At 37.7% G+C, this 144,179-nt stretch overlaps 4 protein-coding genes, 1 non-coding gene and 1 pseudogene across 16 annotated transcripts; 5 read left to right on the top strand and 1 right to left on the bottom strand.

The window, feature by feature from the left end:
• Positions 1–20,226: 20,226 nt before the first annotated feature.
• Positions 20,227–24,451, top strand: LOC137720881 (GPN-loop GTPase QQT1-like). 12 transcript variants are annotated; one of them, XM_068459997.1, is made up of 8 exons: positions 20,227–21,317; positions 21,429–21,496; positions 21,599–21,657; positions 22,059–22,120; positions 22,564–22,661; positions 23,130–23,229; positions 23,392–23,491; positions 24,144–24,451. In XM_068459997.1, exons 1-5 carry the CDS (start codon positions 21,226–21,228, stop codon positions 22,646–22,648), a joined length of 366 nt encoding a protein of 121 aa, XP_068316098.1. In that variant the 5' UTR covers positions 20,227–21,225; the 3' UTR covers positions 22,649–22,661; positions 23,130–23,229; positions 23,392–23,491; positions 24,144–24,451. The 12 variants fall into 12 exon arrangements, 10 of the variants coding, with proteins under 10 accessions (XP_068316098.1, XP_068316097.1, XP_068316096.1 ...); XM_068459996.1 differs by having other exon boundaries at positions 23,126–23,229; positions 24,214–24,451; XM_068459995.1 differs by having other exon boundaries at positions 23,126–23,229.
• A 28,900-nt stretch (positions 24,452–53,351) lies between these two features.
• Positions 53,352–56,367, bottom strand: LOC137720241 (autophagy-related protein 13b). The gene is given in 7 exon segments (XM_068459279.1): positions 53,352–53,652; positions 53,655–53,808; positions 53,810–53,861; positions 54,695–54,843; positions 54,922–55,379; positions 55,382–56,114; positions 56,116–56,367. Coding segments are annotated over 7 exon segments (1,857 nt in total). The 5' UTR covers positions 56,296–56,367; the 3' UTR covers positions 53,352–53,521.
• A 3,514-nt stretch (positions 56,368–59,881) lies between these two features.
• LOC137719932 (large ribosomal subunit protein uL15m-like) lies at positions 59,882–74,372 on the top strand (annotated as a pseudogene).
• An 11,884-nt stretch (positions 74,373–86,256) lies between these two features.
• On the top strand, positions 86,257–88,976 carry LOC137720240 (actin-7). The gene is made up of 5 exons (XM_068459278.1): positions 86,257–86,410; positions 87,035–87,105; positions 87,220–87,613; positions 87,696–88,309; positions 88,425–88,976. Exons 2-5 carry the CDS (start codon positions 87,046–87,048, stop codon positions 88,488–88,490), a joined length of 1,134 nt encoding a protein of 377 aa, XP_068315379.1. The 5' UTR covers positions 86,257–86,410; positions 87,035–87,045; the 3' UTR covers positions 88,491–88,976.
• A 17,945-nt stretch (positions 88,977–106,921) lies between these two features.
• On the top strand, positions 106,922–107,032 carry LOC137721614 (small nucleolar RNA R71). The gene has a single exon (XR_011066684.1). It is a non-coding gene; the product is annotated as a small nucleolar RNA R71 (small nucleolar RNA).
• Positions 107,033–141,109: 34,077 nt separating this feature from the next.
• Positions 141,110–142,043, top strand: LOC137719381 (RING-H2 finger protein ATL78). Its single transcript, XM_068458424.1, has one exon. The coding sequence runs from the start codon at positions 141,197–141,199 to the stop codon at positions 141,893–141,895; it is 699 nt and encodes a 232-aa protein (XP_068314525.1). The 5' UTR covers positions 141,110–141,196; the 3' UTR covers positions 141,896–142,043.
• The last annotated feature ends 2,136 nt before the right edge of the window (positions 142,044–144,179 follow it).

The raw sequence follows: 144,179 nt of genomic DNA, 5'->3' as shown, positions 1-144,179 counted from the left end.
GTGATGCTCACCCTTGTAACATGGTTTTGTAACCAAATCATTCCTTTAAAGAAATAAAGTATTCATATTTTGAATTTGCTTTTTATTCTTCAAAGTGTTTGTGTTTTTGTTGGTGATGTGACTATACTTGAAGTTTTGAAGTTTCAAGTTGCCTACGTACCCTTGGTTGAGGAAGGATCAAGTCATGACGTAGTTCAAATGAGTGATGGTTTTGATGATGATTTTGCAGTACACAGTTTATGCTCTTGCGGGCCAGGAGCGTTTGGTTGTCGCCTTTTACGCTCTTGCAGACAAGGAGCTTTTGGTGTTGATTTAGTGCCGTTTGCAGTTTCAGCTCATGCAGGCAAGGAGCGTCTTGGTGCCGTTTGCAGTTTCGACTCGTGCAGGCAAGGAGCGTTTAGTTGTCGCCTTTTAGGCTCGTGCGAACAAGGAGCGTTGTGAATTTGTCAAACGATCTTGGAGAGGTATTCCTTGCAATCTTCATAACAAGGAGTCTTGACCGAGTGATTGAAGAAGTCTTTGTGGAAGAAATCGCGCATCGTGATGGCAACGGACGATCTTCGTGTCATAATTTCATCATCCTCAACACTTTCATGTAGCTTTAAAAGTTGATGATAGCTGCTTTGCCCCCTTTTCAATTGGTGAACTTGTGGAGGAGACGTATGTTTTTTGTGCATTTTCTTTGGAGTGACATAAGTCCATCCTTCAACTTCACTTGACTTGACTGACATGGTTTTGGAGCATGCCCTTAGCGATTGAGGTGAAGATTTTGAGTCGAAAGAGCCAGAAGTGATGGTGGTATAGTTTGACTTCACCACATCATTAAGATCTAGTTCGATGATCCATTTCTGAGCCAACTTCATGATGAAATCTTTCAGCACGAAGCACTTTTTCGTCAGATGACTGATGAAGCAGTGGAATTTACAGTACCTTGGATTGTCAGTACGGTTCATCTCTTTCGGCCGTTTGCACTCAGGTAGGTTGATTACCTTTTTGTCAAGCAAGTCTTTCAACATGGCAACCACATCAGAGTCGGGGAATGGATAAGTCTTCTCCTCAAGCTCCTTCAAACTGCGTCTACGCATCTCTTGACCACGAAAAGCTTCGGTTTGAATCGCCTTGCCTCGTGTAGACATTTTGGCTGGAGCTGTGTTGACCGTCATTTCTTCCTTGGTGGGTTTCCATGTAGCCTTATCCACATTTGGCCCCAAAACTTTGTCGTTCTTGTAGTCGGCTATCGGTTCTTTCTTCCCATGATGGGCAATGCTTAACTCTATATCATGGGCGCTGGTGGCTAACTCCTTAAAGGTTCGTGGTTTGATGCTTTGAAAGATGTAGTGTAGTCCCCACTGCATGCCTTGAACGCACATTTCAATGGTGGAGGTTTTAGAAAGTCGATCTTTGCAATCCAGACTTAATGAACGCCATCTATTGATGTAGTAGATGATAGGTTCATCCTTCCACTGTTTCGTACTGGTCAGCTCCAACATGCTCACAGTGCGGCGAGTGTTGTAGAAGCGGTTGAGAAATTCCCTTTCTAGCTGATCCCAACTATTTATCGACTTGGGTTCGAGGTCAGTATACCAGTTAAAGGCGTTACCTTTCAGCGAGCGCACAAACTGTTTGACAAGGTAATCTCCTTCTGTCACAGCATTGTTGCAAGTTTCAATGAAATGGGCGACATGTTGCTTTGGGTTTCCCTTCCCATCGAACTGCATGAATTTTGGCGGCTGATAACCCCTTGGCATCTTCAAGGCGTCAATCTTCTTGAAGTAAGGTTTTGAGTACAACATAGAGATGGGGGAGCTCCCTTCGTACTGTGCCTTGATGGTGTCGGTGATCATCTCCTGCAGCTGATGGATAGAAAGAGATCCCATGAGTGTTGCCACTTGGTCTGGCTCCTGCTCTTCTTTGACTTTCTCCACCGAAGGCTCATCTTCTTCATTGGCTCATCTCTTTAGTGGATTAACCTTTAGGTCGGGTTTCTCGTCATCTTACGTCTCTAATCAGTTGATGAGTGTGGTGATTTGCAAGTCTTTTTCCTTCACAGTCCTTGTGAGCCTTGCAATTGCTTCACTCATTTGAGCCAGTTGTTCTTCAACAGAGGTGACGCCGATGGTCATGACTTCTACAACCAATAGACACGACTTTCCTTCAGACATCCAGGGTGCTGATGAAGAACCCCATTGGCCATTTTGGGATGTCATCTTGTGCGCCTCAGCAGCATGCTTCGGTGCCCTTAGCAAGGTCAGGTCGATGACCGACTCGCGCCTTTAATGCTCTTCTTGCTTGCTTAGTGGTATTAACTTTAAAGAGGCATGTTGATGAGTGGTTGTGGAGCCAATGGATGCTCCATTCGTGGCAGAAATGCTCATGCTTCTTCCCTTGGTGGTTACAAGAACGGCTTGTCCCTTGCTTGATGCCATTGATTTTGGAGGTGTGCTTTGGTTTTCTTGAACGGAGAAAGAAATGAAAGGTAGAGATAGTCCCATCGGGTGTGCCAAATTTGTAAACACAGAAATTTCTGAAACAAGAATACATGTACAAAATATATTTTGTATTAATGATTTTGGGGTTACAATCTCTTTATAATTTGATCCTCTGATTCGATCTCCGTAAGGTGTTGATTTGTGGATGTGCGATTGATCCAAGGGCCGTTGAGGCTTAATCTTGGATGAACAGTTTGAAGTTTCTTCAAGAGCCGTTGAGGCTTGATCTTGAAGGTTAAGGGAAGTTTCTTCAAGGGCCTTCAGGGCTTGATCTTTGAAGGTCGATGAACGGGTCTTCAAGGGGCTTTTGGTCTTGATCTTGAAGGTTGATGGATGAGCGGATCTTCAAGGGTTTTTGGGCTTAATCTTGAAGAACGGTTGGATGTGTGGATTTGTTGAGGTTGTTGATCCAAAAGGCCGTTGGGGCTTGATCTTAGGATAAACGGTTGATGAACGATGAACACTTTCTTCAAGGGCCGTCGGGGCTTGATCTTGAAGGAGGATTTGACGAAGAACGAAGCGAGTTTTCTTGATCCTTCAGGATTTGCTTGAGAGCTTTAGAGTTCCAAAGCTTCAAGGTTTTGGTGTGATATCAATTGGTCTCTTCTTCCCCTTTCCTCATTGATGGAGAAGCCTATTTATAGGCTTTGAGAGTGAATCACCACCATCCATTTTTTTTGGTGAAGTGAGTGGATGTTGTAGGTGAAATGAGTGGAGTTGGTAGGTGAAGTAAGTGTGTGATGTAGGTGAAATGAATGGAGTTTATAGGTGAAATGAGTGTGTGATGTAGGTGAAATGAATAAAGGTTGTAATTTTAATGCATTGGCCAACATTTATTTCACTGAAATTTCGATGTCTACAGTCTCCTAAGTAGCTTCCTCCACCACGCACGGTCTTATTCCTCAGAACCTTATATTTCCAATCCAAAATCGTCACTGGCTCCTCCTCATAAGTCAAATCTGAATTAATTTCCAATGGTTGAGGAGGTATCATATGTGATGGATCTGAGACATAATGACGAAGCATGGAAACATGAAAAACATCATGCACTTTAGATAACTCTGGAGGCAACCCAAGCCTATAAGCAACTTCACCGACTCGCTCGGTGATCTGATACGGTCCGATGTACCTAAGACTCATCTTACCCTTTTTCCCAAATCGTACTACTCCTTTCCACTGTAACAACTTTAAAAATACCCAATCACCAACTTTATACACCCGATCAGTGGCATGCCTATCTGCTAGACTCTTTTGTCAATCCTGGGCCGCTTTCAGGTTAGACTTAATTACCTAAATATTATGAGTAGTTTCTTCTAGAATTTCAGGGCCCACCAATACTCTTTCGCCAACCTCCGACCAACACAATGGCGTTCGACAAGACTTGCCATAAAGTGCCTTAAAATGTGACATACAAATGCTCGAATGGTAACTGTTATTATAGGCAAACTCCATCAAATCTAACCGCTGATGACAGGCGTCGCTAAACTGTAATATTGAAGATCTTAGCATATCCTCCAACGTCTGAATAGTCTACTCATATTGGCCGTCTGTTTGAGGATGATATGATGTACTGTAAAGTAACCTCAAACCCAGAGCCTCCTGAAATGCCACCCAGAACTTAGAAGTGAACCTAGGATCCTGATCCGAAATGATACTAACCGGAACCCTATGGTATTTAACAATCTTTGATATGAATAATTCAGCTTAATTGGCTTAAAGAATATTTCTCCCTTACTGGAATAAAATGCGCTGATTTAGTAAGCCGATCCACAATCACCCAATTACCATCATAACCATTTCATGTACGAGGAAGTTTATACACGAAATCTATGGTGATATCTTCCCATTTCCACTGTGGAATGGGAAGTGGCTGCATCAATCCAAATGACTATTTCCTTTCAGCTTTGACCTGTTGACAAATGGCACACCTATTCACATATTCAACAATTTCTCTTTTCATACCCGACCAATAATAAAATGGTCGAATGGTATGATACATTTTAGTACCTTCGGGATGCATTACATATGCTGAAATATGCGCTTCATCAAGAATTTCTTTCTTTAATTTAACATTATTCGGCATGTACATTCATCTCTCTTGCATAAGCATACCATCAGACTCTCGAATCCTTAGATCTTTCTTTTTCCCTTGGTTTCTTGCTTGAATTAACTCTTGGGTTTCTTCATCATTCATTTGAGCCTCAAGCACACGATCAATTAAAATTGGGTTTACCTGAAAACTAGCAAGCAAAGCTTCCTCCCGATTTTCCACTCCTAACTTCACTCCAGTGGAGCCCAAATCTGCAAGAAGAGGGATACGACTAGCGTATAAAGCATTAATTCGGCCTTGAGACTTCCTACTAAGTGCGTCTGCCACCACATTTGCACGACCAAGGTGATACTCAATCGTGCAATCATAATCACTAGGCAATTCAATCCATCTTCGTTGTCAAAGATTAAGATCCCTCTGAGTGAAAAGATACCGAAGACTTTTATAATCCATAAAAATCTTACATTTTTTTACCATAAAGATAATGTCTCCAAATCTTCAAGCCAAAGATAATGGCTGCTAATTCAAGAGCATGAGTAGGATAATTCATCTCATGAGGTTTCAACTATCTCGAAGCATAAACAATCACCCTACCATGCTGCATCAACACACAACCCAGACCAATCAAGGAAGCATCACTATAGATCTCGAAATTACCATTATCATCTGGGAGCGCCAAAACAGGTGCATGAGTGAGACAATACTTCAACTGCTGGAAGCTCTGCTCACAATTATCGTCACACTCAAATTTAACATCTTTTTTTGTCAACCTCGTTAGTGGTAATGCAATAATTGAAAAATCTTTAACAAACCGTCGATAATAACCTGCTAGACCAAGGAAACTCCGTACCTCCATGACGGTTCGTGGGTTGCTCCCAATTCTCAACGGCTGCTGCCTTTTGAAGGTCCACCAGAATACCTTGGGCAGATATAACATGTCCCAAAAATGCCACTTAATCTAACCAAAATTGGCATTTGCTAAACTTAGCATACAATTCATGTTCCCTTAACTTCTTCAACACCAAAATGAGATGTTGAACATGCTCTGCTTTAGACTTAGAGTACACCAGAATATCATCAATAAAGACAATGACAAACCTGTCTAAATATGGCTGGAATACTCTATTCGTCAAATCCATAAAAGCTGCAGGTGTATTAGTTAATCCGAATGGCATCACAAGAAACTCATAATGACCATATTGAGTCCTAAAAGCCGTCTTAGGAACATCCTCACTTTTAATCTTCAATTGATAGTAACTAGACCTCAAATCAATCTTAGAAAACATGCAGACGCCTCGAAGCTGATCAAATAAATCATTTATACGCGGCAACGGATAACGGTTTTTAATCGTTACCCGATTCAATTGCCGATAGTCAATACATAACCTCAAAGTCCCGCCTTTCTTTCGAACAAATAAAACTGGAGCTCCCCAAGGTGAAGTACTAAGCTGAATAAAACCCTTATCAACTAATTCTTGCAACTGGATTTTCGATTCCCTCAATTCAGCAGGAGCCATTTGATAAGGAGTTAAAGATATAGGGTTTGTACCTGGAGGTAAATCAATAGTGAACTTCACGTCTCAATCTAGCGGCAATCCAAGTAAATCATCAAGGAGTACATTAGGGAAATGGCTGACTACTCGTACATCCTCCACAATGTTAGGAACATTATTGTCCAGCACCACATAAGCCAAATATCACTGATAACCTTTCGTTAACAACCTTTTAGCCCTCATGGCAGAAATAACACCATGTCTCACTCTACTACGCTCACCAACAAATGTAACCTCAGGTAATCCAGGACAATGAAAAGTGACTTTCTTCTCGTAGCAATCTATATTGGCACGATTGTAATGTAACCAATATGTGCCTAAAATAACGTCAAAATTAACAATATCTAATGGGATGAGGTCGGCTGGCATAACAACATCCTCCACCAACACGGTGAAGGAAGATTTGTGAAAAATAAGTTCATTTGAGCAACATCAACAACATGCAATTAACAATTAAAAGGCGGAATCATGTTTATATGCACTCAAAAACAAAACTTAACCCATGAACTTCAAAGCCTAGTAGATAGGTGAACCAAGACTCAACTCAAAACAAAGTGAGTTGAGAAATCAATACCTTTGTAGATTCCTCTTTGCATAAGCAAAGGCTAATCACCCAAAGAGAGGGCCTTCATTCCTTGCATCTTAGATCCATGGATTTGGATGGATGAAAAGGTTTCTCCAAGTTCCCAAAATTGAGAACCTCTAATGATTCATCACCAAGGCATAATGAAGAAGAAATGAGTGACCTTGGAGGAGTTTGATTGCTAGATGATCCCTCCAAGGTGGCCGAAATTTTAGAGAGAAAAGAGAGCTTGTATTCTCATCCTTTCCCCAAAAATAACCCTTAATGAATTTTAGGCTATAAAGTCCTTTATATAGTCCCTTCAAATAAGTGACCTAATGGACCAAATGCCCTATTCTTCTAACATGGCCGGCCATAGGGTTTATTGGGCTTTCAAGCCCTTTGTTTATTCAAGTTGTCATACAACTTGAGTTAATGGGCTTGACATTCAAATCCCATTGGGCCTTGCGGCCAAAAACTAACCCGAGGTCTTTAACGAACTTATTCGTTTGATTAATTAACATATTAATTAATCCTAGCCTTAGATAAATAATTAAACCATTTAATTATTCTTACTCATCTCCGTTGTTTCTTCAAACTCTACCTTACTCGGTGAACGATCCATTAGGTTCCTTTTAGCGAGGCAGTGGGCGATTAAAACTCTTTCTAATCGATTGTGAATTGAAACTTACTTTCAATTCTCCCGTTAGTGATAATACACTTTTAGGGCTTCCACAAACCATGGTTGACGCCTAGCAGCATGTCATGGTTACCCAAGCTAATCAGAAGAGGTGGAGAACCTATTCAGTTTAGGATTACAAATGCAATACGGTCTTTCTCTAATACAATACTCTTGACCACATTGTTTGGTTTGATAGTTTATTCATGTCTACTATCCAATGTGAGTCTTGTGCTTATATGATTACCTTGAATGTGATTTGGAACGCATTCCAACATCTCATTCATACTCTGGCCAGAGATTCTAAATCATATCATAGAGTATTCTCCCTCAAACATTTTGAAGGTTAGAGATGCCTTGTTGCGCATTCACTTGCCTCCATGGCTAAGTGGCTTAACCCCGACGATGCCGTGGACACCCTCCTGATGGAGTGACTTTGACATAATCAAAGATTAAGGACCTAACCACAAGACAGCTGTGATGCCTCAGGTCAAAAGACTACTTTGCATTATCCCAACCATGAGTTCTCATGTGACATGAATATGAGAACCCCTCGTTGATCGTGTTCAGTGAACTCATTCTCTATTGAGCACCTACATGCTTGTCTTGATGTCACACACACCAATGACTCGAGACTAGTCACTCTCCCTGAGAGAAGACATAGCACGTATTGATCTTAACGGACTGTCAACGCCCAATTGACAATCCTATGATCAGGAACGTTTAGGATGTGTCAACGAAAGAATGGTCTCATGAATCTAACTTCTTTAGATCGTATTCTTCCAATCACATATTCCTTGGACTTATCGTTTAAGCATATAACATTTATACGAGACGGCTCAAACAATAATGTTTGCCCTTAATATTAAACTAGATTAGTTTAACATGTGAAATGTCCATAAAGTATCATCATATGATTGGTTTTAGGGCACATTTCCAACAATCTCCCACTTGCACTAGAGCCAATCAGCTTAGTCATCAGTGATGATACCTCTTCTGTAGTCATTTCATAAATGGCTGAGTAGTAGGCCTAGACAATGGATATCTATATGTTAGCCATAGAAGCAACCTTGAGAATAACGACGTCACCATTATACATGATTCTCAATCATGTGGTTCAGTCTCTCATTTGAGTTCGGACCTTGATGAGACCTTGATTCCCTGGCTTGAGCTATCGCCCCATTAGTGTCATACACTTTCTGGTTGGAACCGAATGGAGAGTTCATAAATGAACTTTCCCATCCAAACAACAATGTTGTAAGCTTCTATATGGCAATATATTTTGCATACATGATGGAACACATTAAAGTCATTACTTTTAACGTTTCCACCCATATATCTCTTTAGTCATAATAAAGAGATATCTCATTATCACTTAATTCATAATGAAGAGATATTCTATGATGGATTAGATTCATAATCTAATACATTTACGCTTCCATTACGTTACTCTAATTCTTCCTCATTCTTGAGGAATCCATCATTAGTATTTCTTAAATACCTAAGGATTCACTTGACAGTTGCCATGGTTCTGATCCTGGGCTTGCACTGATATCATCTTGTACCGTTCTAGGTACAACTTATATCAATGTTTTCATACAATATGAAATACATAAATCACCTTTCTGCGTATGCATAAATGATTCTATTTATTTCTTTGGGAGTCAAATGGTACATTCCCTTTGAGAAGAACAACTTCCTAGTCTCACTAGAATTGTCATTCTAATTGAAGTTTATCATCATATGAGAAACTTCCTAGCATCTCTTGTCTATTTTAGGGATTGATATAATCCAATTATATCTTGAAATCTATCATTATAGATTTCCATCCCATGTATATAGACTATGTCTCCCATATACATTCTATCATTATAGAATGTTTAAAGTCATAACTTTAACGATGAAGAATTCCTTTCATTTTCAAAATTAATATATATCATGTATATATTCAAATTTAGGAATATGATTAACTCCCACTAATCTTTTGTAAACCTAGTAAACAAAAGATTCATTTACATCTTTATGAGAAATCAAACGATTTGATCCTTTTTCTCATAAGATGCTTATAGCTCCCACTAAGTGTAGTCATAAGGATTTTCATTCTTATTTCTTTCGAATTAAAAGGTGTAACTCTATGACATAGTCATAAAGTTCAAACCATTCAACTGAGACGATTTATAAATCCTTCTCGACTACCTTGGAGCTTGTGGTGTAGGAACTAGGTTGTTATATTTGTTGATCATATCAAACAAATATTGCTTATTAGCACACAACCCCAAATCTTAACATGTTTAAGATTTGTCTTTCTTTCCAACTACATCTTATGGAGTTATGAAAATTTTGGAAGATCTTCTAATTGACAATCATATTGTTTTAGAAGTATATATATCCTATATATGGGTAATAGATAACATCCAACGAACTAAATCTTATTCAAGTTCGTTCTTCTCCTAATGGAGAAATACATTATCTTATGATGCTATTTTCCTTGATATCTTTCAAGGAAACTCATCTAAAGTGTTACTTTTCCTTGGATCAAATCTAAGGAGGTAAATTCTTTAGACGTCTTACTCATCAACTTACATTTCTTGAATTCTTTGAAACCTTTTGCAAAGTATTCGGACTTGTGTTTATTCAAAGTAAACTATAGTCCAACCGAGAGTGATCTTCGGTGAATGTCATACAACATGAGTAGTATTATGTTGTGGACAAGTGCCACTAACATCTAAGTGAATTTTCCTTAACAACTTTGTGATTCTTTCTTCTTTCCAAAAGAATAAAGATTCGAACATTTCGCCTCTATACAATATAACAAGAAGGTATTGGATCCGGGTCTAACGATCCAATGCATCCATCTATTACCAACTCGTAATTTATGTTTTAGAGGTATCACAACTCAGTTGGGATTAGTCACTACCTTGCAACCTTTTGGGTTTTAAGCATCGTTATATTCTTAAACAGTTAACACTACCACATCATCTCTACTATAGAGACAATGAATTAGATTACCATAATCTAATCATTCATTAATAAAGAACAATGTTTTTTCAAACAAAACATTCATCCATCTCTACAATAGTGACGGAATTAAGTTCCTTAAAATTGGGACGTAAAGACAATCTTTGGTTTTTCCAATTTCTTTGGTAGTTCATATGAGGAAGTACATACAATCCGCTTTCGCAGAGATCTATATTTGATTCACTTTCCGAATGTGAAGTACTTTCTCTTCTCTCATTAATCTTCTACTTTTTATTAGCACACTTTTACAACAATTGTAAAACATAGTTGCTAATATAGAATCATGTATTCAAGTAGAAGAACCAACTGTTTTGAATTATTCAAGAACATTTTACAACACCTTCGAAAGGTGTGTTCTTGACACTTGCAAGACATTTCTTGCAAATACCCCTTCCAATGTCCATCCTTTCATAAAGAAAGTTTGTTCCCTTGGAGTTATTTTGCCTTCTTCATTTGACTTCCCTTTTGACTACAATAGTCATGGTCCCTAAACTCCCACTATCTCTCTTGAAACTTATTTCAAATGTGTTATACACATCAAACGATTTGGAGAGCGTGCGGTTATTGTTCACTATATAGTTTACAATAAACTTAGTGAACCATTAGGATAGGGACACAAAGGTGAAGTCCTTGCCTAGTTTCCGTCTCGTTAAGTGTTTTGACACTTTAACATTTAATGATTCAAAATCATCATAAGTCCATGTTGATGGACTATTTTTGTCAACCAACCATTATGTTCTAAACATAATAACAAACTTTCAAGAGTTGTTCAAGGCAACTCTCATTTCTTCATACAACAATTTGTAAGTGAAGAATCATGGCACATAAAGTGTTCATGCCCTTGTGCTTACTTCTCAAGTTCCTTGTTCATGTAACAAAGAGACAAGCACTAGAGTTTGCATTGTCCTCTTCATGGTAGACTTATCTAACATGTTCTTCCATTGATACATTATCAATAGGAAGATTGTGAGGATGAGACTACTTAGGCACTTTTACAATCCATTCAAGACAATCTATGGGATTGTGGTACCAAGTTTGGAAACTAAAGCGTTCGGTTTTTCTTTGTCAAGTTTTGGATAGCGTTTTGCAAATATATTGGTAAACAAATACATAACGAATATAAATTGATTGATTTTAAGCTATTTGATCCGGGTCTTTAAATCAAAATAGCACCACCCACTATTTTTAGCAAATTCCATATCCCTCATCGGAATTCGAGAGTTTTGTTGAACTCTTAGCGGGGTATGGGAGACTCACCATTACCAAGCCCACCTCACGATGATACGATATCGGTTAGCAAAAATAATGATGAGAGAATAACACTTTACTCATTTACAACTCTTGTAATTACCCATCTAGTTTGGCCTCTAGAGAATGTGGCCTCACGATGATACGATATCGGCACCATTGCACTTAGTTAAGTTATTCCCACCATGCTTAGTTCATGAAGGGGTTCAAGAATAGCCTCACAATGATATGATATCGGCTATCCTCGTTGCCTACACTTACCTCATCATATGTTTATGGACTCCTCCTGAGTGTAAGCATGCACTTTGTACTCCCCCATGATAGGGTGAAGCCGGTGTACAAGTCACAAACGATTGGAGCCCACCACGGTGGAAGGCCACGAAGAGATATTCAAAGCATCTCTCGCTTATCAACTTAATAATGGTTTGTTGAGGGTTTTAGGTCTCATCACATATAAACATACATTTTAATCCAGTTAAAACATTTTGGTCCTATTACAACTATTGGTCCATATGATTGATTTAGTAGTATATAATACTCCCACTATGCTTTTAAAACGGTTTTTAAAGCAAGACTATATGGTACTACTAACATAAGATTTGCATTCATTGATGGACTATATAGTTGCCTTAGGGCCTTAGGATGACTATGAACCTTTGATTCGATTCAACACGAGCCTAGTGTTGAATCTCGGTCTAGGGATGGTGATTGATTTTAGTTACGCGTTTAATCACATTAAGGCGTGTTGTCTTATTGGGCGTTGGACCCAACTACTCCAATTTCATGCATATCGAATAAAACAAGAAAGGAGTACTTCAAAGTAAATAAGAGCTTATGCTCTTTTACAACAATTGATCAAATCAAATTACTTTAAAGTAAAGAAGAGTTTATGCTCTTTTACAACAATTGATCATATCAAATTACAACCAAAATTTAATCTACACATTCCCATGGTTCAAACAAATTTGAAACGGCCTTTCACATAGCTCAATTATAGTAGGCTTAGGTTCATAATCACCCTTTCTTTAATTAATTAACGCTTTAACTAATTAAACTTGAATGCAACATTTTCATTTGGTTTTTGTATCCATAGAATTGATTTAAATGGAGCTAAATGAAATGAAAATCCAATTCTCATTTAAAGAGACAAAACAATTTTTGTTCTCATTTTGTTTTGGGCCAAAAACAATGACCACAACAATTTGGGTCACTATGTTAAAAAAAAAACTTTTGGGGTCACTTTGTAAAAACACAAAAGTCCACTACTTCATGTAATTACAACTAGAACCCAAAAATTTCCACAAAAGCTAAAACTTCATTAAAGGAGCAAAACAATTTGTCCTTTTAGTGATTTTGGACCTTTACGTAAAAACGTAAACTTTTGGGTCAAACTAAAAATACACAAAAGTATCAAAACTTTATGTAATTGCATAAAAGCCCCACAAGGACCCTAATTGAGTAGGGTGGCCGGCCATTGAAGCAAAGTATTAAAAAAAATTTCAAAGTTTTTGTAAGTGGGGTGGGTGAAATGGAATAAATCATTACACACCTACCCACTAAAATTTCTTTAATTTTTCAAAACAAATATCTAAGATATTTAAACATAAGAAATATTTCAAAACAAAAACTTTATGAAATAAATCAAAACTTTGAATCAAAACACCAAACCTTTTGTTCTTGGCAAGAACATATCAAGAACAATGAAGAACATCCATGAAAACCCATAAGAGCTCCATGAACATTCTTCACCCAAAAACATACCAAAACCACTCAAACTTAAGGGAAATAACATACAACCATACTAGGGTACATAGGGGTTCCAAAAGTCACTTTAAAACACTTTTAACAAGTCAAACAAGAACCCAAAAATCCACCCTTTGGATTTGGCCGAATTTCCCCAAAAACATGGCACCAAAATTTAGCTCCAAAATTCATGCTCATATGAACTACATCTACAACATTTGAGATGGCAAATTTTCTAACAAAATTTACATTCAAAGAAGCAAGAATAAAGCTTGTAACAATTACAACATTCAAATCACAAACTATGAACTACAAAACCCAAAAGGATTCACCAACTATTAGACTTAGGCTCTTGATACCACTTGAAGGAAGATTTGTGAAAAACAAGTTCATTTGAGCAACATCAACAACATGCAATTAACAATTAAAAGGCGGAATCATGTTTATATGCACTCAAAAACAAAACTTAACCCATGAACTTCAAAGCCTAGTAGATAGGTGAACCAAGACTCAACTCAAAACAAAGTGAGTTGAGAAATCAATACCCTTGTAGATTCCTCTTTGCATAAGCAAAGGCTAATCACCCAAAGAGAGGGCCTTCATTCCTTGCATCTTAGATCCATGGATTTGGATGGATGGAAAGGTTTCTCCAAGTTCCCAAAATTGAGAACCTCTAATGATTCATCACCAAGGCATAATGAAGAAGAAATGAGTGACCTTGGAGGAGTTTGATTGCTAGATGATCCCTCCAAGGTGGCCGAAATTTTAGAGAGAAAAGAGAGCTTGTATTCTCATCCTTTCCCCAAAAATAACCCTTAATGAATTTTAGGCTATAAAGTCCTTTATATAGTCCCTTCAAATAAGTGACCTAATGGACCAAATGCCCTATTCTTCTAACATGGCCGGCCATAGGGTTTATTGGGCTTTCAAGCCCTTTGTTTATTCAAGTTGTCATACAACTTGAGTTAATGGGCTTGACATTCAAATCCCATTGGGCCTTGCGGCCAAAAAATAACCCGAGGTCTTTAACGAACTTATTCGTTTGATTAATTAACATATTAATTAATCCTAGCCTTAGATAAATAATTAAACCATTTAATTATTCTTACTCATCTCCGTTGTTTCTTCAAACTCTACCTTACTCGGTGAACGATCCATTAGGTTCCTTTTAGCGAGGCAGTGGGCGATTAAAACTCTTTCTAATCGATTGTGAATTGAAACTTACTTTCAATTCTCCCGTTAGTGATAATACACTTTTAGGGCTTCCACAAACCATGGTTGACGCCTAGCAGCATGTCATGGTTACCCAAGCTAATCAGAAGAGGTGGAGAACCTATTCAGTTTAGGATTACAAATGCAATACGGTCTTTCTCTAATACAATACTCTTGACCACATTGTTTGGTTTGATAGTTTATTCATGTCTACTATCCAATGTGAGTCTTGTGCTTATATGATTACCTTGAATGTGATTTGGAACGCATTCCAACATCTCATTCATACTCTGGCCAGAGATTCTAAATCATATCATAGAGTATTCTCCCTCAAACATTTTGAAGGTTAGAGATCCCTTGTTGCGCATTCACTTGCCTCCATGGCTAAGTGGCTTAACCCCGACGATGCCGTGGACACCCTCCTGATGGAGTGACTTTGACATAATCAAAGATTAAGGACCTAACCACAAGACAGCTATGCCTCAGGTCAAAGGACTACTTTGCATTATCCTAACCATGAGTTCTCATGTGACATGAATATGAGAACCCCTCGTTGATCGTGTTCAGTGAACTCATTCTCTATTGAGAACCTACATGCTTGTCTTGATGTCACACACACCAATGACTCGAGACTAGTCACTCTCCCTGAGAGAAGACATAGCACGTACTGATCTTAACGGACTGTCAATGCCCAATTGACAATCCTATGATCAGGAACGTTTAGGATGTGTCAACGAAAGAATGGTCTCATGAATCTAACTTCTTTAAATCGTATTCTTCCAACCACATATTCCTTGGACTTATCGTTTAAGCATATAACATTTATACGAGACGGCTCAAACAATAATGTTTGCCTTTAATATTAAACTAGATTAGTTTAACATGTGAAATGTCCATAAAGTATCATCATATGATTGGTTTTAGGGCACATTTCCAACACACGGGACATCTTGTATACACACAGCTAACATAACATGTCTCCCCTCTAGGCATTGACAACTCTAAATCATACTCAAGAGGTGTAGGATGAGGTTGTGTTGTCTGAGCAAACGTATGAGAAATAACAGAATGCGTAGCACCAGAATCAATTAATACTCTAGCAAAATGGCCAAGAATATTCAACGTACCCATGATCAAATCAGGATTATTCTGAGCATCATACAATGTAATGTGGTGAATATGTCCCTAAGCCTATTGTCGTCCTCCTCGACCTCTGTTAGCCTGATTACCACGCCCCTAACCTGGTTGACTAGGCTGCCTCAATGGTCTTGCACTACTAGAAGCAACCTCCATGTGTTGGGAATGTCTTCTAGGATACCATTGAGACCTACCAGCTGAATAGGGAGGATACTACGTATAACCTCCAGGATACTGAGGGTAACCACTCTGATAATATGGATCATGCAGATATTGATACTGCCCTGCAGAATAAGGAGCAACATCGCCCTAATAATGATAAGCGCCCTCACGACCAGTTTGGGCATAATTACGAGGTCCTGAAACTTGCTGGATCGAAACTAGTGGTGGTAAAAAAGGTGGCTGGGGCCTCTGCTGATTCTGTGGACAATGCATAGCCCTATGCCCCATCTGACCACAAGTATAGCATCCGCTACTACCTCGCCTATACTCACTAAAATGCTTATTATTACATCTGTGACATAAGGGAGTACTTGCACTATCAGAATTCCTCTGCCTATGGAAACGAGGACCTCCAAAAAATCTACCACTTCTCCTCTGCCCAGGGGAACTCAAACCCCTGCTAGAAGAATCGGAACTAGCACTACTTCTCTTAAAGCTTTGAGTCTGACGAGGTCCCTAAGACGATTGACCCTTATCTTTACCATTTTTCTTCTGGTTACCATCTTTTTCTTCCTCCTCACTATCATTGGGCATATTTTCTGAATCTTCAATTCGAAACAAAATCTCATAAAACTCCTGGTAAGTAGCACAGGGAGTCGTGGTCGCCATAGAACGCCACTTCTTTCGAGTACCCAACCTAAAATGACAGAGCATCTGTACTGGATTAGCAGCAACCTCTGGGTGATAGTGAGACAAATCAGTAAACCTTCTGTAGTACTCGTTAGCTGTCATCTTCCCCTGTTTTAGGTGCATAAATTCTTGCTTCTTGCGATCTATATGCTCTGGAGGAATGAATCTTTTCTGAAATAACTGCTTAAAAACTTCCCAATCAATAACTTCCTTTCATGATAACTGATAAGACTTCTGTCTCCACCTGGATGCAGGCTCCAGACCTAAAAACCAGGTAGTCGTCTCAACCCACTTATCCTCAGGGAGATTCCCTTGCCTATGCATCAAACAAAAAGTCTTCTCAAGATGATTGAGCCACTGCTCAGCTCCCTCATGTCCTTCATTACCCATAAACTTATCCAACTTCAGATTATACATAGTTTCCAAATGAGTCCTCTAGGGAGGGCGAAGCGAAGACTGAATAACATTCGCTATAGCTTCCCCTAACTTAGTAATATCAGGGAAACCAGACTCAGCCGAGGAACGTTGCTCTCTAGGAGGCGGCATAGTTTTGATAGAAGACACCAAAATAATTAGAATATTCACAAGATATGCAGGACTGCCAAATCTAGGTTCTGATACCAAACTGACACACCCTGATCGAAATCAAGGCGTGCTGGCCGTCACGTGAGGGTGACGTAGCCATGTGCGCAATACGGAAATGATAATGATATGAAGAAATGTGTATAACTAATAACCAAGCTAGCTAATTTACACTAAGCAAATATAAGTGCAAATCCCGATATTTAAGTGTGATACACCATAATCTGAGCATAGGTAGCCTAAGTACAGTCCAATAGGACAAGTACTAATTATACAATACCAGAGGTGGTCTTACATTAGTGATAATCTATCAGAACCGCCGCGATTCCTTGTAAGCGACCAACAAGCACTCCTACCTAAAACCTAGAGGGGCGCAAAACAGAAAGTGTGAGTGGGCAAAAACAAAGCTTTTCAAAACCATTTCAATTATCAAAGGTAGTAACCCCTTGCCATAAAACCTGTATAATTTCCTAGAAATTAAAATACATATCTATATCACAACCATGCTCAGAATAGCAAAATTCACGTATATACCATGTTAAATATCTCAGCATAAAAATATGTAAGCCAGGTGATATAAATCAATGCAAATGATAGGTCAGTCAGAGTCAATTAATATGACTTGTACGACTAAATCTACAGCTCATCCATCTAGCCGGAGTCACCTAATATGACATGTACGACTCAACCAATAGCTCAACAAGTATGCCTGCACACGAGTCGAAACCACCTAAAGTGGTTTGTACAACAGGACTAGGTGTAAATAAATACGCTCAAGTGCTACGATCACGTGAAGACTGTGCGAATGATCGCGGGTCACCTACAAGTCGGAACCACCTATAGTGGTCTGTACGACAGGACTGTGCACCTAACTTGGATCCAAGATAAGTACGGGAGGTGAACATCACGTGAAGGACTGTGCCCTGACCACAGGCGGGAGCACTAACTCCGGGGTGTAGGTTATGAGCTATAGATACATCTCAGCGTAATCATGCAACTCACATCCACAATCTATAAACTCACCTGGAACTTACCTTGAGTGCCCGCAGCATCAAACATAATTATGTGCAACTACTAAATGCATATTCTAATTATAAAACATTTGGCATCGCATTTTAAAACACAAGTCCATTTAAACATATTTTCTAGGAAAAAATACCAAGCATATATATACTGAAAACCAAAAGCCTACTCATTGTTATGTGGAAGGGTCATAGCCCCCGAGTCTCGCTGGATTGCGCTCGTCCTCTAGAAAAGTCTCACCTATATGCAAAACAACTATTTAAACATTATTTTTAAGCACATATACAAAACTAGGTAATAAATTCTCATACCTTGCTCAATTTAGGTATTTGAATATACCATCGTGGCCTACACAACCCCATGAACAACCCCATAATTTTAGAAAAGTTTTCCGATGTCCCATGCACCTTCATGCTCCGGCCAAGGCACGGCCACACACGCGACCACGCACAGGCACGTGCCTGGCACACTGGACGGACGGCGTTAGGGAATATTCCGTTAAATCATGGAATATACCGTCAAATATACCTAATGCCATTAGTAATATTCCGTCAAAGTTGACGGAATATTCCCCTTCTCCTTCCTTGGTTTGCCGGAGTCCAGCGCCGGTGACTTCTGCGACTGTTGGTTTCTGGAAAAACTTCTAATCGTCACATCTCACTCATTTGAGCACCAAAATCCATGAAATTTAAACCAAAATGAAACTTAGGATGAAAGGAACATATCCTTACCACTTTTATGCCCTAAAACTCACAGAATCTCACCGGAAAATTCCTAATAATCTGGCCACCTCTGCAAAATAATCTGGCCAAAACTGAGCTTCCCGACGTCCAAAACCTTTAAAAATTCCTCCCTGAGCTTTAAGAAGCAGTCTTAAGGCTCACTAGAACCTTAAAATTCAACGAAACCTCCGCGATTACGACGGAGTGACTATGCACCACATCGGGGTTTCCTGGTTCCCGAGCTTTCGAAGTCTTCACGTCCATCCAAAGGTATAAATGAGTTCTTGGGCTCGTAAAGAACACAAATATCACCTTCACAGCCTCGATCTGTGCACGAAATGGTTGGTTCACCTGTTGACCGTACAATTGTACGGAAAATGAAGAAAAACCGAGAGGGAGGAGAGAAAGTCAACGGGAGTGGTGTGTGTGTGTGGTCCAGATGGGTCACCAACCAAAACAAAAGAAAAATAAAACCTAAGTTCTAATTGGTTCCAAAAACTAAGGAAAACATGAATTGGACCACAACCAAAATCCATGTCACACGACACCATCTAATGACAAAGGGTAAATTAGAAATTTCCATGCTCTCGAGGATAAAATAATATACACATTCGGGACGGGTTGTCACAATTTAAGTCTATCGGTCCTCAATTAATTTGGTTATAGGAATGAATGTTTAATCTAAAAATGTTTAAAATAAGGCATATAATTCTAATTTCCTATTGCATATTTAGTTTAATGAGTACGTCAAAAGTCAAGTTGATCAGCAGAACCCCAGAGCAGTAGGGAGGAAAGTTGCATGTATGGATTGAATAGGTAGTGAAAGTTATAGGCAAGTACATTGGAATCACCAGTTAAGAAACGGAATCGATGGGAAATTTTTTTTTAAAACTGGACTTGGATGTTGAAAGATCAGCAGTAATTACTGCTTACAATCAATCACGGCTGTATACGTGTCCAAATTTTAATTTTTTTAATAAACTTGTTTACATGTCCAACCGTGATTGGTTGTAAGCAGCAGCTGTTGATTTGTTCAGCAGCAAAGTTCTATCAATTTTTTTATGCTGCAGTAAGTGAATTTTCCAATTGCATGACGTCTTGAATGACATCGATTCTGGGTAGAGTATGTCCATTTCAATTAATTAAAATCACTCTGTTGGATTTAAGTGTTGAACAAGTAAAAGGAAACAAAGAAGCTGATGAAATTATATATACACTAAAACGCACTGTTGATGAATAGTGAAATGACGGAAATGCCCTTATTTTCTTCTCTGTTTCCTGTTCTTTTTCTTACTTGACACAGTGAATTGACGTATTTGTCCATGCTGCCCATGATCACTTCCACTACATCTTGAATTTTCCTTCCGTTTCCACTTCTTTCTCTCACAAAGCTCGGCTTTTCATTTGCTTCCGGTAGTCCTCCATTTGCTACACGAACTCCAGTTCTCTCTCCCGATTTTGCACGAACCAGAACATGTGCTGTCTATCCGTTCCGATTCCATAAAACCCTAATCCCCTTTTCTGTAAATTGAATTAGTACTAGCTGAACAGAGTTTCTCTGCAACTCCTCTCCCACGGGCTTGAACCTCAACTAGGAAGGGAAGCTCGCTTCTCTTCTTCTCCCCATTTAAACCCCCCCCCCCCCCCCTTTTTTTCTTCGTCTTCTTACTTGCTCTTCAGAAAATCCCACCTTCTGGGTTTAATCCCCATTTCTCTCATCCCAAATGTGTGCATGTCGGATCTCCATCCCAAATCCTGACGCAATAACACTTCAAAGGTAAAGTTGTATTATTATTTTCTCTCTGTGATTTCATGCATGCTTCCATATATATTGAAATTGTCCAGTTTACTAATGGATGTTTCTGTATGATTTTGCATGTCTCCCTTTATAAAAGCTTGAGCAAAATATGCTTATGAAATCGATCTGTGATTTAGCTTTATAGATGTGCCTGCATCTGTGCTGCTTATTTGCTACCCATATAAACGTATAGCTTTATATGAGTTTACCCCTCGTTTGCAAATGAGTGTTTTATGCGATGTTTATATATCTAGGCACTGGAATTAGTGTTTTTTGTTTTTATTTTGATCCTAGGGACTCAAAACAGATTCTTTTTGTTGTTGTGAACATATATGTGAACATATAATATCAGCATTTGGAGTGAATCGAGTTCATTTTAAATTTTCTTAAATTTATTGATTATCAGATGACATAGTTAACAGCTTTTGTGATTTTAAAACAATTGAAGGTGAGATTTACATAATTAAATAATCAATTGAAAATTTGAATTGAGATGTTAGTTTTACCTGACTGATTTCTTTGTTGGGTTTATTACTGCTCGATGTTAAAACTCAAAAATGGTTTTTGGGCAAGTGGTGATCGGCCCGCCTGGGTTAGGAAAGACCACTTATTGCAATGGCATGTCTGAGCTCCTCCAGCTCATCGGAAGGTAAAAATTTTACTCTGAATTCCGGGTTTTCAAGTTTTTCCATGACTTCAATTTTGGTTTTTGAATCTGTGTGAAATATTTACAGTGGCAATTTGTTGTTTTGGTGTGCAGGAAAGTCGTTGTGGTAAATTTGGATCATTCCACCGATGCATTGCTGTATCCAATGTCGTATGTTGAGGGTAATATAGTAGGGCTACTGGTCCACCTTCTGTCATTTGCTGTTTTCAACATTTTAAATCCTACTCATTCTGCTTAGTTTTTGTTCGATTTGGGTTTTGCAGTTCAAAGCCGATTTGGGGACTTTGAAATGGTGGATGCCGGGCCAGTTACACTACTTCAGGTACTTCAATTCCAATGCCAAGATTGTGCATTTCTTTTGCGTAATTTTTATCTTCTGCTGATTTCGACTGAATTCCAAGAAATTTTTTATTTGCTTAGTTTAATTTGTAGTTGTCCAATTGTTTTGAAGATCTGTGAATGTGTGTGAATTACTGGTTTCTGATTTTTGTTGAACAATATGAAATTGCTTTTTGTTTTAAGTTCTTGATCCAAAGAAAATTGCGTTATTTTGTAATGGCATTGCCATTTGTAGTGGTTGTTCAGATTATTGTGTCATTTTATTTATGCACACCAAGTGTTTTGCTTCTGAAATGAAATTCATATTTTTTTTTGGACACCAAGTGTTTGATGATTTGCTTCTTAAATGAAATTGAATCATAACCATGGAGGATGATATCATAGTGGATCCAGTGGAGTCTCCAGAGATTGTTGATGATCCATTCCAAACTATGTGAGTTTTCAAGGTAAAAATCACTCACCGTATCCTTTTCCACTTACTGGGATTTACATAATTTGACCTATTTTCTTCAGTTTGATTCAAATTAATTTTTTAATTTTTTTAAAAATAATTTGGAAATTAGGCCTTTTATTTTGTGTGTTTTCTCTGTTATTTCATTCTCAGTTGAAAAGTGGGAGTCCCAACTTTTAGCTCAGAGAAAAACTCTTGATTGAATAAAATACTGGTATGGTTCCTCACATAAGAAAAAAACTTCAATTTTTCTTTCCTCAAAATTTTGGTTTTTGTTATGTCTTTTTCCCCCCAAATTGTAGTTTTTCTTTGTTGCATTTGTCAGCTACCCTCCACAATGAACGACCTGCTAAAGCTAATGTATTAGATTTGAAAAGAGCAAGACTAATTTTGTCATTAGTATCTGCATTTTCACACCAATGTAACTGACTGATGCAGAAGAGTCAATTTAACATCAGCAGATATGAGGGATTCTGATTTCAGTGGTTCAACTTTCAAACATGGAGAAAGCTGTCACATATAAGGCAAACTTTGAGGTAAGAACTTCGCACTTTACAAATAGATACTAAAAAGTGAACGAAGCATAAATAGCTTTAGCTACCTATCCTGCAGTATATGTTTGCATCATGAGATCACCCAAAAGACAAAAACCCTCCTTCATTGTTAGTTCATTTCCATACAAGTTATCTCGGATTGTTACAGCATTTAGGCCATGCTTAATTGAAGGACTAGACTACACTTGAAGGATTAAGAAGGGCTATCCATAAGGGGTTGATGTCTAAAGCGTATCCCTAATCTTATCCCCACTAATCCCTTTAAAAATTGTAAGCAGAAATATTGAAATTTATGTTATAAACATTTTTTATAAGAACAGATGTAATTTAGATTCTGACATGTGTCAACACGGTGGTAGTATATTATTGAATGACACTAAAGATTAATTATGATGCCGAAAGAAAGTGGCTCATTACTTGCGTATAATTTATTTTGTTTGTTCAAGGAAGAGCATGGTGGCATGTGCTTTGGGTGGGAGTTTGTACCGCAGGGGAAGCTGTTGTACATTCTTGAAGCAGAACATCATGCAGAGAACATTCGGAGGATTGGTATGTATGTCTTTGCCTCTTTTTAGATTAAATAAACCCTCTGTTTAGATTAACTATGGCTTTCGGCTTCACTATGTATTCATGAAACTAATCTCTGCAGTTTTTCAATTCATCTGGGGTATTTGTTATTTGAACGACACTAAAATTATTTATGGGTTATGGGAACTATGGGTTAAGAAAATGGGTCCAAATTCAGAGCTACGTTCTTCTTCCCTCAAAATAAGAAGAAAACACTTCCTCAGCACCATATTTCGGCACCTCAGGTATATTTATGTTCTAAAGCCTTCTACTTCTTTCAGTTTCTTCAGAGCTATTATTTTGCCCATATGTGATTTGTAAAGTGCAGGATTTGATTTCATGTCTTGAGTACTTATGGTTTTGTACAGTGCAAACTTGAGCTTATTGATCCAATTGGCTAGAACAGTATACTCAACCAATTTCATATCCACTTGGCCAAAGGAGAGTATAATACTTGCCACTGAGAAAAATATTTTATATAGTAGCAATGTGTTGGTGTGTGGCATGCTCTAATTAGGGATATTTTTGTGTTATAAGAAGGCCATAGAGTCACATTTTTGTTTTTTTGGATTACACAAAGAAAGCTGAGGACACACAAATGATGCATTGAGTTTGGAATTTGTAAGTTACAAGCCCGTGGAAAGTAAGCATTTGTTACAATGGTCGTCAATGAACACTGTAGTCTCATTCCGTGGGAGAAATTTCAAAGTAAGATGTTAAATATCTGAAATAAGCCTAATGTGGAAATTTATTTCATTATTTCGTTTTTTGTATGATAAAACATTTAGTGTTGAAATTTTCTTATTGCTTTGTTTTGTAAAAGATTTAGGATGGGGATTATTTAGCTTTCATTGATTGGCATCGGTTTTTAACTTTTGTCTCTGCATTTGTTTGTAGGATCCACTTGGGAAAGAACAGAATAGAGCAGAGCACAAGCATTATCAATTTATTTGCTAAAGTATTGCAGGCTTACAGCTATCTGCACAACTCCAACGAGCCACACCAAGCTTACAATGGGTTTACACGCCTGTAAAGCTCCATCTTCCTCTTTCCTTCCCTCCATTTTTTTATTATAAGTTTCGTGCTAACATCAATTTGTACATCGATCAAATAGGAGCAGCTATATTTTGAACAACTATTTTTATGTATGTAGAGTTGTCAACAACTATTATATACATTTTATGAATGCTTTGTACTTGTTTTGTGTAAGTACTTTTTACATGTTTACACACAATGGTTACAACACATTTAGTTCCTCATTCTAACACATACAACGCTTATAATTAAGTTGGCATTCCCGCGGCATCGCGTGGGCTAAATTTCTAGTGAGCACTAAATCACGAGAGAGGCCTCAACTGCCTCCCAACTTGTGTCGTGGCCCATCTCTTGTGGATGTCAAATATTATTTAGAAGTACAGATTGGGACATTTCGTTGGTATGTGTATACATATCAATCCCCTTCCGTTGAGAATATCGCAAATAAACTTATGGGTAAATTGCATTTTACCCCTCAGATCTGGGATCGATTTCATTTCTTTAAAACATCTTTAAAACATTTCAATTTCATATATTTACTTATCATTTGATTTCAATTTCATATATCCGTTAAAAAATCTGTTAAGTAAACCGTTAAGTGATGACATGGCAAATATGGTATCTACATTTGTACTGACGTGGTTGCCAAATTTGTGTCATGTGGTAAAAAAAATAATTTTTTATGCATTTAAAATATAATAATATTTATCCTATTTAAATTATTAAAAAAAATAAAAATAAACCCAGAATGCAGAAACCCATCTTCTCCCTCCCTTCCTGACCCCCTCACCTTCACCAAGCCCAAACCCCTCCACCTCCGATGCTCTCCACTGCCACCATGTCCAACCTTCTCTCCCCTTCATACTCCTCAACTCCCACCTCGACTCTATCCCCGCACGAGCCCGACAGTTGCTTTTTTTCTGGGTTTCTTGGTTCATGTTCATCTTCTTCTGGTGGTGGTTGCAGTGTGTTAAACTCAAGGATTGCTGAAGCTCGAGGCTTCGTGGTGGCTGTAGTGTGTTGTCAAAGGTGAAGGCAGAGAAGATCCGGGGGCTGATAGACGGGGTTGGTGATTGGAGAACGGGTGGCTTGGGTGGGCAAGGGGTGGGTGATGATGGGGGATGGGAGAAGAGGTGCTCAAGTGGGGAAGACGAAGTGGGTCGAGGAGGTGAAGAGGGAAGAGTGGATCAGAGAAGACATGGGATTTAGTGTGATAACCCATCCTTAGTTCTACGATTTTATAAATGTTAAAAGAATGAATTTATGGCCAATGCCCTAGAGGTGAAGGTTTTGACTTTCTTTGACCATCGTCTAAAGGAACGTATGACTTATTCTTTTGGCGTATTTGTGTAATACTCATTGGTACGAACGCATAGGCAAAAGCCGTTCGCAAGTCTGGATTATAACGATATAGTTACGAATGTTTGAATTTGGTTATTTATATTTTAGTTGGTAATTTAATTTAACTCTTTCAAGGAAGAAGCCCAATTAGATTTTAGGCACAAAGGACCAATCACAGGACCAATCACATAAAAGGAAGGAAAGCCTTCAGCCAATCAGAGAGAGAAAGAAGAAGAAGAATAAGAAGAATCCCAATTAGATTTTAGGCAAAAAGGACCAATCACAGGACCAATCACATAAAAGGAAGGAAAAGGAGAAAGCTCCCCGCTTCCCCGTCATCCACACCTCCACGACCTCCCATTTTCCAAGGCCGATTCTGGCGAACTCCGGTGGAGATTTTTGATGCCACCACCACCATCTTGAAGATCTCATTCCCCTCTACAAAACCCACCCAAGAACCACCTTGATTAACCACGGTATATGGCGGTTTGAGGCCACGAAAGTCGACAAAAATCAACAATGCTCCAGCCACTCTTTTCAAATTTCTAGCAAATCGGCGAAGTGATGGCCGATGCCACCACTTGGGCTTTGTAGCCCATCGTCCTAGGAGCAAATCCTGACCAACTTTGACCTCGTTGGACCAACCTTGACATCGGGAAGCTTTAGGCATCCATCGGCTTTGTGGGCGAAATTGACCATCTTCCGTCCACTTTTGGACTTCGTGGCAGGTAAAAAGTTGTTCCCCTCTTTGAGATCTTCATTTTTGTGAAATTTGAGAACTTTTAGAAATAGTGGAATTTTCCGGCAAACCGTGGTGGCCGACCACCTTGCGCGGCGGCGCGTGTGGCAGCACATGGGCCAAGACCCCACTTGTCCTTCCTAGGCTAATTTGGATGCTCTAGTTTCATAATTGGCATCCGTTTAGTGAAATTATGATGATTTAATGTAGTTTTGTAGTTGATCACCTAGTTGGCCGTCATGGGGTTCTTGCATGAATTGACGATTCGACCGTTGGATCGTCACCAAACCTTAATACTTGATAGTACGTAATATTTAAGGATATTAGGAATTGGCGGATCTTCCCGAATGGGATTTGTAAGTTTGTAAAATAAAATGTCGGCTGCCACTTAATTTTGGCAATTGGCGGAAATCTGACCGTTAGATCGTTTTGAAACTTTAGGATGTTGCTCTAGAAGCTTAATGTGGACATTTGGAAGTTACAGATTTGGAAATCTAAAGTACGAATCTTCCGAAGTGAATTATATAGGGATGTGTTTTATGTAAATTATGTATTCTATCGGTAAGAACTCTGAGATGTGATTTGATAATTGTTCTAGGCGACATTGGTTCGTGATGTCTCAATATGCGTGCTAGGGAGTCATAGCGCGGACCTTAGGTGAGTGGGTCTTTTCCTTTCTATTGTGTGTGTGTGTGTGTGTGTGTGTGTGTGTGTGTGTGTGTGTGTGTGTGTGTGTGTGTGTGTGTGTGTGTGTGTATGATTGATAATTCCAAAAACGTTTATAAAGTGATTATTGCTTATGATTACTGTGAATGCTTTGAAGTACTAATGTGAACTACAAATGGCTTGATTCCTGTTTAGGGTACATTAGATGCAGCCATACAAGAAGTGAGATTAAATAATTGAGACAATATCCTTATTTAGGGAATTGAGTAATGTGAAGGACATTGGTGGAAAATGTGAGATTTAACGTTATGATTTGGTGGTTAAATGTTGGTCATAAATCAATGTGTGAAGAATCAAGAATTTGAAGTAAGGAAACGTAAGTAATGATAGTTAATTAAACTAGTGTCTAGTTGGGCTTGTCACTGATAATTATTCCCAAAAATAAATAGTTCGTGAGTAGGGCGTTACAGCTTATGCATTTTTATGCGATATTATATATATATGTATGTATGTATGTATGTATGTATGTATGTATGTATGTATATAATTGAAAATGTGATGTCATGGTTGAGTATTAGATTGCATCATGGTATATCCATATGTATATTACCTGCACATAATTATTGTGACGCTTTGAAGTGCAAAGGTGAAAGCAGGACACCCAGGTAAGTTCAGGTGAGTTTATGGTATTTGTTGAAATGATGGAGTTATGGCATGACTACATGTATGTTCAAGGCAACTCCGACCTTGTCGTACAGGTTGCAATGATAAGTAACTCTAACACTATCGTACAGGTTGCCCATGAGTCGTATATGTTACAATAGATACAGTTAGAGCTCATAAACCTGCACCCCGATATTAGTGCTCCCGCTCGTGGCCAGGGCACAATCCTTCACGTGATGTTCACCTCCCGCACCTTACGCTTACCTTCGATCCAAGGTAGATGCACAGTCCTGTCATACAAACCACTATAGGTGGTTCCGACTTGTAGGTGACCCACGATTATTCGCACAGTCTTCACATGATCATAGCACTGAGCGTACTTATTTACACCCAATCCTGTTGTACAGACCACTAGATGTGGTTTCAACCTGTGTGTAGGGATATGTGATGAGCTATGGGTTCAGCCATACAGGCCACAAGAGGTGGATCCGGCTGACATATTACTTTTCAAGGATAAGTCGTACAGGTCACTATAGGTGACTCCGACTTATGTACTAGCATTGATTGATAAGATATGGATAAGTCGTACAGGTCGTTATAAATGACTCCGACTTATGTGCTAGCATTGATTGATGAGATATGAGTGTAGTTGTACAAGTCACCATAAGTGATTCCGGCTTAAGTGCTAGTATGGGTTATTAAGCACATGATTATTTTATATTGCTAATGAGATGCTGAGTAGTGGTATACTTCTGGATTTACTATTAGTATACATTTGATTTCATACTTCTATGTAGTATGATTTTTTGGAAACTATACAGGTTTTACAGCGAGGGGTTACTACCTTTGATAATTGAAATGATTTTGAAAATCTTTGTTTGCCCACTCACACTTTCTATTTTGCACCCCTCTAGGTTCTAGTAGCAAAGTTCCATATCGATGAGGACTTGTGGCACTCCCAGTTCAGGTGGCTCCTTATGTTGGTATAATTATTATCTTACCTCACTGTACTTTTCTTATGCTCTGTATCTGCTCACCGCGCACTTGTGTATATAGGAACTTTTAGTTTTAAATTTATTCACATTTTACACATTATCACATTCTATGGCTTTATCACCTTCCAGGTGTCAGACAACACAGCTCGATTCGGAGTTCTAGTGGACATTCCGGGTCGGGGTGTGTCAGTTTTTGGCGTGGTCGCGGCCCAAAGCAGACAATATTGTGCTACGGTGGAGTCGAGCCCGGGATGTGGTGGGGGCCCAAGCCGAGATGTGACAATTTTGGTATCAGAGCCAATCCCTAGCCGGAAGTGTGCCAACGAGGACGTCGGGCCTCTGAGGGGAGTGGATTGTAACATCCCACATTGCCCAGGGGAGTGGATCATGTAAGCCTTATATGGATATTCCCATCTCTACCTAGCACGAGGTCTTTTAGGAGCTCATTGGTTTCAGGTTTCGTAGGAACTCCGAAGTTAAGTGAGTAGCGTGGGAGAGCAATCCCATGATGGGCGACCCACTGGGAAGTTCTTGTGTGAGTTCCCATAAACAAAACCGTGAGGGCGTGGTCGGGGCCCAAAGCGGATAATATCGTGCTATGGTGGAGTCGAGCCCGGGATGTGGTTGGGGGCCCGGTCCGAGATGTGACATTTAGGGTTTGGGTTAGGGGTTAAAGGGAAGTGGAATGGGTTTCAAGTTTTTTTTTTTTTTTTTTTTTTTTTTTTTTTTGAGTAAATTATTATATTTTAAATTCATAAAAAAATATAAAAAATAAAAGATTGCCAAATGGCACAAATTTGGCAGCCACGTCAGCTCTTAATGGATCAATGAATGGAAAATGTAACAGATGTATTATATTGAAATAAAATAGTACTTGAGGTATGAAAGTGAAATGTTTTGAAGATGTTGTATGAGGTTGCTATAGACCTCAAACCTGAGGTGGTAAAGTGTAATTTACCCTAAACTTATTTAAGGGATTTTTTTTTTTTTTTTGTATGACACACTTTGCACCATATTTCAATGATCCAACCATTCATTTTTAGGCCTTCATTCAAGGATCACATTTACCCAAAATCACTCAAATCCGAAATCATTTGACTGTTGGATTGAATGGTAGTCATAATAGTGTTTCTTTGAAATACTGTATTCGTCAATTTTCTTTACCATAATTGGATGTCTTAATCATCTTGGATTTGTCTATATTTTTACGAGAATGATCTATGAATGACGTATTAAAGTACACATGGTTCGGATCATTGAAAAAAATTACGAAATTAGCATCACAAAGTTTCCCTCAAATAAATTATTGCAAGGATGTTCATAGATGACACACCCCGATCTAAATCAGGGCGTGGTGGCCGTCGCGTGAAAGTGACGTAACCATGTGCATAGTGCGGAAGCAATAATGATATAGAGAAATACGAGTGAATAAAAACCAAACTACTAAAAGTACTAGCTAAAATAAGGTGCTAGTGCGAGATTAAGTGTAAAATACACAATCAGAACATAAATAGCCTAAGTACAGTCTGACTGGACAAGTACTAATTATACAACACCCAAGGGTGATCCTAAATTTGTGATGTTATGTCAGCACCATCGTCGAAATCCCTGTGAGCCACCAAAGCACTTCTACCTAAAACCTGGAGGGGCGCAAAACAGAAAGTGTGAGTGGGCAAAAACAAAGCTTTTCAAAATCATTTCATTTCTCAAAAGTTCTAACCCTTCGCCGTAAAACCTGTATAATTTCCCAGAAAACATAATATATGCTAGATCAAAAATCATGCTCAGGATGAAAATCCATAGAAATATACCATGCCAAAGTATCTCAATGAAATGCCATAAGTAATCCAGTTAAAATATATCAATGCCAGATATCATATCAGCCGAATCCACCTATCGTGACCTGCACGGCTTAGTCTATAGCTCATAACCAATCTCAACCATATCAAATCATGCACACGAGTTGGAACCACCTAAAGTGGTCTATACGAGAAGATTAGGTGTAAAATAAATATGCTCTAGTGCTATAATCACGTGAAGACTGTGCGAATGATCGCGGGTCACCGACGAGTCAGAACCACCTATAATGGTCTGTACGACAAGCATGTGTACCTAACTTGGATCCAAGGTGAGCATATGGTGCGGGAGGTGAACGTCACGCAGGCGAGAGCACTAACACCGAGGTGTAGGTTTATGAGCTCTCAGTGCATCACATCATATCTTCCACAACTAAAACAATCTCATATCTTTAATTTATGAACTTACCTGGCACTTACTTTTGCGTCCGCAACACTAATCATAAATATATGCAACTACTAATGCATAAATAAAATAGGCAGATACTTTGCATGGCATTTCAAAATGTATAATCATTCAATTTCATTTTCTGGGAAATATCTCAAGTATATAGGTATATATGGAAAACCAAAAGCCCACTCACTGGTATGTTGAAGGGTCGTAGCCCCCGAGCCTCGATTGATGGCGCTCATCCTCTGGATAGGTCTCACCTATATGCAAAATAACTAAATAAACGTTAATTAAAGCATACAACCGAAACTAGCTAATAACTTCTCATACAATGCTCAAATGGGATGTTTGAGTATACCAACGCGATCTACTCAATCTCATGAATATCCCTATATTTTTAAAATAATTTTTGGACCACCCACGCGCCGGCAAGGGCAAGGCCAGACACACCCCCAAGCGCCACCAACCCTGACGGAAACTTAACTGCCGTTTGGAATATTCCGTTAAAACCCTAATAGAAATTAATGACGTTACCTGACGCCGTTAGAATATTTCATCAACTTTGACGGAATATTCTTCTCCTTCTCTGACTAGCCTCGCCGGTCGCCGCTGTTAGCGCCTCCGTCTACAACTTGAATTTTCGCCGGTTTCCGGAAAAAAACTTTAAAACTTCATATCTTCTTAATTTCTTAACCAAAATTCATGAAATTTGTCTCAAAATTAAGCTTAGAGTGAGTAGAACACATTCTTACCACTTTCAAGCCTTGAAATTCACGGGATCTCGCCGAAGAAACCTCGATAATCCAGCCAAAATTTGAAACTTGTCAAACTAAGCTTCCCGACGTCCAAAACACTCCAACTTTCTTCCCTGAGCTTCGTGAAGATGTTCTAAAGCTTCCTAGGACCTCAAAACTCCTTGAAAAGTCCACAATTACGATCAAATGAACAGTGCTCAAAATCGGGGTTCTTGGTTTCTCTGGAAAACAAGGCTTCACGTCCAATGAAAGGTATGGATGGGTTCCTAAGATCACAAGGAACATGAAAGCAGGCTCCTCGACGTCGATCCGTGAAGAAATGGTCTGGTTTGAGGTTTGTCCGTACAGTTGTACGGACTTTCAGAAAAATCCGAGAGAAAGAGAAAGATAAGGGTCAATGGGTTGTATGGGAGTGTGTGTATGGTCCTAGTAACCAAAACAAACAAAAGCTTAAGTCCTAAATGGGTCCAAATACTTAGGAAAGATTTTAATTGGTCCAAATCCTTAGCCCAATAACACAGACCACCACCAACACGCTCAAGGGCAATTTAGTCATTTCACGCCATCGATAAAAATAATTCGGGACGGGCTGTGACAATAGATCTATGAATCGAGACTTACAAAATAGACAATTCGGATCGTTGAAATTCGATGTCAAATGAGTACCACAACTAATCCTCATTTTAAAAAAAATACTAATAATAATCCCCTTCCCTTGCAATGGTGAAGGGCAATTCAAAAGTATTTCAAGAAACTTGTATAAACTACTACTTTAGCCAATACAGGATAATAATAAAAACAAGAATACAAGAGTAATGTTTATTCATGTTTCTCACTCCACGCTCTTCTAATGTGGAACCAAATTCCAGTAAGTTCAGCATAAGTTCAATATGAATGAGTGATATGATAGCAGTTTGGGTTATTACCATATAAATTAACATCCTCGGACAAAAGTCTTGTAGACAAGGAAATGAAAAGCCTACACGTTATGTCGCCTATCAAGGTATTTTAAAATCCTGAATCCTTGTTAAAGAAATTAGATGGATCGTTGGCAATCATAGTGTTATCAACTTTGGTATTATAACTGGATTTTCACTTTCTTTTATGCTGAACCCGGCCGCTAAACTCACCTTGTTGTTCTATTTTCTCACTCACTTTTTAAACCCCTATTCGAAGCTCAAGTGGGGTTAGGGATTTCCTGCAAAGGCTCTTAGGTTTTGACCTGGGATATGTCATAAACAAATTGGGAGGGTTGCAGTGAGTTGGGTTTCTTTGAAACCATATTCGACGTCATTGAAACTCAACTGGAGTTCGTCAAACTCTGATTCGAAAGAAACAGAGGAGGACGGCGGTGAATTTTTTTAATTCTTCTTTCGAAAATTAAATATATAATTGAGATATATATTAAAACTTATTCTAAAAATAATAGTGGGCGAAGAAATAGTATTTTGTTATAAATAGGTAAAAGTGAGAGAAAGATAATCTTTGTAAGAGTTAAAAGTGAAACAGGTGCAATGTATCACACTGTTTATTTTTGTAACTATATCACACAAAAGATGCAGATAAAGAGAAGGAAGAGATATTGATACTATTACTTTCACTCTTGATCTTGTGTGTTGTTTGATCATACACTGCATGCTCTTTATATAAAATCATTTACGTGCAGAAGTCGACAAGGGAAATTAAGACATGTTGAAAGCATTGCCATACAAATTGAAAACCATGTCATCCAACAATAACAAAATCTGGCAATTCCACCATTTTTAGTCATCCTACTTTTTCGCTTTTGACTAAACCATGTGGGCATTCAATTCTATGAAAACATATATTGCTATGAAAACATTTTAATTTATACTCTAAGAAAGTTAAGTCGAATTTAGGAATCTAACAATATTGGCAATCAAAGAAAGCTTAAACAAAAGGCTACTAGCTCGATCGTCAAGTTTGTTGGTCTGCACTCCTCTCTTGTCTATACTAGATCAGTACAACCCATCAAACCCAATGTATCTTCTTCTACCATATCTGTAGGCCATTTTTAAGTTTGAAGGAATTATATGTATCTTCTTCTACCATAACTGTAGGCCATTTTTAAGTTTTCATGTAGAAGCTTCTGATCTTAAATAGGGTTTCCGTGGGCATTAAGATTGGGTGTCAATATATGGTATTCAAGTGGAACGAGATCCAATAATGACAAGGCGCAACTTCTTTGGAGAATTAAGTTCACTATTGAACACATCATACACCTCAAGAGCAAATTTTTGCAAATGTAGGGTGAAGAAAAGAATACTTAATGCCTGAAATTTGTTTCTCTATAAATAATTGTATTTTGTTTTTTCACTTTTTAATTCCATGGACTACACTCCCTTAAGTTTCTTAATAAAAATTACTTTTTCTTTATTGCTAATGATGATTACATTGAACTTACTTATTTAACATATTCATGTCAATAACTTAAATGAAAGACATTCCCATGATTCAAAACTCTTTGAATTAACGTCTCACGTACTGTCGTCCAATTGAATTGATAATTAAAACACATTTTCATGGTTCAAACTCTCTAAATTAATGTTCAATCTCATAAATCACTTATCATTTTAAGGCACAAGTTAATAGTCAACAATCTACTAACTGCTTAATCACATTAAATAATTGAATTGGAATGCAACATAAACAATTGGATTTAGTACATATGGGTCTAATTGTAATCAAAATATTTTGTCTTCTAGTGAGGTAGGGTTAAATTGCAAATATTGAAAAGTTTTGGGCCAAACCACAAACACAACAAAGTTGAGCAACTTTTTTAAAATTGCAAAAGAAAACTAAACATTGATGTTTATTCAAAAAGGATGTCCTCATCCCCTTTTGTCAACTTTTGCTCTTTTGTTGGTGTGGTTTCCTAGTTTGTTTGGGATGGTGTGATTCTAGGGAAACACTAAAACTTAAACAAAGATTAACACCCAAATTCAAAATTAAATGAAGAACACAACAAAAACATTATGAACACCAAGAACACAAAACTGTGAAATCAATTTCAAGATTTTGAACATTCTTGGTGGTTTTTCAAGCCAAAATCAAGGTGACAAGGCATTGGCTTTCAAGCTTAAGTGAGTGTGTATGAGACGACAAAAGTAGGAATTGCCCATGCACTCAATGATTGGGAGAATGACTAGGGAAAAGTAGAAAATAAGAGAAAGTTTGGGAAGAGCGTAATTGTAAACCTAGATGGATCAATGTTAAAATGCAACATGCAAGATTGATATGTGATTCAATCCTAATTCTTCACAACAGAAATCAAAACACAACAAACTGAAAAATAAACAAAGATAAAGTATTTGTCCGAAATCTCGCACGAGGAAAAAAACTCTCCACATAGGAGAGAAAAACCACAAGGCACACAGCCAATTTCACTAAAAAACTTAAGGACTTGTACAAGGCTCAATTGATACTTTCTTACACCACAAAAGAAGCTTTATCAAATACTCTTGTCTTGTTGAACACACCATCTTCACCTTCTCTTGGATGAATACCGATTCACGCAGGTTGATGATCTTCCTCATAGGAAAGGCTTACACAAAGTTCCATGATGAATGAATGATGTGTTATGCTCTCAAACTATTACCTAGATAAATCTAAGAACCTAACAGCCTTTTGTCTCTCCCCCTTGACCTTGTAAAACAATATCACGATTTTGATTAGAGTGTAAAAGGTGTCTTGTAAAACTCCGAGCACAGCCCTTTATATACTAGGTTAACTCTTTTACCTAATATACAAAGTGATTTTCCTTATTTAAACCTCTTCCTTTTTTAAGACTATGCAAATTTGTATAGACTTCTAGAATCCCACACCAAATCAATCTTTAATAGGGAAAACAAATCCTATATGAATGCAAATGATTCTTACCAGAAAAGAGCTTTGCCGTGTAACATTAGTCAATTAGAGAGTGTCCTGAAATTGTGTTTTTGTTTTATGCATATTAAAAGGGAGCTTTCATGAAAAGGGTTTGGGCTAAGTTTATTTTAACAAAAAATCATGCTATAACTTTATTTAATGAAAAATAATTAAATATTAGGGTAAATGACAAAAAACTACCTCAACTATTGGTTTCACGATACTTTCATACCTCATCTTTTAAAATTGACAATGTCATACCACGTCTTTAGAATTTGGTCCAATGTTATACCTTCCGTTAGCTTGGCCGTGAATTTCTCAGTTAAGTGCTGACGCGGCTTGATTCGGGTCCCACTTTCTATTTAAAAATTAATAAAAAAATTAAAAATGATATTTTACTATTTAAAAAAAAAATTAAAAAAAAAAAAAAAAAAAAAAACCCCAAACACCCATCTTCCCTGACCCCTTCCTCTTCCCCACAACCCAAATCCCTTCTCCTTCCCCTTCCTTGCAACCCCCGACCCCTTCCCCACCCACGCCAACATCTCCCCCCCAGACCCACCTCTCCCCGCCCTCCATGCAACTTAAACCCGCCAACTCGGTCTGAAAGCCCTGATGCGAACTAAATAAGCACACAAATTAAAACCCTCTTGTGACAATTGTAGTATATGTATAAGTAGGGATCGTTCTTAACCGGGGATTAGGAGGGATTGCAAAATCACTTGGAAACTGACTCAAAAATGTAAAACAAACGTTAAAAACACTACACTAGACTTAAAGAATGCAAAACACTTATAAACACAAACTAAGACACTTTCTAACTAAATTGGACACTAAAGTAAAGGGGGATTGAGGTTTTGACGAAATTAAACTAAATGCACAGATTGCAATTAAAAGGCAGAATGTAAATATGAATGTGATGAAAATATGGATGAATGCTAGCTAGAAGATTCTTCTCCACACATGTCACACTTGCATACAATTTGATTTTCAGTTGGTCTTTCGATGAATTATGAACCTTGACACTCCAAGTTAATTAAGTCCGCTTAAATTAACCTTCAGATTTCCCTAGAATCATTGAATTGGATGAATATGCATCGCAACCAAATTATTCCTAACAAGTTCTCTATATGAACAGCATGATAAAGATACAAGTTAGAATCATTACGTTCTTTGGAAATCATAAGCATCGACAAGGCATTTGTAACTATGAAAAGCATGATACTCTTGCTAGGAATTCATTTAACGCGATTGTTTATAAGCAACCTCCACTACTTGTGAATATAAGTTCATAACTATTAGGTGAAATTCACTTATATTCTAGCGTCATATTCATGCATGAAAATTAAGCGTGCACTCTCAACAAACATACACAAATAAGTTATCGATCAAGCAGTTAAACAAATTGAATTCACCATTCATGAAATTCCAACCAAAGGTAATCAATTCATATTGCAAGCATAAACATGGTTTTGAATCACCCCCTAGAACGCACAACGAATCCACTTGAATTTCTGCGCATCCAAGCTCCTCTTTCTTCTTTCCTTGCTGCGGCAGAGATGGTTTAGGGAATTTCTGGATGTTATTTTGGGTTGGGGATGGATTTAGGGAAGTCTGGTGGTGCGGCAAGGTAGTAGGGAGGTGTATAGAGGTGTGGAAGGTGGCTGGAAGGGATATGGTAGCTGCAGCAAGGATGGGGGAAGGCTAGAATTAATGGGGAATGCACGGGTTGAAGGGAAAATATGGAAGGGTGGCTGCGGCTGTGATGTAATTTTTGTGTGTGATGGGAGGATACGGCTTAGGGAGGAAATATGTGAATGTTCCAGCCTTGCGGCCGAATGAATTATGGGATATATTGCTGCGGCAAGAGTCAATCTTTTGTTTTTTTGTTTTTTAGGGTGAATCCCGAATGTGGCAGGTTGAGAAGTGAATGAATAATCCCCCCAGGTTAGGAAAAAGGTGCGGCTTTATGGTTTTGTGAATGAATCCATGTTTAAACCTAGGGTGCGGCTGATATATCTTTGGTGGCTGAAAAATATGAAAAGAAATAATAAGAGGTCCCTAAGGTGCGGCTAATTGGTGGAAACCCTAGGGTTTTAGAAATTTAAACCCTAGTTTATTTTTATTAACTAAAATTCACCTAAAGGCTGCTAGAATTTAGGAAATAAAATCAGAAATTAAAGAGGGAATAATTAAAGGGTGCAGCTAGGGTTAGGTTAGGAGAGGGAAATAGGGTTTAATTGCACAACATTGGACAAAAGTGCCCCCCCTTGCACGGCAAGGGAAGGGAATTAGGGTTACGGCACGGCAAGGTTGTTTAATTGGGCTAGGGCCTTGGTTTTGTGTCCTAAAGTGCTTACAAGGCCTTCAAAGTGGCTAGAAAATACGGACGTTTAAGTTTAGGAAAGGTTACCAAAACGGGAAACCTAGGGTTAACTTTCCTACTTCAAGTAGGAAACCTTGTTTGAATAGGAATTCTCGTTTTGGTAGGAATTCATCGTTGGAGTAGGAATTCATCGTTTCTTCAAGTCTTCAACTCGTTCATTCCTCTTTCGCTCCAAAAGACTCCAATTTGCATCTTCTTGCACACTTTGGCCTTATAATCTGAAAATACACAAAAGTGGCCTTAAACACTAAAATAACTAAGTAAACACAACATAAATGCACGAGAACAAGCTAATTAAGTCGCATGAATATGCTCCTATCAAGCCCGTACTCACAATCTCGCTTCCCAACAAAACTGCGTGGATCGAGTTCACCAACTCGGACCAAGCTACCATGAAGCCGACGACGGTTCAAAAAGTGAGTTTAAACGAAGAGAAGAAGAAGCACTACCGAGGGGCCTGACAAAGACCGTGGGGCAAATATGCAGCGGAGATCCAGGATTCGAACCACAGAGGCTTCCGGGTCTGGCTAGGGACCTTCGACATGGCAATTGAAGTAGCCAATGCTTACGATCAAGCAACGTTCAAGCTTCGGGGCGCCAAAGCGATCCTCAACTTCCAGCACAACCAACCGTCCCAATTCTGATCCCAGACACACGCAAGCTTCATTCGCACCCTTCAACCACCCACATGTCTTCACCGCCGTCGTCGTCTTTCTCTTCGACTACTGCTACTTCGCTGGTCCCCGTTGGTAGGTCAATGCAGTGTCGCCGGAAATGCTTCGGAAAGGGGATGATTGACTGATGTACCTGCAGATCCTAATCCATCTCATTTTCTCTGTTTTCCCCAATTTTGAAATCTCAAGACACTTGTGATCAACGCCGTGAGCTCAGGCCTCTTTGTTGTTGTCATCTATACAAACCCTACAAACGGTTTCAGATTGCAGGCGAGGGTCTTTGGGGTGGTGCTCATGAAGGTCCTTGACGGAATTGACTTGTGAGTCGGGGAGGCGATTTTAAAGAGAGAGAGGGGATGAGGGAAAAAATTGCGGTCGTCGTCGATGGAGGAAGGTTGGAGGAGATTGGTAAAAGGATTTAATTTAAAATTTGGGTGAAAAAGGGTTGATGTAGGTGGAAGGGAAGGCCAGATCCCTTAGGCCATTTTTTATTTTTTTTACTTTTTTAATTTTTAATTTTTTTTAATTATTAAAATTATTTTTATTTTTTTTTTAATTTAATTGGATTAGTGAGTGGGTCCCATCTCTAGCCATATCATCATTTAACAGAAAAAGTAACAGAAAAACTGACGGATGTCTGATATTGACACAAATTCGTAAGATGAGGTATGACATTGTTATTTTTAAAAGATGAGGTATGAAAGTGTCGTGAGACCAATAGTTGAGGTAGTTTTTTGTAATTTACCCTAAATATTAATGAAAAACTCTTAAATTTTAATAAAATGACAAAAGAACTTAAATTTTAATGAAAATGATACAATCTTAATATATAAAAAAATTAAGAAAAAAGATCTGACGCACGGGACCCATGCTTCCATCACAGAAACTATTTATGAAACTGAACACAATTTATGAAATTAAACGGTAATACACTATTTATTAGTCCAGTTTCATAAATAGTGCCTAGCTCTTGGTCCACTTTCATAAATAGTGTCTCGTTCTTAGTCATGTTTCTTAAATAGTGCCTAGTTATTAGATCCAGTTTCATAAATTGTGTATAGTAATTGATACAGTTTCATAAATAGTGTCTCTTTCTTAGTCCGATTTCATAAATAGTGCCTAGTTATTAGTCCACTTCAATAAATAGTGTCTAGTTCTTGATCCAGTTTCATAAATAGTTTTCACCTATTGGTTTAGTTTAAGAAATATTGCCTAATTCTTGGTTTCATTTCATAAATAGTGTCTACTTATTGGTCCAGTTTCATAAATACTGTTTACTTATTAGTCCAGTTTCATAAATAGTCTACTTATTGGTCAAGTTTTATAAATAGTGTCTAATTCTTGGTTCAGTTTCATAAGGTTTGAAACTTAGACTTTTTTTTGTCCTGTAAAAGCACCCATTGCACCGAAAACGATGAACCCAGAAGTAATCCTTTAGATCAAAACCATGAGAAGATTATGTTCTCAGTAATTATATTTAAAAATCTGTTTTCAATTACCAAATTAAAATTCCCTCACATTTTTTACATGCCTACAATAATTTAATGTAGCTCTCCCTCCCATTTATTAAGCTTGGGTATCATCTTGGAGAAAATTTTCCTTGTGCCCGTAACACAAGTGATACACCACGTATTATTCTGTAAATGATGGGAAATTTTATTTTTTATGTTATCAATTTTTTAATATAAGAATCTCACCACTTGTATAGAGACACGTGGTGCACCACCCAGTATTCCGGGCACATTGAAAAATCTCTTGTCATCTTGACTACTATTGGAAAACAACACCACAAAAATAAAACTGAGGAATGTAATTCAATTTGAAGTCTTTTTCTTATTCTAAGCAAAAATAAATAAATCTCTTAATGATAGCTGATAACTAGAGGAAAAAGAGGAGTGTGGAAAGGGGGATGGTACGCACGCCCAACACAAGTACGCCCAACACAATTTGTGTTTTTTTATGTTTTTTATTTTATTTTTTATTCTTTTGTCCTTAACATTAAATAAAGTTAGTAGATATTTTTTGTTAAAATACAAAAATTTGAAGCCATTTTCATTAGTTTTTCCTATTAAAAATACTCAGTGTAAGAAATAGTGATAGTACCCATGTTCAATTCTAGAAATAGTCAGTGTTTAGTTTAAGAAATAGTCCATTTTCAGTTTAAGGAATAGTCAATTCTTCAGTTTAAGAAATAATTCTAGGACCAGTATTTAATTTAAGAAATAGTGAAGTAGTTCATTTCTAGAAATAGTCGGTGTTGAGTTTAAGAAACAGATAGTGTTCAACTTAAGAAATAGTGATAATACCAGTATTTACTCAAGTCTTTCATGATAAAGTAATGGGAAGACAATTCAAATTTCAAACTTGGCCATGTATAGGGAAAACAAACAAGAAGTTGGTTGTGTAGAGAGATGAAGTGATGTGAGGGAGAGAGATGTAGGGAGGGGACAACTTAAAAGATGCCCCACAAAATAAAAAAGAAAAAAAAAACCGCTTCTTTGTCAATTAGGGACTAGGGAGAGGGGATGATGTAAGAGAGGGGAGAGTGAGGGAGAGAAAGAAGTGGGCTCCACAAGAAGCTATTACATGGGAAAAAAAAAAAAAGAGAAAAAAATAGGTGTTGGTGCGTGGATAGCACACATAGGGGTGAAAGATGTCAAAAACCTATGGGGAGGTATGGGCACCACTGACACAATTATTTTTAGGTGAGTCTGATTATTTGTCCTTTTAAATTAAATTTTAAGCCCTTCTTATTAAATAAAACTTTAACATGGTTTTTGGTTAAGAAAAAGTTGGTCCAAACCCTTCTCATTAAAGCACAATTTGAATAATGAAAGCCTTTTAGAAAGACAACATGTATCAACTTTTAGTGACTGGTTAGAAAGAAAAGTCAAGTTGGGCAATACTGGTGGTATGTCAACTACAGTGAAGTGGTTTGCATGTGGGCCTTCAAGAGACGTAATGTCTTACTCTAGCTATATCATCAATGGAAATTGCTTCCACAGAAGAGATGTTGATCGAAGTACACAAGATAATGGTGCATCCTTGGAAGCAGACACACTATGTCGATCTAGTGCAAAGACACATCTCAAGCCATTGGAAAAGTTACTTATTATGGGGTTATAAATGATATAATCTTGCTTGACTATCACATGTTTAAAGGGCATATATTTTGACTATGATTGGGCAAATATAACCAATGGTGTCAAAGCTGAAGGGGGATTCACATTGGTTAATCTCCATCAAGGCCTACATCAATTTATAAATAATCCATTTATTTTAGCTTCTCAAGCTACGAAAGTATTTTATTGGAGAGTATTTGATGAATCAAATTGGTATGTTGTACTAGATGCACCGGTAAGGGGATTTTATGATTTTGATAATTTTGATGAGATGAGAGTGCTTGTACATTGTTCATACTATAGATGTAACAAGACTTGACGTGCATTTGGGTGACAATAGCTATCCTTTTCATGATTTTGAGAATACAAATTAGGAGATACTTATGATGATTACATTAATGTTTGGTTCACAGGTTGAATGTGCACTTGGGTGACAATAGCTATCTTTTTCATGATTTTAAGGATACAAATTAGGAGATGGTACTTATGATCATTACATTAATGTTTGTGGTTCACAGGTTGAAATTTATTTTTTGGAAGTTTGCAAAAAAGTGAATATGTCTGGTGAAGTAAGTTGATCTACTCTACCAATTTCTTTTTTTTTTTTTTTTTTTTTTTTTTTTTAACCTTATGTAATTGTATAAAGTGTTCTCACTTTTTTTTTATTTTTTTATTTGCTTCATTTACATTCTTATATAGTCATCAAAATAGGGTGCCAAGCGATCAAAGAAATAGATACCTGTTATTGTTGCTGTTGTCTTATAGGCAAGACAAAGTAGTAATTTACGAATACAATAGGGAGCTTCTAATCCTCCACCTAACATAGCATCCACACTTGACAATGAAGGAGGTGATGATAATAATTCACCTTCCACTAAATAAGCATCCACGGTAAAAGGCAAAGGCAAGCTTGGTGAGTCTAAGAATAATGAAGGAAAAAGGAAACCTAGGGGTCGGGCTAACTTGCAATATCTTAACAAAGGGGAAAAGCTCCTAGTTGACTTCAATCATCGAGGCCAACCATTTGGGAAAAATGCAACTAAGTATGCTTCTTTCCTTGGTGTCACGGCAACGGAGTTGGTTCCCATTATACTAGATGCACGGAAAGAATTTGCTGATGACTTTAAGCATCAATTGTGGGAGCATGTTCAGGTAATATAAAAACCTTATATTATGTTTTTTTTTCCATGTTAAATTAGTTCTCTATCAGTTTCAATAAGTTAATGTTTTAGAATAAATTTGTTGTTGATGACTGTCATTACAAAAGATTTCAAAGCATTGATGAGATCATAAATGCAAAATGCTAAAGGAAGGCCAGAAACGAGGAGAGCAAATTGGTTTTAAGCGTGCTACAAAGCAACTCAAGCCTAATAATGTGAGTTTGGTACAATGGCGGAGTTTCGTTAAGAAATGTTTGGGTCCAAAATATATGGTAATAGTATTTCTTTTCTTTTTTTTTTCAAATATATCCATTCTATTTTCAGTATTTCCAATCCATAACAATTATATTGAATAAATTCTGGATATATAGCAGATAAGTGAGAGATTCAAGAAAATGAGGGTAAAACAAACTATGCAACACATAATGAGTCATAAAGGCTATGCTCGCCTTGAAGATAAGATGGTAAACTACAGTTTGTATTTTTGTTAATCATATTTTACTTTTTAACATAATTGTGAGTGGTGCTGTTGTATAATGATCATGATCCAGTATTCTCTCTTAGTGCTTGTCTTTTAATTTCTAATGACTTTGATAAGAGAAAGTGAATCACCTGATGTAATAACAAGGGGATATGTATGGATTCGTGGGCACACAAGGAAATCTGGTGAATTTTAAAACGAATAGTTTGCAAATGCAGCGATAATGAATGCAACAATTTATACTCAATTTTATTAGTATTATAGTCTTTATTTTATAAGTTAACATTTTTCTTTTTCATCTTAGAAGAAAATTTCAAAAAGCAAATAAGAATGTAACAGATGTTGATAAGTATTCTGTTAAGAATGATGCTCTTGCCAAAGCACTTGGACCCAAATGTAAAGGTAGAGTAAAGGGACTTGGGTTTGGTGCAACACCTTCATAAGTGAGTGTTCAAACATATAATTGTGAGAGGGTTATTATGCTGGAAAAAGAGTGGGAAGATTTGAGAAATAGTGTCCATTCTCCACTAGTTGGACAGATGGAGAAAAATGGTAACTCGATAAGTACATTTTTCCTACACTTTATTATTAAATATTAAATTAACACCAAATTCATAGATTATGGTATACTTTAATGGCAGTCTTCTTGTGTTAGCACAAATCATCAAGGATCTGGAAACTTAGCAAATGATTCGGCCAATCACCATGCTAATTCAGCAAACCATCATGCTACTTCTTCCAAGCCTAAAGCTAAATTAGCCAAGCCTCAATCTAAATCTTCCAACCTTGATGCCTCTTTTGGTAATCTAAATCATAATTCTCCCAAACCTCAAGGGACTAAGTGCAAATTACTAAATTGGACAAGGACTAGAGAAGTTGTTGCACTTGCTGAAATTGCATGCGCATATCCTCAAAATTTGGTACATTTTGTGCCACTTGCAAATCATTGGAAAGTTGGGTCCTTGAGATACTTCTATGTGGGATAAACTTAACTCGACCAACACGTGAGTTTTTTTCTTCTTCTCGACGATGTACTTCTTAGTACAAATCACATGGTCAATCGAATCCATCTCCTTTGACTAGCACTTGAGTAAAAGGTACTAATTTTGGTCGTGATGGTTCACTAAATTTATATCAATTTCCGTTTTAGTTATATTTATTGGTTTTTTTCTATCACTTACTAGTTATATATATTTTGGTCCTACAGATTTGAGAATTAGCTCAACGTTTCTTAAGGAACATCTTTTTTTTCTATTGGTATGGTTCTCTTTTGTGATCAAATTGGTTGCTCTATGGAATGGTGGGTGTGCTTGGGTGATTGCTTTTTGGTATGATGTTGCCTTGTATTCATCATAAGACTCCTCTGTTAACTTTAGGATGTGTATCAGTTGTAAGAAGAACAAAGCAATTCAAATTTTTTGACAATTTTTACTAATCTAAGTATTTGGAGTTTAATGTGTTTATGATAATTATTGTTATCTTTCTATTGTATTCCTTACAATATTAATTTAGATGTTATGAAGTGAGGTCCATCTAAAATGAATTATTAAAAATAAAAATAAATGTAAAGTACGGCATGTAAAATCAACAATAATTGTTGATGGTAACCTTCTTTTACAATGTACAATGTATGCCGTAATTGCCTTCACAGTATTACGACATCAACAAATGCCGTATCAAATATAAATTACGGCACATAGTTATATCGTAATTATTTATGCAGTATTATGACACTCCATTAACGCCGTATATAATACCAATTAAGGCACGCCTTGAAGAGCATTTACGACGTGTTTTGCTTAAATTATTCACGACTACTAAAGTAAGTCGTATTTGACAAAACATATTTTATGACGGGGGCTTTTACTGCTTGAGGGTTCATGTCGTGAATAACCGTTTATGACGCTATTTGTGCACTGTAGAAGACCAATTATATTGTAATGGGTGCACATATATTCTGGGATTTTCATAAATAAAAGTATTTTATGTCATAGAGGTATTTTAATTTACTACCTAAAATAATTTTGAGAGTAGTATAATAATATATTATCAATTTGACAAACAAAGAATCACCACACCAGGAAGTAGTGCTGGGACGAACAATTAACTTACTTCTAACTAAGCTCTTTCCTTACAAGGCATGGGGTTTGCCAACTTTCTCAATTTTGTCCATTTTTCAAACTTCCTACTAACTTCTTCAAATATATAGTCATTGACCTCTTTTTCTCGGATAAGTTGTATCTTTGTTTTGTTATCTGCATTTTTTTTTTTTTGGTTTTTCCATGGATAAGTCTGTAAGGATGGCCTTTGATTCCTTGAAGATATGAGTTTCCGTACTCGAATCGGAGTCCACCATAGTTTGTGAAAGATTTTGATGATGCCTAAGAGAAGAAGGCACAGACACAGAAGGCATGAAGTAGAGTTGATCATGAATGAAGGTGGTGGAATTGAAAAATTACTAGGACTCATGAGGTGAAGGGTTGGTTTGGTATTGCTGTGCTTTGAAAAAAAAAAAAAAAAAACTGTTTCTGCTGTGCTGTGTGAATAAGTTGTTGTGCTGGGCTGGGCTGGTTTGTTGCTTCACGTTTTTAGCTTTTTTTCACCCAAAACCGTGAAAATAAGTTGTTTTTAATGTTTAACAAACACCTTTTTTAGCTCAGCTTTTTTTGATACCCACTTTTTATAAAAGCACCTCAGTATCAAACCAGTACGAAATTATACGAGGATTCACACAAGTTTCCAAGATGGAGAAACTTTTTGAACGTATAGGAATAATTAATGCCACAATCAATCGTTTTGCCAAACTTTCATCAAACATGTTGTGGTACGATTATAGAACAACTCAAATAAGAGTATTTATCAAATATAGCCAAAAATTAACCCTTAATTTCAAAAATGTCACTTTTTATAAAATCTTTCAAATATATCCAAAATTCCATCTAAATAGACACAAATACCCTTAAATTTAACAATCAAATAAATTGAAGACTTTTTAGCCAAAATGATTCGTGACATTGACATAACTCCTTAATCTGGTCCTTAACAATTAATGATACTCAATAGTAGTGTTCTTGAATTTGTCTATTTTGAATCATTTTAGTCTTTCTTTGAATTTGTCCATCGTGATCATTTTAGTGTTTTCGTAAAAAATTTGTCAATTACTTTGTTAGTGTGATGATGTGGCACCACGTGGGTCTTTCAAATACAATCATATAACAACATGTGAATTAACTTTAAATTTTATATTTAAAACTAAAAATGATATTAGTAAGAAAAAAGGCGTTAAAGGCATGATTGAAATTCTGCTGCTCCCACTTGCGATAACCGCGACGATGCTCAATGTCGGTGATGAGGGGGTCGAAAGGGATAGGGTTGTGGTGATGAAGTGTAAAAGCGAAGGTGAAGTTGGACCGGAGCTTAAGGCGACAGTAACTAAAAAGCCTTTAATTTATTTAATTGTTAAATTTGAGGGTATTTGCGTCTATTTAAGTAAAATTTTGTATATATTTGAAATTTTTTTTAAAAAGTGACATTTTTGAAATTAAGAGTTAATTTTTTTCCATATTTGATGAATACTCCTCAAATAAAGTGTGCAAAGCCGCGCAAACAACTAAGCCCACGACACTTACTTAAGCCAAGCCCACAAAATCGAAACAAGCAACCACTCAAACAACACTTGAGCCCTAATAAGTATTAACCAATGACACATGGCTGAGTCAAGTTAGTTAAAAGAAAGGTAGTTGGGAATTGAGGTTGTTAAGGAGGATAAGATGGTAATTGAGTAAGGAAGTTAGAGGGTAATATTGTAATTGTGATTGTGATTTGTTAGTACATATAGTCATTTAGTCTTCCACGTTAAGTAAGAAAGCTTTGTAAGAATTCTTCATTTTACTAAGAAATCTGAGAATCCTTTACTCTTCCGCTTTTTCTCTTTCCATTTAATCTTTGTATTCTTTAGAGATTCATAGTTCTGTTAACATGGTATCATCGCTGGTCTTGGTTTATCGCCATTTCCGATCCTGAAGAAATCTTCCGCTGTCATTCGGTGTGTGTTCTAGACATTCCAAGGTCAGAAGACTGGGTTGCTGGCGTTTAGAATCGTAGACTTCAGATTTTGGGTGGCTTTGTGAGATCCAGAGTGGGTTGCAGATTTGGAGTTGTGCAAGTCGAGGATTTTGGGATATTTGCGTTGTGTATCAGGTGACATTGTTTCTGTTCGTAATGCAATAGTGTTTGGATATTATGAAATTGTGATAGTTGTGACTTGTATGAGATCTGGGATTAGGTTTTCGTTCTTGATGTGTTGATTTCATGAAGTATCATTCTTTCTGTATATCTTGGAGTATCATTCTCTAAGAATTGAAGTTTGCGTTGACAAAAATGTTCTTTTTTTTTTTTTTTGTGGATCTTGGAGTATCATTCTCCTATGACATTGTGAATCTTGGAGTGTCAATCTCCTAAGAAATCAAGATTTTAGCGTTTCTTGGTGTGAATTTTTGTTGAGTGATATTCTTACTGCAGGGGTGTCTAAAGATGGCATCTTCATCGTTTAAAGTAGAGAATTTACTGGGAATGTTAACTATAAGGTTGCGGGATGATAATTTTGTCAAATGGGCGTTCTGATTTCAGTCAGTCCTTAAAGGATATATGCTTTTTGGCTATATTGATGGTACAATAGGGTGTCCACCAAAGTATGTGGTTAATACAGAATCAGGGATAACATCTGAGGTTACATCGGGCTATATTGAATGGGAGTCTATGAATATGGCGCTATTAAGCATGTTACTGGCAACTCTTACAAATGAGGCTATGTAGTATGTTTTGGGGTGTAGAACTGCATTCGAGGCATGGAATAATCTGGTGGATAGGTATGCATCAGTTTCTAAGTCTAGAGTGAATCATCTTAAAACTAAATTGCACACTATTCAAAAGGGTACAGATACTGTTGATAAATATCTGTTGCGATTGAAGAGTATTAGGGATCAATTAACTGCAGCTGGTGAGTTAATTTCTGATAATGACATTATAATTGCGGGCTTGGCAGGTTTGCCTAAGGAGTATTCTGTTATAAGAACTGTGATATTGGCTAGGGAGTCTTCTATTACTTTGAAAGAATTCAGGGCACAGTTATTGGGTGATGAGAAGGAAATTGAGGATGAAATAAACTTGGTGTCTCAAAATATGTCTGCATTATATGTTAATGGTGTGAATTCTTCTGGTATTGATCTTCCTCCGGGTTTGGTTCCACATCTCATCCTGAAGGGCATAGTCATATTCCATCAACTATTGGAGGTACTATAACGCAATCTCCTTATTCTGGAACTGCACAACCATTTCTTCTTGCACCACAACAGCAATTTTCACAACCATTTCCTCCTGATCCTTTAACATTTTATCCACCCTCTTATGGATTTGGTTTTATGAGTACTAATACTGGTCCAAGGCCTCAGTTTGGACATAAGCCATTCCATGGTTCAAGCTACAAGGGTAACAACAATTTCAAGTCGACTGGTGGGTATAAAGGCAAATCTTTTAACTCTGGTAGTTCTTCTGGGTTTCAAGCTAATACTACAAGGCAGAATGGGTTTAATGCGTGGTCTGTGAACACTGATACTTGATCCAATGTGGTGGTTGAGCGTCAAATATGTAATAAAAGGGGTCACATTGCAGTGAACTATTTTCGAAGGAATTCAACTATGCCATCTCCAGGTTTCATTGTTGAGTGTCAAATATGTGGAAAGAGGGGTCATTCTGCTCTGGAATGTTATCATAGAAGTAACTATACTTATCAAGCATAACCACCACCACCATCCTTCAATGTTATGGCTGCACAACATTCAACAGAATTTAGTCTTAATGATGCTTGGATAGTTGACTTTGGAGCTTCTCATCATATCACTGCTGATGTTGACTCTTTTAATCAAGTTACACCATTCCAAGGTTCTGAAACAATAACTGTTGGCAATGGCACAGGGTTATCCATTGCTAATACTGGTTCCACAATTCTGAAAACTAAATCAGTGATCTTGTTCTTAATAATGTGTTGCATGTTCCACATATTTCCAGAAGTTTATTATCTGTACAACAACTATGTGCTGATAACCATAACTGGTTTATTTGTGATGAACATGAGTTTTTTGTGCAGGACAAGAAGACAAGGGAAATTCTGTACCACGGAAAGAGTAGACCCAGGTAACTGTTTCAAATTCATGTAGTCAAAAGTTCAAAAGGAATACACTCTGCAGTTCAGCAGTCATCTGGTTTTCTTGGACAAATGGTAAAATCCAGTCTCTGGCATCAAAGAATGGGTCAACCTATAAATGAAATAATAGCTATGATGTTGAAACAGTCTGGTATATCAGTTGATGTAGATGATAAACATAGTATGTGTACTCATTGTGTCAAGGGTAAAATGTCAAGACTTCCCTTTTCTTCTAGGATTGATAAATGTACTTCCCCTTTTGAGAAGATTCATACAGATATTTGGGGTCCATCTCATGTAAAGTCCTCAGAAGGATATAGATACTATGTAACTTTTCTTAATGAATACACAAGGTACACTTGGATTTTCCCACTGTGCAATAAATCAAATTTCTTTTCTGTGTTTGTCATTCATACACAGTTTGGAATATCTATAAAATGTATACAATCAGATGGAGGAGGAGAGTATGTTAGTCACTCATTTAAAACCTTTCTTGGTACAAAAGGGATAGAACATATGATCTCATGTCCATACACCCCCTAACAGAATGGTTTGGTTGAAAGGAAGCATAGGCATATCGTAGATACTGCAATAACTTTACTGATCACAGCTCACTTACCAATTGAGTTCTGGTATTTTGCATGTGCACATTATGTATTCCTTATCAATAGAATGCCATGCAAGTCTAATTCTATGGAGTCTCCTTATTATAGACTCTATACTAAACAACCTGATATCAAGTCCTTAAAGGTGTTTGGTTGTGTTGTGTATCCTCGGTTAAGACCATATAATGCCAACAAATTGCAGTCAAGGTTTGAAATGTGTATTTTTTTTGGCTATTCAATGGGCTACAAAGGGGTGATTTGTTATAACCCAATAAATAGCAAGTCAATAATTTCAAGACATGTTATTTTTGATGAGACTAGGTTTCCTTACATGAAAATTTCAAAGTCATTACAAAAAGAACAATCTGCTACTACCAATTCTCAATTAGTGCATGTGTTTATTCCTGTACCAATGCCAATGAGAAATTCGATTCCTAATACTATGGTTCATCCAAGTCAAGTTGAGCACACTGTATCTTCAATGCATCAGTTTGAGAATACCTCATCAACATCTTCTGAAGTTCCTCATCATGTATCCGGTCCTCTACATCAAGGCTCAGAAATACAGGAATTTGAAACACAATCAGCATCAACACCTACTCTTTCCACTCCATCTGGTACAGTTTCCTTGCTTCCTGTCTTAGATCCTGCACAACTACAGGTAATTCTCCCTTTATCCCCTTCTAATGACATGGCAAGTAATGGTGATGTCTCCAATATGACTACTGGAATTCAAACAAGGCTCAAAACAGGGGCTATACCAAGATAGGATTATTCTTCTTTCTTTGCCAATTTTCCTAAACTGTCATCTCTTCAACTTGACTCTTCTTTAGTCTCGGCTACTACTATAGATTACTGTGGTTTCTCTTTCCTTGCTGACATTGGAGAAGTTGAAGAACCAAAAAACTTTCGAATTGCATCCACTGTACCTCAATGGAAAAGCGCCATGCAGGAGGAATTCGATGCTTTAAAGGCTCAAGGGACTTGGAGACTAGTTCCTCTTCCATCAAATAGAGAAGTTATTGGAAGTAAATGGGTGTATAAAGTCAAAAGGAATTCAGATGGCACTATTTCCCGGTACAAAGCATGATTGGTGGCACAAGGATTCAGTCAAAATGAGGGCTTGGATTACTCTGAGACATTCAGTCCAGTGGTCCGGCATATTACAGTCAGGATAATTCTTGCTTTGGCAGCACAATTTAATTGGCATTTGAGGCAATTAGACGTCAAGAATGCTTTCCTTCATGGTGACCTTGAGGAAGAAGTATATATGAAGCAGCCACAGGGGTTTGTTGATCCTACATATCCAAATCATGTTTGCCGATTAGTTAAGTCCTTGTATGATCTTAAACAGACACCACGAGCCTGGAATTCAAAATTCACAAGCTTTCTCCTTGCACTTGGTTTCCAAACTGCATTATCGAATTCTAGTTTGTTTGTAAAGGTTGATGGGGACGTTATTCTACTTCTTCTCTATGTTGATAACATTATCCTCACAGGCTCATCCTCACGCAAGCTTCAATCTATTATCACTAATCTTGCTGAAGTGTTTGAATTAAAGGATATGGGCATATTAACATATTTCTTGGGATTGCAAATTCACTATAATTCCGATGGTTCATTACTGGTAACACTGTCAAAATATGCCAAAGAGCTACTCAAGAAAGCAGGGATGGAGAATTGTAAATCCACATCAACACCATCTAAGCCTCACTCTCAGTTACTTGTACATGAAGGCAATCTTTTAGCTGATCCTACTCATTATCGTAGCCTTGTGGGAGCCCTTCAGTACCTCACCTTCACTCGCCCAGATATTGCTCATTCCGTTAATGTTGTTTGTCAATATATAACTCATCCAACAGATATGCACATGCATCTGGTGAAGTGAATCATGAGATATCTGCATGGAACTTTAGACTGTGGTTTAAAGTATACCAGAACATCTGATTTTAACATTGCTGCATATTCTGATTCTGATTGGGCAGCCGATATAAATACATGGAGGTCTATTACTGGATTTGTTGTGTTTCTTGGATCTAATCCTGTCTCATGGCAGTCAAAGAAACAAGCTACAGTCTCCCGCAGTTCAACCGAAGCTGAATACAAAGCTTTAGCTCACTATGCCTCTGATGTATATTGGATACGGTCATTACTCAAAGATGTGCGTCAGTTTCTTCCAATCCCACCTAAACTTCATTATGATAATCTTTCTACTTTAGCACTGTGCTCCAATCCAGTGTTTCATTCTCGGATCAAACATCTGGATACCGATTTTCATTTTGTTCGAGAGAAAGTCCAGAAAGGTGATATCATTGTGCATTATATACCAACTGAAGAGCAGGTTGCAGATGTATTTATTAAGGGTCTTCACATTCTAATCTTTGTAAAACACTGTATCAATCTTACTCTGGGCGCTTTCAAGACACGGGTGCAGGATAGTCATCAAACACTGTTGGAGTTTTCAAATGCAGCTTCATCACAGGATCACAGCAACTCCCAACCATAGCTTGGGCCTTCCCCAGCTATGTTTGAGGGGGGAGTATTAACCAATGACACATGGCTGAGTCAAGTTAGTTAACAGAAAGGTAGTTGGGAGTTGAGGTTGTTAAGGAGGATAAGATGGTAATTGAGTAAGGAGGTTAGAGGGTAATATTGTAATTGTGATTTGTTAGTACATATAGCCATTTAGTCTTCCACATTAAGTAAGAAAGCTTTGTAAGAATTCTTCATTTTACTAAGAAATCTGAGAATCCTTTACTCTTCTGCTTTTGCTCTTTCCATTTAATCTTTGTATTCTTTAGAGATTCATACTTCTGTTAATAATAAGCACTACTACTACAACCTGAAGCAGCACTGCAATTAAACCAACCTCATCTATAGCCTTAAACATGGTGGACATGCAGAAAAACATGGTCTCCAGTGATCCAACTGATCATAATTGCAATAAAGTTCCAATCCAACATATTGAGGGGATCTTTGATCAAATAGATCCTCAATGCCTACACTAATCTGAAAAACACAAGTATACCGTAGCAAAATAAAAGCATCACTTTCCAGGCAACAAGCCAATTAGAATTATTATAGAACTACGATAGTAAAGGATGCGTAAGCATTATGGATATAGAAGTTCGTAAGGAAACCGGTAACTTATTTATATACATCGTTGTTAAACTTATATAATCAAAGTTTCTCAAATATATGTACATATGGAAGTGGACGCCACAAAATAAAATTTTCAACCATTCAGATTGAAACCAAGAAAAGCGAAAACCAAAGTGCTATACATATATTCAAAATGGCTGCAAGCATACTTGGACTAAATGTGAGACTTACTGCCTTTCCCGATTAACGAGTTTTTCATGTCCCTGTAACCTTAGAGCTCTTGTAATGCATCAGCAGTAGTTTTTGATGATATGAGCCCAGACGAAACAACGCTTGACGAACCTTAGGCTCTTGGCTACAGTTACTCCAGATTTTAGGCCTGCCTGCCTGTGACAAATTTACTGAATTCGAGTTATCCTGCCGGAGAGATGGAGCTTTCCTTAACATTCGTACAAGCACCCCAACAGCAGCATCTTGGGATTTTTTTAATTGGAAACAACCTTTCAAACTCATGTGGCTCACATAGGGGTACATGTTTGTCAAAAGATTCAGGTCTGAGGCAAAAAGATAAGATCACATCCCATTAGCAAAACAAAATCTATATATTTGAAAGGGCTATATGTATTTCATAAACAAATCAAGAGAATCTAAACGAATGCTCGACATTGAACTCTATGACCAGATGTAGAGAACAAAGTAGCTCACCCATAAACTAAGGACATTATTTTAACAAATAAATGGTTTAATGTGCATGAGGACTTTGATGCTTGAGATCGACTTTTCATAGCTACAATTTTTCATACATTTATTATGAGATGGTTATTCAAAAGATGATTGTACTCCTTAGCATGCATCTACTGCATTAGGTAATATTATGTTTCTCTGAATAAAAAGGAGCAAAGAAGTGTAAAGCACGACAACTAACGTGAGTCCCTTTAGCAAGTATACTTATGTATTACCCATATGTCCCAAATCATTTTGTGGGCTTTAACTAAAATGGGCTACCCTTCATGTACCAAGCATGGTGCAACACATTACAACACTGTATGAACACGAGTTGCTTGTATATTAAGCTTATAACCAACTAACCTATAGAAAAGAAATCATTTATCTTATAGAATGCTTTCTTCTAATTTCTAACTAATCAATCTCACATCACTTGTTTATTCAATGATCAATGCATGTACCATGTTGACAGTGCAGCTACCCCTCTTTGTCCCGTTACAATTGTAGACAATTATTAACCGTTTGACTTGCAAGTTATTTCCAAAAAATCAAAACTAACTACACATTGCATAGAGAAACTAACAAAAAGGATAGCATATGGAACATCATGTGTAAAATACAGAAATAGAAGTAACTGAAATATATGAAGTTGAGAACTTACATGCTGCCTGGATTTGTCACATCATCATCATCCACGTCAAATGGGCAATGAAGCTCAGTATCACCAAAATCATCAGGAAAAGACCTATTGGAGCTGCTGGATTTCACCCCAGAATACTGTCTAGCTTCATCTTTCCCAAAAGAAAACAACTGCATTAAAATAACAAGCATTAAATAAAGACAACAAATTTCTAATGAAACTTTCACAGTTATAAGCATCTACAATACCTTCTCAATTGCAGTACCAGGCTGACTAAAACCTGTAGTTTTACCACTCTTAAAACTTCCAGATCCAGTTCCTCTTACAGGAAAATTTAGCTGGTTGGAATATGTAGGGAAATTAGCAAGTTTAGCCGCCGGTTCACTAACTGGTGCATTCTCAGATTGTAAAAAAGGCTTTGAATGATGACTCCCAGGAATAAAGAATGGCAATGACGGTGCAACAGAGGATTGTGAGGGTGAAACAGTAAGTGAAGGACAATACTCATCAAAGTTTGAATCCTTTTTATGAACACAAGATGTTTCAGGTAGATGAGGTGGCAAGGTTTTCGGTTGAAAACGACGAGTACCTAGATTAGAAATCAAAGTATGTGGTTCTGAATACATAGGTGAAGGTGAGAAAGAAACTGAATCTGGTGAAGCTCTATAATGGTCAAAACTCCAACTATGCCTCCTTGAGAATGGGACGATGATAGATGGGCATGTGCTACTGTTCTTGTAACAGGAAGTGATGGGAACCTTTTAAGAGGGTTTGTCAATGGGCTGCCAACTTAGTTTGGAATAAGTTGTGAAGACATAGGAGTTGATGGTTCAGAGCTTACATCTGAAAGTGATAAACAATATAATACAAAAAGACAAAGCCTGCCACCAGCTGTATCCACATGGGTGAACCCGAACCGCTGCATTTCTGCTTCTTCTCTACAAGTGAAGTTCTCAGCAAAAGAGGATACCCGGTGAGTAATAGCAAATGGCCGAAGTTGTCCAGATGAAATGAGGTCGCGATAAACTTTGTACACATGTAATAGCCTAACAATGACATACAAAGATCTCAAAAATAACATTGATTTCTTATACCATGTAGACAAATTAATATTGCTCGACCTCCTGCTCCCTAAATTTGTGTCTCTGATCTTCCGATTCTCATACTGCACAACCCATCTCTCTATAATCTTTTCACTCTTTGCATCACACCCAAATTCATCCTACTCATAATTCCAACAGTATGGATAACGCTCTTTCAATGACAAGTTCCTAGCAAGATCCTTTTTAGGTGAACACTTCACCAGGTCACAATCAAGTGGTCTTTGAACCATAATCACATCAACCACCACAGGTTCAAAATGGCCCCGGCTACAAAAGAGATCAAGATTCTCCAGTGCAACAGGGCATTCCTTAAGAGATAGATTAAACCACTTATCCCTTTGGCCTCACACTCGATGAGGACGGCGATGATAGGGTTCGTTCACCGCTAAAATTACGCGAGGACATATATGGAGTCCTGGATTCAAGGATTATGTGGAGACTTTTGGCATAGAATTTAGTGATTATTTGTTCCATTACTTTTGCTGCTTCAGAGTTTGTATTGCCATGAGAAGATGCCATAACGTGAAAACTTATCCAAGTAGCACGTACCCTTTTACGAAGATATAATGGAGCTGCAAATATCAGACTCCACTCCAAAGCATTTAACTGCAAAAACAACGGAAGCACAAACAGTTCAATGCTCTTCCAAGCACAAAAATCCCATGAATTAACATAACTATTTAAACCCGAATCGACCATAAAACATGCCAACTTCATCGAAGTTCCAATCACAATCGGAACAATGATCGAAAACCCAGATAGATTATGCAAAAATATACAAAGGAAACAATTAAAACAAAAGTGATATGTGATAAATAAAAGAAGAGTCAAATTGGAAGAGACCAGGCAAGGAGGCAATGTTCCAAGTCCTTGTTCAGCACACGCTTAGCTACATGGGTTGTCACTTTCTTACTAAATTTCTTCGCTTTTTTTTTTTTTTTCATTCAGTTTCTACAAGTATGGATGATTTCCGTGAAATTGAACAAACCCTAACGAGAAGGAAAAGTAAAATCCAGCCTATGCATAAAACAACTATACTATCAAGAGAGAGAGAGAGTATTAGCTTGCTCAACTCACCAATTAGCGAGAGAGACAAGAGAGACCGACTGGGGAGAGAGAGAGAGACATTGTGGTAGAAGGAATACTCGCCAGGCTTCTCTTTTCTTTATTTATTTTTGAGTTTTGTGTCTTCTTTATCTGTTTTCGACAAATCGATCGTAAAGGCTTTTTCGGCTTCCCACATTTTGCCACGTCGTAATCTAAAGCCCACCTAAGAATTTGGGTTTTAATGGGTATTCACAGCATGCCTTAGAACTGTTGCTGAGCTTTAAAAAAAAACTGTTTTTGTTGTGCTGTGAAAATAAGCTTGTTTTTCCTGTTTCACGTTTTCATCTTTTTTTCACCCAAAACTGTGAAAATAAGTTATTTTTAAGTGTTTACCAAACACCTTTTTGAGCTCAGCTTTTTTTTATACCCACTTTTTATAAAAGCACATTAGTACCAAACCAGTACTTAGAGCCATGCTCAGCCTCTAAACTCAAGGACTAACATTTGTACTGAATCACAAAAAAATCCGACTACTATTAATTTGAAGTGGGCTTTTTTTATTCTATATTCTTTCTAAATTCAAGGACTAACCGTTGTACTAAATCACAAAAAAAATCTAGAAATACATCGATGACTTGTAATAGAACTTATGCTTGATAGAAATATTAGTATCATATAGAGTGGAATAGGGGGCGAAATTATGTGAGAGAAAGAACCTCTAGGCCGATAAAAATTGATAGGCTAAAAATGAATCCATCATAATGAGCTTAGGGTGAAACTGGGTCATAGATGACCCGTCACTTAATTAAAATGGTAATTGGCATGAATTCAAAATTTCTTAGGATTTAAACTATCCCCCTCCCCCCCCCCCCAACATCAACACTTATCGTCTTTATTAAGTCTTGTCCTCCTCCAAAGACACTCATTCTCCTGCATTTACTCAAATATTGTTGCTATTGAAAAATATCCTTCCCGTTCAAAACCTTGTTTCCCGTTCCAAACCCAGTTACAGTTGATATGTGCATGTGTTTTCTGGCCTCACATAAATTCCAGACATCTATGAAGAAAATCAAGGGAGTTAGGTTGAAAGCTGTGCAGTCGGTTCCATAAAAAGGACATGTTTTTTGCTTAATTGGAGCTAGGTTCAGAGTCCTTCTGTGATAACTGACCTCATATTTGATTCCCCCAATGAATTTCAAATCTAGTGAGTTTTGAAAATTGAACCCTAGAATTTAATTTGTTATTTATGTTAAGTAGTATAAATTAAGTTAGGTGTAAAATTAATTATGCATGTTAGGATTGATTAGGGAGAAGTTTAATGAGGCATAACTTGGTGCCCTTTGGTCACCTGTTTTGGCCACCTTCTCGGTGTGGATGTATTGGCCTTCAGTGGGCAATTGGTCCATGAGTTGTCGCTCTGTAGAGTGGCAAATCAAGAGGTTAAAAACCTAGAGGGGCTAACATATTTAATAGGTTGTGAATTGACCCAGTTCATAAAGCAAGACTTCTGCCTTATGACATAAAGGTTGAACCACAAAGGATTAAACTGTTGAGGGAGTATTTTCCATGGAAATTAGGGTTGGTAAGAGAAAGTGGTAAGGGGATGAAAGAAAAAGGGAAAGGTAAAGCCAAGGCCATCCCCAGAAAAGTAACCAAAAATATCCAGGACTTGGGGCAAGCTTGAAAGGGTGTTTAAGGAGTGCAAAAACATAGACAATGCCTTCAAGTTAGGCCTAAAATACTTTGTTAAGGCTATATTGATAAGGACGAAGAACAATGTTGCTATGAATCTAGACTACCTCGACCTTGTGGTAGATATGGATATGTTCAATAACTTTAAATGGAGCTCCATTTCCTTTGAACAACTTAATGACAACCTCTCGTTTGCTACTTTAAGGAGATGTAGGGGTAGAGTTAAGGGGGTGGTGAGGGAGATGAAGAAGAAAAAGAAGTTAGGGGAATGAAGAGGGCGTAGCGTTCTGGATGGTGCTGCAAAGGATTTTCCTAGGCTTTTTCAGGCAATATGTGTTGCTTTCGTCTTTATTAATGTGATTAAGTATTCATTTATTGAGGAATACGTGCAGGTGTGGGCATACAAAAAAATTCTTCAACTTGAAAAGCCCCTATGTTACTACAAAATTGCAGATTCGGCAACTACATCGAGAATTTTGCAATAGAAGACAACGAAGAAGCAGCCAATCCACGAACAGCTGCAGTTGTATATAACCGAGAGTTGAAAGGCATAACTGTATTGCAAAACTGTTGAATTTTATATAAATGAAAGTGAATGTGTGAATATTGTATGTGTGAGAAATGCATTTATGATGTGTGGCTTTAAATGGTAGGATGTGGGGATTAGAGAAATTGTTCCGACTGAAGCAGAAAGGAACAAATAGTACTGGACGTGAGGGGATGATGCGGATATTGTGATTCCTAAGAACCCAACACTAGACACAAATGATGTTGGTGAGTTGACAATGTAGTTGAAGGTGTCATTCGCGCAGTTAGCCCTCAAGAATGAGATATCAGACAAGATTTTGTTGAAGAAAGTGGAAGAACTATCGAAGGTGGTGAGGAATTAAGAAGAGTAGTGAAGAAAAAACATGTGGAGGAGAATACTGAGGAAGAAGAAAAAGGAAAAAAAATGATGTGGGAAAAAAAGTTCAAGAGGAAGGAGAAGATGCATAAGAGGGAAAAAAAAAAAAAAAAAAAAAGATGAAGATGCAAAAGAAAAGGAAGGAGATAAAGAGGAGAAAAAAAAAACAAGGGTGGTCAAATTGGCAATAATGTACAAACTGTTCTGGAAGAAGAAGAAGAAGAAGAAGAAGAATAGTGTGGTGAAAAAGGGGGTGATGAAAAAAATGGTTTGGAAAAAGGGGAGGAAAAACCAGTGGGTGAGTATGGGAGTCAAGAGGAGGATTAAGGGATGAAGACAAATGGGGGGGAGGCAAAGGATCAAAAGGGAATGAGGTAATTAATGGAAGCTGTGGAGGAAGAGGGTTGGAATGAGTTTGTAGAGACTGTTTATTAGGCCTGTCCTTTAGATGTATATGGAAAGATGGTTGGTTTAATTAGAGAACGGGCATCGAAAGAGTATGAAGATGTCAAGGTTTCGGATAATGACGATGAGGTGGTGACATACACAGCTGAGGGCTAGCATGTGGGAACCAAGAGGAAGTTTCAAGGGCAAAGTCAACGTCTATGTGAACCAAAAGGGGGCAGGAAAAAAAAAAAAACAAAGGATGAAAGTGGTTTGCCACACCTCTTTGATCTTTGACGTCACAAAGTGCCAAAAATCCATGTCAGTCAGCCCAGGGAGGATGTTGTGTAAAGAGAAATGTTAATTAAAGCCATGGACACAAAATGTGTAGTTAAGGTGATAAAATATTTCCATCACTTCAACAAGTTGAAGGAAAAAGATAAGAAGTCAGTTACTCATATGCTTCAAAACAATTGATGAAATGAATAAAACGATGAGGCTAACAATTTTTTGTTTACATTATTAGTCTGGTTGCCCAATTGGAGTTTATGACAGTTGGAGACACCGATTTCTGGAGGTGGCTTCTAGACCAACAAGGCTGGTTGTCAACAAATGTAAGTGGCTAAACCTTGTGTGGTATGGAGTAATATAAATGCATTGTGATTGTGTTGGTGTGATAGTTGAATTAAATTTTAAATTTTGTATATTATAGCACATTCACTTGTAGCTCTTATCTCCTGCAAAGGCATGACGATAGGCTTGGAGGATTCAGAAAGTGTATCCCACTTAATTTCTCCTAATATTGAAAAGTTTGGCAATTGTAATGTTGAGTGTATTTTTGTTTCGATGAAGTGTTGTACATGTTTTTCAATGTATTTTACACTTGTAGATACTCCTACTGTCAACAAAGCTATGATGAGAGGAATGCTAAATTGAAAAGTAAAGGGTGGAAAGGCGTTGCATCCAAACAATATGAGCCGGTGTTGTACAAAGTAGTGACGTGGAAGGGGGTGGAGTTTGGTGCATCATAGATAAAGGATGTGGATAGGGTGTACATGTCTATTAACCTTGATCACTAATGGATGGCAGTAGAGTTGAACCTTAAAGATGGGAGAATATTTGTGTATGACTCAATTAAGACGGCCACCCACATACGGCAAGCGATTGCAAAATTGGCTTTCACTCACGTCTTGCCGGATGTCCTCATTAGCCTGTCAAGGGATATAAAGAAGAGACCTTGGTTGATTAACATAATTCCAAGGTCTCCACAACAAGAGAACTGGTGACTTGAAGTTTCACTTATTTGTTATTGAGTTTAGTTAAATTATTTAATTGTTTATCAAACTTGTTGAATTGCGCATGCGGATTGCAATATTTTCACCTTAAAAGTGATTAAGTTGTTGTTTGCTGGCATTCCTTTGGATGTAATTACAACGTCCAACATCCTTGCATTCCACTCAAGATGGCAATTGACATGTTGCACAGGGTTCACAATGTATAGAGTGAGTTAAAATTAAGAATTTTAGTGTAGTGTTAGTGTAGGGAGATAATGTCATGAACAATGTTAGTCCAGAAACAAATGTTTTTTTGTTGATATGTTGTGTTGGAGATCATTTCCATTAGTTCATGAGTTGGTAATTTTGTGGGATGAATTTAATGTGTTGAATAACTGCATGATGACTTGTTACTATAAGAATTTATGAAACCAACCATTTTGTTGAATGATGCTTGTGACAGTTTGTGAAACCAACCCTTATTTCTTAATATCCTTCCAGATTGGTACTTGTATTATGAATGAAGGTATGTGACAAGTTATGAAACAAACTCTAATACTGAATGATTGTTTATGAAACCTACCCTAATGTTTATGATATTACATTTCCAGTTATCGTTACGATTAATGTGTAATTGACATTTATTTCGTTAATATGTTCACCCAATGAGGATTATGAAAGCCTCATTCACAAATACTTCCTGTGACCAAATAAGGACATATAGCGATGAAAGAAGCAAATATATTAAGTAAGGCTAATGAGTTTGAGCATCGATTGTTAAATTGCCAACATTTAAATGAAATCTCACAAAAGCTGAACGAGGATTAAAGAACCTATGGATTATAAAATACAGCTAGTAGTTAAAACATGAAACATAAATTAAAATGTCTTAAACATGAAATTAAACCATAAAGTATGATAACATAATTAAAACATGAAATCAAACCATCTGCACTTGTAAACTCTTCAACTTCATCATCAATTATTGTCACCAATTATCTTGCTACTCCCTGCACCTTCAGCCATCGCATCTCTTTTTCTTTTTGTTAGATGAATCGCAGCCAACGCAGTCATCCTCTCCCCGTCCTTCACCCTCCAGACCCACTTTTGACTCATTCCTTAGACCATTTTCCTTAATACTTGCTGGTTGCGAGAACTAAAGGATAAGATCAGCTTCTAAGTCTACCAATGTAAGATAGTCATCCATAACACCCGGTAGTCATCCATAACACCCGGTGGCAACATGTTCGGCTCATCCGCAAACATCTTATTGACAAGGAACCAACTTACTTTTAGCTCTTCCATATCATATCCACATTTCTCAACTGCCCTTCTTCCACAATAGAAGCATACCTCAAACAACTTTTCGTAACTCAGGAAAGTTGGCAGCTTATCATCACCATTCAAAACTCACCTGGTTGAACGACAGACGGACATTGAGTTTTATTAAAACCCTTATGAAAATCCACGTTCATGGCTTTAATTGCTTTCAGGACCATCATCCATACTTACAAGGTGCCCAAACGTGGCTCATAAAGGGCATAACCTCTTCACCATACTTTGTATGTCAAAAAGATAGGTCGCTACAATCATTCCCACCCCTTCATTTGCCAACGTGGGTGTTAAATCTGCAAACGTAACTGTATTACGCATGGGATGACAGCTTATGACATTTTATGACACTAAACCCTAGAAAAGAAACCCCCCTCCAAGAAGAAACCACCTAGTTTGGACACATGATAGGGTAGAATTGAATGTTTAGGCCAACACCAAATGCTGAAGTAAAATTTCCCTTCCACCACTAGATTTACCACATGAATGGCTGAGATTTATCCTTTTCATAAACATTTCCTCGTAAAAAGCCGCATTTCCCTTTACCAAACCTACTGCCTCAATTATCCACGCAACGTGATCAGATAATGCCACATAGAAATATGCTAGGAATATTGAATCTTAGTGAATAGAAAAATAAATAAAAATGTCAAAAATCCCAAAAAATTATGGAGATGATTGGGATCACATTTTCTACATCATGGTTATAGTCATATGGCAACGTGGATTTTTGGAACGATCGAAACAGTCGTCAATAATGTTTTCACTAGATTGGATAAATTTGTAAAAGTGAAATAATTTTCCAAAAAAAAAATATTAAAAACACTCATATGGAAAAGGGCTACAACTTTCATGAAGGACAGAAATCTAAACCCTATACCCATAATCCAGAATCCATAACAACCAATACTAACTGTTGGATTGTTGTTTACGTTTAGGCTTTGATTGGGCATTGTCGTAAGGGTTTTTTGGTAATTCCATTTTCAAAGTATCATCTTTTAGTGGAATGCAAATGATGAACAGTTTGGATCGTTCACATCGCATTCGGAAAGTTGTACTTTGCAGAAATATTGCACAATGTTACTAAATTTTAAAACGTATAAAACATCAAGCAATATTTGACCAACCCATAAAATTTCGAATGCAAGTCAACAACTCAATTAGAATTATTACATAACTACGATAGTAGAGGATGCGTAAGCATTATGGACATAGAAGTTAGGAAGGAAACCTGTAACATATGGAAGTGGACGCCACAAAATCAAATTTTCAACCACTCAGAATGAAACCAAGAAAAGCGAAAACTAAAGTGCTGTACATATATTCAAAACGGCAGCAAGCATATTTGGACTAGATGTAAGACTTACTGCCTTTCCCTATTAGCGAGTTTTTCATGTCCCTGTAACCCTGGACTAATGCATGTGCCTTAGAAGACCGATTAGGCTCTTGGCTACAGTTGCTCTAGATTTTAGGCCTACTTGCCTGTGACAAATTTACTAAATTCGAGTCATCCTGCCGGAAAGGTGGAGCTTTCCATAACATTCGTACAAGCGCCCCAACAACAACATCTTGGGATTTTTTAATTGGAAACAACCCTCAAGCTCATGTGGCTCACATAGGGGTACATGTTTGTCAAAAGATTCAGGTTTGAGGCAAAAAGATAAGATCACATCCCATTAGCAAAACCAAATCTATACATTTGAAAGGGCCATATGCATTTCATAAACAAATCAAGAGAATCTAAAAGAATACTCGACATTGAACTTTATGACCAGATGCAGAGAACATAGTGGCTCACCCATAAACTAAAGACCTTATTTTAACAAATAAATGGTTTAATGTGCATGAGGACTTTGATGCTTGAGATCGACTTTTTGTAGCTACAATTTTACATATATTTATTAAGAGATGACTATTCAAAAGATAATTGTACTCCTTAGCATGCATTTACTGCATCAGGCAATATTATGTTTCTCTGAATAAAAAGGAGCAAAGAAGTGTAAAGCACGACAACTAACGTGAGTCCTTTTAGCAAGTATACTTACGTATTGCCCATATGTCCCAAATCATTTCATGGGCTTTAACTAAAATGGGCGGCCCTTCATGTACGAAGCATGGTGCAATACATCACAACACTGTATGAACGTGAGTTGCTTGTATATTAAGCTCATAACCAACTAACCTATAAAAAAGAAATAATTTATCTTATAGAATGCTTCCTTCTAATTTCTGACTAATCAATCTCACATCACTTGTTTATTCAATGATCAATGCATGTACTATGTTGACGGTGCAGTTACCCCTCCTTGCCCCGTTACAATTGTAGATAATTATTAACCATTTGACTTGCAAGTTATTTCCAAAGAATCAAAACTAATTGCACATTGCATAGAGAAACTAACAAAAAGGACATCATGTGTAAAATACTTGCAGAAATAAAAGTAACTAAAATATATGAAGTTGAGAACTTACCTACTTCCTAGATCTGTCACATCATCATCATCCACATCAAATGGGTAAGGAAACTCAGTATCATCAAAATCATCAGGAAAAGACCTATTGGAGCTATTGGATTTCACCCCAGAATAATGTCTAGCTTCATCTTTGCCAAAAGAAAACAACTACATTAAAATAACAAGCATTACATAAAGATAACGATCTAAACCGTTCATCTCTCACATTCCACCAAAAGGTGAAACTTTGAAAGAAAAAAAAAAATTATCTACAAAAATGTAAACGAGAATCCGACGGTTCGTATTGGCTGCTACAGATTATGCATTATGGGTGCAGGGTTTTGGACTTTTGTCCTTCACAAAAGTTGTAGCCCTTTTCCATGTGAGGGTTTCTATTATTTTGTTTTTTCACATTTTTTCGATGTATGAAACAATTATTTTATTTTTTACAAATTTACGCCCACCCTAGTGAAAACATTATTCACTACCATTTCAATCGTTTCAATCGTTCCAAAAATCCACATCGCCATATGACCATGACCATGAAGTAAAGAATGTGATCCCGAGCATCTCCATAATTTTTTGGGTTTTTTAACATTTTTTTCTTGTTCACTAAAATCCAATATTCCTACTATATTTCGACGTGGCATTATTTGAGCACGCCACGTGGGTAATTAAGGTAGTAGTTGTGGGCGGGAAATGAAAATTTTGGGGGAACCTTTTCTTTCAAATCCTTTGGTCTTCGCAGAAGGCAACGCAAAGGGGATTTTAATCCCATGTTTTCACCTAAATCCCCCTTAATTGCTGTCAATACAATTCATTAACTCTCATCTCCCATCTCTCTTTAATTCCTAGCTTTCCTTACATCTTTAATTCCTAACTCTCCTTACATCTATGATGAATCACTAACTACACCCAATCATGGCAAGACCACCCAAATCCCCTCCTCCAACCCTATTGAATACACAAACACCCAAAACTCATTGCAGAATTCTCTTTAATACACCAATAGCCATAACTCCTGATCCAATTATCATTAATACCCCACCTTCCAAAACTAGTACAGTCCTATTTGATACTCCCACCCTCATGTCCTACACCAAACTCCAAATCTTAGAAACCAATCACCATGAATACACCTTTGGCAAAGAACCAAAGTATGGCAACAAGTGGCCACACTTAGGGCACAATGGTGGTAAGCATAATTACAATCATCTATTTTCAGGTATACATCGCTCAAACAACTCTCTTTTCTTTTGTAAAAGAAAACACATTCAGTTAGGTGGGGAAATCGAACGGGTTCGTTGTGAGTGGAGAACTATTGAAAAGGCAAACCAAGAATTAAAAACAAAGGCAATGGTGATTCTTGCCTCGCTTCACCACATGAAATACTTGAACAAACTCAACCAATAGAGAAATCCAAGGGCTACACCTAAGCTAAGGAAGTGGAATTGAGAAATCCAAGGGCTACACCTATTCATGATGTAACCATACATAAAGTCATTGCATTTGGTAGATATTCACCGAATTAAGTTTCTGTGTGTCGAATCTGTACATGTTTTTTGGTTCTCAACTCTTTCTAGAATGGATGTAAGATTGGATGTGGTAGTGGGATAAGTACATGTTTTTTGGAGCACAAATGTATGTACAATGTACAATGTCTTTAACATTATAACAAAATGTTTTTTGGTTCCCAAATGTTCAACCTATGTGTTTAACATTGCCTGTGGGAGTGGTGACATGTTTCTGGGTACTTTTCAGATTTTGTGTCAATGGTCACTGTGAAAATTTATTTTATGCTTCTAGAATGACCCAACTAATAAGACTACAGCAGAGCAGACACAAATATTCACCCATGTGAGGGCCTTCTTTAAAACAAAACTTAAACCATGAAATTTAAAGCCTAGTACTTGTAGTGAACCAAGGCTTAACTCTAAACATAAAGGGATTTGAGAAACTTTTATATCCTTGAAGCACCTCTTTGCTTAGTAAAGGATATTCACCCATGTGAGGACCTTCTTTCCTTTGTCTCCTTGCTCCTTGACTCCATGGATATAGATGGAAGAAACTTGTTCTTGATTCCATGTATTTTGGATTTGGATGGAGGAATGGATTCTCCAAAAATCTCCAAAGTTGGAGACCTCTAAGTTCCGACACCAAGGATGATGGAAAAGATGAGTGATGTGTGGAGAAGAAGATGCTAGTATCTTTCTCCCACATGGCTGACCTCTTAGAGAGAAAGAGAGAGTTTGAATCTTTCATCTTTCCTCAAAGAAATCCTAATGAAGGATGAAGCTATAAAGTTGCCTTTATACCTCATTCTAAGTGAGTGACAAACTTGTAATAAGTGAGCCATCACTCCCTTCCCTCTTAGGTTGGCATTGGCTTTCGTTTTGGGTTAATTTCCATTTTGTTTTAGTTGTCGTACAACTTAAACTCAATGGGCCTTGTGGACCAAAACCCTTTGGCCCTGAAACCCGAAACTAACGTAAAAGCCTAATACGAACCCTTTGTATGATTAATTAACATGTTAATTAATCATTGCCTTATAGAATTAAAATGTTTAATTGTCCTTACTCATCTCCGTTATTTCTTTCAATCAATACCTTACACGGTGTGCAATCCATTAAGTTCCTTTTAGTGAGGTAGCGGACAATTAGAACTCTTTCGAATCGATTGTGAATTGAAACTTACTTTCAATTCTCCTTTTTGTGATTATACGTATTTAGGGCTTCCAAAGCCATGAGTGGCACCTAGCAATATGTCATGGCTACCTAAGCTAATCAGAAAATGTTGGAGAACCTATTCAGTTTGGGATTACAAATGCAATACGATCTTCTCTCTAATACAATACTCTTGATCGCATTGTTTGGTTTGATAGTTTATTCATGTCTACTATCCAATGAGACTCTCTTACTTATATGATTACCTTGAATGTGATTTGGAACGACTTCTTTCATTCATACTCTGGCCAGAGATTCTTAATCATATCATGTGGTATTTTCATTCAATAGTTTGAAGGTTAGATCCCTTGTTGTGCATTCGTCTGCCTTTATGGTGAAGTGTCTCAACCCCAACTATGTCGTGAACCCCTTTTGATGGAGTGCCTTTAACACAGTAAAAAATTAAGGACCTAACCATAAGACAACTATGATGCCTCATGTCAAATGACTACTTTGCATTATCCCAACCATGAGTTCCCATGTGACATGATTATGAGAACTCCTTGTTGATTGCGTTTGGTGGACTCATTCTCTATGGAGCACCTACATACTTGTCTTGATGTCAATCACACCAAGGACTTGAGACCAGTCACTCTTCTAAAGAGAAGACATAACATGTACTAATCTTACCGGATCGTCAACCCCAATTGGCAATCCTATGATTAGGAATGTTTAAGATATGTGTACTAAAGAGAATGGTCTTATGAATCTAACTTCTTTAGATTACATTCTCCTAATTACATATTCCTTGGACTTATTATTCAAGCGTATAACATTTGTATGAGTTGACTTTAAACAATATTTTTTACCTTTTATACTAAACATGTTTAGTTTAACATGTAAAATGTCTGTAAAGTATCATCATATGATGGAGTTTAAGGTACGTTTCCAACATGGAGGACATTGCAAGAGATGGTGGCGTTACGAGGAGCACGAGGACATCATAAGAGCTCTTCACTTGCTCACAAGCTCCCTCTCTGCCTCTCTTTCGCCTCCACTACAACCCTCACATGTCCCTCTTTCTGACAAAACACCCTGTGAACAAAAAAAATAAAGAAAAATAAAGGCATAGGATTTACCAGGGCCCAATTAATTGACCTGAAATCAAACCTTCCCAACCTCACCATCTCCCTCTCCTACCTCTCTTTCCCGCCGAAGACAACCTTAATCTCCTCCTCTCTTGCCTACAAAAACACCCCTAGTAAGCGAAAGAAATTAAAGGTAAAAGATTACTCTCCCCCTCTCTTGCCAACAAAAACACCTCTAATTACTCTCCCACTCTCTCCCGCTCTTACACTAACAAAAAATACCCCAAATGAATGAAAAAAAATTAAAGGTATAAGATTAGTCTCCCCCTCTCTCGTCGACAGAAACACCCCAATGAACGAAAAAAAATTAAAAATATAAGATTATCGGGTCGCAGTTGCAATGCAGCTTCAGCCCAATCGATCCTCACCTTGGCTACATGTCTCTGCCTCTCTTTCTTTCCCTCTTCAATGCACGAACATATCCCTCAACTCCCTGCCTTCCGCTTTCTCTCCAACAAATACATACCCACCGATTAAAAAAATTTAAATATTTTAATCACACTGGGTCACGACAACCCGACTCTACCCGTAAACTCAACAAATTACCGCCGTCCGATTGCGGTTCGCATGCAAAGTGCGTTATTAATGTCCGCACCTCAGAAACGCCGATCAGTACAAACAGGTCGCCCATTCTGTTTGAGGAGCCAAAGCCAAAGGCGTGAATATCTTCTGTTTAAAACGTGGTTAAACCCTCCCCCTCCCCGCCCCAAAAAGCAGCTAACAGAAGTGAGCAGCTGACGGCAAATTATGCTGAGAAGACGACTCCCATCCTTTCTCTCCACCACCATTTTCACCTCCTCAATTCGCACCAAACCCCCTCTCACCCTCCCCACGCCCTCACCCATCTCATCCCAATCCCTACATTTCCTCCCACGTCCAAACCCTAACTCTAACCCTACATTTATCAACGCCAAAGGGTTTGGATTTCAGGGACTGAGCGTACAGTCTACTGAGCTTGAACGATCTGAGAGGCAAGGTGCCCAGGCAGCAGAAGACGAGTAAAGGCCGTGGCATTGGGTCTGGTAATGGCAAGACTGCCTGTCGAGGCCACAAGGGTCAGAAGGCTCGAGGCTCTGGGAAGTTGGGGTTCGAAGGTGGTCAGACTCCGCTGCGTAGTCGTTTGCCCAAGCGTGGGTTTAAGAACCCCTTCAGTCTCACTTTTCAGGTACCCTCTCTTTCTTTTTCTTGTTTATTTTCTTGCATTGTTTGCAATGTGCATTTCTATTTGTTGAGTTGCTCCGAAATTGTTGAAAACGAAGGAAATGGAATATGGAGTGAGTGTAAGCACTGTCAATTCCTTTCTATTGGAGTATTTGAAGAGCTAGCTTCTTTCGTATCTCGTAGTCTTAATGATTCTAAAGAGGTTATATTCGGAAGCAATAGCAGATGCGTAAACATAACCGCCGTATTGAGGTTGAGTTGTTTTACAGGAATATGTTGCTATCATTAATAATGTACTCTCTAAAATGCCCAAAGTGCTTGTGTTTGTGCACACGTGGGTGTGTAATTTGTAAGGCCTGTGATGAACAGTGAAATACTAAATATATTCAAACCCAAGGGATATGCTGATAGCGGTAACAAGTGAAGGGACTTCCGGAGGGGTCCATAGTAAACTGTTAATTTGTCATGGGGAAGAACACTTTATGTAACTACTCATTTCTCTGTTGGTACAACGAATGACGCTAATTCCTATCTGTCCCTTTCCTATTCCAGGGGAAATGAAAATAAAGAAAAGAGAATCCAATCTAGATGGTCTTAACATGTACTGGGGGGCATTCTCCAATATCAAGTTTATTTGATAATTTCCACTGCTTATACTCTATGTTTGAATCATATATTGCAATAGAAAGACTTCTTATTGTTAGTACACTTTTGTGTAATTCTCTGTCTTGCCCCAAGTAAGCTGGTGGTTGCTTGCTTGAGTTGCATAAACAACCTCTCTACTAAAAAAAATATGATTATGGCTTCTATCATCCCCTCCCAAAACACTTCATTAGATGGAGATTCGTGCGTAGGACACCTTTCTTAGTGTTTGTATATATGATTATGGCTTATATCTTCCCCTCCCCAAACACTTCATCAGATGGAGACTAATGTGTAGGCACCTTTCTTAGTCTTTGTATATCTTATTTTTCCTAAAATATTTTGTTATTCCATTCTATATTCAAAGCCTTCCTAGCAATAGGTGGAGGAATATGTAATTGTTTGACTGATATCTATTGATATCAACGATAATGGTGCTGATAAAAAAAGGGTGTGCAGGATGGTTGTAATCTCGGGTGATGCACTTTGGTTTACAGAAACTATTGAAGGTGCAATTATTTGACTGATATCTTGGTAGGAAGGGTAAATACTCCAATACTGTCTTTCACTTGGTGTGATGTATCTGAGCTTTATGGTTGGTATGTTGGTAGAAGAAATGGCTTCCAATGATATGTAGCTATGAGGACCGAAGACTATATTAGAAGATATGATTAATTTATTATCATTGAGAAGATATGATTAATTTAAAAGTTCAATGTATTAAGGGACACAATTTGGGTAAATATGTGGGAATCTTTTCTTTCTTTGTTTCTAGGTATTCGTTAGAGTTAACTATTGATGGTGCATGTGACCTTTAATGTGTGGATATGATATGGTATCTAGCTTCCAAGCAAAATCTAATAATCTATTGGTGATGCTATTTGGAAGTTTACTTTGAGCTTTCTATCTTCACATTCGATATTCAATCAGTAGCTCAAATACAAGTTATATAGATAGTGGTTACTGGTTATGGTGTCAACTTGTTGAAAATATCTCCAATTCTTATAGAAGGGTCATAACCGTTTAACTGTCTTTCAATTCCATCCTCCCTTTTTTTTATTTTTTTTATTTTATTTTATGTTTTCGTGATGTTGTGTGGTATAAGAGCTCATGAATCTTATTACACCAACTAATACTACCATCATTGGTACTTTTCTTTACTTATACATGAGGTGTCTCATGTTTTATGTTTCAACTTGCTGAAAATCGCTCTTATTTTTTTTATTAGGCATGTAACGTGTAGGTCTAATTAAAATTTATTTAAGAATTCAAGGTTGAGGAAATGGTGGTATTTCCTCTAAATTATAGCACATGCAAATAAAGTAACTTAAATTAGACGAATAATTAGATGGAATGACTACCAAACTAACATAAAAGCATAATTATATTTCTGAAGGAAAAAAATAACTTATAAAATTAAACTTCACTCAGATGATAATACAAGAGACAAATCGGCAATTTAGTCTCTTATGTGTGTACAAACAAACTTATCACTTTTGCAGATCATGAAAATTTTTGGTAACTATATAACCTCTTGGGTAAGTTCTAAATTCTAATTGCAAGAAAAGACTCCCAAAAAAGAAAAATGTAAAGAAATTGTCACCAACATAATGCATGTTAGAGAAACTGTTTTATGCCTCAAATCAGTGAGTCTATATTAGGACTTTGTAGCACCGAGATCAGTTTTTCATTCGTGTATTCCCTTTTCTAATAGGCTTCGCTTTATAGAACTGTCATATCCTGCACACTAAAGTAATGAAGTAAGCTTTATAATAGAAAGTGGAGATAGTCTTAGTCTGTCTGGGGATTGAAATTCCTCAAATATTTCAGGGTTTCTACTCTCTGAGTTATAGATTATCTTACTATGTCAAGATATTTCTGTTTAAATATTTCCTAGAACATAATCAAAATGGTTAAAGAAACAATTACAGAGTGTTATTGCAACATGAAAATCACATCATTTTGTTGCCAAACATGTGTCCATTGATATTGAAAATTCCATAAACTATCCGTATCCAAAATTCTAAATATCTACCACAAATCATACTGCCGAATGTTCTGCTTGAAGTGAGAAAGAAAACAGACGAATCCAAGTTATATCATAACTCTTTGGATCCCACGCGGTGGATGGATAAAGTTTCTGTTCCGACTTCCAACCTAACTTGGTTTGCAGTGCAGAGATCAGTTGTGGGAAATACTTCAGTTCTTGCAGAAAGGACTTGGCGGTTCTTGAGTCTCTATGCTTTTTTAATCCTTGGAGTTTGCTCTGATTCATTGCTAAAATATTGGGGAAATGAACTAGGTCTTGAGTTGCATGATACCCTGATATTGTTATGAATCTATGCTTGAATAGTGTTTTCTGTTATACGTACATACATACATGCATAAGGGTTCCTCAATGCGTGAAACCATTATGCTTCGTATGTTTTGGTTAGAGATTTTCTTTGGTGGATTGTTTTGGTTAAACATAACAAACTGATTTTATCATTCCTTTTAATTGACTTTTAATCTGTTTGAGCCTTTTTTTTACATTTCTGGGGGCTATTAAATATCACCTTTATTCCAATTTATTTTCTGACCTGTGTACATGTCTTCGTGGCAGCCTGTAGGATTGGGAAAAATTGCCACACTTATAAACGCAGGAAAGATTTATTCGTCTGAGTTGATTACAATGAAAACGCTCAAGGTTCAGTAAATTTCTTCTCAGCCTATTGCAGTATTTCCTACGTCAACTTTTGTTCATTCTGGTAATTATTGTTACCATAGGATACAGGGGCAATAGGGAAGCAGATTGAAGATGGAGTGCGATTGATGGGACGTGGTGCTGAACAGATCCAATGGCCAATTCATCTGGAGGTATGTGTATTCATCTAGGCATTGTACATGACATGGACTTATGTGTTATGTGGGTACCCCTGTCTTGCTTTACCCCCTTCCCTGTTCTAGATTTAAAATTGCTGCCTTCACCTCAAAAATGTTTTTTCTCTTCGGAGCTAGATCATATGATGATATCACCACTGGATGAGAGTGTTTCACGACTTCAATTTTGTTTTCTGGACCAAGGAATGGCGATATCAGTTAACTGTGATATGTACCTTACTGCTAGTCCAACGGTTTGCTGATGTCATAATTTACTTCCTTTTTGTAGTGTGTAGTAACATTACCTTTGATCTCCGTTAAATTTTATCAATCTGGAAAATATTGATCATGTTCATTAGTGGCAGTTTAGTGATGGCTCGAAATGTTTTCAGCAATGTACTTATTTCGAATAAACATCTTTGAACAAATATTACATAACTAACTTTAGCATAGAAATCTGAAATTGGTTTATAAATAAATGAACTATTAATCCATTAATATTTACTGGTGGAGATACTTTCCTATGCTAATTATTTTTCACATGGATATGGAGTAAATGCATATAGATCAGACTTCGGGTTTCATTCCTCTTTGTGTTGCATGCAACTCGAAAATGGACTTATGAGAGGTTTACAGGTATCACGTGTCACTGTAAGGGCAAAGGAAGCTGTTGAAGCTGCAGGTGGGTCTGTAGGAAGAGTGTATTACAACAAGTTGGGCTTTCGAGCATTGCTCAAACCCGAGTGGTTTGAAAAGAAAGGCAGGTTATTGCCGAAAGCAGCTAGACCTCCCCCGAAACAGAAGGATAAAGTCGATGGCTCTGGCCGCTTGCCAGCCCCAACGAAACCTATTCCTTTTTTTACTGAAGACAAAGAGCTAGCCTCGGCCTCTACTTGACCAAAGGAGCAAAATTAGTTTGTTCTTTTTCGGATATTTGTACTTTTAGATCCAGTTCCTTCTTCAGGTGCTTTGCATAATTGTTCTACTTCATAAGAAACAGTGAGTTCCAAGGAAAATGATCTGTTCGGATAAATTGAATGAGGAAAGGTTTTCGTGTCAGTGTTGCTTTTGATCGGCACTTTGTGATATTGTCTTATGAGCTAATTGTTCTACACTTCTTACTGGGTGTCACTTGCTACTTAGTTTCCGTCTGAGTATGTGCCTTTGAATTGCTGTTGCAATATGATGCCCATATGTAATTTATCGGGTTAATTATACTAACACCTCTTGAGGTTTATTGTTTTTTCACAAAAATCCCTCAGGTTTGAAACATTACACTAATCCCTGGCGTTTCAATTCACTTTCACATCCACCCCTTAAGGATGAAAAATGAAATTACCTATCTTTAGGAGGATTTCGATCTTTGGAGAAATGGCTGTCAGCCAGGTCACCCTATATTTTGTCTTGGTTGAAATGATTCCTCACTTAAAAATAATAAAATTTAAAAAACTTACAACTGTTGTGGCCTATATTTAACTGACAGGGGAAGGGGTTGGCAGCACAAAGAGAGAATAGAGAGAGAGAGAGATGTGTTTGTAGGGTTGTGTAGAGGATGTTATTCCTCATGTGCTTTTATTTATAGTAATAAGAGGGAGAAGAAATCCTTCTCCTCCAAGGAATACAAGTACTAATAGGGAAGAATAACTAGAATCAAATCTAATCTAGAATTTACACAGTCACACTTAAACAAGAAGTTTATAACACTCCCCCTTGAGTAGATTCAGTATCATGTAGAGGTTGAGGAAGTCGACTCGTTGGCACTGATTCTGGGAACATGCCATTCTCAATAAGGTAGGAACTTGCATAAGGAACTAAGTCTCACAAAAAAACCCTATGGCTATGGTAAAAACCCGAGTAAGGACAAAACTCATAGTCCAAGGAAAAATGCGTGAGTAATGCAAAGTCAAATGAAACGTTTACAGGACGTCATCAGGGATATGTAGACCTGGCAATTTCTGACACGACCCGATAACCCGACACGACACGACACGAAATTAACAGGTGTTTGGGTCGACACGATAACGAATCGGGTCTTATCGGGTAACCCGATAAGCACCTGTTAAGATAACGGGTTGGGTCGGGTATACACGTGGGTAAACACGATACACGATAAGCAGAATATTATTTTTATAATTTTATAACCCTCAAAAAATACTGTAATAATTATATACATTAATTTTACAATTTTATACCCCTAAAAATTATAATAAATATATATATATATATATATATTAAATTAACTATAAAATTTATAATAATTATAATAATTATACCCCCAAAATATTAAGTCTATCTATACTAATTATATATATATATATATATATTAAATTTTATAAAAACTATAATAATTATTAATTAATAATTTAATATGCATGATCATGCATTGCATATTTGCATGATTTTGCATCCATTGAAATTTGATGCGTCAGGACTCATATGTGATTTGTTTCCATTCTCAAATTTCAATAATCAATTTCTTGCCATTGCCATTTGCCAACTTGCCGCCCTTTTTGAAAAAAAAAATGGAGGGAAAATGAAAATGTTAAGAAAAGTTGAAAATAAAACAAAAAAGTGAGGGAATTCAATTAGGGAAAGATGTTGGAGGGAAAAGTGAAAATGATAAGAAAAAGTTGAAAAGGAAACAAAAAAGAGAGGGAAAAATGAAAATTAATAGAAGTGGTGAATCTAATAAAAGTATAAATAAACTCTAAGCGTTAGTCAATCTATCGTTTTACGAATTCTCCAAAACTAATTTCAACGATCCAAACCGTCAAAATTGTTTGTATATGCTTGGAGATCACATCAGCAAAAAATCACAAAAAAAAAACATTCAGAGATCAAGTAACGAGACAAAGCTTTTCAACGGTTATAAACGAAAAATCACGATTTAACGGTTATTTTAACTCCGATTTTGATGATTTTTTATAACTACACTCCTTGACCCTATATGAATACAATGAATGAATTCGATCTTCAATTTAAAATATTTACACAAGTGGATACCACAAAATCTTATGTTATACTTAATAAAAGTATAAATAAACTCTAAGTGTTAGTCAATCTATCGTTTTACGAATTCTCCAAAACTAATTTCAACGATCCAAACCGTCAAAATTGTTTGTATATGCTTGGAGATCACATCAGCAAAAAATCACAAAAAAAAAACATTCAGAGATCAAGTAACGAGACAAAGCTTTTCAACGGTTATAAACGAAAAATCACGATTTAACGGTTATTTTAACTCCGATTTTGATGATTTTTTATAACTACACTCCTTGACCCTATATGAATACAATGAATGAATTCGATCTTCAATTTAAAATATTTACACAAGTGGATACCACAAAATCTTATGTTATACTTAATAAAAGTATAAATAAACTCTAAGCGTTAGTCAATCTATCGTTTTACGAATTCTCCAAAACTAATTTCAACGATCCAAACCGTCAAAATTGTTTGTATATGCTTGGAGATCACATCAGCAAAAAAACACAAAAAAAAAACATTCAGAGATCAAGTAACGGGACAAAGCTTTTCAACGGTTATAAACGAAAAATCACGATTTAACGGTTATTTTAACTCCGATTTTGATGATTTTTTATAACTACACTCCTTGACCCTATATGAATACAATGAATGAATTCGATCTTCAATTTAAAATATTTACACAAGTGGATACCACAAAATCTTATGTTATACTTAATAAAAGTATAAATAAACTCTAAGTGTTAGTCAATCTATCGTTTTACGAATTCTCCAAAACTAATTTCAACAATCCAAACCGTCAAAATTGTTTGTATATGCTTGGAGATCACATCAGCAAAAAATCACAAAAAAAAAACATTCAGAGATCAAGTAACGGGACAAAGCTTTTCAACGGTTATAAACGAAAAATCACGATTTAACGGTTATTTTAACTCCGATTTTGATTATTTTTTATAACTACACTCCTTGACCCTATATGAATACAATGAATGAATTCGATCTTCAATTTAAAATATTTACACAAGTGGATACCACAAAATCTTATGTTATACTTAATAAAAGTATAAATAAACTCTAAGCGTTAGTCAATCTATCGTTTTACGAATTCTCCAAAACTAATTTCAACGATCCAAACCGTCAAAATTGTTTGTATATGCTTGGAGATCACATCAGCAAAAAATCACAAAAAAAAAACATTCAGAGATCAAGTAATGAGACAAAGCTTTTCAACGGTTATAAACGAAAAATCACGATTTAACGGTTATTTTAACTCCGATTTTGATGATTTTTTATAACTACACTCCTTGACCCTATATGAATACAATGAATGAATTCGATCTTCAAATTAAAATATTTACACAAGTGGATACCACAAAATCTTATGTTATACTTAATAAAAGTATAAATAAACTCTAAGCGTTAGTCAATCTATCGTTTTACGAATTCTCCAAAACTAATTTCAACGATCCAAACCGTCAAAATTGTTTGTATATGCTTGGAGATCACATTAGCAAAAAATCACAAAAAAAAAACATTCAGAGATCAAGTAACGGGACAAAGCTTTTCAACGGTTATAAACGAAAAATCACGATTTAACGGTTATTTTAACTCCGATTTTGATGATTTTTTATAACTACACTCCTTGACCCTATATGAATACAATGAATGAATTCGATCTTCAATTTAAAATATTTACACAAGTGGATACCACAAAATCTTATGTTATACTTAATAAAAGTATAAATAAACTCTAAGTGTTAGTCAATCTATCGTTTTACGAATTCTCCAAAACTAATTTCAACGATCCAAACCGTCAAAATTGTTTGTATATGCTTGGAGATCACATCAGCAAAAAATCACAAAAAAAAAAACATTCAGAGATCAAGTAACGGGACAAAGCTTTTCAACGGTTATAAACGAAAAATCACGATTTAACGGTTATTTTAACTCCGATTTTGATGATTTTTTATAACTACACTCCTTGACCCTATATGAATACAATGAATGAATTCGATCTTCAATTTAAAATATTTACACAAGTGGATACCACAAAATCTTATGTTATACTTAATAAAAGTATAAATAAACTCTAAGTGTTAGTCAATCTTAAAAACAAAAACTCTTTATCCTTGCACATTTAATATTTGTAATAGATTAGTAGTGTATGTATTATTTTTTTTATTAGGCTTTTATTTTCGAGTGTAGATATAGTACTTGAACGAGAAATGTTTTAATGTTTTCAAGTAATATTTATGTCGCAATGTGTGGTATGTGCAAATTTTAAAAAAAATATATTTTTTTCTTAACGGGTCATAACGGGTCATAACGGGTCGGGTCACTTTACCCGTTGGGTAAAGTGACACGACCTGTTAAGGACCCGTTAAGATAACGAGTGTGACACGACACGACCCGTTAAGATAACAGGTGTTACACGAAAACGACACGAACACGACAGACACGACCCGTTTGCCAGGTCTAGGGATATGATCAACCCAAGATGGGTGCCTCGTCAAAACCTCGTTAGGTAGCAAAAATCTAGTGGGAAAAATGATCCTAATCGTAGGGGAAAAAAGTATATTAAGATCAAACAAGTATACGTCAGAATACTCCCCTTGAGTTTGACATAATTTCAAAAAGAACTAACAATGTTACAACTCATAAAGTTTACATATATCAATTCCTTGAACAAACTTCTGAAACGTCGCCTTTAGTAGTGATTTAGTGAAGAGGTCGGCTAGATTGTCTTGTGAACGGATTTGCATGACTTCAATCTTTTGATACTCTTGTTGTTGATGTGAGAAGAAGAACTTCTGCGCAAAGTGCTAGGTGTTGTCTCTTTTGATGTAACCCTTCTTGAGTTGTTCGATGCATGCTGCATTGTCTTCATAGATCATCATCGGGACATCAATGATGGGGTAAAGATCGCAGGAGCTTTGAATATGGCCCACAATTGCTCTCAACCAAAAGCATTCTAAAGTTGCTTCATGTAAGGTGAGAATTTCAGCACGGTTAGACAAAATGGTAACTAAGGTCTATTTAGTTGACCTCCAAGAGATTGTGGTGCCTCCAACGATAAAGACATAACTCGTTTGAAAGCGCGTCTTGTGCGGATTAGGTATGTATCATGCGTTAGCATAGCCAACAAGGCGAGAATAGACTCGAGATAAGGGGGTGCAGCATCACTTGAGGATCTGTAGGGATAGAGCAAGCCCAAATCTGTAGTACCCTTAAGGTAACGGAAGATGTGTTTAACACCAATCCAGTGTCTGCGTGTTGGTGCATTAATGTATCTTGCTAAAAGATTAACAACGAAGAAGATGTTGGGTCTAATGCATTGAGCTAAGTACAATCAAGCACATATCGCACTTAGATAAGGAACTTCAGGTTCCAAAATCTCTTCATCATCTTTCTTCGAACGGAAGGGATCTCGTTTTGCATCTAGTAATTGAATGACCATATGAGTACTCAAAGGCTTCGCTTTATCCTCGTTAAAGCATCGCAACATCTTGTGGGTGTAGTTCGTTTGATGTACTAAGATTTCATCCAAACGAAGCTCTATCTCGAGACCGAGACAATATCAAGTCTTTTCTAGATCTTTTGTCTCAAATTCCGACTTCAGGTGTGCGGTAATTTTTGCGAGCTCTTCAAGAGTTCCAGTGAGGTTCATGTTGTTGACATAAACTGCAACTATTGCAAAACCAGAATGTGACTTCTTAATGAACACACAAGGGCATAGTTTGTTGTTCACATATCCCTGACTAGTCAAATACTCACTCAAATGGTTATACCACATTCTTCCAAATTGCTTCAAACTGTAAAATGAACGCCTCAGTCAAATTAAGAGCATGTTCCAGGGTCTAGAAATATTTGATCCAGTCAATGTAAAAATTTCTGGAACTTTTATATAAATTTTCGTATCAAGATCCCCATAGAGATACGCAGTTACAACATCCATCAGCTACATACTCAGTTTTTTGGAAACTACCAAACTAATAAGGTAGCAAAAAGTAATCACATCCATAACGGGTGATTAAGTTTTGTCATAGTCAATCCCGAGATGTTGTAGAAGCCTTGCACAACAAGATGAGCTTTGTAACGCATAATTTGTTTTTCTCATTACGCTTTCGAACGAAAACCCATTTGTAGCCAACATGTTTCATATGTGGAGGAGTATGAGCTACAGGTTCAAACACCCTACGTTTCGCAAGTGAATCGAGTTTAACTTGGATTACTTGTTTCCAGTTTAACCAATCGGTTATACGTCGACATCATCAACGGAACGGGGTTCAATGTCATCGTTCAACATGATCTCAGTAGCTACTGCATATGCTAATGCATCGTCGACGATCATCTCATTTCTACACTAAACATCATCCAAGCTAGCATAATGGATTTAAATCTCACAATTCTCAGGAGGTGGATTCGTCTTTTCAAGGACGCTTCCATAATCTAAAATTTCCTCATGAGTTAGATAGAATGAGTAAGCGACAGTCGGATTCACGGTAGGCTCTTTAGGTACTTGTGTTGTGGGTTTCCTCTTCCGGGGATGTGAATATTTTGAACCAAGAGGTTTGCCACGCTTTTGTGTAGGGGCAGAGGATTGGCTAGCTGCTAATGTATGTGGATCGGCCAAAGTGGTGTCTCAGGCCTCCAAGAGGGAAGTCCGTCATACATTTGGTACATTTATCTTTGCAGGCACATTCACAGTTGGAATATGTGATCTTGTCACTCGCGCTAAATCAATGAAAGCATCTGGCATGCTCTGGAGATCTAATCGAAGGAGAATCAAATCTAACATAGATTCTCATCCTTCACTGAGGCCCCATTTTTGTATGTAAGGGCGGCAAAATCGGCATATAGACCGCACAACCAAAAACATGCAGATGGGATATGTTGGATTTGTATCTGATAACCAACTAAATGGTGTTATATGGTTGGTTCACAACAGGCCTCAGGCGGACTAACATGACTGCGTGCAATATTGTATAGCCCCAAGCAGCGATCGGGAGCTTGGTATATATGACCAACGATCGAGTAATCATTTGCAAGCGCTTAATAAATGCCTCTGCCGGACCATTGTGGGTATGAACATGGGTTACTAGATGTTCAACTTCAACCCCAACCGACATGTAATAGTCATCAAAAGTTTTAGATGTGAATTCTCTAGCATTATCCAATCGAATAAATTTGATCAGATAATCAAGATGGTGAGCCCTGAGCTTGATAACCTAAGCCAACAGTTTGGAGAATGCAGTGTTCCTTGTGGACAACAAGCACACGTGTGACCAACGTATGAAAGCGTCAACCAAAACCATAAAATATTTAAATGGTCCGCAAGGAGGGTGAATCGGTCCACAAATGTTCCCCTGAATCTTTTGTAGAAAAATAGGAGGATTCGAACAAATCTTGTCATAAGAAGGCTTAATAATAAGATTTCCCATGACGCAGGTTTGACATGCGATTCCTCGAATCGAACCTAAACTTCAGGTCAGTGGATGCCGGTGTGATGATTTGAGGATACGGCGCATCGCTGTTCTTCCAGGGTGTCTCAAATAATCATGCCAAAGTGTAATTTCATACGCGATCCCAGAGGTAGGGCCGACCACATAGTGGCTTTCTATAGGGCGTATGGTCATAGTATACAGACCACTCGAGATACGCTCCATCTTCTCTAAAATATGCTTTTGGCCATATTCGTAGGAAGTTATGCACAGAAATTCAACTCCATTTTCTACATAGGTTTCAGTGTGGTAATTATTATCTCTAATGTCCTTGAAACTCAACAACGTTGTTCCGGAATGCGGAGAATAGAGTGCCTCACCAATGGTCAAAATTGTACCATTGGTTAACATTATATGTGCCTTACCTTTTCATTCAATCAGGTTGGATGGGCCTAAGAGGGTTGTCAGAGGTGCATTCTTAGGTATGAAGTTAGTGAAATAAATGTGTTCATGCAAAACGGTGTGCATGGTTGCACTATCTGCTAGATACTAACTTTCCCACTAGTCATACCTAGAATAAAAATTAATTTGAATCGGTCACATGCATAAAAGTTCTAAAAACAAATATCCATTCAAAATAATTTAAGTATTCAAGGATGGTAATTAATAAAAACTTAATATCTAAATAATAAATCACCAACAAATAATCCAAACAAAAAGGAAAATTGTTCAAAAAATTAAACAAAAAACAAATGGGGGTTCGACCACTAGGTGGAATTCAGCCCCATTGTCTAAATTTCAACTAGAAGAATAGTTTATGTCTAAGATTCTAATCTTGCATAGGGGTAATAGCCTCTTGAAAGTCAAAAACCTCCATCTTGGTACTTTCCGGTTCGTCTACTTGCACAAAGTTTGATTCAAACTTGTTATGACGAGAATGATATTCAGCTACAACTTTCTAGGGAGCTCAGCAAACACAGGACCAATGGGCCTTTGAATCACAATGATAGCACATGTCTGCATCTATGGTTTCAGGTGCTTTGCCCTTATTCTTGAAGTTTGGGGCCTTGGGAGCGAGGTTAAGGCGCTTCTAAGCTCGGTTTCCTCCCTTAGATGGGCCTTGGCTCTGTTGACCTTGACGAGGTGGCTTCTGGCCGCCTCTACCACGCCTATTTTGGCGTTTGTTTGTGTTATAGTGTGCTTCAGGCACAACAATCACCCTAAGAGGTTGAGCTTGATGCTTTTTCATCAACATCTAATTCTACTTTTCAGCGAGAAGTAAAACAAAGATCAAATCCGAAAACTTAGTGAACTTATGAGCCCTATATTTTTGTTGCAGGACAATATTAGTAGTAGAGAAGGTCGAATATGTGATCCTCTTCGATCAAGGTCTCGTTACAAAACTTGAGAAATGATCGGATTCGACAAAGTTCAGAATTATATTCATTCACAGACTTAAAGTCTTGGAAGCACAAATGCTGCCAGTCATGTCTTGCTTCAGGCAAAAAAGATGTCCTTTTGGTGATCGAAGTGATCAGCTAAAGTGACCCAGAGTGCTCGTGGATCCTCTTCAGTAAGGTACTCGATTTGCAGTGCATCATGAATATGTCTTCGGATGAAGATCATGGCAGTGGCTTTCTGAGCTTCGCCAACTAGGTTGTCCGTCTCATCTTCAATGGTGGGACGTAAAATCATTGCAGTGAGGTGGAGCTTCACATCTTGGACCCACTTAAGGTAGTTTCTTTCAAAGACCTCCAAAGCATGTTCAAATTCGACATGTTCCTACCACAAAATAAATGGACAAGATGCGATTAGTGTAATGGAGAAAAAAAAAATCAATCCATTCACATAGGAGTAGAACATTCAGGTTCTAATAGACATGTATTGGTTTAAATTCGCATGAAAAAGCTTCAAGTTTTCATGGGTGATGTTTTTAAGAAAAACTTCAGGTTTTCAAACAAGGTATGTTTCGAGAAACTTTAGGTTTCAGAATAATTATGAACTTCATGTTCTTATGTTTCTGCAGACAAACACAAATATATATACAGAAATATGTAACAAGAAAATATGCAAATAGAACTTCAGGTCTATAATTATAATGAAATTAATTATTTGGACTTTAGGCCAAATTTAAAGTGTGGGTGAAAAATTATAAAACCCAAAAGTGCCTAAAAAAATAGGCAATTAAACCTCGGGGCCCAAAAATTTGGACCAAAGACCATGGGTGGGCTGAGTGAACTGGTGCCGTACGGTCCAGGCCCAAAACTGGGCTGGGGTAAGCACAGGCCTAAAATGCAGGCAGGCCCAGCATCACAGAAAACGGGATGTAGATGCAAGCCCAAAAACAGAGGCCCAAACATGCTCTGATCTGGTGCTTCGTGGACACATATACCCGGGGGGATGCAATCCTATGTGTTGCAGTACAAGGAAGTCGTAATAGCCACACATGCTGTGATCCTTTGTGGTGTGAGACACGGGAACACCGTGGCCAAAGTAGGCCAATGTTGGGCTGAGAAGAGCTCCAAAGCCCAAAGGGCTGGTGCTCACCGAGAATGGGCCAAGCCCAAGTGGGCTTAGGGTTTGAACTAGACACCCCAGCGTTAGCTAGGTGACCTCGCCGGAAAAGGAGACTGGCGCCACTACTTTAGGAAGTCGTGTCGTGGTGCAACAATCATGAAAAAAAACCATGGATTTGACGACGACCCATAATGGTAAACGGAGAGTAGAGACTCTCAACGTGTTTAGAAAACCTAAAAAAATAAACTCGGAATTTCGATGAAAAACCAATGAGATTTGAACGAATCTTTATCAAAACCCATCGGGGAATGATTTTTAGGTCGTTGGGACGAGGACTGAAGGTCAGGTTTGGGCTACAGGCCCACCTGTGAGGGAGAAGACGCCATGGAAGACAATGGGGTTTTTTTGTGTTTCAGAGTAGGAGCCTATGGCTCTGGCTTCGTGCTCTCACGGCTTGGCTTAGCCACATAGGCTACAGCCCTGGGGCTAGTGGCTTGACGGCTTGGCGGCTCGCCAGCCATGGCTCACATTGTAAAGAAGTTTAGAACGAAACCCTAATCCATATTTTAATAATTTTTTTCTTCAATTTCAGATTAATTCAATGCATATTCATATAAATAATTTAATGCATGGACATATATTTGATGGGTCATGCATTATGGTGAATGTTCATGCTATCAGGGCTACAAAAATATCGAGATAAAAACCATTGTTTTGGAAGAACCTGATTGCGTGATGATATTGGTGAACTGGTTTGATGCATAAAGCTTCCACGTCAGATTCCTAAGCACAACGATAAAAGCGTGCTGATAACGTGTTGTGGCTTATATTTAACTAACATGGGAAAGGGGCTGGCGGCACAGAGAGAGAACAGAGAACGAGATGTGTTTGTAGGGTTATGTAGTGGAAGTTGTTATTCACCCTACTTAGTGCCTTTATTTATAGTAATAAGAGGGAGAAGAAATCCTTCTCCTCCAAGGCATACAAGTCCTAATAGGGAAGAATAACTAGAATCAAATCTAATCTAGGATTTACACAATCACACTTAAACAAGAAGTTTATAACAACAAAAAGTAAATTCGAGAAAAATAAATAAATAAAAGAGCTAACTATGTTTTATATTTTTTTTTTCTCAACCTTCTAATTTTAATTTTTTTGTCAAATAGATAGATAATATTAAATTCGAATTGAAAAGTTTACATCCTCAGCTAAAGTATTAAACATAAAAAGAGGACAAATACAACCCTAATCAAATGAGCCTCCCTTTTTAAGAACAAACGCCGCCACGGAGTTTGCCGCTCTATTTCCTTTTCTCGGCGAGAACACAAACTCCACGAATCGAGCGCTTTCACTCAATATCCAAATATCATGAACTAAACCTTATGCACTAGTGTCAAGTTTCATCTCCTTATTCAACACGCGAATCATCTCATGTGCATCAGACTCAATGATTAAGTCTTGCATTTCTTCCCAATAGGTTTGTGATGATTTTCAAAATAAAGTATGATATTTTAATTTTGTCACATTATATTATAAAATTTTAAGATTATACTATTCATCCAACTATTCAACAAGTCTTTCATAATTTATTGAAAAAATAAAATACAAAATAAAAGTTATTTATTTTCTGTTTAAGTGAGAGTTGCGATCTAGGCGGGTTTAAGCAGACTAGTTAGGCGCCTAGGTAGGTCTAGGCGTAATATTTTAATTTTTCAAATGCCTGGTGATTAATTGGTATGATGGTCAGCCGTGTAGTGCTTGGACAGAGCTTAGGCCACACTAGGCCGGAATTTTTAAAATAGTGCTTGAAAACAAAATACCCCAAATTTACCCCCAAATAGAATTCAAAAAAAAAAAAAAAAAAAAGAAAAAAAAGAAAAAAAGAAAAAAGCGCAAATATTCAAGTGCTTGGTAATTTGGTCCCAATTTCATGTGCATTTCAAAATCCGGAGCTATATATACCCTCTCACATTTCTAGCTCACCCTAATTCTGCTCAATTTCCACCATCTCTGACAGCCTTGAAGAAACACAGCGACATTCAAGCCTTCGTCTTCGGCTTGATCTTCTTCCCGTCGCCGCCGTCTTCGATCGTCTTCGTTCGTCTTCGTTCGTCTTCGTCTTCCCCTTCAAGGTAATTTCAACTTTATTTTTTCAATTTCTGCGTTTGAATTTCCAATTTTTATTTTTGTTTTTGTAAAATTGAGTTTGATTTGTAATAAATGAGTAGATTAAAGTTGATATGTACCTGATCTTGAAAATTTGTTGCCGATTCTGGTGTTTATGTGATTGTTGGAGTTAGATCTTGAATGATCTTACTGATCCGTAATTTCTTTCACTGATCGATCTGTTGAATTGAGATTTTGGAATTTTCTTTGTGTTGGGGCTGTTTGGTTGTCTGATCTGGCCCTTATCTGTTAGGATCTAATGTTGGTGATCTGATTTTTTTAGATCTGCATAGTTTTGTATAAAAAATTAGATAATTATTAGAACTTTGATATGATTGGAAGTCCTTATGTTACTTGTTTAGCAAAAGGATTTGAACTATGATTGTTGAGATTTAAGTCGATGCAAGATTTTGAAATTGACTGAAAGAAATAAAAAAAGGAAGTTAAATAACGGGGATGCATGGACAAATTGATATTGAAAATTATTTGTGTTTTTTTGATATTTATAGGAACTAAATTACTTGTACATTTATCTGATTAGTGAACTAGTGTGGGATGTTGTATTGATTATGTATTTCCATTTGATTCAGGTTTGTTAAAGATGGCCGATGGTGAGGACATTCAACCCCTCGTTTGCGACAATGGAACTGGAATGGTGAAGGTACTGCATCATTTCCTTGCCCCTTTTGAATTTAAGTTAAATCAAAATTTTAATTATACTTGTACCTGAAATGAAGTCTTAGTTATACCATTTTGTGTATTATTATGCATGTAGGCTGGATTTGCTGGTGATGATGCTCCCAGGGCTGTGTTTCCAAGTATTGTTGGTCGCCCACGACACACAGGTGTCATGGTTGGTATGGGTCAGAAGGATGCCTATGTAGGTGATGAAGCACAGTCAAAAAGAGGTATCCTTACCTTGAAGTATCCCATTGAGCACGGTATAGTGAGCAACTGGGATGACATGGAGAAGATCTGGCATCATACTTTCTACAATGAACTTCGTGTTGCTCCTGAAGAGCACCCAGTTCTGCTCACAGAGGCTCCTCTCAATCCTAAGGCCAACAGAGAAAAGATGACCCAAATTATGTTTGAGACCTTCAATGTGCCTGCCATGTATGTTGCCATCCAGGCTGTTCTCTCACTTTATGCCAGTGGTCGTACAACAGGTTCGAATCAATGATTTTCTGAGCATGATTCTTAATATATTTTCCAATTATTCTGGCATTTACTGAGTTCCTCCTTGTACAGGTATTGTGCTGGACTCAGGTGATGGTGTGAGTCACACCGTCCCAATCTACGAAGGTTATGCCCTCCCTCATGCCATCCTTCGTCTGGACCTTGCTGGTCGTGACCTCACAGATGCTTTGATGAAGATTCTCACTGAAAGAGGGTACATGTTCACCACTACTGCTGAACGGGAAATTGTCCGTGATATGAAGGAGAAGCTTGCATATGTTGCCCTTGATTATGAGCAAGAACTTGAGACTGCCAAGAGCAGCTCGTCAGTTGAGAAGAACTATGAGCTTCCTGATGGCCAAGTCATCACAATTGGAGCTGAGAGATTCCGGTGCCCAGAAGTGCTCTTCCAACCATCCCTCATTGGAATGGAAGCTGCTGGCATTCATGAGACTACCTACAACTCTATCATGAAGTGTGATGTGGATATCAGAAAAGACCTATATGGAAACATCGTGCTCAGTGGTGGGTCAACTATGTTCCCTGGTATTGCAGACCGTATGAGCAGGGAGATCACCGCTCTTGCTCCAAGCAGCATGAAGATCAAGGTTGTGGCTCCACCGGAGAGAAAGTACAGTGTCTGGATTGGAGGGTCCATCCTTGCATCCCTCAGTACCTTCCAACAGGTGATGATCGTAAACTTATCTCTAAACCTTGTCAATGATATTTTGAATTCGTATGGTATGTACGTTTTCTTTTTGCTTGAGACTGATAAGATTCTTTTTCTTTTCAATGAATTAGATGTGGATTTCCAAGGGTGAGTACGACGAGTCAGGTCCATCCATTGTCCACAGGAAGTGCTTCTGAGTTCTCCAAATGGTTTTGATGGTGAGCTATTTTTCAATTTAGTTGGATTTTTGTGTCGTGTCACGTGAAGTCAGTTTGGTTGGCAACGATGTGTTGAGGTGGGGTCACTCGAGGACGGGGTAGATTCAGATGTTGACTTCTCATCCATGCGAGAGATTTTGCTTGCAATGGCAAATGGTTCTATGTATATGTGGTGGGCAGAAAATCAGTCCAAAACCATCCTCGCCTTGCCTAATCATTGGTTCAACCATCTATTTCAGTAGGATGTTTGTAGCAGGAGAGTGATTGGGATGCTTTTCTTCGTCTTCCTTTTATTTCACTTTTGTTCTATATTTGACGGTCTTTTTTCATCCGGGAACATTAATATTAATAGTTTTTATTGTATCTGAAAGTTTATTGTAGCGTCAGTTTGTGGTCGAAAACTGGTATGCAAATTTATATTTAAATACTGGCTTGAAAGCTTGGGAGGAATCTGTTTTTCTCTTATGTGCTTGCATTTGTTATTTCTTTGAAGGTTTGTCTTGTTGGCTTTTTGTTAGTTTGTCAGGGAATCGTAGGCCTCAAATGTTTTATATGGCATGGCATTTGCCAATTGTATGCGAGGCCTGCCACTTCCTCTTTATTTTCGATATACGGTCTTTAATAATGTTGTATTTTAGAAAGAAACGCTTCGAACTCGAGGCGTCATAATAAGTCTGATGCATCGTATTCTTTTATTTTCCTCGCTACAATCGGATGTCTCCAAGGTAGACCTGGCAAACGGGTCGTGTCTGTCGTGTTCGTGTCGTTTTCGTGTAACACCTGTTATCTTAACGGGTCGTGTCGTGTCACACCCGTTATCTTAACGGGTCCTTAACAGGTCGTGTCACTTTACCCAACGGGTAAAGTGACCCGACCCGTTATGACCCGTTAAGAAAAAAATATATTTTTTTTTTAAATTTGCACATACCACACATTGCGACATAAATATTACTTGAAAACATTAAAACATTTCTCGTTCAAGTACTATATCTACACTCGAAAATGAAAGCCTAATAAAAAAAATAATACATACACTACTAATCTATTACAAATATTAAATGTGCAAGGATAAAGAGTTTTTGTTTTTAAGATTGACTAACACTTAGAGTTTATTTATACTTTTATTAAGTATAACATAAGATTTTGTAGTATCCACTTGTGTAAATATTTTAAATTGAAGATCGAATTCATTCATTGTATTCATATAGGGTCAAGGAGTGTAGTTATAAAAAATCATCAAAATCGGAGTTAAAATAACCGTTAAATCGTGATTTTTCGTTTATAACCGTTGAAAAGCTTTGTCCCGTTACTTGATCTCTGAATGTTTTTTTTTTTGTGATTTTTTGCTGATGTGATCTCCAAGCATATACAAACAATTTTGACGGTTTGGATCGTTGAAATTAGTTTTGGAGAATTCGTAAAACGATAGATTGACTAACACTTAGAGTTTATTTATACTTTTATTAAGTATAACATAAGATTTTGTGGTATCCACTTGTGTAAATATTTTAAATTGAAGATCGAATTCATTCATTGTATTCATATAGGGTCAAGGAGTGTAGTTATAAAAAATCATCAAAATCGGAGTTAAAATAACCGTTAAATCGTGATTTTTCATTTATAACCGTTGAAAAGCTTTGTCCCGTTACTTGATCTCTAAATGTTTTTTTTTTGTGATTTTTTGCTGATGTGATCTCCAAGCATATACAAACAATTTTGACGGTTTGGATCGTTGAAATTAGTTTTGGAGAATTCGTAAAACGATAGATTGACTAACGCTTAGAGTTTATTTATACTTTTATTAAGTATAACATAAGATTTTGTGGTATCCACTTGTGTAAATATTTTAAATTGAAGATCGAATTCATTCATTGTATTCATATAGGGTCAAGGAGTGTAGTTATAAAAAATCATCAAAATCGGAGTTAAAATAACCGTTAAATCGTGATTTTTCGTTTATAACCGTTGAAAAGCTTTGTCCCGTTACTTGATCTCTGAATGTTTTTTTTTTGTGATTTTTTGTTGATGTGATCTCCAAGAATATACAAACAATTTTGACGGTTTGGATCGTTGAAATTAGTTTTGGAGAATTCGTAAAACGATAGATTGACTAACACTTAGAGTTTATTTATACTTTTATTAAGTATAACATAAGATTTTGTGGTATCCACTTGTGTAAATATTTTAAATTGAAGATCGAATTCATTCATTGTATTCATATAGGGTCAAGGAGTGTAGTTATAAAAAATCATCAAAATCGGAGTTAAAATAACCGTTAAATCGTGATTTTTCATTTATAACCGTTGAAAAGCTTTGTCTCGTACTTGATCTCTGAATGTTTTTTTTTTGTGATTTTTTGCTGATGTGATCTCCAAGCATATACAAACAATTTTGACGGTTTGGATCGTTGAAATTAGTTTTGGAGAATTCGTAAAACGATAGATTGACTAACGCTTAGAGTTTATTTATACTTTTATTAAGTATAACATAAGATTTTGTGGTATCCACTTGTGTAAATATTTTAAATTGAAGATCGAATTCATTCATTGTATTCATATAGGGTCAAGGAGTGTAGTTATAAAAAATCATCAAAATCGGAGTTAAAATAACCGTTAAATCGTGATTTTTTGTTTATAACCGTTGAAAAGCTTTGTCCCGTTACTTGATCTCTGAATGTTTTTTTTTTGTGATTTTTTGCTGATGTGATCTCCAAGCATATACAAACAATTTTGACGGTTTGGATCGTTGAAATTAGTTTTGGAGAATTCGTAAAACGATAGATTGACTAACACTTAGAGTTTATTTATACTTTTATTAAGTATAACATAAGATTTTGTGGTATCCACTTGTGTAAATATTTTAAATTGAAGATCGAATTCATTCATTGTATTCATATAGGGTCAAGGAGTGTAGTTATAAAAAATCATCAAAATCGGAGTTAAAATAACCGTTAAATCGTGATTTTTCGTTTATAACCGTTGAAAAGCTTTGTCCCGTTACTTGATCTCTGAATGTTTTTTTTTTGTGATTTTTTGCTGATGTGATCTCCAAGCATATACAAACAATTTTGACGGTTTGGATCGTTGAAATTAGTTTTGGAGAATTCGTAAAACGATAGATTGACTAACACTTAGAGTTTATTTATACTTTTATTAAGTATAACATAAGATTTTGTGGTATCCACTTGTGTAAATATTTTAAATTGAAGATCGAATTCATTCATTGTATTCATATAGGGTCAAGGAGTGTAGTTATAAAAAATCATCAAAATTGGAGTTAAAATAACCGTTAAATCGTGATTTTTCGTTTATAACCGTTGAAAAGCTTTGTCCCGTTACTTGATCTCTGAATGTTTTTTTTTTGTGATTTTTTGCTGATGTGATCTCCAAGCATATACAAACAATTTTGACGGTTTGGATCGTTGAAATTAGTTTTGGAGAATTCGTAAAACGATAGATTGACTAACACTTAGAGTTTATTTATACTTTTATTAAGTATAACATAAGATTTTGTGGTATCCACTTGTGTAAATATTTTAAATTGAATATCGAATTCATTCATTGTATTCATATAGGGTCAAGGAGTGTAGTTATAAAAAATCATCAAAATCGGAGTTAAAATAACCGTTAAATCGTGATTTTTCATTTATAACCGTTGAAAAGCTTTGTCCCGTTTACTTGATCTCTGAATGTTTTTTTTTTGTGATTTTTTGCTGATGTGATCTCCAAGCATATACAAACAATTTTGACGGTTTGGATCGTTGAAATTAGTTTTGGAGAATTCGTAAAACGATAGATTGACTAACACTTAGAGTTTATTTATACTTAGATTCACCACTTCTATTAATTTTCATTTTTCCCTCTCTTTTTTGTTTCCTTTTCAACTTTTTCTTATCATTTTCACTTTTCCCTCCAACATCTTTCCCTAATTGAATTCCCTCACTTTTTTGTTTTATTTTCAACTTTTCTTAACATTTTCATTTTCCCTCAATTTTTTTTTTCAAAAAGGGCGGCAAGTTGGCAAATGGCAATGGCAAGAAATTGATTATTGAAATTTGAGAATGGAAACAAATCACATATGAGCCCTGATGCATCAAATTTCAATGGATGCAAAATCATGCAAATATGCAATGCATGATCATGCATATTAAATTATTAATTAATAATTATTATAGTTTTTATAAAATTTAATATATATATATATATAATTAGTATAGATAGACTTAATATTTTGGGGGTATAATTATTATAGTATATATAATTATTATAATTATTATAAATTTTATAGTTAATTTAATATATATATATATATTTATTATAATTTTTAGGGGTATAAAATTGTAAAATTAATGTATAAAATTATTACAGTATTTTTTGAGGGTTATAAAATTATAAAAATAATATTCTGCTTATCGTGTATTGTGTTTACCCACGTGTATACCCGACCCAACCCGTTATCTTAACAGGTGCTTATCGGGTTACCCGATAAGACCCGATTCGTTATCGTGTCGACCCAAACACCTGTTAATTTCGTGTCGTGTCGTGTCGGGTTATCAGGTCGTGTCAGAAATTGCCAGGTCTACTCCAAGGGTTCGATTAGTCTGATTTTTTTTGTAACGAATAAGGTTATGCTATTGAAATAAAGGTACGAGCGAGCTCCACAAAGGTATCCCTCATTTGAATGGGAGTATTAAAAGGCTTAATCCTTGATCAACCAGAATCAAGACAATTGGTACTAACATAACTCATTTCGGGTTCAATGACGGTATGCCATTTCCTTGAGTCAGTGTCATGCATAGGCTGAGGGTAGTCACAATGATCATCTCTTTAATTTGCCTATATTAAGGAGTTGTTACTCTGGGCTATTCGTGGAGTCTAAGCGGCTGTGAAATAAAACAGCAGAGTGTTTGGTAAACTTTTTTGTAAAAGTGCTTTTGAAAAAAAAAAAAAAACAGTATTATAATGTTTGGTAAACTTTTATGTAAAACAGATGTGAAAAAAAGTCGATTTTTTAAAGCTGGGTTTTGCAGCTTCTTGTTTTTGGCTTTTTTTCATCCAAAACTGTGAAAAAAAGTTGAAGCTGAATGTTTACCAAACACAAAAACAACTCTTAGCTTTTTTTGATACCAACTTTTTTCAAAATTACCTCAGTACCAAACCAGGTCTAAATCATATCTAATTAGATTTCGTTCTTCTCCCATCGGAGAATTACCATGTTCATATGATGTCACTTTCCCTTGTTACTTTCAACGCAACTCTTTTAAAGTATTCTTGTTCAATGATCGAATTTAGGGAGACTTGCACACTTTTGAGGCTTTATTCATCTACTTGTACTCTTGAATTCTTTGTAAAGTTTTGCAAATGATTCAGAATCAGGTTTGTTAGTTGTAAAATACACAATAGCCCAACCGATGAATGTCATGAATCATGAGACACCTTACGTTGATGTGATGGACATAATCCACTAGCACCGAAGTGGCCACATTGAAAATTATGTGTTGGCTAATGTATTCAAGTTCTAGGTGTCACGTCTTAGCAGAGTTAATCACTAGGGGAGGGAAAAAACAACTGATGAACCGAAAAATTGAGTGAAAAAATTTAAAAAAAAACAAAAAAACCTCGAGTTGACCAAATCGGTCAAACAGGTAACAAAACCGAACCGAACTGGTCTATTTCGGTCCAATTCTCAATTTTGTACTCTTCAACAACGAAATAAACCGAATGAACAGGTTTTGTAGAAATATGTTTATAGGCCCGACTACAAGCAAAACTATTAGTATAGGTCCAACTACAAGACCAAACCTTTAGGTCCTCTCCAATTAAAGGGCATTTGGTCAATATAAGCTCCAAAATTAAACAAAACAGTAATATAAGCTCCGAAATTAAACAAAACAGTACCAACAAACAGGCATTTTGAAAATGGGTGTACCTCAACTCCTAGAAAGGCTAAAAAGTGTCCAACTCCTGGGCACTGGGGATTTTTTTTTTTCTTCGTAGGATCCACTACTTGATGACATGGTGAAGTACTTGGTCATACTAAAAAGTAATAAAAATAAGGATGTGCTATCCACACAACTCTTTTTAGAGTATTTCAATGGGAGCTTTTATCTTCCATGAGACTGCTACATTTTAAGCCTTAGTGAGAAATTTCATCCTCAATGAGCCGAAAAATTGGGCTTGATCCACCACTGAGGCCATCAATTTCCTTTCTTGGATAACATAAAATTGGGCTACGTCTAGCCCCAAAAAGCAGTGGGTCCTACAAAAGAAGTAGCAACCCATGTGAGCAAAATTCTACCACTCTTCCTCCACTTGCGAATACACTTATACTCTCATTTTATTCTTTTTAAATTTTGTTTTTCTTACATATTTTTCTTACAATTTTGGCTAATATATATAAAGCCGGAGGCTCAATTTGATGTCACCGGCTTTGACAAAAAAAATTGGACGAAACTGGCCCTTAGCCAAAAAAATTCAAAACCTGCCCAAATTAATATATCAAATCATGTAAGGGTAAGTTGGTAATTTGGTCATCATAAAATATAATATAAATATAAATGGGGAGACAGAAAAAAATAAAAAAAATGAAAAGGAAGAGAGAAAAGAATAAACAAATGACAAATTTGATGGTGCCTACGTGAAATAAGAAAAATCATGAATATTGTGTTCAAAACATCTTAAGAGATGTGTAGCACAGGTGATAAAAAAAGAAAATAACGAAATAAAAAAAATATTGAAGCAATTCACGCATATAAATACATTTAAAATGTTTAAGTCGCGTATAGCACGCTGTGATTCAAAAAATGCCTTTTGCACGAAGTTGTTTATTAAATATTATTTCTCAATTTTTATGACACGCCCCGACCGAGATTAGGGAGTGCTGGCCGTCACACGAAGGTGACGTAACCATGTGCACGTGCGGAAGCTAATAGAGTAGTAATAAAAAGTACGAATAATTAAAAACTAGCATACAAAGTACTAAAACAAGTGCTAGCGTAAGTGAAACACAAATTCAGAGCAGGTCTACAGCAGGTCTACAGCAGTCCAAAAGAAAAGATGCGACAATAGTACACCCGAAGGTGACCCTACGCTGGTGAGTATCTGTCAGAAATGCCGGAAAAGCCCTCTGGGAAACCACCGAAACTGCTAATCAACTAGAACCTGGAGGGGCGCAAAACAAAAGCGTGAGTGGGCAAAAACAAATCTTTTCGAAAACCATTTAGTAAAATACATTCTAACCCCTCGCCGTAAAACCTGTATACTTCCCAGAAAATAACATATATACGTATGTATAGATATGCCAAACATGCTCAAGGGTATGCCACTCATGCTCAAGAATTGAAGGAAGATTTGTGAAAAACAAGTTCATTTGAGCAACATCAACAACATGCAATTAACAATTAAAAGGCGGAATCATGTTTATATGCACTCAAAAACAAAACTTAACCCATGAACTTCAAAGCCTAGTAGATAGGTGAACCAAGACTCAACTCAAAACAAAGTGAGTTGAGAAATCAATACCTTTGTAGATTCCTCTTTGCATAAGCAAAGGCTAATCACTCAAAGAGAGGGCCTTCATTCCTTGCATCTTAGATCCATGGATTTGGATGGATGAAAAGGTTTCTCCAAGTTCCCAAAATTGAAAACCTCTAAGTCTCCACACCAAGGCATATTGTAGAAGAAATGAGTGACCTTGGAGGAGTTTGATTGCTAGATGATCCCTCCAAGGTGGCTGAAATTTTAGAGAGAAAGGAGAGCTTGTGTTCTCATCCTTTCCCCAAAAATTACCCTTAATGAATTTTGGCTATAAAGTCATACTTATTCCTTAATTCATTTGAGTGGCAAACTTGTAAATAAGTCCAAAACCACTCCTTCTTTAACATGGGATTTATTGGGCTATTTGGGCCTTTGTGAATCATTATTCATTAAGTTGTCACACAACTTAAGTCAATGGACTTGACGTTCGAAGCCCATTGGGCCTTAAGGTCCAAAACTATCCCGTGGTCTTTTAACGAACTTATTCGTTTGATTAATAATCATATTAATTAATCCTTGCCATAAATAATTAAACCATTTAATTATTCTTACTCATCTCCATTGAATCTTCAATCTCTACCTTACACGGTGTACGATCCATTAGGTTCCTTTTAGCGAGGCAGTGGGCGATTCAAACTCTTTCAAATCGATTGTGAATTGAAACTTACTTTCAATTCTCCCGTTAGTGATAATACACTTTTAGGGCTTCCACAAACCATGGTTGACGCCTAGCAGCATGTCATGGTTACCCAAGCTAATCAGAAGAGGTGGAGAACCTATTCAGTTTTAGGATTACAAATGCAATACGGTCTTTCTCTAATACAATACTCTTGACCACATTGTTTGGTTTGATAGTTTATTCATGTCTACTATCCAATGTGAATCTTGTGCTTATATGATTACCTTGAATGTGAACTGGAACGCATTCCAACATCTCATTCATACTCTGGCCAGAGATTCTAAATCATATCATAGAGTATTCTCCCTCAAATAGTTTGAAGGTTAGAGATCCCTTGTTGCGCATTCACTTGCCTTCATGGCTAAGTGGCTTAACCCCAACGATGTCGTGGACACCCTCCTGATGGAGTGACTTTGACATAATCAAAGATTAAGGACCTAACCACAAGACAACTGTGATGCCTCAGGTCAAAAGACTAATTTGCATTATCCCAACCATGAGTTCTCATGTGACATGAATATGAGAACTCTTCGTTGATCGTGTTCAGTGAACTCATTCTCTATTGAGCACCTACGTACTTGTCGTGATGTCACACACACCAATGACTCGAGACTAGTCACTCTCCCTGAGAGAAGACATAGCACGTACTGATCTTAACGGACTGTCAATGCCCAATTGACAATCCTATGATCAGGAACGTTTAGGATGTGTCAACGAAAGAATGGTCTCATGAATCTAACTTCTTTAGATCGCATTCTTCCAATCACATATTCCTTGGACTTATCGTTTAAGCATATAACATTTATACGAGACGGCTCAAACAATAATGTTTGCCCTTAATATTAAACTATATTAGTTTAACATGTGAAATGTCCATAAAGTATCATCATATGATTGGTTTTAGGGCACATTTCCAACAAGAATATGCCATGTCAAAACCTCATAATGAAATGCAAGTGCTCAGGTATATCTCATAACGATAACATATAATCTGGCAGCCGGAGTCACCTAACGTGACCTGTACGGCTGCATATAGAGCTCAAATCTCAAACTCAATAACTGAACCTGCCCACAAGTCGGAACCACCTAAAGTGGTCTGTACAACAGGCCTGGGTGTAATACATATATACGCTCTAGTGCTACGATCACGTGAAGACTGTGCGAATAATTGCGGGACACCTACGAGTCGGAACCACCTAAAGTGGTCTGTACGATAGGACTGTGCACCTAACTTGGATCCAAGCTGAGCGTGTGGTGCGGGAGGTGAACATCACGTGAAGGACTGTGCCCTACTCTGGGCGGGAGCACTAACACCGGGGGTGCAGGTTATGAGCTCTCTAAGCATCTCAAACCACTACTGAAATATAAACATGAATAACACTTACCTGGCACTTACCTGTGCGTCCACAGCACCCAATATGCATATGTATGTGTATGCAACTAATAATGCGACTAAGGGTGCATAATCAATAATAATAATATGCATGGCATAAAACAATTAACCCTTATTACTCAATTTCTGGGAAAATAATTGTATATAGGTATATACGGAAAACAAAAGCCCACTCACTGGTATGTGGAAGGGTCGTAGCCCCCCTGCCTCGAGTGACCACGCTCGTCCTCGGGATACGTATCACCTATATGCGAAACAACTATAAAAACGTCAATTTTAAAGCACATAACCAACTTCTCGTAATAACTTCTCATACATTGCTCAAATTGGACAAATGAATATACCAACGTGCTCTACACAACCTCAGGATCACACCCATATTTTTAGAAAAATTTTCCTCCGCCGCACGCGCCGGCCATGCATAGGCACTATTGATGTATTATTCCTTCCTAATGCTAGAATATATTTAGTATAATGGCACAAGCAAGGGTGTCGAATCCTCAGGGACTAATTGGACCTATGTAATTACTTGTTTTGCAAGAACTCTATGAAATGAATCAAACTAAACAGAATAGGCAGATTTGTTGTTGTAACTTGAAAGTATAAGAAAGTGAAGTAAACACAAATAAATGACTCAACAACTAATAAAATGAGATAGTACCAATGGAGATGAAGCTAGGGATTCGGTTTCACCATTGCTAAACCAAGTCCATGTTTGTTAAGTTAGTTTGTACTCATTCATCTACCTATTTCTTGAGTTTGTTTCACTTGGACATGATCAACCATATGATGTGTGGATTTGATCAAATGTCTCTAATCATGAACCTAGTTGTGATGTGCAACTTTGGTTCATAATCAAGAGTATGTAATGCACAAGAAACTTTCATAAAACCAAAGGGAATAACTCGGCAGGATGTTTGCTAAACATTCCCTTCATTCATTCACATATCTACCAAGATTATGCATGATGTGTGTTTTAATCTTGGCTACACAACTTAGTGATTAATTCAAATGATGATCAAACATTAAAATCAACAAACTAAGTCACCATTAAATCAGAGAATGAAACAAGAAATAGATGGACAAATTGAGCATTCTAACTTAATTACATGGCAAACTTTGCAAGGTTACATCGAATCCCTAGAGGAGGATTAGTTACAATTCATGTTTACAAAAGATTTAACATAAAAATATAAAACATGAATGAACATAGAATTAATAAGAAGAAACCCTTGAAGCAAAACTGATGTTGAATTCCTTGAAGAGTGCCTTCGGTGTTGGTTTTCCAAATGTGGTGCGGATGAAGGTAGATTGGTTATGGTTGAATGGTTTCTGCCCTTGGGACAGAAATGGACAGAAAATGAAGTGAAATGGGAGAAGTTATGCGTGTGTAATGGACTGAGTGAAGAAGAAAAATGCGGAACCCCTGTTGTGTGAAGTGAGACTTGTTTTATAGAAAGGAATGTGGCTCCAACACTCAGATTGGATCTCCCTCTGCACAAGTGAGATGGAATAGCATAAAATGAGCTGGAATTGATGGGTTTCTGAGGTAGTGGATGCATGGCATGGACAAGATCTGCAAGTATGTGTTAATGTATTCAAAGAAGCATGTGCCCTTGCTTCAACAAGTGAGTGGAACCTGCAAAGGTGAATTGGCCATTTGAAATTGTTTGTACAAATCTGGAAAGGGGAAGAAAGCACACGGCATGGACAAAGGGGGCTGGAATCACATGGAATGATGGGATGAAATGGATTTCTGAAATGATGGCTGCAAGGAGTGGACATGATCTGCAGGTATGTGGTTTGTTTAATCAAAATGCATGTGGATTTCTGCAAAGATGAAGTGGAGAAGGGAAATGGAATGCACGGTCAGATTGTGAATCATCCATGTGAATGTGGCTGAGTGGATTAAGTGATGGAAGTGGATGTTTTTGGCGCAAAAGGGAGATGGACAAGTAGTGGAATGCACGGCACAAGGTGTGAGAAATCTGATTTGGTGCTAGAAGTGCATAAAATGATGGGATGACATGAGAATGCACGGCCAAGGTTGTGAACATGCATGTGAATGCATGTTTTGGTGTTGGAACCACATAGCTGACTTCAATGTTTTTGCCTTGTTTAGAATCACCCAATATGGCCGAATTGCATCTCTTAACACTTCACATCTTTTCTGGAATGTTTTTACTTCATTTGCCTTCCCATTGATCCAAATTCCCACTTGGCTGCACACTAACACCAAATAATGTAAAATGCAACTAGTTTAATCCAAAACAATCACAAAGACGCCAAATAAGGAAGATATAAATGCATGCAAAATGTGACTTATCAAATACCCCCAAACCTGGTTTTTGCTAGTCCTCGAGCAAACTTAAAACTAAAACACACCAACACAAACATCTAACTAAACCACTTTCGCTGGCTAAACGATTGCACTGAGCATGTGCAACAAGCCTTTGAACCCCTAGGTGTCCCTAGTTGGAGGAGTTGTGTCTCCTGAGGGCTTACAGTGATGACACCCACAAACATCTACCAAATCTGCAAACAACTTGGTTACTACAAGCTTTAAACAAACTAATAAGAACCAATGAAGATTTTGTTTTACATTCAAACTCAAAATTTTTCCACTCCAAAGAATCGTATCAATTGTAACGTATAAAGATATTTCTCCATGTCTTACAACTTCAAGGTCACCATACCCAAATGCTTCAGATAGAATTCGCCTCAACTCTACTCCTCACAGCTTCCACTCAAGTTCTCACTCAGATCTTAAGGTTTAGTCTCTCCACAACATATATGAGTGAAATTATGTAAATGGAATCAAAATTCTCACATATGAAATCTGAAATGGCAGCACAGTTTCTGAGTAGATCTCATGAAATGAATCAAATGCTAAGAATATAGATAACACACACACTTACCATCACCCATGAATACATCCTCAATGATCAGCTAGGTCTTTCTCAAGATTGTAATGCAAGGCTTAGGGTATAGGTTACGAAAGACGTGATATGAAATACTAGAGCTTGGGGCATACCAAGGTGTCTTTGAGGCTCTTCACTGGTATTTGTCTTCTTTTGTTTTTGGCGTCCAGGCCCTATGCTTTATAATGAGGCGATTTGGAATTTGTACCCACTTTGATCCTCTCTTTTTTTTTTTTTTTATTTTTTATTTTTTTATTTTTATTTTTTAGAAACATTTTCAACATAGGTGCCCTCGGTACACGCCACAATCTTGTTCTACAACTCAATCTGCCCTTAGTCTTCATCACATTGGTATTCCCCAAACTATAAGGGATGGCTTGTAATGGGCTAGAATGGGTAGATTATGGTGTGGGAGATGAAAGAATTAGGCTAAAGTGTTTGGCTGCAACAAGGGTGAATGGAGCACACAAATGGGTAGGATTTAAGCCTTTTAGTAGTTAAACATGCATAGCCTAACATCATCTCATTGAGTTCATTCATGAATGATACCAAACACATGGTATCTGCAAAGGAGAATGATTCTTAGTATCCAAACAAAATAGAAGTAATGAGATCATTTAAAGTGAAATTGAAAGAAAAAGATAGGGGTAGAAACACTTTAAACCCTCTCAAAGAAGTAATTAGGCTCAAAATAACTCACTAGGGTAGTCTCCACTATTCTTCTTCCAGAATTTGAGTATGGTACCTCCATGATCATAATTTCAAGAGTTAAAGCTTTATACATGACAACAAGATGCAACACTTTTTCATAGCAATCCAATCGTTTGTTTTCAAACATAGCCCTCATATACATTCATATTAGTAAGCAAAACACCCTTAACCAAAACTAACATATAAAACAAACACAAAACACAAACTTTCAACACTCTTAACCAAGCTAACACATGAAATAAATACAAAACACAAACCTCCTTCCATCCCACACCCCCAAACCTAATCTAAGCATTGTCCTCGATGCTTAAAATTGTATGCAAAGTAAATAGGCAAAGAATATGGAATGGAAATAATATAAACACAAAATAAGGAAAGACACAAACCACACTAGGTTGCCTCCTAGCAAGCGCTTTATTTAATGTCTAGGCGAGACATGGTAGCTTGTTCATGGTGTGGTAAACTCAAGAAAATCTACAACTTGATACACTGGCTCTTCCTCCACTTTCTCCAAATATGGTTTCAATTGTTGCCCATTGACTTTAAAAGAGGTGCCATTCTTCATGTTCTCTATCTCCACAGCTCCATGGGGAAATGTTTGCAGCACTTTGAATGGTCCCACCCACCTAGACTTCAGTTTTCCTGGAAAAAGTCTCAAACGTGAGTCATACAAAAGTACCTTCATACCTTGGTGAAACTCCTTCCTTAGGATGGCCTTGTCATGATAGAGCTTAGTCCGTTCCTTGTAGATTTTGGCATTCTCATATGCCTCATTTCTAAGCTCTTCCAACTCATTAAGTTGGAGCTTCCTTGCTATTCCAGCATCCTTGTAATCAAAGTTGAACTTCTTGATGGCCCAATATGCACGGTGTTCAAGCTCCATTGGCAAATGACAAGCTTTCCCAAACACAAGGCGATAAGGACTCATGCCAATGGGGGTCTTGTATGCTGTTCTATATGCCCACAGTGCATCATTTAACCTCAATGACCAATCCTTCCTTGTAGGGCTCACAGTCTTCATCAAAATGTTCTTGATCTCCCTATTGCTAATTTCCACTTGTCCTGAGGTTTGAGGATGGTACGGGGTTGCCACTTTGTGGTTGATGTTGTACTTCTTCATCAAGGATTCAAAAGGTTTGTTGCATTAATGGCTGCCACCATCACTAATAATAGCTCTTGGGGTTCCAAACCTACAAAAAATCACATCTTTAAGAAAATTCAACACAACCTTATGATCATTAGTTCTTGTAGCAATGGCTTCAACCCATTTGGATACGTAATCCACTGCCACTAATATGTATAAGTAGCCAAAAGAGGATGGAAATGGTCCCATGAAATCGATTCCCCAAACATCAAAGAGTTCCACCACCAAAATGTTGTTCAATGGCATCTCATTTCTTCGGCTAATGTTCCCCATTTTCTGGCACCTATCACACTTAGAGCAAAAATCAAAAGCATCTTTGAATAAAGTAGGCCAAAAGAAACCAGATTGTAAAACCTTTAGAGATGTCTTTTTGGCACCAAAATGGCCTCCACATGCCAATGTGTGGCTAAATGTTAGGATGCTTTGTTGCTCACTCTCTGGGACACATCTCCTAATGATTTGATCAGGGCAATATTTAAACAAATATGGTTCGTCCCAAACGTAGTGCTTTACCATGGCAAGGAACTTCTTTCTTTCCTGAAAAGAAAGGTCATTTCTCATTATACCACAAGCAAGATAATTAACAAAATCTGCATACCATGGTTCTTTTTCTTGAACAACAAGGAGTTGTTCATCTGGAAATGATTCATTTAGGGGCAAAGGTTGTCCAACTCCATGGTTTTCATTAAGCCTGGACAAATGGTCAGCCACAACATTATCACTGCCCTTCTTATCTCGAATTTCCAAGTCAAACTCTTGTAGTAAGAGTATCCATCTAATCAAGCGTGGTTTAGCATCCTTCTTTGTCATCAAGTACCTAAGGGCTGCATGATCAGAAAACACAATAACTTTAGATCCCACAAGATATGACCTAAACTTTTCTAAGGCAAAAACAACAGCAAGCAACTCCTTTTCAGTTGTGGAATAGTTAAGTTGAGCATCATGCAGAGTCCTGCTTGCATAGTAGATCACATGCGGAAGCTTGTTCACCCTTTGCCCTAAAACTGCACCAATAGCATAGTCAGAGGCATCACACATTAATTCAAAAGGTAACGACCAATCTGGTGCCATAATAATAGGGGCCGAGGTTAGTTCATATTTCAAAGTATTGAATGCATCCATACAAGCCTTATCAAAATGAAATACAACATCTTTAGCTAACAGATTGCATAATGGACGAGTGATCATTGAAAAGTTCTTAATGAAACGACGATAAAAACCCGCATGGCCCAAAAAACTTCTTACTCCCTTCACAGTGGTGGGGGCTACCATATTGGTGATGACGTCAATTTTGGCTTTGTCCACCTCCATTCCTTTGCTAGAGATTACATGTCCCAACACAATTCCTTGTTTCACCATAAATTGGCACTTTTCCCAATTGAGAACCAAATTTGTTTCCTGACATCTTTGAAGTACTAAAGATAGATGGTTAAGACATTCATCAAAAGAGGAACCAAACACTGAGAAGTCATCCATAAATACCTCAATGAATCTTTCTACCATGTCAGAAAAGATGGCCAACATGCATCTTTGAAATGTTGCTGGAGCATTGCAAAGTCCAAAAGGCATTCTCCTGTATGCAAATGTGCCAAAGGGGCAAGTAAATGTTGTTTTCTCTTGATCCTCCGGAGCGATTGCAATTTGATTGTAACCTGAATATCCATCTAGAAAACAATAATGTGAGTAACCTGCCAATCTCTCAAGCATTTGATCTATGAAAGGCATAGGAAAGTAATCTTTTCTAGTGCTAGAATTCAACTTCCTGTAATCGGTGCAAACACGCCAACTGGCCGTGGGCTTTGTGGGCACAAGCTCATTGTTTTCATTCCTCATCACAGTGATTCCCACCTTCTTAGGTACCACTTGAATAGCACTCACCCATTTGCTATCAGAAATGGGATATATGATCCCCACATCTAACAATTTCAACACCTCATTCCTAACAACTTCCTTCATGTGTGGATTAAGCCTTCTTTGTGGTTCACGGCTTGACTTTGCTCCTTCCTCCAAAAAGATCCTATGCATGCACATGGTAGGGCTTATTCCCTTGATATCTGCAATAGACCAACCAAAAGCTGATTTGAACTCTTTTAACACCCTAATTAGTTTATCTTCTTCAATTGGGGTGAGGTCAGAAGCTATGATAACTGGAAGAGTTTCAAATTCAGCTAGATATGCATATTTTAGATGTGGTGGAAGTGGTTTAAGTTCAAGCTTGGGTGCTTTAACAGTAGAAGGAGTTAGATGTGACATTGATGATTCTAAAGGCTCTAAAAGAGGTGAAACATTCAAAGGATATGGTGCCAATGCTTCCAAGGCAGCTACTTCTTCCATGAGTGCATCATCTTCATCAAACTCATCTTGAGATTGACTCAAAACAGTTTGTAATGGTTCATTAGATTGTGCCTGCAAGAACTTAGAGAAAACAAGTGAATCAAGCACATCAATGGCATAACAATCAAGAGAGGAAGAAGGATGAGAAAGAGACTCAAACACTTTGAATTGAACTGTTTCTCCTAACACTGTCATAGTGAGGAGTCCATTTTGCACATCAATGATGGTCTTGGCCGTGGCCATGAAAGGTCTCCCAAGCAATATAGGCAACTCACGATCATGTATAGGAGCTTCTTCCATGTCCAACACTACAAAATCTGCAGGCAAGATTAGTTTATCAACTTGAACTAGAATATCTTCTACTATACCTCTTGGATATTTCACGGATCTGTCTGCAAGTTGTAATGAAATGGTGGTGGCTTTCAAATCTCCCAAACCTAGTTGAAGGTACACTGAATAAGGCATTAAGTTGATGCTAGCACCCAAATCAAGCATCGCCTTCTCTACTTTCTTGTCCCCTATGGTGATGTTGATAGAGAAACTTCCTGGGTCCTTGAGCTTTGGTGGAAGTTTTCTTTGCAAAACTGCACTCACATTCTCGGACACCACTACCTTCTCATGTGGTCCATACTTCCTTTTGTAGCTGTTTAACTCCTTGAAGAACTTCCCATATGCCGGCATGTTCCTAATGACATCAAGCAAAGGTAAGTTAACATTCACTTTGCTTAGTATATCAAAAATTTCCTTAAATGACTTATCCTGCTTGCTCTTAGCAAGTCTTCCAGGGAATGGTATTGGTGGAGTGTATGGTTTCTCGGCCTTATGAAGATTTGGTGCTTCAAATGAGGAAGATACATGGCTTGGTTCCTCATGTGGTTTCTCATTTGGTCCTTGAGTAACACCTGCATTCACATGATCATATTCATTAGTAACTTCATTGCCAACTCTATTATCAATCACCTTACCACTTCTAAGTGTAGTGATTGCTTTGGCTTGCTCTTGGTTCCTTTGGAGTATCACGGGTTGGCTTGGAAACTTCCCAACCTCTCTTTGGTTCAAGGCCTCTGCAATCTGCCCCAATTGTGTCTCCATTTTGGTTAGGGCTGCCGAATGTTGTTGGAGAGTGCTATTTGTGGAATGTTGGAATTGCAAAGTGTTTTGGGCTAACAACTTAACCGTATCCTCAAGGGTAGTGGCAGGTTTTGGTTGGAAAGTTTGGAATTGATTGTTGTTCTTCCATGAAAGGTTGGGATGATCTCTCCAACTCGGGTTATATGTATTGGAATACATATCATTCCTTGGTCTTTGATTGTAAGAATTCATGAGGTTCACTTGCTCCTGAACATACTCGGGATAAGCCTCCCTAGATGGACATTGATGAGTAGGGTGGTTTGGTATGTTGCAAATGGCACACACTTCATTTGCTTTTGGCACCATGTTGAGCACGGATTCAATCTTCCTTTCTAGGTTAGCTACCTGCAACAAAAGATCATGATTAGAGCTTGTTTCATAGACTCCAACTTTCTTACCCCTTAAATCTTTGTGTTGAGCATTAGACCCCAACATCTCATAAATGTTATATGACTCTTGGACATTCTTTTTCTTCAATGCTCCACCTGCTGCATTATCAACAGTTGATTGACATGTTTGGGTTAGTCCATCATAGAAAATTTGCATTTGTAAGTGAAAAGGTAACCCATGGTGTGGACATTGCAACAAAAGGCCTTTAAAGCGCTCCCAACACTCATTGAAAGGTTCTCCATCATCTTGTTTGAAGTTGAAGATTTGTCCCCTTAATATGGCTGCCTTTTGAGTGGAAAAGAACTTCTCCAAGAACTTCTTAGCCACGGCATCCCATGTGGTGAGGGAACCTGGTGTTAGAGTCATCAACCAACTCTTGGCCCTATCTTTCAAGGTGTAAGGAAACACTCTCATCCTCAAATTTGCTTCACTTACTCCCTGCAAAGGTAAACCACTCACAACATTGTAAAACTCTTTAATATGAGCTAAAGGGTCTTCATTAGGTAAGCCATAAAAAGAGGGAAACATATGGAAATGTGAAGATTTAAGATCATAGTTTCTAGCTTCTGTGGGCAGCAAGATGCATGAAGGTGAATTTGGTATGATTGGTTGAGCAAAGTCCTCCAAAGCTCGAAGCTCATCTTCGTTGCCCGCCATCTCTTCTTCTCTTTCCCAATTAAATTGCTCAGATCCTTTACTTGTTGAACTAGGTGAATTCTCTTCCTCTTCTTCACGGATAATGGAGGAACTTGATGGCACAAAGTTGTCCAAAGTGTGGCCCTTTAACCGTTCAATTCTTTGGCCTAACTCAACAAGTCTATTTGACATATACTACCTGAAACAAAATAACACACGTTTGAATGAAAATCAAGAATCTACCTACAATGAAAAGAACAAAATTTAAATAGCAAACAAGCAATTACAAGGGACTGAAATCAGTCCCCGGCAACGGCGCCATTTTTGTTGATGTATTATTCCTTCCTAATGCTAGAATATATTTAGTATAATGGCACAAGCAAGGGTGTCGAATCCTCAGGGACTAATTGGACCTATGTAATTACTTGTTTTGCAAGAACTCTATGAAATGAATCAAACTAAACAGAATAGGCATATTTGTTGTTGTAACTTGAAAGTATAAGAAAGTGAAGTAAACACAAATAAATGACTCAACAACTAATAAAATGAGATAGTACCAATGGAGATGAAGCTAGGGATTCGGTTTCACCATTGCTAAACCAAGTCCATGTTTGTTAAGTTAGTTTGTACTCATTCATCTACCTATTTCTTGAGTTTGTTTCACTTGGACATGATCAACCATATGATGTGTGGATTTGATCAAATGTCTCTAATCATGAACCTAGTTGTGATGTGCAACTTTGGTTCATAATCAAGAGTATGTAATGCACAAGAAACTTTCATAAAACCAAAGGGAATAACTCGGCAGGATGTTTGCTAAACATTCCCTTCATTCATTCACATATCTACCAAGATTATGCATGATGTGTGTTTTAATCTTGGCTACACAACTTAGTGATTAATTCAAATGATGATCAAACATTAAAATCAACACACTAAGTCACCATTAAATCAGAGAATGAAACAAGAAATAGATGGACAAACTGAGCATTCTAACTTAATTACATGGCAAACTTTGCAAGGTTACATCGAATCCCTAGAGGAGGATTAGTTACAATTCATGTTTACAAAAGATTTAACATAAAAATATAAAACATGAATGAACATAGAATTAATAAGAAGAAACCCTTGAAGCAAAACTGATGTTGAATTCCTTGAAGAGTGCCTTCGGTGTTGGTTTTCCAAATGTGGTGCGGATGAAGGTAGATTGGTTATGGCTGAATGGTTTCTGCCCTTGGGACAGAAATGGACAGAAAATGAAGTGAAATGGGAGAAGTTATGCGTGTGTAATGGACTGAGTGAAGAAGAAAAATGCGGAACCCCTGTTGTGTGAAGTGAGACTTGTTTTATAGAAAGGAATGTGGCTCCAACACTCAGATTGGATCTCCCTCTGCACAAGTGAGATGGAATAGCATAAAATGAGCTGGAATTGATGGGTTTCTGAGGTAGTGGACGCATGGCATGGACAAGATCTGCAAGTATGTGTTAATGTATTCAAAGAAGCATGTGCCCTTGCTTCAACAAGTGAGTGGAACCTGCAAAGGTGAATTGGCCATTTGAAATTGTTTGTACAAATCTGGAAAGGGGAAGAAAGCACACGGCATGGACAAAGGGGGCTGGAATCACATGGAATGATGGGATGAAATGGATTTCTGAAATGATGGCTGCAAGGAGTGGACATGATCTGCAGGTATGTGGTTTGTTTAATCAAAATGCATGTGGATTTCTGCAAAGATGAAGTGGAGAAGGGAAATGGAATGCACGGTCAGATTGTGAATCATCCATGTGAATGTGGCTGAGTGGATTAAGTGATGGAAGTGGATGTTTTTGGCGCAAAAGAGAGATGGACAAGTAGTGGAATGCACGGCACAAGGTGTGAGAAATCTGATTTGGTGCTAGAAGTGCATAAAATGATGGGATGACATGAGAATGCACGGCCAAGGTTGTGAACATGCATGTGAATGCATGTTTTGGTGTTGGAACCACATAGCTGACTTCAATGTTTTTGCCTTGTTTAGAATCACCCAATATGGCCGAATTGCATCTCTTAACACTTCACATCTTTTCTGGAATGTTTTTACTTCATTTGCCTTCCCATTGATCCAAATTCCCACTTGGCTGCACACTAACACCAAATAATGTAAAATGCAACTAGTTTAATCCAAAACAATCACAAAGACGCCAAATAAGGAAGATATAAATGCATGCAAAATGTGACTTATCAGGCACGTGCCTGGCACGCTGACGGCGTCAACTGACGCCGTGAGGAATATTCCGTTAGTTCTAACGGATTCCGTCAACGGCGTCAGGAATATTTCGTCAGATTTGACGGAATATTCCGTCACCTTCTCCAACGAGCCTCCGGCGACGTCGCCGGCGCCGGAAACTGGAAAAACCTGCAATTCGTGTTTTCTCACTCGATTCTCAACCATTTTTCACGATTCTTACACCAAAATGAAGCCCTAGACTAGTAGAACACGTCCATACAAGTTTTAAAGGCTAAAAATCACGAGATCATACCTGTCCACACAAACCAAAATCGGCCAACTTCGAACCAAGCTAATCCGACGTCAAAACTCTGCCAACGAAGCACTCCGAGGCTCCTTGGAACACCACCAAGCTATCTATGAACTTCAAATTCCCAAAAACGTAATGAAATAAGTTTGCATGAATAGTACTCAAAACTGCCATTGTCGAATCGACGTGAAAACGACGGATTTCTTACCTGAAAATGGTACGATTGTGCTCCCACGAGCTTCACGATCTCGACTGTGCCCTTAGTTTCCTCGATCTGTAATGGTTTGGTGTAGTTGTGTGTGTGTCCGTACGTTCGAAGGAAGAAGAAGGAAGAAGGGAGCTCGGGAGAGAGAGACAGGGAAAGAGACAGAGAGAGACAGTGAAGGTGAGAGTGTGTGTGTGGCCCAGCACCTGCCAACACCACACCAAGCAACCCAAAAACATAACGAAACGAATTAGGGGCAAAGTTGTAATTTCACACGTACGTTAACATGAATTTTGGGACGGGCTGTCACATTTTAAACACTTAAGAGATGCGTAGTGCCAGTTATAAAAAATTCTTTTGCACGCGCATAATATTGTGATTCAATTAGTTGTCAAATGATCATTTTTTTTTAATAAACGATGTTATCTACACTAAGGGGAGGGAGTGGGCTTAGCCTCACAATGGGCTAGCAATCAGTTGTTTATTAAATATTTTTTCTTCTTCTAATCTTAATGTAAATTCAATAAAATGTAAATGGAAATTGAAAGACCGTTTTTTTTTTTAATATGGATTTAGCTGCTTTGATTAGTTAAAAGACTGCTTTTATTAAATGTATTTCTTATTTGACACACCCCGACCGAAATCAGGGCGTGTTGGCCGTCACGTGAGGGTGACGTAGCCATGTGCATAGTGCGGAAGCAAAAGATAATAATAAAAGTATGAATAAATAAAAACTAACTACCAAACAGAGTAGTTAACATACAAGTGCAAGTGTAAGGGTGAAAAACAATATTCAAAGCATAGAAAGCCTAGTGCAGTCCAGAGGAACAACACTAACTAAAACACCCAGAAGTGGTCCTACACTAGTGATAATCTGTCAGATATGCCGTGGATTCCTCGTAAGCCACCAAAAGAGCAACCCACACTAAAACCTGGAGGGGGCGCAAAATAGAAAGTGTGAGTGGGCAAAAACAAAGCTTTTCAAAATATTTCATTATCAAAAGTTCTAACCCCTCATCGTAAAACCTATATAGTTCCCAGAAAATAGAATATACACATATATCGAAAGCATGCTCAGAAAATATGTCATGTCGAATGCCTCCACATAAAATGTAAGTAATCCATGTAATGTCAATCAATGCAAGTAACAAGTCAGCCAGAGTCACCTAACGTGACCTGTAGGGCTGAATCTAGTGCTCAAATCCTCAACTCACTAACTATACCTGCACACGAGTCGGAACCACCTAAAGTGGTTTGTACGACAGGACTGGGTGTAAATAAATACGCTCAAGTGCTAAGATCACGTGAAGACTGGGCGAACAATCGCGGGTCACCTACGAGTCGGAACCAGCTAAAGTGGTCTGTACTACAGGAATGTGCACCTAACTTGGATCCAAGATGAGCGTGTGGTGCGGGAGGTGAACATCACGTGAAGGACTGTGCCCTACTCTGGGTGGGAGCACTAACACTGGAGGTGCAGGTTATGAGCTCTCTGTGCATCTCACATAACCACTAATTCACAATCATCAACCATAAACTTACCTGGCACTTACCTGTGCGTCCGCAGCACTAAACATACATAAATGCAACTACTAATGCATAAATAAATAGGCAATGCTATGTATGGCATTTTAAAACATATAAACATTCTATATCATTTTCTGGGAAAAACCACAAGTATATAGGTATATACGGAAAACCAAAAGCCCACTCACTGATAGGTGGAAGGGTTGTAACCCCTTTGTCTCGAGTGACTGCGCTCGTCCTCGGGATAGGTCTCACCTATATGCGAAACAACTATAAAAACGTCAATTTAAAGCACATAACCAAAACTAGGTAATAACTTCTCATACAATGCTCAAATGGGGTGTATGAATACACCAACGTGATCTACTCAACCTCACGGACATCCCCATATTTTTAAAATAATTTTCCGATGCTCCATGCGCAGCCACTCGGGGGCGAGGGCACGGCCCTACGTGCCCCCTATGCGCGGCCATGTGCCAGGCACACTAATGGCATCAGTTAACGCCGTCAGGAATATTCCGTTAAACCCTAACAGATTTTGTTAAAACTGACTGATGGAATATTCCGTCTTCTTCTCCAGTGAATCGCTGGCCGCCGGAAAACTGGAAAATTTTCAAATCTTCGTTTCTCACTCGTTTCTTCACCAATTTCTATGAAATTTGTACCAATGGAAAGCTGGAGATGAGTAGAACAACGTTATACCTGTTGAAACCTCAAAGATCACGGGATCACGTCGAAGAAATTCGAGAAAAATCTGCCAAACTTGCAACTCACAGTCCCGACGTCCAAATCCTTCCAACGAACCACCCCAAGCTTCCTAAGGACCTTACCAAGCTTCCTAAAAGCTTCAAATTCCCTGAAAAACAACATTTCACGTGTGCATGAACAGTGACCAAATCGGGGATTCCTGGTTCGACATGAAATCAAATGGTTCCTTACCTAAGATTGGTATGGTTGAACTCGTATGGTCCTTACGAACACAAAGGTATAATTTTCCACCTCGATCTGCAATGTTTTCACGGTTTTTGGGTCTTGTCCTTATGAAGAAAGAAGAAGAAAAAAGAGAGAGAGGTTCAAAACAGAGAGAGAGACACGGGAAAAGATGATGGGGATGAGGTGAATGTGTGGTCCAGATGCAACCAGCCAAACAACCAAAATAACCACACAAATGACAAATAACCACTAGGGGCAAAAATGTCATTTCACACCTACTGTACGACGGGATGGGCTGTCACATTATTCATTTCCATCTATATTAATAAATACATTTAAAACATGTAAATCGCTTGTAGCACGTTGTGATTAAAAAAAAAAACTCCAAAAGAATTAAAATTTCAAATTAATTTAATGTTCATGGGCATTGGTGGGTGAAATTTTCTACTAATTTTTTTCAAAATTGTATAATACTAATTTACCAATTGGTGCTATGTAAATTGTTGTGTTGTACATGAAAATCAAATTATTTTAGAGGGCAAAGTTGGGGTTTGTATCTTTCAACGGATGAGATTGAGATAAGAGAATATGTTCCAACGAACAGTTCATAAGTGATGAAATCTAATTTTGTCATAACTTGAACTTTTTTAGGTTGAAAGGTTCATAAAAAAATTTAAGATAACACGTCCAAAAATCAACTTAAGAAAAGTTAACACAAAAAAAAAAAAAAAAAAAAAAAAAAGAAAAAAGAAAAAATATTTCATAATCAAATTACTACATAGATAAATATATATAGCCCATATAGAGCCTGAAAGAAATAGCCTCTCATTGGGAGAGATTCTTTTGTAAAGCCCCAAAGATTCATCGAAACTCTAAAATGGACGATATGCATAACTTTTCTAGCCCCATATAGAGTCCCTCACTGGGGATGCTCTTACTTCTCACACAGCCCTTGTTAATTTCTATCATTTGATATTCTTCAATTCATCGGATCTGACGGTTGAAAATTAGAAGGGTGTATGTAAAGTAAAAAGGGGTGTGTGGATATCACATCCCAAAAAATAAAGAAGAGGTGAGCGCTAATATTTAGCCCACCTTTCCGTTATCTTTTATTCTTGGGAGATCTTTAAGGGAAGAGATCACCATTTAAAAAAAAAAATGAGGATTAGGTGTGGGCCACACCACATCAAACTTCAATATAATTGTCTATTTTTCAAATTGTACCTCATAGATCATTCTTGTAAAATATTAGCCAAATTGGAAATATTTGAGACATCCAATTGGGTTCAAAGAAATTAACGAACACTTTGTTCTATAAGAAACAACGAAATTTTATCGTGATAGTTAAATAGTCTAATAGTTTTGGATTGAATCGAATTTTTGTTAGGACGATCTATGAATCAAGACTCACAAAATAGACGTTTCGGATCATTGAAATTCGATGTGGAGTGGGTTTCACAACTAATTTTCATTAGAAAAATGGGAATCTCTTTGCATAAAGATTCTTATATGTATATTCTTTCCTAGTTTACCTTAATTATGTCAACTTCAGAACCTCCTGAAAACTTTTACGTGAGTTATTTTGAGATGCTGTGGTTATCAAATTTTATGGATAGCTCCCCTCTTTAATGTTAATCAAGCATTTAGTTGACTTTGAGGAGCACACTAATTTAGTTGCTGTCATCTTCTTAGCATGGCATTTCATGCCAAATGAGATAACCCATGTTCATGACACCGGCTTCCAGCTTGTGACTAATCTAGACAACCATTATCCATTGAACCATTGGACTCTTAGTTGTTAGGCTTCTTTTGCCATTGGTGGTAGCAATATAGGATTGGGATTGTCTTGTTGAGGTTCTAACTATCAAGTTAAGTGCTTTATGTAATGTGTTGTAAAATTTCTTATTTTATGATAAATTCAAAAAACTATGAGCTATCATGGATTTTGCTCTCCAAATATCTTTCTATTTTCGAATCAAGCATGTTTATTTGGGTCCTTTTGGAGTTATTATATATATGATCAATGAATTGTTTGAGATGCTTACGAAGCATATGAACCTTAGTGCTTGGTCATTCGAGGGATAAATGTATGGTACACGTGGACGTTATAGCAAAAGGGACAATATAGGGCTCACGCGGTGAGCTACATTTTACGAAGGATAACCAACATGTGAAGGGGCAAATGTAATATATATATATATAAAATTATGCAATATTTATTTTCTAGTGTGTAAAAGGGCATCGTTTGACTAGTATATTACATATTCTACTCACTGGGAGACAGTAGTTACTCATCCCTCACCCTTTTATTTTACAGATGAGTTATTTGGCAAGACAAGGTCTAAACGAACTAAGACTATGTTAGACGTGGGCTTTGAGAGTTTTATTATTTTTTTACACTCGTAAGGATTTTCAAGTTATTAGAAGTTTTATTTTTATTTTTAATTTTAATTCGCAAACCGGGCATGGGGTTTAATTTTCCACCGTCCCCGGTTATGGGGCGCGACTCTCTATCTCTATTTCTCTCTCAAACTCTCTCGTCTTTGTCACTCTCCTTTTGGTTTCAGCGTTTCGTTGTCAACCCACCGTTCTTTGCTGCGAGGTTTGCACAAAAACTGCGGCGCAACCACTGTCAAAATGGTCGCCTTCCTCACCACTTTGCCGCAATGTTGCCAAAATTGAAACACTTTTCGGTTTCCTTGTCTCAACGCAGTCACAGTGCATCATCGATCCATCAAAACTGAGAATACTGAATCGAACCGAAATTTCCGTCTTTGGTTAGGGTGAGTTTCGATTTCTTTGCGATTTTTTTTGAGGTTTTGAGGCATCATTGCTTTGTAAATAGTTAATGCTACCCCATTATCACTAGGAGATAGGGAAAACTAATCGGACTGTAATAATCCGACTGTACATGGACAACGAACCATATTATTGTCAACAAAAACGATTCATCTATCTTTTAAAGTTACAGTGTTCGAATTAAGTTCTTTAATGCAATCTTTGAATTTCCGACTAAGATAGGGGTGTGAAGAAGTATGTGCCAATTACTTTTGGAGAGATCTTTGGTCATATTTTGAATATGAAGCACTTTCTCTTCCTTCGTCAATCTCCCACTTTTTATTAGTTCATTTGCAACAATAGAAAAGATGTATACTAGTGCAAAATCAAATATTTCAGTAGAAGACTAACAATTTTGAATTATTAAAAAAACAAATTATAACAGCTTCAAAATGTGTGTTCTTGAAACTTGCAACACAAGCCTTGCGCCCTTCCAGTCTCTATCATTTCTGCAAAGAAAGTATATTCCTTTGGAGTTATTTTGCCTTCTTCTTTTGACTTCCCCTATGACTACAATAGTCATGGTCCCCAAACTCCTAGTTTCTATTGAAATTTATTTTAATTGTGTTGTACTAGACATCAAACAATTTGGAGAGATTATGGTCATAGTTTACGGTGCAAATTACAATAAACTTTATAAACTATTTAAAGATGCAAGAATGAAGTCATTGGCTAGTTTCCGTCTAGTAGAGTGGTATAGCACTCCAACACTAATGATCCAAAATTATTGTTAGCTTATAAATCCAGACTTCTATCCTTTATATCTTAGTCTTAACATGATTATAGACATCCAAGAGTTGTTGGTAACAACTCTATCCTTTTTTCGTACAACTGTTTGTAAGTGAAGAATCTTGGTACATGAACTGTTCATGTACTTGTGCTAACTTTGTAAGGTCCTTGTTCATAGAACAAATGATTAAACACTTGTGTCTATGTTCGACAAAAAAAAAAAAAAAAAAAAATCACTTTCGTCGATGTAATCCTCTACATGTTAGATGTATCTAACATGTTCTAACATGTTCTTCAATGATACATTATCACTAGGAAGAATATAAGGATGTGACTACTTGAGTACATGTCTAATCCTTTTAAGACAATCTTGGGATTATTGGACAAAGTTAGGAAACTTCAATTCAGGCTTTTGTATGTCATGTTTTGGATAAAGTGTATTCAATATAGTGGTGTATTACATAATGAATATAAATTTAGATTGATTTTATAGCTTTTTGATTTGGACCTTTAAATCAAATAGCACCGTCCACTATTTTTGGTAAACTTCATATTCCTCAAATAGAATTTGAGAGTTTTTGTTGGATACTCTTATTGGGGTATGTGAGGCTCAATATTACCAAATCCACCTCATCATAGAACACATTCTTGCTCATTCACAACTCTTGTGATTACTCATCTTATTTGGCTTCAAAAGAAACGTTGCCTCAAAATAGCTTCTTATTGGCACTTCATTCACTTAGTTACGTCTTACCCACCATGTTACTCTCTAGAGGGGTTCGAGCATTCAATCAGCTCGTTATGAAATGAATGTTATCTCGTGTACCACGCAAGAACTGGTCCAGATGTCCACCGCTTCCAAAGACATCAAGAGAAGATAAGGGGAGCAAACAGCTGCTCGCCATGATAAATCGTCTAAATCGAAGCCCCAAAATAGAAAGCTAAAGCCATAACTCAAAAGTTGAAAGCCAAGGGCAGCATTTTCAAGGATAATAAGGAGGCTAAGCGTCCATGTCACCACTGTGAAAAGATGGGACATTGGAAGAGAAACTACAAAGAATATCTGGTCACCCTACGTGAGAAACCTTCTGAAGATATGGAATTTATAATCGATATTCCTTCAATTATTAGCTTATGTTTTAGAATGTAAAAAGTATTAGTGTGAATAATATTTTCATTGTTCCTATTGTAGGAGCAAAGAAGAAGAAGCAAGCAGTGGAGTAGAGATGACTAATTCATGACAGCATCAAGAGTCCCAAGATAAAAGATTAAACAATGGTTGTTTTATTATTTTGGATTTGAATTATTTCATGGATGATGATTATTTAAGGGATTTTAATATTATTTGAATATTGTTTGGAGTTTTAAGGGGTGACTTATAATCATTTATGAGTTATTAAACTGAAAAAGGTAGGACAAATTGTTGTCCATATCATACAAATTTGTAATTTAGATTTTAAGTAAATTTTGAAATACCCTCGAAGTATTGTCGAAATTCCCCTATTAGGGTGTTCGTGTTTCCTTGTTTGAGTAGTGGGAGTCCTCGATTTCTAATTTTGAATGTAGTCCAACTCAATCTGATGTGAATGCCTTAGTAGAATAAATCACATGTCTCTTGGTGTGTTTAGTGAATGGAACTTATTCCAAACACTACGAAAAGTTTCGAACCCCTTTTAGTCATCGTGTCAAATTTCTTGTTCACAATTGCATCGTGATGGAGGGATCTGTACAAGAGGTTACCTATTTTGGTCTGTGGACACGGTATGCTATTTATCCCTAAAATCAATCAGCAAATATGTCAATAATTGACACCAATAAAGATTTCTTTACTAATAAAATTGCCAATTACTTTAGAGAATTGTTATTAGCACTCCAAAAATCTCATTCTACACTCCCCACAAGTGTATTTTTCTTTCTAATTATAGAAAGTTCGGAGTGCAAATTGTGATTTTTGGAGTGCCAGTAATAATTTCCTTACTTTAATTCAATACAGAGAAAATTATAACTTTAACATCTCTAAATTAAAGGCATTTGCAAGTGGCATTCTAACGTAGTGATGAAAGGAATGTTGCTCTTGTACGGCGGTGTGGTTCGAATCCGTGAGTTCTTTAATCTAATAAATCTATCGTTTGATAAAAAATAAAAAAAACAAAGGCATTTAATTTGACAATAACTACGGAAAATAATATCAAAAAATTATTTGAAAATAAAAATGTAACAAATCGATGAAAATAGTAGAATTAAATGCTTATATATGATAAATATGAGCAAATTGTGTGCCTAGCTACTAGTCGTGGAGGGTAAAATAGGTAAGCAAAATTCACTCCAATTTTGTCGAAACCCTAAAATGACTCATCACCTTAAAGAAACGGAAATTTAACTTACGTGGAATGTTATCAAATGGTTTAATTTGAAGATATGCAAATTTTTAGTTTTCACTAAATCATGCCTTCAAAATGGGGCTGAAATCAACTTTTTGTTGTGGTCTATGTTAAACTAAGGGAAAAGAGAGAGAAAGCATGGCATGGAGGGAAAGAGAGATGAAGAATAGGCTTGAAGAATTCTATGTGTTATTCTTCAAACCTTGTGCCTTTATTTATAATAATGAGGAGAGAAACTTGCATCCCCAAGTAATACAAAGTTTAATAGGAAAGATCTTCTAAATTCTAAAGGATTCCTAATCTATCTCTACATAGGATTTACACAGTCATACATGTATCAGAATGTATATCACAACACTCCCCATTGAGTGTGCAAATACTGAAGTAGATGGCGTATCAGATCTTCAGGCAAATGTAGAAGCAGTTGATGAAGTTGTCTTGTCTAGCCGGCACAAGTAGCGAATGAGAGTCTCAAAACAAACGGAAGAATGCATGAGTAGTATAACTCACAAAACCTTACTATGGTAAAATCCAAGGTGGGATAAAAATCCATAGTCCAAGGAGAAAAGTAAGAAGTTTCATTAAGTCAAGACTAAACATCTTCTGGATGAAAGAAGAGTATTCACAAGGGTATGACCAACTCAAGATGGGTGCCTCGTTAAAACCTAGTCAGGTAGCAAAAATCCAGTGGGAAAAATGCTCCTAAGCGTAGGGAAAAATAGTAAACTAAGGTCAAGTGAGTATACTTCTGGATACTCCTCCTGAGTTTCACAAAACTTCCAAATGAGAACTACAAGCAATTGCTAATGAGAAAGTTGTGCATACCAATTTCTTAAACAAGCTTTTGGAAGCTAGATTTCGGTGGTGATGTCATGTAGAGGTCGTCAAGGTTGCCTTAGGATAGGATTGCTTGACTTCAAACTTCTGATGCTCATGCTAATGTAAACACAATATGCTTGGCGTTGTCTTCATGGATCGTTGTTAGGACTCAACGATGGGTGAAAATTGCAGGTACTTCGAATATACTCAACAAAAACTCTCAACCATGTCTTTCACGTGATGAGTTATGGTGAATCTTGGAACGACTTGAAGATTTCACAACTAAGGTCTATCTAGTTGACTTCCAAGATATTACGATGTTCCTTAACGGTAAAGATATTACCAATTGGGAACGTAACTTATGTGGATCAAACAGAGAGTCTGAGTCAGCTTATCCCATAAGGTAAGCATCTTTCCAAGAACCAAGGGGGTGTGATTCATTCTAAGATTCATAGGGATATAATAAGCCTAAATCTGTAATAAAGGAAAAACATCTTTAACACCTAATTTTGTGGTGGCGTGTTAGCGTAGTGTTGCTTTATGCTGAAAGATTATCAGCACTTGAGATGTTTGATCTAGTACATTAAGCTAGGTACAATAAATGTGAATTGCACTCAGATATGAAACTATTAGTTCCATAACCTCCTCGAACATCTCATTTGCATCTAGCATATAGTCGATTAGAGGTATACTCAAAAGCAACACCTTCTGGGTCTAGTTCTACTAGTGGACTAGAATACCCTTAGAACTATGCTTGAAACTTTAGGTCGAGGTAGTGTCGAGTTTTCCCAATACTATTTATCTCAAAGTCCAGCTTCAGGTGCGAGTCAGTTTTCTCAAGCTTTTTCGGAGTTTTAGTAAGATTCATGTTATTGACATAAACTGCAACTTTACCAATTTTAGAATTTGTACATGTAGAGGCATATATCCCTAACTGATCAAATATTTACTTGGACGGGTATACCATATCCACCCTGATTGTTTTGCATCCATAAAGTGAAAGCCTTAATAGAACCGAGAGGGTGTTATGTGGTCTTGAACTATTTGAATAAGTTCATGTAGATTTCATATCATGATCCTAGAGATACGTTATAACAATGTTTATAATGCAGCAATCAATCACAGGTTGCTTGAGAGAAGACTTACGCCATAAGGCGGCAATAAACTGCATTATTTCATTGATCTCATTCGACGTGGATTGTTTCTTTCCAGTTAACCAATCAGTTATATGTTGTCACTAATCAACGGAACACAGTTTCATATCATCGCTTTTCATTTATGTCAGTAACTACCATATATGTGAAAATATTATCGATGATAATCTCATTCTAATTCCAAATCTCATCTAAACTAGTATACTAGACTAAGAACTTCATGTCTCAAGAGTAATCTGGATTTAATCTTATGAGATGGAAATGATTGAGATAGTGATTGAGGAAGGGATTCGTTCGTGCCATGTTTCTCCACTTTTAGGGAGGTGAATCCTTCCAACTGAGTGATATGTCGTGCTTTCGGTGGAGTTAGATTGATTGGCTAGTTACTGATGTACTTGGCCGACCAGCAGGTGTAGGCACCTACCTAGCAACATCCCGTCCTTCTTGGGACAATGGCGTCTGTTAGATACGTCAATCCTTGCAACCACGTCTGGAGTTGGTGTATGCGATCTTGTCACATTTGCTAGATTAGAGAAAGCATTTGGTAACACTCTGATGATCTAGAATAAGGATCGAGATGAAACATAGAGAATGCAATCTTGTCCATGATAATTCGTGAAGTTCTTCAAGAAAGTTGATGTTCTTATCTCTTCCTAACAGCAGAGGGACTGTCTCATTGAAGTGACAATCCGCTAATTTAGCGGTAAATAAATTGCTAGCAAGGGCACATGAGAATCATAATTGGCATTGATTCACATCATTTTATAAGGACCCATATTGGTGCATTGTGGCGGCACAATTAGCCCATAAGTTTACACCCAAAACGCGCAAGTACAAAACTTCAGGTTCGTACCTAGTGACCAACTGTAACGCTCAAATAGGATTAAGCAGCATATGCCTTAGGTTGGATTAATATAGCTGCATGAAGTAATGCATGTTCTAGCAGAGGTCGGGAGTTTGGTATGTATGACCAATGATCGAGTGATCAATTGAAGGCGTTTAGTGAACGCTTTTACAAGGTCATTTTAGGGTGAACTTGGGAATTTAATGTTCAATTACAAACCCAAAAGACATGCAATACTTATCAAAGCATCTTCAATAAGAATTTCCTAGCATTATCCAGTCTTCCAAACTTGAAGATTTTAGGGTGGTGAGCCCATAAAATTGGCCAGGAGGTTTAGTAGTAATGTGCCTGGACAAACATGTGACTAGTTTGCCGATACATCAACCAAAACCATAAGCATTTTGGTTAGATTTGTCGACAAATATTCCCTTGAATCACTGTAGATAAGGTGGAAGATGCATAAGGATTGTTATAGTACATAGCGAAGTAATTGGCTTGCCTATTAATGATCTTAATAGCTAAGTCATAGTTTGCCTAGTTAAGATATCTGAGCATGCTTGGAAAGGTACGCTTCTAGGTACGATATCCTTACTGCTGGAAATGTGATGCCCTAAACGACACATCACAAATCATCCTGGATGTCCTAAAAATTTGTGTCACAGCAAAAACTATTTTGGAATCCCGGACTTCTAGCTGGCCACATAGTGGTCTTGAATGGTTGTACACCATTCGATAGGTATTTCATCTTCTTTAGAATACGCTTCTGGCTATATTCGTAGAAAGTGCTAAGGAATTTTACTCCATTATAGTGGTTTCAATATAGTAATAATTCTCTCGAATATCCTTAAGGCTCAGAAAGTGTTTTTCTGGAACGAAGTGAGTATAAGGCTCCCATTTATGGTAAAATTAGTACCATTGGACACATAGGGCAATGCCATGCCCCATAGTTAGGTTAGACCAGCCTGAGAAGGTTGTCAAGGGGGTGATTAGGTATGAAGTTAGCATATAGAACCAGACAGCTAAAACATGAGTTAGTTGGATTCGTCACATGCATTAACTTTTGTCAATTAACTTGTATTTGAGAATAATAATGTCATCCAAACACCAAACTTAAATCTGGGAACAAAAGAAATTGTTCATAAAGTAACCCCAATTTACTAAGGGGGTTCCGCCAATATGGCCTTCCATGTCAAAATTTTGCTCTTTCCATTTGTGTTAGGTGGAGCAAAATTAGTTTCACATATTGACTACGGAAATGGTACTCCTCAACAAAATTGGTAGGGGCATAGGCAAGTGCATAACCAATGATTCTATAGGATTGAGGTTCGGGAATATGGTCTCTTATTCTTGAAGTTTTAGGTCTTAGGTGCTAAGGATCACACTTTTGGCTATGATGTCACCTTTTGGCAGGCCATGATTCAACCATATGCTATAAAACAAATTCAAAAGTGGTTGCAAAAGAGATAAAAACCCATACTTGGTTTGGTGAGGTTCCAGCCAAAGCTGGAGGGGTCTGTTCGGTACACTTCTCCTGAAGCAGAGTACCACCATTTGGTAAACTCTAGCCGAAACAGGGTCTATATCGTTCGGTACTTCCTAAGGGAATCGCTGGGGTGCTTTTCTCTCACAATTGTGGTAGTAATCAGATCCGAGAATTTGGAAAATTTTTGCTCTCTATAATGCTACTTCAGGAGCAATTTAGAGACATGGAAGGACGAGAATGATTTTCTTCCATTCGAAATTTGATCAAATATAATTTTCAGAATTGTACCTATTCATGGACGCAAAGGTTTCATTTATGTCTTGCTTCGAACAAGAGATCATCTTTGAATGATTGAAATGGTACATAGGAGCGAGTCAAATAGCTATAGAATCCTCATTAGTGAGGCACTTCCCTTTGATATGCTTCAGGCATAAGTCTTTGAATGAAGATCGTGGCGGAGGCTTACTCGACTCTTCCAAAACATTGTTGGCTACAATGGTTTCGCAACTTATCGTAGTCAAGCAGAGTGACACATCTTGTATCCATATAAAGTAGTTTATATTTGAAACTTCCAAATTAGTGAAATCGAACTTGTTACGATTCGACAATTCGCTGAATGGAGGGAACAAGATTATGCTTGGTGCTTTGGGAATACAATCTCCATAAGCACCCAAGTTAGAACATTTGACTTCGACGACATGGTTTGGTTTGAATAGATTTAAGCATGGAGAACTTCGGGTCTCAACATGAGTGTTGCGTGTTAAGAAATTTCAGGTTTCTATGACACTTTTCCAAAACTTTGGGTTAAGAACTATGAACTTCTGGCTCATAATACCTGCAAACAAAAGCAATATACAAAAGACATAGTTATAAAGCAATTGAAAACAATATAATAACAATGGGTAACTTTGGAACTGTCGATGCAAATTTCCACCATCTTCAGTCTTGACGAATATACACCTGCAAAACAATCAACACCTTTGATCAAAGACCTAAGCCTCATGCGTCCACAAGGGGAGGGGGGTAGGATTAAGTGATTAGGGCTTTTAGGGGTAGCTAAAACTTACCGAAATTTGGTAGGGATGAAGGTATTTATAAGAGGAGAGGCCAGCCATGGTGTTAGGGTTTTACCCTACATATGGCAGCATTCTATTGGCCAAGGTTTATGGAGAAAATATTCTTAAGATATTAAATAGGAAATAATATCTTGAGATAATGGTGTAATTATCCCAATTGATTTAAATAGGTACTACTTACTTAAATGAAGTCAATCTTCAATTAGGAATGTATTAAAGATAGGATTTGGGTAATTAATCCTTATCTTTAATGCTTTGAATTTTCCTTGTCATAGGCAGATGAGCTGTGGACAGTTGTCTCAGTTGCTCGGACCTTCAGGGGTGTTGAGCTGCATGTGGGAGTTTCTGAGAAGCTTGCCCATTTAATGAGGGAAATCTTATCTTTCTTGAGCAAAAGTATACGTGTTGCCTCTAGGATTTTTTGGATTATGTTAGGCTCCACAGATGCCCCCACACTTACTGGACTACATGTAGGAAAAGTGCAGTAGGTGTAGAAGTCCCAAGTTGCATGGGTGTGTAGAGTTGTTTCCCGATTTGATGTAAATCTCCTTCTTTGACATGGAAATAGGCTCTTCTAGGAAAAGGAAACCAATTACTCCCAATACCTATTTAATTTTGCCTTAAGTAGGGGATTAAATAAATTTGGAGAACAATCTTCATTCCAACAAGGAAGAGAGAAACTAGAGGAAATTTGTTCCCCCTCCCTTAGCTCTCTTCTTCTATTTTGCATGTGCAAAGAGTCGGTTCTTGTTGTTGTTTTTCTTCTCTGCGCTGCACCAAGGTAGAAAAAGGTAATTTTTGTTTTGTTATCTCGGGTGGTGCTGCTGTGAGGCAGTTATTGGGGTGGTGCGGCATGTTGACTAGTAGGGGTTAAGAGCTGGCTCAACGTGGGTCAAAGAGGTGGCATAGCAGAGGCCACGACTTGCTTAGCTCGACTGAAGCCAAAGATAGCTGCAACTGGGGTTATGAATTAAGGTGCTGGGGCACAGTGTAAAGTGAACCACGGGGCTCAAGTTCCTTCTGAGGGCCTGAATCTGACATGGGCCTGTCATGCATGTCGGATGGTGTGGAGTAGCTGAGGTCTCGCCATAGGTTGCTCGATACCTTAAGCAAAGGTGATCATGAGTGGGTGAGGTGAACGACACGTTTAGTGCAGAGTTGGGCAAGCCGTGAGGCTCTAGCCCTTATAGATTTGGGCTTGGAGCGGGCCAAGTATGACAAAGGCAGGCTCGAGCCTACTATACCGTGCAGGAAAAGAGAGAAAAAAACATGGGGTATCATCTCTCTTACTTATGACTTGGGTTGCATGCTAGGCTTCCTAGGTCAACAATTGTGTGGCTAGGGCCACGACTTGGGTGTGAGGCACTGTGCTTGGCAGGTTGGACACATGCTCGTGCTGCTGAGAAGAGAAAGATGTGGGTCGAGGCCTATGTGGGTTAGGGTCAGTTGGAGAGAAAGGGGACCAGGTCGTGAAGTCTGGCATATGCTGCTGAAAAGTTTGTTATTGAACTGACTTCTCCTAAGAAGAAGAAAAAGATTGTTGAGTCTGAGCTTATGAAACCTGCTACTCCGAAGGTGCCCACGACCATTGCTAAGAGGATTGTTCAGAGGAAAGGTTCGGTGTTGCCCCTATTGTCTAGGTTTGTAACGAAGCGCGTGTTGGGAGCTAAGTTCAGTTTGATTTCTAAGAGGCTCACCACTATGAAGAACGGGCAGATGAATTCTACTGCTAAGGTGGCGCCTGAGCCTGCTCCTCATTTTGCTGTGACTGATTTGTCTAAGGACCAAGGCGACTGAGGCCCACTAGGGCTTGGGTTGAACTCAAATCACCCCAGTGGTGCTGGGTGTGGGAATCAGACCAGTAAACTCACTTGCATCACTTTAGGCTACCTTTCCTTGGTTAGAGATAGTTGGTGCAAACCCATGGTTCAACGGTGAACCAAAAATTTGTCGACAGATGGGAGAATCTCGACATCGGTGGGTGTGAGAATCAGGGGGATTCGGTCTGAATCCCTCGAAAATTTCATGAAATTCTTCTGGAATTTCAAAGATCGTGGTCGGAGAAGATGAAATTTGTCGAAAATGACTTCAGGTCGTGATTTCGTCCGGAAACCATGAGGGCTGCAAGCTGAGGGTTTGCTGGGTTCTTTGGGGATGATGATACCAAATGACATCATTTGGTTCTCAGTGTGGGAAGCTACGGACTACTGGGCTCATGGCATGCGTGGCTTGCGGCTCCTAGCTCGGGGTTCGACGACTTGGTGACTAGAAGCCGTGGCTCGTCAGGGTTTGAAAACCCTAATTTTGTTTCAAATTCAATTTTATATAATCAAATCAATGCATATTCACAATATCAATGCACAATAATCACAAGATTATGAATATAAAGCATAAACAATTTATGTAGCATCTAAAATTAGGTCATGCATTATGGTGAAGGTTCAAGCAATTAGAGCTGAAAATTTGGAGATAATAACTGTTGTTTTGGAAAAACCTAGATTGCGTGTTGATATTGATAAACTGGTTTCCATCTCAAAGCTTGCATTACTTCAACACAAGAAAAATAGATTGAATCAATAAAATTATATGAATTCAATAAAATCAGTAGTTAATCAAATAATAATAATTGAAACATAATACTCTCCTGATTGAAGATGAACAAATTTTTGTAGCGTAGCATCAAGAACGCGCTGATAACGTGTTGTGGCCTATGTTTAATTGATGGAAAAGAGAGAGGGCACAACATGGATCGAAAGAGAGATGGATAATAGACTTGAGGAATTCTGTGTGTTATTCTCCAGACCTTGTGCCTTTATTTATAGTAATAAGGAGGAGACAAACTTGCTCTCCAAGGAATATAAAGTTTAATAGGAAAGATCTTCTAGATCCCAAAAGATTCCTAATCTATCTTTACTTATGATTTACACAATCACACATGTATTAGAATGTATATCACAACACTTTTCTATTAATTTATTTAGCATTAAAATTGTTACAACACAGTTTGACACTTGATAAGTATTTTCTTTAAAACAATAAGGCTTTTATTTTTTATTTTTTATTTTTTATTATTAGCACCCCCACATTAAAATTTAATATTAAATGATTTGTGTAAACTACGATACAATGACAATTTCGACCTTATTAAGTTTAAAAAAAAATCTAAATACATCCCAAATCACTTTTAACGTATTATTTATCTTCTTCAACTATCAAACACACACACCCCCCCCCCCAACCCGCCATTGTCAACAAAACCCTAACAAACGAAATTATAGTTCAACTTGATCGCCATACTACTTTGTTTACATCTAAAACAACACCATTCAATCATTTGGAAGTTTGAGTTTAAGTTCAATCATTTTGCTCCTAAACTTTTTTCACTAAAACACCGCCACGCTTAATTAATGAGCTATGGAATATGCAAATATATGCTTTGTAGAATATGCTTAGGAAGAGAATGAACCACGGTCCACAAGAATACAAAGAATAATAGATACATGCAAAAGTCTCATATTTGAATTGTGAAGAAGTTCTGACCCACTTGAAAAGGCATATTCATTCAATGAGTCTCCATAATTTCTCAAAATAATACAATTGTGTAGTAATCATTACCCTCCAAGTAATTAAATTGGGAACATGAGGGTAGCTAGATTTAGTTCATTAAAATAAAAAGAGTATTATATGATTTAAAGAATATGAGGTGTATAAAAAATATGGGGTGTATGTAGAAAATGTATTGTGTATGTTGAGAATGTGGGGTGTGCGAATATATGTGGAGTGTATTAAGATAATTTTTATTAGAAAAAGCAAATGTGAGTGTATTAATATGTGGGGTTTATTCAACACCCCATAAACCAAACAATAATCATGAGCCCTAAATTGTGAATTGTGCTAATGAACAATCAGCGCCTGCCTCACATTGGTTTAGTTATCTAAATCCAAGGAGGATATATATAAAAAAAGCAAGGAGATATAAACCTTCATGTGTAGTCCCCAAAGAGCAACAACCACCTAGTGAAATCCAACCCACCAAGATAATGATCTAAGTAGTGGTACTTGTAGTACAAACAAAACCAAAACGTATCTCTGTAATCTTAGCCCATCTGTGTTCCCTTTATAGCCTAAAGTTCTCGAAACATAAGAATAATTGAAAACTAGGTAGTATCCCCTACTTGTATCGGGCAGTTAGCTAGGTTGGAATTTTTATTTTATCAGTAGCTATATTGGATATTAGTTTAAGTTATCCAAACACATACGCAGGGTACTTTACATACGTGTTATTAGTTTAGTTGGTTTTGGAACCCTAATAACTATTGATCTCTCTTTCTCTTTCAAAATGTGGCCGTACTTGTACATGTGCTAAAAGAAATTCATCCCAGCCACTTAGTATTACGGTTTAGTAGTATTCCGCTTCACTTGTAAGTGATAGGTTTTAGGTTCGATTCTTACCAAAAGAAAATTTAGACTACAATATTATTGCTAGTATGTGAGACTAAACCCATTAAAGGTAGCTTACAGTCGTTAGCTAGCTAGCTAAAAGCTAACCACTTGCCAAAAGGACTCCCAACTACCTTATTCCCAGCTACCATTAAGCTTAGCTCAGTTCAATCACATCTACGTCTGTGAGAGGCACAAACCTTGTTATTTTGTTTGACTGATATGATAAAGAAATAAGAGTAAACTGCCGATATGCCTCCTGAAATTGATAGTTTAGCCAAGAAATAATACGAATTTGAGACCTCTTTCAGATCGAAAAAGAGAAAGACAAAAGAAACACAATCAAGTTGGGGGATTTGAGAATCTCGGTGGAAGATTTCCCACATTAGCCTTAATTACTATTTTAAACTATCTCCAAATTGGTTAGTTAATTTACATGGGAAAAGAATATTCCTAGTGCTGCTTTAAGAGCTATAACGTGATTACACAGTGCATTAAAGTTCAAGTAGATTGCGGTCGGGCTACTTGCATGGCAAAAAAGATCATTCTTGATCCGGCCGGGGCCATTTTTTAGCAAGAGGATCCTCGTAGGATTCTCTTTATGAGGATTTCGGAGATTCTCAAATCACATCTGTTCATCGTACATCGTGCGGTCAGAACTTAGTGAAATTTTTTATATTTTAAATTGAATATAAACGGTACCTAACAAAAACTGGTTGCCCAATGTACAATGAACTGATGCGATTGGAAGATCCCTGGGATCCTCACAAAGAGAATCCGGCGAGGATCATCTCTCTCATTTTTTTTATTTAACTTCACACAGCACTCAGCAGCTGGCTCTTGATAGTCTGATTTCATAGTCAGACTAGCAGTGTACTACTAATTACATTGATACTGTCTCAATTTAATCACATGCACTACCTAACATGTGTTAGATTTTATCACAAAAGATCTAACCGACCAACATGCTTATACATGCACATGCAAAGTTTAGCTACTTCCACATGCAAGCTTAAGCAAAACTCAAAGACTTAAAGATAAGGTTGATAGTAGCAAATACATGCAAGGGTAAGCATCAACGAAAAACAGGGAAACATACCTCTGTATGTTTCCCTTCCACCTGAACATCATCATTCAAAAATCCATCGATTTTGTCAAGATCAACATTCTCTGCTGCTTTGCTGTCATCCTTGTTGCTTAGTTCTCTACCACTGTTTTCACCTTCCGTGTCCTTCTGTAAGGAAGCCTGAGGATGTCTTCCACACTCAGGGTCAAACTTGACGATTGTATTACTACTTTCCTCAGTGATCAAGCCTTCGCCAACTACCTCATCGTCGTGAGTTTCCCCAATGCTTTGTTCTTTCTCACTCATAATAGTAATATCGAGGAACTCATGTGGCTTAGGAGTGCCAGAAGAAGCGGATACTCGAGCACTCCAGGTCTTACGAGCAGAGCCAATAGGAGCTACTTCTTTGGCTGTAACAAAAGCCATGTTTAGCATACAACCGCAAAGCAATAGAAGCTAGGAATAAAGGAATAAGATCTATTACCAATCCTTGGCTTTGCTGAGGAACCTTCACTCTTAGTTTATTTGGAGTTGGGGAAGCATCAAGCTTGCTGCTGGGAAGAGCATCATTCACCACTCGAGGCATGAAATGCTTCATTGCATCATTTGAGGAGCAACATATAAAGCACTATGGAAAAGCATGCCAAGGGAAAATTAGCAAAAGAAGTTAAGCCAAGAAATGTACCCGAAGTTGCTTTCTTCCCTTGACCCGCAAGCTTTCCTTCACCAACATCTAATGCTTTACTCTTTTTGGTGTTCTGGGAAGAATCATACGAAGCATTTCTTTTTTCTGCTGTAGTAGGGCATCGGTGCTTCGAACCAGAAGCGGCAACTATAGGCTCTAACACCAGTCTAGGATGGCTTACAATGCTGGGGGATAACCACAGCTGCTTGTGACCATGGAACTTAGTGATGGCAATGAAACACTTCAACCAATAAGCAACGTAGCCTTTGGAGATACTACCTACCCAGGTCCGGCTCGTGACATAATGGAAAGGGCGAAGACATTCCAAAGGCGCATATATAGAACTCTAAAACAAATTATTAAAAGAAGCCTCAACTTCAGCTGGGGAAGATCAATGAGACCTCTTGGTCAAAGCCTAGCTAACGTTACACTCAGAAGGGGGAGTAAACAACACTCATTTCCTCGCTATCCTCTCCTAGGAAGGGGACTGACGAAGCTAGTAAAGCCAACAATTTTTCAATAAGCGAAGGAAAATCTAGATTCTCAAATAGAGGAATTGATGTCACACTTGAATCATCATCACAGGCAAAATCAGTAAAGAACATCACGGAGGCAAAACCTTTGGGGACTGACATGTACGAATGGAAAACAAAGCTATTCACATCATCTAAAAGCTCTAAGAAGTCCTGTTTCTTTGCCGAAATCTTCTCGAACCAATGTCAAGCTAGCGAGAGCTTTTTGGGCAAGGTAGAGAAGGAGTTAATAACATAATGGCACTTCGTTGCACCGGAAGAGAAATGGGTTATCTTCAAGCCCTTGACACACTCCCACGTGAAGATTTGCAAAAAACTAGCATAAAGGAAGCTCTTCAGCGGAGCACTACTTGCAACATGCTCCTCAACAACAAAACCAGCTGGACCACATGGCCACACGTAATCCCCATGGCCTAGAGAATCACTTGGCGGCTGAAGGTGTCCTTGCTATTACAAAAGATGAAATGGCCCAACCACAAATACAACATGGCCTCAAACCGATAGTTTAGTTCTTGTTTCTTTTGCCAAAAATGCGAGCCTTACTTGAAGGGGCACTTTTTTCAAAATATTAAAAGTATCAGCGTCTGCATGAGGAATAACATAACGGAACAGATTCCATATTACCTGCAATTAGAAGATGCATAATATTGGCAACATCTTCCAGAGTGGGAGTAAACTCTCCCCATGCACAAATGAAGGTACGGGTCTCTATGCTTAACCTACTAGCCACGTGGCGAAGAATTTCAGGCTTAAGGTGAACAACGTGCTTCTTGGTCATAAAGACAACATCCAAAACATTGGCCCTTGTCAGGGTCGCGCACTGGTTTGCAAAGCCAAGCTCAGTATCCACCCAATCTACCCAGCCAGTGGCCTCATTACAGGAGAACTTAAAGTGGATCAGCATAGCAAGAAACAACCCACTCTCAATGCAACACCAGGAAATGCGCCTGGGATCAATATGAGGGACCAAGTCTAAGGAGGGATCATCCTCCTTGAAAGCCTTGTTCTGAGAACCGAAATGGGGCAGCAGCCTGCCTCATTGAAAACGGTCCTCAGTAGTGAAAGACCCATCCACTGCAGTTAAACACTTGGGTGATTCCGCAGCCATAGCACACCTATGGAAAGCAAACACTAAACCATAGATATTACAAGCCAGTGCAACATGCAAGAAGAAACATGCAAGCATACAAAGCAAAACACAACAAGGAATCTACCTTGGGAAAGCAAGCAAGCTCACCCTGGGAAAGGAAGCAAGTGCCCTCGGAAAAGCAAAAAAGTACATTCATAAAATTCAAGGCCTTTCATGAAAAAGTCAAAAACTTTAACATGGGACTATTTTCCCTACATGCTATCACACAAAACACATGCATCTTTCCCTATACATGCCACGCTATCAAAGCCTTACAAGATCTAGTCAAGGAAAGTATGTTATGTGCATATCTAAGCAAAAACAGGCTATATATAGTCAAGCTAATCATGCCAAGCAAATCAATACAATCAATCGATCGATCCCGCTTAAGCACGCATCAACATGTAAGCAAGCTAAGCTCGATAACAATTATACAGTATACATGAAAAGCAGGAAAGAAATCACAGAAAGCAAACGCACGAGATTTCAAAGAAACAAGACTGTCCAAGGAGTGGAGTTCAATTTCCCGAAAGAAAAAGCTGCACCACTTGTGCGCCCATGCTAAAATCCAAAAATCTGTGGAACACATAATCACATAGAGATGACGCATGCCTAAGTTCATCACCAGGGCATACGAAAAAGGCAAAAAGAAGAAGAAAATTTCAATAAAGAGTCAAGGGAAGAATTTCCTTACCTGAAGAAAACCTTGTCGCAGAGCATGGAAAAGCATAAACGAGATCAGAAATTTGAAAGAAAAGTAGTTATGGGAAATTTGAAAAAGAAGAAGAAGAAAAAGGGAAAACAAGGACAAATTAAATACTTGTCCTGGGGAGAAGAGCAGTTTGTAACGATTACCAAGTGGAGGCCGGGGAATACACAAAGTTTTTCTATATGATGGGACGTGCATGGGAAATAAGGGAGCACAACGACAGCGAGTTATCAACTGCCATGTAGGAAGAGGAAGAGTCTTATCAGGAAGCCCACGTTCAGAAAGGAATTCCTTGGGCATAGGGTTGATTATTCATCCTACTCAAGGTGTCTCATAGCCCAAATAATTAAGGGGGCTAATGTTAGGGCCCAAAAATGTCACACACCAATCCAACCAAGTCTCAAGGCCCAATTGTCATGCAAAGCCTACAGCCAAGCCCAAAAACATGACAAGGCACAGGATCGATGAGGAATATATTTACCAACATGCCATGCCACGGTGATTAAGTCGGATATTCACGCCATGTTCATGCCTATTCATCACACCATGTTTCCTTAGTCAATATCCATGCTAAGCCCAAGACACATATTCGAGGCTTATCAAGTGGATTGTGGTATGGATGGTTATGGAAGGTTATCAAGTTTACGTGGACTCGAGGTCATGGAAGACATTAGGTTACTTAAGGGCCCAAAAATCCAAGCCCATACCTATTGTATTTCACACAGGCATCATTGAGAAAGAATTAGCCTAGTTTACCCCCTTCCCTAGCAAGCCAACTCCCTTAGTTAGGACCAAACTAGTTTCTTGCATTAAATGCATGTTAAACCCAACAAGTTAGGCATTTAATGCTGACTTTCCCTTCCCAGCTTGCACATACAACCAACGCATGAAAGCAATGAGGCGGTTTACCAAAAGTAGCACCTGCGGAAGGCCGCCTTGGTAAAGTCGCGCCTTGGGAAGAAGCAGACTGTTGGTCTAAACAGTACATCTACCTTACACCAAAAGGGAAATAATAGGAAGGCTAAGGAGAAGGGAAGGGAAGACCAAGCCACAAGGGGAGATTCCCTTAAAGCATAGAGAAGAAAGCCATTACAGAGGAGGAAGAGGAACACACAGAGAGATAGGAGAAACGCAGAAAGAGAGAACCACCCAAGAAATAAGCCCAGAGAGTTCCAGTTAACCCAGAAGCATACTCCAAGCCTCAAGCATCACCATCTATGCAACCTTACTAATTCCCACAGCCTTCAATCAAACATCTTAACCATAAGAAGACTTGTTATCACCCTAGGAAAGCCCAAATCATGTAGCTAAGAATGCCATACAACCATGCAAATCCCTTCGCTCTCATGTAAACTGATAATCTTCTAGCTTCCACACCACGCTCACTTGAGCAAGTCATTATCTTGATCAATCATGCTATCTTTGAGCCGTTCATATTACCGGGATATTTCATAAGACAAGTTAACTCTTTCGAGATATCCCAGGACTTATTACTAATCCATACCAAGGGAGACAATAGGACGTCCTCAAAGCCCAAGTCCACCTCAACCTAAAAGTCCCCTAACACCTTCCACCGATCATAAACACCACCAATTTCCTTTTGTCTTGTGTCAGAGTTTTCTTTGAACTTATCAACGATTTTACCAACAAAATCTTGTTATTTTGATTCGTGCCAAGGACACTATCTTCACTAATAGAAACCCATGCCAATCATAAAGCAACATCTTCCTCAAAGGACCAATTACGACCTCTAATATGATCTTTTGCCATCCTGAAAAATTGTGAAATGGGAAGAAATAGTTTTGGAAGATGGTAGAAAGAAAAATTGGAAGAATTGTAGGAGAAAAGTGAGTTTTATGTGGATGTTTGAATAAATACATAGGTATTTATAAAGTTTTTGGGTGAATTTGAGTTAAATAATTTTTCTTACTTATTTTAGCGTTGGATTTAAATTTCGTCCTTTTTTTACCGTGGGCCAAGGAACATGAGGCGGGCTATCACGTACAGGCCGTGCACACGTCTGGGCTGGGCAAGTCTAGTTCACTCCCCTTGTTCTACTCTCACATGTGGGCTCCACCTCTAATTTTGGGATAAATCTTGGCTAGAATTTGGTTTATTTTTTTTTTTAGTTCTAACACTTAAACCCTTTTTAGCACAAGGGTCGGAATGAAGTGGGGTGGGAGAGGGGAATAGAAGGGAGATTTTAGGACTTATTCCTAGGGTTGGAGTTGGTCATAGGTAAATAAGGGAAACATATTAAGAAGAAAAACATATTAAGGGAGAGAGAGAGAGAGAGAGAGAGAGAGAGAGAGAGAACATATGTAGTCTATTTTGTGAAAAGAATTCTTGCAAAAATATATAAAATAAAGTTGAGTACGTACAAATTTTATAAAAAAGTAAAGCTACATACAAATTATCTTGTTTAGACATCGAAAGCAATTTCTAAGTTTTAAGATTATTTTTAGTGTCATGTTATTTTGTAAGGAAAAATAATGCAAAGGGCTTAAAAACTTTGAGTTTTAATGATAAGGATAAAATAAAGGGTAAAGTGAATAGTACTAGGATTGACTTTTTAGTATAAAAATGTGGTTTTTCGTTAAAATGAACAATACCAAAAGCTTTTCGTTAAAGTTCCCTTTTTTTATGGACATCAAATTATCAAATGCATTACATGATAAGTATTATTGGGAATACTTAAAAATTTCTCAAATTTCTCCAAATTTTTATTTTGTTAAGTAAATAATATATTAAAAGGGCAAAAGCCCAAAGAGAACAACAAATGAAAACTGGGCAAAGAAGAAAACTCTAGGCACCAACAAACAAAAAGGAAAACCTAAACACCAAAGCCAAAACCACATAGGGAAAGGCAATAAACAACTTAGAGACTAAGGAGCAACAACATTCCAGTTATAGAAAGCTCCTATGTTAATGGTTGAAGGCTTAACTTTCAAAGTACACATTCAACACCGAATCATATTGCTGATCAGCTGAAGAACTGTAGCAGGAGGTTTCCTGCAATTGTTAAAGATGTGGTTATTTCGCTCACACCATATGTAGTAAACAGTGACTGCCAACAAAAGTTTCCTAACCACCATGGGAAGGGATTTTCCCACCATTGGGCTGCTACATACTCCACAAAAGAAGGCCATGAAGGGTGGAGCCAATGAACCCCACACCTCATTAGCACATGTCGCCAAAGTCTTTCACTATAAAGGCACTCAAAGAAAAGGTGAGAGTGAGATTCCAACTTAGAGTCACACAACACACAATTAAGGTTGGCACGAGGAGCATATTGACCAATGCGATCAAGCGTAGTAAGCTTATTCTTTATAGCTAGCCACAACACAAAATTTGCATGTGGAATAGACACATTGTGCCACACCAAGTGGTTCCAAGAGATTTTAGGTGCCACAGGACAAATGCAATTCCACATAGAAAACGATGAGAACATACCGTCTTTGCTAGGAGCCCAAAAGAAAGAATCCAAGTTTTGAGAAGAAGGCATAATGTTGTAGGAATCTGATTGAATGTTTAAAAAAAAAAAAAAAAAAAAAAGTTTAGTTGGTAGTAAATGGCCAACTCCACTCAGATGCCCTAAGCACATAAGAAAGCTTGGAATTTATATGAAGACCAAAGGCCAACACAACCTCGTAGCCCCAAACATCTAAGAGAGAACCATAAGGGTGCCAGTTATCATGCCACATAAAAGTAGATGACACATCTCCCACTGAAACATGAATAAAGGGCTTAATAAGTTCCCGACGCTTTAAGAGTTTCCTCCAATTCCATGAGCAAGTAGACGGCACTTTTAGGCTCCAAAAGCACTTGTCTTGAAGGAAATATGCTTTGACCCATTTAGACCACACATTACCACCTCCATGACTGAACAAAAACCAAATATGGCGAGCCATAAAAGCTAAATTCCAAGAGTGTAAACCTTTAATCCCCAATCCTCTTTCATCTTTGGGGCAACAGACCTCCCTCTAAGACATTTTAGCAAAATAATTCCCTGATGCCTTGCTGGACCATAGAAATCGATGAAAAAACTACTCAATGTCTTTCGTAATCTTTTTGGGCAAGAAAACGTGAGAAGCCCAAAAAACCTGGAGGCTACCTAAGATTGAAATCACCAATTGTAGACGACTAGCAAAAGACAATGTTTTATGCTCCCAGCTGCAAATACGATTATCAACATTCTCAAGTAAAGGCACACAATCTGCATAGGTCAACTTAGAACTGATCAAAGGCACCCTAAGATACTTAAAAGGAAGACACCCCTCTTGAAACCCAAAGCAACTTACCATTCTAGTCATGTCTCTAGTTTTGACTCTAGCAAGAAAAATATTACTCTTAAAAGCATTAGGAGTTAAACCAGAAATGTGAGAGAAGTAATCCAAAGCTTCTTTTAAAACCCTTGCAGAGAGTAAGTCTCCATGGAAAAAAACAAGCAAATCATCAGCAAAGGCCATATGAGTAAGTCTGATCTTATCACATAATGGAACAGAAAGTGAGGGGAAACAGCCACTTTAGCATGCATAATTAAGGAAAAGACCTCCATGGCAATAACAAAAAGGAGAGGGGACAAAGGATCCCCTTATCTAAGACAACGCTTCCCCGAAAAGAAAAAAAAAACCAACCAGTTCACCATTAACCGCGACGAAGAAATAAGCGGTGGAGATACAACATCGGATCCATTGAACAAACCTTGAATGAAAGTTAAAAGCCAACAAAACACCAAGCAAAAACTTCCAATCCAAAGTATCATCTGTGAATATCCACCTTGATTGCACACTTGGGAGTTCCATTATTCATATGGTAACCACGAAAAAGCTCTTGGACAAGAAGAATATTATCTCCGATACAACGACCTCCCACAAAGGCAGATTGCGTATCACTAATGATGGTAGGCAGAACACCTTTAATTCTATTAGCCATAATCTTAGAGATGATTTTATAAAGAGTGTTGCAACAAGAATTAGGCTGAAAATCCCCTATGGAAGAGGGGTTAAGGATTTTAAGCACAAGGGTAATTATAGTGGTGTTAAGCTCACGAAGTAACCGGTTGGAGTTGAAGAATTCCTGGACTGCAAGAATAATTTGAACACCAATAATAGGCCAAGGTTTTTGAAAGAAAATGGCATTAAAGCCATATGGGCCTGGGGCTTTATTAGGCTTCAAACTGAAACAAACTTTATGAATTTCTTCACCAAAAACCTCTTTTACCATAGCAGCGGCCATATCAGAAGAAATAGGACTTGTGACAAGGGTACAATCAGCAAGATTGACTTCAGAGATCGGAATAGCAAAATCATTGTCAATAAGACTTTGGAAAAACCCCATAGCTTCATCTTTGATCTCCCTTTCAACAGTAGTAATAAACCCATCCCTTCTACAAATAGAGGCAATATTGTTTCGATTAGCTCGCTTCTTAATAGAATTGTAGAAAAAATGGTGTTCCTATCGCCATTAGCCATCCATTGGACACAAGATTTCTGCTTGACAAAGCTCTCCTCCCTCAAAAGGCAATCAGAGTAGTTCTTCAATAAGGTTTTCTCTAGCTTAGCCAAAGACCAGTTAGTAGGCATAGACGCTAAACCACCCCTGGGCAGTGATCAGAGGCACCAGCAGGCAAAAAAAAATAGTAGAGCTGTTAGGAAACATAGATAACCAACCACTGTTGAGAAGGACATGGTCCAACTTGCGATAGATAACTATGCCATTAAATTGCTTATTGCATCAAGTAACAAGTTGACCACAGAATCTCAAATCATCAAGGCCAACATCAAGTAAACAATCCCCAAACTCAATAATAGCATTAGACCTCAAATTAGAGCCCCCATCAGTTTCTCCAATGGATCGGACAACATTGAAGTCACCAAGGACAATCCAAGGGGCATCACCAATTGAGTGCTTAAAGGAGCAAAGGTGAGCCCAAAGAGCCTTGCACATATTTTCATCATTGGAGCCGTAAACAAAGGAAGCATAAAAACTTTGTCCCATTAGAAGAATTTGAATCTGACAATGGATAGCTTGGTCAATCTCCGCCAAGTGAGAAACATGAAGAATGGTGGAATTCTAACCCACCAAAATTCTGCCATTAACATGGCAATTGTAATTGTTGATGGTTATCCAATTATGAAAGACAGATTAAGCAACAACATCAATAATATTCACACGAACTCTGGTCTCAACCAGACCAACCAAACAAAGCTTATTTGTATCAATGAAATAATGAACCTTGAGCTACTTAGGAAGCCCATTTAACCCTCTGACATTCCAACAAGCGAGATTAATCATTTGAGTTTGAACAAGATCAGTCTTGGGCACTACAACCCTTACCACCAGCCTTAGTTGTACCTTTACTTCTTCTTTTAATGAAATCTCTGGGATGGGAGAGCATCAATATCCTTACCCAAAATATGGTGATTTTTCAGTATCCGGAGAAGCAGTGGCCTGAATTTCTAAGTCAGAGATATTCTCCAAAAAATCAGGTGCTTTTTCAGAGACATTCTCCAAAAATTCAAGGGCTTCAAACAGATTTGACACCGCCATAACAATCTTTGCAGGCAGGAGAGTTCCAACGGGACTAAAAGGGGAAGAAAAGGGTTGAATAGCAGAAGTATCGACCAAGGCCTTCCCAATCCTACGCCATTTTTTTAACTTAGGGGTACTGAAAATTTCATGGTCAACAGTAGGCAATTTTTCAGATGTTGCAATGGTGGGAATTTCAATGGGAGTAGGTTTAGGTTTGTGGGGACAAGAGGGTTCCAAATGACCAAACGTTTTAAAATGAAGACAAATACGGTGTTTACACTGAAACTCAACACTTACTTCCACAAAATAGGGAATTTCCCCTTCCTTATCAGGTTGGACCACAAGATCAAAGGAATCAATAAGAGGCTCAGAAACATCAACTTCCACGCAGATTCTCATGAAGGAAATCTGTTTCTTCGATTCAGTGAGAGAATCCACGTAAAGTGGTTTATCGACAGCACTATCAACATGACAAAAACCCTTATGGAAAAAGCCATGGAGAGGACCATCATTAGCAAGAACATTAGCAAGAACATTAGCAAGAACATCCACCAAAACTTTTTTAGTCCACAACTTCTTAGTTAAAATGCATACTGCAGAGAATGAGAGTTGTTTATCAATAAAGTACCCAACGAGACAGTGGCACCATTCTTTAGCCGTTGCAACTACCGTGCTACGGGGATGACTCACCACTTTACCGCCACCCACCAGTTTTGGTTTGCAGTAATGGAGATTCAAAGATCCAGTTGAAGCACTACCGTTACCACTAACAGCGTTCAAATAGCTGCCTTTGAGATTTTCCACAGATGTATGAAGAGTCCTCATCGAACTAGTGACATGACTATGTTCATGGGAAGGAGAAGAACAGTCAGGCCTGATTCATTGAACAATGGGATTATCATCCACTAGGACCGAGGTATATATCCCACTATGAGAATGGGAATTATCTTGCTGCATATTGGAAGAGCTTTACACGTTTTACAGATTAAGGGAACTGCTCAACGTTTCAGCTGACACAAAGGGGCCCACCACTCGGGGTTGCTGCAAATCGGGGTTGCTGCAAATCCAAACCAGAACCAAACAAAATATCTAGCGAGGGGCCCACTCTAAGAGAGCACATTTCATTAGTAGACAGCAAACTACCGTTACATACCAAGCTCGACTCATGAGGTTGAATGACCAAGCTCAGCTCCTGAGGTTGAACGATAGATGGGCATGCCGGAGCAACATCTTTGTGAAGAAAAATTCCATTCACTACATGGCCATTCACAAGTCTAGAACTATACTGCAAATTTTCCAAATGGGGACTGGAGTTTCTCAAAGCAAACAAAGCATTTGAAGAGGGTGGTGCGAGTGAGGAAGGTTGAATATGGGACGATGGGGTTGTGGATTTAGTGTGAGGAAGGGGAATTAGGGATTTTGGGGCAGCAATTTTGGGATTAAGGGAAGGTGATCGAAGAGTGGGGTTGGAATGGCCATGGGGTCTAAGATTGAGGGTTTGATTGGGGGCGAGTGCAGGAGATGTAGCGGGTGCAAGAGATTGGGGACGGGTGCATGGAATCATTGGTGGCGGAGGCGGTTAAATAACAAAAAGGTAAGGGGGGGAAGCTTTTTGACCCTTTTGTTATTTGGGGTTGTGGGTCCCAAGTATAACTTTGTTTTCCTTTTAATTTCTAGGTTAGGGTCCCTGAAATTGGACTAGGATTCTCTTCCCTCCTCTTTCTATCCCCTTTTATTCCCTCCTCTCACACTCTTTATTTTGCCTTTCTGTTTTTATAAAAAATTAATATAAGATGTTGACGTGGTTTAACCGTGACTTTTCAAATAAAAAGGAAAAAAAGGAAAGGAAAAAAAAGAAGAGGGGAATAATCCTTGTCTCCCAAAATTTTACTTGAAGATATGATTCATGCAGACCTAGTAGCCACGTGGTATCTCAAGTGCCTAGAAAGTGGGGTGGGGTCATCTTGATTAGAAAGCCCATTAATCTACAAGATGTTTAAGTAAAGGATCCATAATGTTGAAATCTATTATCTACAAGTTTTTATGCGGGTTATAACCCTCGGAATATTCTCACTAAATAATACAGTGACTAATTATACAATTTAGAAAGAAAAACAAAGAATAGGCACCACTTTATGACCAAAATTTTCATATATATACGATCCGTTTGAGCAGCCATTTGAGCACTCGGAACAATTTCAGACAAAACATGCCTGCTTCTACTTCCTCTACTCATCAGCTCCTTCAGGACGTCCTTGGAGGCTTCAATTCCAGAAGATTACTCCTACAAAACCCACTTTACCAATCACCAAACACCGCCACTTCTCCAGTTTCCACAAACAGAATCGACTCACCGTCAGCAGACCAATACCCTGGAGACAACAGCTTCGATGCTAACGTTGTTATGGTCCTCTCAGTCCTCCTGTGTGCCCTAATTTGCTCGCTAGGGTTGAACTGCATCATCAAGTGTGCTTTGAGGTGCTCAAGTTTTGGATCCTCCTCAGAGTCCAGATCATTGGGCAACAACAACGCCACCTTAGCTAGGTTAGCCAACACAGGAGTCAAGAAAAAAGCCCTAAAAACTTTCCCGACAGTGAATTACTCAGCTGAGTTAAAACTGCCTGGGTTGGAGACAGAGTGTGCGATCTGTCTATCAGAGTTTACGACTGACGAGCGCGTACGCCTTCTGCCAAAGTGTAACCATGGATTCCATGTACGCTGCATTGATAAGTGGTTGAGTTCGCACTCTTCATGCCCAATATGCAGGCACAACTTGATCAAGACGTGTCAGAAGATTGTAGGCTACAGTACTCAAGCTAGCTCATCGGAACCAGTTCGAGAAACCATTGTAAGCATTGCACCACTTGAACCCGAAGGTTTCTTACGTAGTTATAGGGGTATTAGCTAGCTGAGTTTATGATCTTTTGTTAATTCGTTGCTATTTAGTTAATATTAATATGCTTAACTTTCTGGGTTTGAGCTTTGTGCCTCGGGGTTTTGAGCCTTCATTTCACTTAGCCAACCCAACAGCCAATACAAAGTGTAGTTGTTGCTTCTTATGAATTTGTGTAGTGTTTGCAATTTGTGAATTGTTCAATTCTTTACAATAATAAATTGTTCAATCCATTTTTAATTAAGTTAAAAAAAAAAACCAAGTTCTACCAACTAGCTTTTAATTTAATAGTACTTCATCTCAACGCTAAAAAATATCTCAAATTCGAATATATCTTTCTCCATCAATTAAAGAAAAAACATGGGCTGACTCAACATGGCTAGAAGATTTGTCCAAAGTGTCTGGCTATAGGATTTCTGTTAATGGAATCACTTGATACCCCAGCTAGATTTGAAATCTTGAAAGGGAATCCCCCAATCAGCGGGGACAACTAATCAATTTCTTTTAATTTTTTATTTCAATCAACATTCTAAAAGCAATTCTTTTAACCTTTCCCAATAATATGCTACTATACATTACAAAAGGCATCGCTAGTACCATATTAAAAACGCTTAAAGAAATAATTGTCAAGGGGTGCGCTTGGCTGTGACAAATAATTAAGTTCAATCATCTAGAATTCGTGGCCTATAGATAGGCCTGACAATTTCTTAAACGACCGGTTAACCTGACTCAAAATCACATGAAATTAACAAGTTTTGAATCGACACAATAACGAATCGGGTCGTTATCGAGTAACCCAATAAGCACCTTTTAAGATAATAGATCGGTCCAGGTATACACGCAGTATAACGACCCGTCCCCAATTATTATGATTTTTATAATTTTAAAAAGTGAATTTACAAAGATGTCCTTCGAGACAAAGCGTTGACTTTTGTTAACTGCCGTGCCGTGTCATGTAAGGTTCATTTTCTTGGTACTACGGACGCGTGGGCGCAAACGGAATGCAATTTGGAGTTATACCGAAGGAGAAATTAATCTTTAAAGCTGGGGGCATTTTAGTAAATTGGTTATCTTCTGGAATGCTCCAGATTTCTAGAGCCAAATCAAGAAGGCCACGTGTGTGGTCCAGATTAAAAGGAAGAAAGTTAGGCGGTGGAGATGGAGGATAAAGGAGAGAAAGGAGGGAGAGGTGAGGCGAATCAGAAGAGGAGAGATGTGAGGGTGACCAATCAGGGAAGAGAGAAAGGAGAGAAAGGAGAGAAGAAGAAAAGGAGGAGAACCGCCGGGTTCACCATGACCCGTACCTAACTCGGCAGAAATACATGAAATCCGGTGCTTTCTCTGGTCAAATTCGCACAAATTGCACCGGCCCACTACTTGGGAACTTCTCATCGATCATTCCTCTTTGATTTTCTGCACAAATTAGACAAGATTTGGTCTTGGTTTCATGGCAAGAGCGTCAGCGGCACCGTGGTTGAGCCTAGAAACAATGCCCAATCATTGGTTGGAGCGTCAGAGTCGATTTGAGGACGAATCAAGAGACACCCTTTTATAGGGTTTCCGACAGATCGAGGGGAATTTGAGATGTTTTCCGGCCAAATTAGCATTAGTCACAGGTATGAAAGTTGCTCCACTCACTGAGATCTTCATTTCTGTGAAGTTTGAGAATTTTTAGAAATAGTTGAATTTTCCGGTGAGACGAGGGCGGCCGACCACCACCAACGGTGGCACGTGTGGCAGCACGTGGCCAATGGGCCGCCGATACTATTTTACACTAAATTGATATGATGATCTCATATTTGATATCCATATGATGTTATTTGAGTATTGTGAATCTAGTTTGATTAAGGTGCGTTACTTGATAATTATATGAATCAATGATCCGACTGTTAGATCGTCATCAAACTTTGATACATTATAACACGTAATATTTGAGGATATTAGAAACTAACGGATCAGGAATCTGGCGTACGGATCTTCCCAATTAGGACATGTAAGTTATATGTTCTATTGATAAGAATTCTAAGACATGATTTGATAATTGTTCTAGGTGGCAATCGTTCGTGACGCCTTGATATTTGTGCTAGGGAGTTGTGGCGCGAACTCCAGGTGAGTGGGCTTTTTGGTTTTCTATATATACGTATATATGTTTCCCATTTTTCCCAGAAATGGTTTTAAGTGAAGTTTCATTTAAAATGCCATGTCATGGTTGCTTTACATTTTAGCCTATGCATTAGTATAGCTTTGCATAATGTTCCATGATGTCGCGGAACCCAGGTAAGCTACAAGTGAGTACATT

Source organism: Pyrus communis, chromosome 16, assembly GCF_963583255.1.
Source record: "Pyrus communis chromosome 16, drPyrComm1.1, whole genome shotgun sequence".
NCBI classification, from domain to species: Eukaryota; Viridiplantae; Streptophyta; class Magnoliopsida; order Rosales; family Rosaceae; genus Pyrus; species Pyrus communis.
The sequence above is the reverse complement of the archived record's forward strand: the minus strand, read 5'-3'. Positions and strand labels throughout refer to the sequence as shown.

Excerpts from the sequence above, each read along its gene's own strand:
- LOC137720881 (XM_068459994.1), top strand. The coding sequence starts at position 22,626 with ATGGAGAAAGCTGTCACATATAAGGCAAACTTTGAG. Across the intron at positions 23,230-23,391 it reads GAGAACATTCGGAGGATTGG|AACTATGGGTTAAGAAAATG; the intron begins TATGTATGTCTT and ends ATGGGTTATGGG. Across the intron at positions 23,492-24,143 it reads ACCATATTTCGGCACCTCAG|GATCCACTTGGGAAAGAACA; the intron begins GTATATTTATGT and ends ATTTGTTTGTAG.
- LOC137719381 (XM_068458424.1), top strand. The coding sequence starts at position 141,197 with ATGCCTGCTTCTACTTCCTCTACTCATCAGCTCCTTCAGGACGTCCTT.
- LOC137720240 (XM_068459278.1), top strand. The coding sequence starts at position 87,046 with ATGGCCGATGGTGAGGACATTCAACCCCTCGTTTGCGACAATGGAACT. Across the intron at positions 87,614-87,695 it reads TGCCAGTGGTCGTACAACAG|GTATTGTGCTGGACTCAGGT; the intron begins GTTCGAATCAAT and ends CTCCTTGTACAG. Across the intron at positions 88,310-88,424 it reads CCCTCAGTACCTTCCAACAG|ATGTGGATTTCCAAGGGTGA; the intron begins GTGATGATCGTA and ends TCAATGAATTAG.